The sequence below is a fragment of the Panulirus ornatus genome, chromosome 59, assembly GCF_036320965.1.
Source record: "Panulirus ornatus isolate Po-2019 chromosome 59, ASM3632096v1, whole genome shotgun sequence".
NCBI lineage: Eukaryota > Metazoa > Arthropoda > Malacostraca > Decapoda > Palinuridae > Panulirus > Panulirus ornatus.
The window spans coordinates 14311578-14443986 of record NC_092282.1 but is presented as its reverse complement, the minus strand read 5'-3'; the positions used below and the strand labels follow the sequence as shown (position 1 = coordinate 14443986).

The 132409-nt window shown below is 41.0% G+C and overlaps 1 protein-coding gene across 11 annotated transcripts; it reads left to right on the top strand.

The window, feature by feature from the left end:
• The first annotated feature begins 12946 nt into the window (after window positions 1–12946).
• Window positions 12947–115834, top strand: LOC139767113 (tigger transposable element-derived protein 4-like). Of its 11 annotated transcripts, none has more exons than XM_071696104.1 (4): window positions 12982–13082; window positions 80960–81104; window positions 93797–93827; window positions 98462–101781. In XM_071696104.1, exon 4 carries the CDS (start codon window positions 98486–98488, stop codon window positions 100829–100831), a length of 2346 nt encoding a protein of 781 aa, XP_071552205.1. In that variant the 5' UTR covers window positions 12982–13082; window positions 80960–81104; window positions 93797–93827; window positions 98462–98485; the 3' UTR covers window positions 100832–101781. The 11 variants fall into 11 exon arrangements, 9 of the variants coding, with proteins under 9 accessions (XP_071552200.1, XP_071552205.1, XP_071552208.1 ...); XM_071696107.1 differs by lacking the exon at window positions 93797–93827 and adding an exon at window positions 84457–84641; XR_011716998.1 differs by lacking the exons at window positions 80960–81104; window positions 93797–93827; window positions 98462–101781 and adding exons at window positions 31453–31573; window positions 32011–32048; window positions 32391–32782 and having other exon boundaries at window positions 13023–13082.
• The last annotated feature ends 16575 nt before the right edge of the window (window positions 115835–132409 follow it).

The following is a 132409-nucleotide window of genomic DNA, read 5'->3' as shown; positions in this document are numbered from 1 at the left end:
CAAGAGGTGAAAAAGAGGGCAAATGAGAGTTGGAGTGAGAGAGCATCATTAAATTTTAGGGAGAATAAAATGTATTGGAAGGAGGTAAATGAAGTGCGTAAGACAAGGGAACAAATGGGAACATCAGTGAAGGGGACAAATGGGGAGGTGATAACAAGTAGTGGCGATGTGAGAAGGAAATGGAGTGAGTCTTTTGAAGGTTTGTTGAATATGTTTGATGATAGAGTTGCAGATAAAGGGTGTTTTGGTCGAGGTGGTGTGCAAAGTGAGAGGGTTAGGGAGAATGACTTGGTAAACAGAGAAGAGGTAGTAAAAGCTTTGCGGAAGATGAACCGGCAAGGCGGCGGGTTTGGATGGTATTGCAGTGGAATTTATTAAAAAAGAAAAAGTTGACTGTGTTGTTGACTGGTTGGTAAGGTTATTCAGTGTACGTATGACTCATTGTGAGGTGCCTGAGGATTGGCAGAATGCTTGTATAGTGCCATTGTACAAAGGCGAAGAGGATAAAGGTGAGTGCTCAAATTACAGAGGTATAAGTTTCTTGAGCATTCCTTGTAAATTATATGGGAGGGTATTGATTGAGAGGGTGAAGGCATGTACAGAGCATCAGATTGGGGAAGAGCAGTGTGGTTTCAGAAGTGGTAGAGGATGTGTGGATCAGGTGTTTGCTTTGAAGAATGTATGTGAAAATTACTTAGAAAAGCGAATGGATTTGTATGTAGCATTTATGGATCTGGAGAAGGCATATGATAGAGTTGATAGAAATGCTCTGTGGAAGGTATTAAGAATATATGGTGTGGGAGGCAAGTTGTTAGTGAAGCAGTGAAAAGTTTTTATCGAGGATGTAAAGCCATGTGTACGAGTAGGAAGAGAGGAAAGTGATTGGTTCTCAGTGAATGTCGGTTTGCGGCAGGGGTGCGTGATGTCTCCATGGTTGTTTAATTTGTTTATGGATGGGGTTGTTAGGGAGGTGATTGCAAGAGTTTTGGAGAGAGGGGCAAGTATGCAGTCTGTTGTGGATGAGAGAGCTTGGGAAGTGAGTCAGTTGTTGTTCGCTGATTATACAGCGCTGGTGGCTGATTCGTGTGAGAAACTGCAGAAGCTGGTGACTGAGTTTGGTAAAGTGTGTGAAAGAAGAAAGCTGAGAGTAAATGTGAGTAAGAGCAAGGTTATTAGGTACAGTAGGGTTGAGGGACAAGTCAATTGGGAGGTAGGTGTGAATGGAGAAAAATTGGAGGAAGTGAAGTGTTTTAGATATCTGGGAGTGGATTTGGCAGCGGATGGAACTATGGAAGCGGAAGCCACAGGGTGGGGGAGGGGGCGAAAGTTCTGGGAGCGTTGAAAAATATGTGGAAGGCGAGAACGTTATCACGGAAAGCAAAAATGGGTATGTTTGAAGGAAACAGTGGTTCCAACAATGTTATATGGTTGCGAGGCGTGGGCTATGGATAGAGTTGTGCGGAGGGGCGTGAATGTGCTGGAAATGAGATGTTTGGGGACAATATGTGGTGTGAGGTGGTTTGATCGAGTAAGTAATGAAAGGGTAAGAGAGATGTGTGGTAATAAAAAGACTGTGGTTGAGAGAGCAGAAGAGGTTGTTTTGAAATGGTGTGGTTATATGGAGAGAATGAGTGAGGAAAGATTGACAAAGAGGATATATGTGTCAGAGGTGGAGGGGACGAGGAGAAGTGGGAGACCAAATTGGAGGTAGAAAGATGGAGTGAAAAAGATTTTGAGTGATCGGGGCCTGAACATGCAGGAGGGTGAAAGGCGTGCAAGGAATAGAGTGAATTGGAACGATGTGGTATACCGGGGTCTACGTGCTGTCAATGGATTGAACCAGGGCACGTGAAGCGTCTGGGGTAAACCATGGAAAGTTGTGTGGGGCCTGGATGTGGAAAGGGAGCTGTGGTTTCGGTGCATTATACATGACAGCTAGAGACTGAGTGTGAACGAATGTGGCCTTTGTTGTCCCTTCCTAGTGCTACCTCGCGCACATGCGGGGGAAGGGGGTTGTCATTTCATGTGTGGCGGGTTGGCGACGGGAATGAATAAGGGCAGACAGTATGAATTATGTACATGTGTATATATGTATATGTCTGTGTGTATATATATGTACACGTTGAGATGTATAGGTATGTATATGTACGTGTGTGGACGTGTATGTGGGTGGGTTGGGCCATTCTTTTGCCTGTTTCCTTGCGCTACCTCGCTAACGCGGGAGACAGCGACAAAGTATAACTAATAAGATAATGAAATATTCCTATGAGTCCACGGGGAAAATGAAACACGATAAGTTCCCAAGTGCACTTTCGTGTAATAATCACATCATTAGAGGAAACACAACAGAAATATAACAGTCAGTTGATATACATCGAAGTGACGAAGCTAGGACGCTATTTGGTTTTGTACAATCACATGCTTACCAAATGGCGTCCTAGCTTCGTCTCCTCGATGTATATCAACTGACTGTTATATTTCTCTCTTGTGTCGCCTCTTATGATGTGATTATTACACGAAAATGTACTTCGGAACTTATCGTGTTTCATTTTCCCCCGTGGACCCATAGGAATATCTTGATCACGCGCAAAATTGTGATCCTTTCCAATATATATATATATATATATATATATATATATATATATATATATATATATATATAGTCGAGAACAGTATCTCGGAAAGCAAAAATGGGTATGTTTGAAGGAATAGTGGTTCCAACAATGTTGTATGGTTGCGAGGCGTGGGCTATGGATAGAGATGTGCGCAGGAGGATGGATGTGCTGGAAATGAGATGTTTGAGGACAATGTGTGGTGTGAGGTGGTTTGATCGAGTAAGTAACGTAAGGGTAAGAGAGATGTGTGGAAATAAAAAGAGCGTGGTTGAGAGAGCAGAAGAGGGTGTTTTGAAATGGTTTGGGCACATGGAGAGAATGAGTGAGGAAAGATTGACCAAGAGGATATATGTGTCGGAGGTGGAGGGAACGAGGAGAAGAGGGAGACCAAATTGGAGGTGGAAAGATGGAGTGAAAAAGATTTTGTGTGATCGGGGCCTGAACATGCAGGAGGGTGAAAGGTGGGCAAGGAATAGAGTGAATTGGAGCCATGTGGTATACAGGGGTTGACGTGCTGTCAGTGGATTGAATCAAGGCATGTGAAGCGTCTGGGGTAAACCATGGAAAGCTGTGTAGGTATGTATATTTGCGTGTGTGGACGTGTGTATGTACATGTGTATGGGGGGGGGGGGGTTGGGCCATTTCTTTCGTCTGTTTCCTTGCGCTACCTCGCAAACGCGGGAGACAGCGACAAAGTATAAAAAAAAAAAAAAAAAAAAAAAAAATATATATATATATATATATATATATATATATATATATATATATATATATATATATATATACACACACACACACACACACACAATTACACAGATATAACATATATACACATGCACATAATTCATACTTGCTGCCTTCTATTAATTTCCGTCGCCACCCCGCCACACATGAAATAGCATCCCCTCTCCCCCAGCGAGGTAGCGCTAGGAAAGGACAAAAGGCCACATTCGTTCACACTCAGTCTCTAATTGTCATGTGTAATGCACTAAAACCACAGCTCCCTTTCCACATCCAGGCCCCACACAACTTTCCATGGTTTACCCCAGACGCTTCACACGCCCTGGTTCAATCCACTGATAGCACGTCGATCCCCCCCCCCCCCCCCCAAACCTAGCGCGCACGCCGGGAATGGGGGGGGGGTGGGGTGCCATTTCATGTAAGGCGGGGTGGCGGCGAAAATGGATGAAGGCAGCTTGTATGAATATATATATATATATATATATATATATATATATATATATATATATATATATATATATATATATATATGTGTGTGTGTGTGTGTGTGTGTGTGTGTGTGTGTGTGTATGTGTGTAATTGGTGTACATCGGGTGTGCAGTGTTGTAAATGGAAATGGTGAAGAGCTTGTAGACTTGTGCGCTGATAAAGGAGACTGGTGATTGGGAATACCTGGTTTAAAAAGAGAGTTATATATAAGTATACGTATGTAAGTAGGAGAGATACCCAGAGAGCGTTACTGGATTACGTGTTAATTGATAGCCACGCGTGAAAGAGAGACTTTTGGATGTTAATGTGCTGAGAGGTGCAACTGGAGGGATGTCTGATCATTATCTTGTGGAGGCGAAAGTGAAGATTTGTACAGGTTTTCAGAAAAGAAGAGAGAATGTTGGGGAGAAGAGAGTGGTGAGAGTAAGTGAGCTTGGGAAGGAGACTTGTGTGAGGAAGTACCAGGAGAGACTGAGTACAGAATGGAAAAAGTGAGAGCAAAGGACGTAAGGGGAGTGGGGGAGAAATGGGATGTATTTAGGGAAGCAGTGATGGCTTGCGCAAAAGATGCTTGTGGCATGAGAAGCGTGGGAGGTGGGCAGATTAGAAAGGGTAGTGAGTGGTGGGATGAAGAAGTAAGATTATTAGTGAAAGAGAAGAGAGAGGCATTTGGACGATTTTTGCAGGGAAATAATGCAAATGAGTGTGAGATGTATAAAAGAAAGAGGCAGGACGTCATGAGAAAGGTGCAAGAGGTGAAAAAGAGGGCAAATGAGAGTTGGAGTGAGAGAGCATCATTAAATTTTAGGGAGAATAAAATGTATTGGAAGGAGGTAAATGAAGTGCGTAAGACAAGGGAACAAATGGGAACATCAGTGAAGGGGACAAATGGGGAGGTGATAACAAGTAGTGGCGATGTGAGAAGGAAATGGAGTGAGTCTTTTGAAGGTTTGTTGAATATGTTTGATGATAGAGTTGCAGATAAAGGGTGTTTTGGTCGAGGTGGTGTGCAAAGTGAGAGGGTTAGGGAGAATGACTTGGTAAACAGAGAAGAGGTAGTAAAAGCTTTGCGGAAGATGAACCGGCAAGGCGGCGGGTTTGGATGGTATTGCAGTGGAATTTATTAAAAAAAGAAAAAGTTGACTGTGTTGTTGACTGGTTGGTAAGGTTATTCAGTGTACGTATGACTCATTGTGAGGTGCCTGAGGATTGGCAGAATGCTTGTATAGTGCCATTGTACAAAGGCGAAGAGGATAAAGGTGAGTGCTCAAATTACAGAGGTATAAGTTTCTTGAGCATTCCTTGTAAATTATATGGGAGGGTATTGATTGAGAGGGTGAAGGCATGTACAGAGCATCAGATTGGGGAAGAGCAGTGTGGTTTCAGAAGTGGTAGAGGATGTGTGGATCAGGTGTTTGCTTTGAAGAATGTATGTGAAAATTACTTAGAAAAGCGAATGGATTTGTATGTAGCATTTATGGATCTGGAGAAGGCATATGATAGAGTTGATAGAAATGCTCTGTGGAAGGTATTAAGAATATATGGTGTGGGAGGCAAGTTGTTAGTGAAAGCAGTGAAAAGTTTTTATCGAGGATGTAAACCATGTGTACGAGTAGGAAGAGAGGAAAGTGATTGGTTCTCATTGAATGTCGGTTTGCGGCAGGGGTGCGTGATGTCTCCATGGTTGTTTAATTTGTTTATGGATGGGGTTGTTAGGGAGGTGATTGCAAGAGTTTTGGAGAGAGGGGCAAGTACGCAGTCTGTTGTGGATGAGAGAGCTTGGGAAGTGAGTCAGTTGTTGTTCGCTGATTATACAGCGCTGGTGGCTGATTCGTGTGAGAAACTGCAGAAGCTGGTGACTGAGTTTGGTAAAGTTTGTGAAAGAAGAAAGCTGAGAGTAAATGTGAGTAAGAGCAAGGTTATTAGGTACAGTAGGGTTGAGGGACAAGTCAATTGGGAGGTAGGTGTGAATGGAGAAAAATTGGAGGAAGTGAAGTGTTTTAGATATCTGGGAGTGGATTTGGCAGCGGATGGAACTATGGAAGCGGATGTAAGCCACAGGGTGGGGGAGGGGGCGAAAGTTCTGGGAGCGTTGAAAAATATGTGGAAGGCGAGAACGTTATCTCGGAAAGCAAAAATGGGTATGTTTGAAGGAACAGTGGTTCCAACAATGTTATATGGTTGCGAGGCGTGGGCTATGGATAGAGTTGTGCGGAGGGGCGTGAATGTGCTGGAAATGAGATGTTTGGGGACAATATGTGGTGTGAGGTGGTTTGATCGAGTAAGTAATGAAAGGGTAAGAGAGATGTGTGGTAATAAAAAGACTGTGGTTGAGAGAGCAGAAGAGGTTGTTTTGAAATGGTGTGGTTATATGGAGAGAATGAGTGAGGAAAGATTGACAAAGAGGATATATGTGTCAGAGGTGGAGGGGACGAGGAGAAGTGGGAGACCAAATTGGAGGTAGAAAGATGGAGTGAAAAAGATTTTGAGTGATCGGGGCCTGAACATGCAGGAGGGTGAAAGGCGTGCAAGGAATAGAGTGAATTGGAACGATGTGGTATACCGGGGTCTACGTGCTGTCAATGGATTGAACCAGGGCACGTGAAGCGTCTGGGGTAAACCATGGAAAGTTGTGTGGGGCCTGGATGTGGAAAGGGAGCTGTGGTTTCGGTGCATTATACATGACAGCTAGAGACTGAGTGTGAACGAATGTGGCCTTTGTTGTCCCTTCCTAGTGCTACCTCGCGCACATGCGGGGGAAGGGGGTTGTCATTTCATGTGTGGCGGGTTGGCGACGGGAATGAATAAGGGCAGACAGTATGAATTATGTACATGTGTATATATGTATATGTCTGTGTGTATATATATGTACACGTTGAGATGTATAGGTATGTATATGTACGTGTGTGGACGTGTATGTGGGTGGGTTGGGCCATTCTTTTGCCTGTTTCCTTGCGCTACCTCGCTAACGCGGGAGACAGCGACAAAGTATAACTAATAAGATAATGAAATATTCCTATGAGTCCACGGGGAAAATGAAACACGATAAGTTCCCAAGTGCACTTTCGTGTAATAATCACATCATTAGAGGAAACACAACAGAAATATAACAGTCAGTTGATATACATCGAAGTGACGAAGCTAGGACGCTATTTGGTTTTGTACAATCACATGCTTACCAAATGGCGTCCTAGCTTCGTCTCCTCGATGTATATCAACTGACTGTTATATTTCTCTCTTGTGTCGCCTCTCATGATGTGATTATTACACGAAAATGTACTTCGGAACTTATCGTGTTTCATTTTCCCCCGTGGACCCATAGGAATATCTTGATCACGCGCAAAATTGTGATCCTTTCCAATATATATATATATATATATATATATATATATATATATATATATATATATATATATATATATATATATATATAGTCGAGAACAGTATCTCGGAAAGCAAAAATGGGTATGTTTGAAGGAATAGTGGTTCCAACAATGTTGTATGGTTGCGAGGCGTGGGCTATGGATAGAGTTGTGCGCAGGAGGATGGATATGCTGGAAATGAGATGTTTGAGGACAATGTGTGGTGTGAGGTGGTTTGATCGAGTAAGTAACGTAAGGGTAAGAGAGATGTGTGGAAATAAAAAGAGCGTGGTTGAGAGAGCAGAAGAGGGTATTTTGAAATGGTTTGGGCACATGGAGAGAATGAGTGAGGAAAGATTGACCAAGAGGATATATGTGTCGGAGGTGGAGGGAACGAGGAGAAGAGGGAGACCAAATTGGAGGTGGAAAGATGTAGTGAAAAAGATTTTGTGTGATCGGGGCCTGAACATGCAGGAGGGTGAAAGGAGGGCAAGGAATAGAGTGAATTGGAGCGATGTGGTATACCGGGGTTGACGTGCTGTCAGTGGATTGAATCAAGGCATGTGAAGCGTCTGGGGTAAACCATGGAAAGCTGTGTAGGTATGTATATTTGCGTGTGTGGACGTATGTATATACATGTATATGGGGGTGGGTTGGGCCATTTCTTTCGTCTGTTTCCTTGCGCTACCTCGCAAACGCGGGAGACAGCGGCAAAAAAAAAAAAAAATATATATATATATATATATATATATATATATATATATTTTTTTTTTTCTGCTTTGTCGCTGTCTCCCGCGTTTGCGAGGTAGCGCAAGGAAACAGACGAAAGAAATGGCCCAACCCACCCACATACACATTTATATACATACACGTCCACACACGCAAATATACATACCTACACAGCTTCCCATGGTTTACCCCAGACACTTCACATGCCCTGATTCAATCCACTGACAGCACATCAACCCCGGTATACCACATCGATCCAATTCACTCTATTCCTTGCCCTTCTTTCACCCTCCTGCATGTTCAGGCCCCGATCACACAAAATCTTTTTCACTCCATCTTTCCACCTACAATTTGGTCTCCCACTTCTCCTCGTTCCCTCCACCTCCGACACATATATCCTCTTGGTCAATCTTTCCTCACTCATTCTCTCCATGTGCCCAAACCATTTCAAAACACCCTCTTCTGCTCTCTCAACCACGCTCTTTTTATTTCCACACATCTCTCTTACCCTTACGTTACTTACTCGATCAAACCACCTCACACCACACATTGTCCTCAAACATCTCATTTCCAGCACATCCACCCTCCTGCGCACAACTCTATCCATAGCCCATGCCTCGCAACCATACAACATTGTTGGAACCACTATTCCTTCAAACATACCCATTTTTGCTTTCCGAGATAATGTTCTCGACTTCCACACATTCTTGAAGGCTCCCAGGATTTTCGCCCCCTCCCCCACCCTATGATCCACTTCCGCTTCCATGGTTCCATCCGCTGCCAGATCCACTCCCAGATATCTAAAACACTTTACTTCCTCCAGTTTTTCTCCATTCAAACTTACCTCCCGATTGACTTGACCCTCTACCCTACTTGCTCTTATTCACATTTACTCTTAACTTTCTTCTTTCACACACTTTACCAAACTCAGTCACCAGCTTCTGCAGTTTCTCACATGAATCAGCCACCAGCGCTGTATCATCAGCGAACAACAACTGACTCACTTCCCAAGCTCTCTCATCCACAACAGACTTCATACTTGCGCCTCTTTCCAAAACTCTTGCATTCACCTCCCTAACACCCCCATATATATATATATATATATATATATATATATATATATATATATATATATATATATATATATATATATATATATATATATATCTGTGTATGTATACGTTGAAATGTATAGGTATGTATATGTGCGTGTGTGGGCGTTTATGTATATACATGTGTATGTGGGTGGGTTGGGCCATTCGTGTTTCCTTGGGCTACCTCGCTAACGCAGGAGACAGCGACAAAGTGTAATAAATGGAATATATATATATATATATATATATATATATATATATATATATATATATATATATATATATATATATATATATATATTCCATGTGTGGCGAGGTGGCGATGGGAATGAACAGGGGCAGACAGTGTGAATTGTGTGCATGGGTATATATGTATGTGTCTGTGTGTGTGTGTATATATGTGTACATTGAGATGTATAGGTATGTATATTTGCGTGTGTGTGTGTACATTGTGTATGGGAGTCGTGTGTGCCTTTTCTTTCGTCTGTTTCCTTGCGCTACCTCGCAAACGCGGGAGACAGCGACAAAGCAAAATAATAATAAAAATATATACATATATATATATATATATATATATATATATATATATATATATATATATATATATATATATATATACATATTTTTTGTGTCTGTTTGTTTGTTTTTGTTTTGCTTCGGTAACCCCTACCTCGGCTTGCTTTACCCTCCTTAGGACTACCTTGGGAAGGCTACCGACAGTGCTCTCTGGAAGATGTGATACACGGATTGGAAGGGGCCTCTTTATTGGGAAGTGTGATGAGTCTGGGGAAGTACTTCAACTTTAGAATGAAGGGGTACGAACATTGTTGAGTGGAGGGGTTTTGCTCGCGAACAAAACCCCCTTTTTGTAAAGCCTTTTCAAAAAGACAAGGGGATTCAAGTTCTGGACAGGATGTCATGTGGAAAATGAGGGGTTGAAAGGGCGGGCCTCATTCCTCAAGACAAGGGTTCAAATGAGGGGCCCCATTTAGAATATCATGGGTAGAAAGGCAGCCTCTCATCGGGAAGATGAGATGTTGAAAGGGAGATGTTGGAAGATGAGGGTCGAATGGGGCCCTCGAATGGAAGACGAAGGGTCGAAATGGTTGGGGGGGGACCTTCATCTGGAAGACGAGGGGTCAAATTGGTGCATCCACTTGAAATATGAGAGTTCCAGGGACTCATAAGGGTAGTTCCCTCCGAGAGAAAGAATCCAAAGGTGGAGACTTCCCCCTCTGAGTAATCAAGAGATACGAGGGCTTTCTGGAAAACAAGAAACCTGTGGGTGTGGCTGGGGCTTCCTCCTGGAAGATGGGGGTTTCCTCGATTTCATAGTGGCAACTCTTGGAAGATGGAGGTTCCTTGCTTTCATAGTGTCAACTCTTGGTAGATGGAGGTCCCGCGCTTTCACAGTGGCAACTCCTGGAAGATAGGATTCTGGGAGAAGGAAGCCTTTTTTGAAAGATGGAGTACCTAGGATTGAGGGGAGGGACTTCTAGACGATGGAAGTCGACCGCTCAGTAAGACAGAGATTCAAGGACGGTGGGCTGAGGGACGCCACTTCTGGATTTGTAGTGGAAGAAAGAGTATTAAGAGTTGGGAGTCCTTCTGGAAGATAAAAACCTCTATATCAAGGGTTCCAGAATTCGGAGGCGGGCTCTTTCCTTAAGAAAAGTGGTCCGAGGAGATTGAAGAGAGTATAGTCCTACACTGATTTTTGAGACTCGGATTCGTACTGGTACTCAAATTCAAAACCCAAATAATTCGTAAAGCGTCAAATTCCCTTATCTATAGCATCATCTTACATATCGCTCGTTTTGTTTTTTACTTAGAATTTGCATTCAGAATGTTATGTTTGGGTAGGGTCATGTACCAAAATATATTATCTCATTTACGAATAAACTACCTTTGAAATGCTAAAATATACTTTACCCAGCTATTTTTCTGTTAAAAAAATGCTCTGGTCTTTGTTGAATTTGTTGACCCCAGAAATGTTACATTATGTTTACCTGCTTGTTGTGAGAACAGTAATGACATTGTAACTACATAATGCTCCTTTAGTTTTTGATAATCTTGGATGGTTCCATCAATGAATTGGACCCTTCACGTTAGCCACGTAATCCTCAGTAAGGCAGCTTGAGTAGAGTTCATAATTTAGCGGACAAACATTAGTAATTATCCCCTCCCTCATTTTCTCCCCTCCCCCCACAAGAGCAAATAAATCATGGATTCGCGTCTATGATCTTGTCTCTAACAAACATATCACGGTCATGCTCTGGAAAATCTGTAAATCAAAGTATTACTATATGAGTGCTCGTAATATTTAGCTACTAAATAGATTATACAATTGAGTATGACTTCTGATCTTGCGAACGAGCAGTTGGAGAGAGAGAGAGAGAGAGAGAGAGAGAGAGAGAGAGAGAGAGAGAGAGAGAGAGAGAGAGAGAGAGAGAGAGAGAGAGAGAGAGAGAGAGAGAAGTGATAGCTCAGCCTACGTTGAGATATCATAGTTTAGACTTTCTTAGATTATACGCAAATATAGACGAATATAAGTGCATCATGAAGGTGTCCAGTTGCTATTGTACCGGGAGGTTATTCCCTCTTGCAAACAATAAATGATATGTAATTGATAGAGAAAATTATCGGAGTGATGTAATAACTCCGACAGTTAGTCGTCAATCAAAGAGACCCAAGCATGCAAATGGAAAAGTGAAAAATCGTTTTATTGTCTAGTTCAAAATAAAATGTTTCATTTTCTCTCAATTCTTCAGTATTATGTCATTCATATATGCAAATGTTATTTGCATAATTTTCAGTTCAAAAGTATGCTCAGTTGATTTTCAGATTATGTCACTATGCTGTCTGTACTGTATTAGCGCTAAAAGTATGCGAGGAAGTTATTACCTAATTCTGATTTGTCAGACATGTTTTTCATTTATTACCACTGTACTGTGATATAAATTCTAAATGCATATGCAAATGCCACAATATAATTTTCATATTAATAAGTCGCATTCATGTTTTTACATGGAATCATATTTGCTGTTTGTTGTATAAGTAAATATGGATGAGATTCTTACTGTATTATTTTCATAAATTTCAACTGCTTTATATATATATATATATATATATATATATATATATATATATATATATATATATATATATATATATATATATAATCGAAAACGATATTGTACGTACCTATATATGTTATCTCCACGTATGAAGACCCTATCTTACCATCAACATTTACATTATTTCTTTATCATTGCTCTCTCATACCTCGAAAGGTTCACAGAGTAATGAACCATCGTTAAAGTGACTAATTTATCTTTCTCCGGGCAAGACGCAAATGAATAATATACCATAATAATATACTATATCTTACGTTGTTTTGAAAAGTAAGTAACAATGAAGATACGTATTAGCAGCATAATATGCATTTTACAAAGAATTAATCTATCTACTTCTCTCTACTACACAGAGTATATTGTAAACTTACCCCGAGTCTAGAAACAATACTATACTGAAATAAATCCCTCCTTATCATAGTCTTGTTAAAGTGTAATATTCAGTTTAGTAATGAGCTACACTATGACACGAGAAAGAATACTGGCCGGTTATACTTAACAGTTCTGTATTTGCTAAATCAGTTTCATTCAGTAGTGGCCAGAGATGTGGTTGACTCGGTGGCGGTGTACGCGTCATTACTACAAACAATGCTGGATTGACAAAATTGATAACGTACTACAGTATTACCATTCTGACAGAATTACTATGACTGGATCATTTCAACGCTAGGCAAAGACCGAGATAGGATTGCCTCCCATATTACTTGATGTATTACTTCATATTAATATGATATATAATATAGTGTGAGAATAAGCAGTGGACACAGTATTAACTACTATTGTTGGTTGGCTGGAAAGGTTTACTTCCCGACGGTTCTGGGGATAGTGGTCTCCAGCGCATGCGCACGTTTATCCCAGCCGCGCGCCGCCACCACGTAAACATGGACGTGTGAATTCCATCCTATAGCGAATTTTCAGGTAAGGAGTGCCATTTGTATGTAATGTGTTTGGTTATACATTGATTTAGAGACTTTAAGTGACGCAGATGCCAAAAACGTCGGTGTGACACCTACGAAAGTGCTGCAGTTTCAAAATAGCGGTCGAACAAAAGAATGGCTGAAGTGGTCGTTATTGGATGCGTCGCAACAACCTCGCTTGCATTTTGATGGTGTTGCTAAGGTGTTAATAACAGCCCAGATGTACCCACAGCATTTATTAGGAAGCTCCTTGTAACACACAAGGAGCCCTTCATGAATATACCAGCATTTTATTAGCACTATCATTGTTAGGTATTAGATTAGGGACACTAAAACGGGAGTGATCCTGGCTTGCCGCGCTTCGATACAAGGACATCCGCGTCGGCTCGCGGATATTGACCGCCATATCCATAACGCCTCAATTTGTAAATGTCCCTTTAATTAGATTTCAGTATTGGATGAGCTCTTTCATTTGCTGCAAGATCATTGCCAATGAATATCCATAGCTTAAAGTCGTAACACGAGAAAGAGTTAATTAACGGGGTTTTTAGCGGGAGGGCCAACCTTACCTGTCGGTCGGGCAACCTGTTGGATGGTTGACGGGAGGTCCACAGCCAACCACTGTGGTCGGCAAACTCGATAACCAAGCTTATCTCTAATTTAGTTAACTGACAAGAGCCCTGTCATAGTCTGTCATGACTTTCCTATGAGGGTCTTAGAGACTGACGAGTAGATTATACGTGATCATGAATGCCTGAACATCTTTGGGATCGGGGTCTGAGCAGTTTGCATGAGGGCTAACCCGTTCACTGGTCCTTGTATTGAATTAATTCAGCCACCAAACACGGCCTTTGTATACACTATATATTGTTTTAAAGTTTTTGTTGGGTGACAATCGTAGGGTTGAAAATGAATGAAAGACTTGAGTTGTCTTAGTTAAGAGGAAGGTCCTGATGTTTGACATAGGATTAACATTTTGTGTTTATGGGGTTTTAGATGGGGTGACATGAAGAACAGTTTCATTTGAAATAGATTTGAACACAAACACATGTACTCCATAAAAGTTTTACTTTAGGTTGTTTCTGTCATTTAAAAATTTACCATTATAGACATTTTAAGTTAATCTGATATTTATTATCCTCACTGATTTTTTTTATTAACTAGAATAGGGGATGTTATTTGTTACCTGAACAAACAGTAGATTATTATGGTATACTTGGAAATGTTTTATGATTAATATCCATTTAGGTAGGATTACTTTGTAATTGCGTGAAGTAGGAGCTCCATAAAGGGGGTCCTAATGTTATATAAACTGTAATTAAAGTATATATATATATATATATATATATATATATATATATATATATATATATATATATATATATATATATATTTTATCCCTAGGGATAGGGGAGAAAGAATACTTCCCACGTATTCCCTGCGTGTCGTAGAAGGCGACTAAAAGGGAAGGGAGCGGGGGGCTGGAAATCCTCCCCTCTCGTTTTTTTTTTAATTTTCCAAAAGAAGGGACAGAGAAGGGGGCCAGGTGAGGATATTCCCTCAAAGGTCCAGTCCTCTGTTCTTAACGCTACCTCGCTAATGCGGGAAATGGCGAATAGTATGAAAAAAAAAATATATATATATGTATATATATATATATATATGTATATATATATATATATATATATATATATATATATATATATATATATATTATCCCTGGGGATAGGGGAGAAAGAATACTTCCCACGTATTCCCTGCATGTCGTAGAAGGCGACTAAAAGGGAACGGAGCGGGGGGCTGGAAATCCTCCCCTCTCATTTTTTTATTTTAATTTTCCAAAAGAAGGAACAGAGAAGGGGGCCAGGTGAGGGTATTCCCTCAAAGGCCCAGTCCTCTGTTCTTAACGCTACCTCGCTATCGCGGGAAATGGCGAATAGTATGAAAAAAAATATATATATATATATATATATATATATATATATATATATATATATATATATATATATATATATATATATATATATATATGCTGTCAATGGACTGAATCTGGGGTAAACCATGGAAAGGAGCTGTGGTTTTGGTACATTACACATGACAGCTAAAGACTGAAGGTGAACAAATGTGGCCTTTTTGTCTGTTTTCCTGGTGCTGTATATGTTTAAAGTAAGCCTGACTTAAATGCATCAGTAAAAAGTGTCACTACTGTCTGCATAAATGGATGTGTGAAATGGACTTAAGTGTCAACATAGTCCCCAGTCTACTGCCAGAAGCTGCCTCAGGTAAAGCAGTATGTAGATAAGGAAATATTTGGGAAGCAGTTAATGGCACATATCAGACCTAAATTACACTATGCATCATTAGGTTGGTCACCCTGCCAAAAGGCATTTTGATCTGATACTATGGGTGGAATGGAGGAGAGTAAAGATGGTACAGTAATTGAAATAAAAGGGTGCTGAGATATAGGGGAAAAGGTTGCCTGTTATAGGTTTTTCATACCTTAGATAAAAAGGGGGAGATGCCATCACAGCTTTCAAGTTCTTAATAGAAACTGACAGTGTTTAATGAAGGTCTCACTGAACTCAGCAAAGAGTGGTCATTGGCAATTCGTAGTAAGAGTCTGAGTTAGAAACACTCTGTATAAGAACCTCTGTAGCGATACAAGTGTATGCATACACAGTAAACAGCCAAAAATCACTAATTATATAGTGGTAATGAAAATAGGATTTGAGGTCCCATGTGTAGAACTCTGCTCCTGCCATACACACTGGTTTATGGAATAGGAGCCAAGCAAGGGATGTGTGAATGTGCTTAGGTGGGAACTCAGGTAGAGAAGAAGGGAGAGATAGGTAGTGTGTTTGAGGAAAGGAATCTAGATGTATCTCTGAGTGAAATAAAGTGTAAGGGGAAAGAATGGTTTAGGAATGTTTGAGGGGTAAAGTCGTGGATTATTTGTGAGGGCAAGAGTTCAGGAAAGGGTAGCACTTCTGCCAAAGGAAGAGTTGTGGGTATTTGTGAAAGTATGCTGTGAAGTGAGCCTCTGATGTGGATAAGAATAAAAGTGAGTAATGAAAGGTGGGTAATTATAACTGTTTATGTCCCTGACAACAAAAAGACTGTGAAGAGGCTTTTATTCATCTGTTCCTGGAGCTACCTCACTGATCTGGGAGACAGCAAAGGTTCTGGGAGTGATAAAGAATGTGTGGAAGGAGAGAACATTATCTTGGAGAGTAAAAATTGTTATGTTTGAAGGAATAGTAGTTCCAACAATATTTTATGGTTGCGAGGTGTGGATTTGATAGAGGAGGGGTGGATGAAGTGGAAATGAAATGTTTGAGGACATGTGGTGTGAGGTGGTTTAATCAAGTAAGTGATGAAAGGGTTAGAGAGATGTGTGAAAATGATTAGAGTGTGGCTGAGAGAGCAGAAGAGGGTGTGTTGAAATGGTTTAGACATATGGAGAGAATGAGTGAGGAAAGATTGACAAAGAGGATATATGTGTCAGAGATGGAGGGAACGAGGAGAAGCAGGAGACCAAATTGGAGGGGAAAGGATGGAGTGAAAAAGATTTTGAGCGATCGGGACCTGAACGTATAGGAGGGTGAGAGGTGTGCAAGGGATAGAGTGAAGTGGAACGATGTTGTATACCGGGGTCGACGCGCTGTCAATGAATTGAACCAGGGCTTGTGAAGCGTCTGGGGTAAACCATGGAAAGTTATGTGGGGCCTGGATGTGGAAAGGGAGCTGTGGTTTCGGTGCATTATTACATGACAGCTAGAGACTGAGTGTGGACGAATGGGGCCTTTGTTGTCTTTTCCTAGCGCTACCTGGCACACATGAGGGGGGATGGGTTGTTATTTCATGTGTGGCGAGGTGGCGATGGGAATGAATAAAGGCAGACATTATGAATTATGTACATGTGTATATATGTATATGTCTCTGTGTGTATATATATATGTATACGTTGAGATGTATAGGTATGTATATTTGCGTGTGTGGATGTGTATGTATATACATGTGTATGTGGATGGGTTGGGCCATTCTTTCGTTTGTTTCCTTGCGCTACCTCGCTAATGCGGGAGACAGTGACAAAGCAAAATAAGATAAAAAATAAATAATATATATGAGAGGCAAGTGTTTTGGGAGCAGCTGAGTGAGTGTGTTAGTAGTTTTGATGCACGAGACTGGGTTATAGTGATGGGTGATTTGAATGCAAAGGTGAGTAATATGGCAGTTTACGGAATAATTGGTGTACATGGGGTGTTCAGTGTTGTAAATGGAAATGGTGAAGAGCTTGTAGATTTATGTGCTGAAAAATGACTGGTGATTGGGAATACCTAGTTTAAAAAGAGAGATCTTTTTCTTTTTCTTTTAAACTATTCGCCATTTCCCGCGTTAGCGAGGTAGTGTTAAGAACAGAGGACTGGGCCTTTTTTGGAATATCCTCACCTGGCCCCCTCTGTTCCTTCTTTTGGAAAATTAAAAAAAAAAAAAGAAAACGAGAGGGGAGGATTTCCAGCCCCCCGCTCCCTCCCCTTTTAGTCGCCTTCTACGACATGCAGGGAATACGTGGGAAGTATTCTTAATCCCCTATCCCCAGGGATAAAAAGAGAGATATACGTAAGTATTCATATGTAAGTAGGAGAGATGGACAGAGAGTGTTATTGGATTACATGTTAATTGATAGGCGCGAGAAAGAGAGACTTTTGGATGTTAATGTGCTGAGGGGTGCAGCTGGAGGGATGTCTGATCATTATCTTGTGGAGGCGAAGGTGAAGATTTGTAGAGGTTTTCAGAAAAGAAGAGAGAATGTTGAGGTGAAGAGAGTGGTGAGAGTAAGTGAGCTTGGGAAGGTGACTTGTGTGAGGAAGTACCAGGAGAGACTGAGTACAGAATGGAAAAAGGTGTGAACAAAGGACGTAAGGGGAGTTGGGGAGGAATGGGATGTGTTTAGGGAATCAGTGATGGCATGCAGAAAAGATGCTTGTGGCATGAGAAGCGTGGGAGGTGGGAAGATTAGGAAGGGTAGTGAGTGGTGGGATGAAGAAGTAAGATTATTAGTGAAAGAGAAGAGAAGGGCATTTGGACGATTTTTGCAGGGAAATAATGCAAATGGGTGTGAGATGTATAAAAGAAAGAGGCAGGAGGTCAAGAGAAAGGTGCAAGAGGTGAAAAAGAGGGCAAGTGAGAGTTGGGGTGAGAGAGTATCATTGAATTTTAGGGAGAATAAAAAGATGTTTTGGAAGGAGGTAAATAAAGTGTGTAAGACAAGAGAACAAATGGGACCTTCAGTGAAAGGGGCTAATGGGGAGGTGATAACAAGTAGTGGTGATGTGAGAAGATGGAGTGAGTATTTTGAAGGTTTGTTGAATGTGTTTGATGATAGAGTGGCAGATATAGGGTGTTTTGGTCGAGGTGGTGTGCAAAGTGAGAGGGTTAGGGAGAATGATTTGGTAAACAGAGAAGAGGTAGTAAAAACTTTGCAGAAGATGAAAGCCAGCAAGGCAGCGGGTTTGGATGGTATTGCAGTGGAATTTATCAAAAAAGGGGGTGACTGTATTGTTGACTGGTTGTTAAGGTTATTTAATGTATGTATGACTCATGGTGAGGTGCTTGAGGATTGGAGGAATGCTTGCATAGTGCCATTGTACAAAGGCAAAGGGGATAAAAGTGAGTGCTCAAATTACAGAGGTATAGGTTTGTTGAGTATTGCTGTGAAATTATATGGGAGGGTATTGATTGAGAGGGTGAAGGCATGTACAGAGCATCAGATTAGGGAGGAACAGTGTGGTTTCAGAAGTGGTAGAGGATGTGTGGATCAGGTGTTTGCTTTGAAGAATGTATTTGAGAAATGCTTAGAAAAGCAAATGGATTTGTATGTAGCATTTATGGATCTGGAGAAAGCATATGATAGAGTTGATAGAGATGCTGTGTGGAAGGTACTGAGAATATATGGTGTGGGGGGGCAAGTTGTTAGAAGCAGTGAAAAGTTTTTATCGAGGAGGTAAGGCATGTGTACGTGTACGAAGAGAGGAAAGTGATTGGTTCTCAGTGAATGTTGGTTTGCGGCAGAGGTGTGTGATGTCTCCATGGTTGTTTAATTTGTTTATGGATGAGGTTGTTAGGGAGGTGAATGCAAGAGTTTTGGAAAGAGGGGCAAGTATGCAGTCTGTTGTGGATGAGAGAGCTTGGGAAGTGAGTCAGTTGTTGTTCGCTGATGATACAGCGCTGGTGGCTGATTTGTGTGAGAAACTGCAGAAGCTGGTGACTGAGTTTGGTAAAGTGTGTGAAAGAAGAATGCTGAGAGTAAATATGAATAAGAGCAAGGTTATTAGGTACAGTAGGGTTGAGGGACAAGTCAATTGGGAGGTAAGTTTGAATGGAGAAAAACTGGAGGAAGTGAAGTGTTTTAGATATGTGGGAGTGGATTTGGCAGCGGATGGAACCATGGAAGCGTAAGTGAATCATAGGGTGGGGGAGGGGGTGAAAATTCTGGGAGCGTTGAAGAATGTGTGGAAGTCTAGAACATTATCTCGTAAACAGAAGTGGGTATGTTTGAAGGAATAGTGGTTCCAACAATGTTATATGGTTGTAAGGCATGGGCTATAGATAGCGTTGTGCGGAGGAGGGTGGATTTGCTGGAAATGAGATGTTTGAGGACAATATGTGGTGTGAGGTGGTTTAATTAAGTGATGATAGGGTAAGAGAGATGTGTGGTAATAAAAAGAGTGTGGCTGAGAGAGCAGAAGGGGTTGTTTTGAAATGGTTTGGTCACATGGAGAGAATGAGTGAGGGAAGATTGACCAAGAGGATATATGTGTCAGAGATGGAGGGAACGAGGAGAAGTGGGAGACCAAATTGGAGGTGGAAAGATGGAGTGAAAAAGATTTTGAGTGATTGGGGCCTGATTATGCAGGAGGGTGAAAGGCGTGCAAGGAATAGAGTGAATTGGAACGATGTGGTATACCGGGGTCGACGTGCTGTCAATGGATTGAACCAGGGCATGTGAAGCGTCTGGGGTAAACTGTGGAAAGTTTTGTGGGGTCTGGATGTGGAAAGGGAGCTGTGGTTTTGGTGCATTATTACATGAAAGCTAGAGACTAAGTGTGAACAAAAGGGGCCTTTGTTGTCTTTTCCTAGCACTACCTCGCCTACATGAGGGGGGAGGGGGTTGTTATTTCATGTGTGGTGGGGTGGCGATGGGAATGAATAAAGGCAGACTATGAATTATGTACAAGTGTATATATGTATATGTCTGTGTGTATATATATGCAAACGTTGAGATGTATATGTATGTATATTAGGCGTGTGTGGACGTGTATGTATATACGTGTGTATGTGAGTGTGTTTGGCCATTGTTTTATCTGTCTCTTTGTGCTACCTTGCTAATGCGGGAGACAGCAACAAAGCAAAATGATGATAATAGTGTAATAATAATAATATATATATATATATATATATATATATATATATATATATATATATATATATATATATATATCCCTTGGGATAGGGGAGAAAGAATACTTCCCACGTATTCCCTGCGTGTCGTAGAAGGCGACTAAAAGGGGAGGGAGCAGGGGGCTGGAAATCCTCCCCTCTCTATTTTTTTTTTTTTTTTCTTTATTTTTTCCAAAAGAAGGAACAGAGAAGGGGGCCAGATGAGGATATACCCCTAAAGGCCCAGTCCTCTGTTCTTAACGCTACCTCGCTAATGTGGGAAATGGCGAAGTTTGAATATATATATATATATATATATATATATATATATATATATATATATATATATATATATATATATATATATTTATATATATATATATAATTTATTTATATTTATTTTGCTTTGTCGCTGTCTCCCACGTTTGCGAGGTAGCGCAAGGAAACAGACGAAAGAAATGGCACAACCCACCCCCATACACAATGTACACACACACACGCCCACACACGCAAATATACATACCTATACATCTCAATGCACACATATATATACACACAGAGACACATACATATATACCCATGCACACAATTCACACTGTCTGCCCCTCTTCATTCCCATCGCCACCTCGCCGCACATGGAATACCATCCCCCTCCCCCCTCATGTGTGCGAGGTAGCACTAGGAAAAGACAACAAAGGCCCCATTCGTTCACACTCAGTCTCCAGCTGTCACGCAATAATGCCCGAAACCACAGCTCCCTTTCCACATCCAGGCCCCACACAACTTTCCATGGTTTACCCCAGACGCTTCACATGCCCTGATTCAATCCACTGACAGCACATCAACCCCGGTATACCACATCGATCCAATTCACTCTATTCCTTGCCCGCCTTTCACCCTCCTGCATGTTCAGGCCCCGATCACTCAAAATCTTTTTCACTCCATCTTTCCACCTCCAATTTGGTCTCCCACTTCTCATTCCCTCCACCTCCGACACTTATATCCTCTTGGTCAATCTTTCCTCACTCATTCTCTCCATGTGCCCAAACCATTTCAAAACACCCTCTTCTGCTCTCTCAACCACGCTCTTTTTATTTCCACACATCTCTCTTACCCTTACATTACTTACTCGATCAAACCACCTCACACCACACATTGTCCTCAAACATCTCATTTCCAGCACATCCACCCTCCTGCGCACAACTCTATCCATAGCCCACGCCTTGCAACCATACAACATTGTTGGAACCACTATTCCTTCAAACATAGCCATTTTTGCTTTCGAAGATAATGTTCTGGACTTCCACAAATTCTTCAAGGCTCCCAGGATTATCGCCCCCTCCCCCACCCTATGATTCACTTCCGCTTCCATGGTTCCATCCGCTGTCAGATCCACTCCCAGATATCTAATACACTTTACTTCCTCCAGTTTTTCTCCATTCAAACTTACCTCCCAATTGACTTGACCCTCAACCCTACTGTACCTAATAACCTTGCTCTTATTCACATTTACTCTTAACTTTCTTCTTTCACACACTTTACCAAACTCAGTCACCAGCTTCTGCAGTTTCTCACATGAATCAGCCACCAGCGCTGTATCATCAGCGAACAACAACTGACTCACTTCCCAAGCTCTCTCATCCCCAACAGACTTCATACTTGCCCCTCTTTCCAAAACTCTTGCATTCACCTCCCTAACAACCCCATCCATAAACATATTAAACAACCATGGAGACATCACACACCCCTGCCGCAAACCTACATTCACTGAGAACCAATCACTTTCCTCTCTTCCTACACGTACACATGCCTTACATCCTCGATAAAAACTTTTCACTGCTTCTAACAACTTTCCTCCCACACCATATATTCTTTATACCTTCCACAGAGCATCTCTATCAACTCTATCATATGCCTTCTCCTGATCCATAAATGCTACATACAAATCCATTTGCTTTTCTAAGTATTTCTCACATACATTCTTCAAAGCAAACACCTGATCCACACATCCTCTACCACTTCTGAAACCACACTGCTCTTCCCCAATCTGATGCTCTGTACATGCCTTCACCCTCTCAATCAATACCCTCCCATATAATTTACCAGGAATACTCAACAAACTTATACCTCTGTAATTTGAGCACTCACTCTTATCCCCTTTGCCTTTGTACAATGGCACTATGCACGCATTCTGCCAATCCTCAGGCACCTCACCATGAATCATACATACATTAAATAACCTTACCATCCAATCAGCAATACAGTCACCCCCTTTTTCAATATATTCCACTGCAATACCATCCAAACCTGCTGCCTTGCCGGCTTTCATCTTCCGCAAAGCTTTTACTACCTCTTCTCTGTTTACCAAATCATTTTCCCTAACCCTCTCACTTTGCACACCACCTCGACCAAAACACCCTATATATGCCACTTTTATCATCAAACACATTCAACAAACCTTCAAAATACTCACTTCATCTCCTTCTCACATCACCACTAGTTGTTATCACCTCCCCATTTGCGCCCTTCACTGAAGTTCCCATTTGCTCCCTTGTCTTACGCACTTTATTTACCTCCTTCCAGAACATCTTTTTATTCTCCCTAAAATTTAATGATACTCTCTCACCCCAACTCTCATTTGCCCTCTTTTTCACCTCTTGCACCTTTCTCTTGACCTGTCTCTTTCTTTTATACATCTTCCACTCAATTGCATTTTTTCCCTGCAAAAATCGTCCAAATGCCTCTCTTTTCTCTTTCACTAATAATCTTACTTCTTCATCCCACCACTCACTACCCTTTCTAATCAACCCACCTCCCACATATATATATATATATATATATATATATATATATATATATATATATATATATATATATATATATATATATTTTTTTTTTTTTTTCTTTCTGAATGAGTGTGTTAGTGGTTTTGATGCACGAGACCGAGTTATAGTGATGGGTGATTTGAATGCAAAGGTGAGTAATATGGCAGTTGAGGGAATAAATGGTATACATGGGGTGTTCAGTGTTGTAAATGGAAATGGTGAAGACCTTGTAGATTTATGTGCGGAAAAAGGACTGGTGATTGGGAATACCTGGTTTAAAAAGCGAGATATACATAAGTATACGTATGTAAGTAAGAGAGATGGCCAGAGAGCGTTATTGGATTACATGTTAATTGACAGGCACGCGAAAGAGAGACTTTTGGATGTTAATGTGCTGACAGGTGCAACTGGAGGGATGTCTGATCATTATCTTGTGGAGGCTAAGGTGAAGATTTGTATGGGTTTTCAGAAAAGAAGAGTGAATGTTGGGGTGAAGAGGGTGGTGAGAGTAAGTGAGCTTGGGAAGGAGACTTGTGTTGAGGAAGTACCAGGAGAGACTGAGTACAGAATGGAAAAAGGTGAGAACAATGGAAGTAAGGGGAGTGGGGGAGGAATGGGATGTATTTAGGAAATCAGTGATGGCTTGCGCAACAGATGCTTGTGGCATGAGAAGAGTGGGAGGTGGGTTGATTAGAAAGGGTAGTGAGTGGTGGGATGAAGAAGTAAGATTATTAGTGAAAGAGAAGAGAGAGGCATTTGGACGATTTTTGCAGGGAAAAAATGCAATTGAGTGGGAGATGTATAAAAGAAAGAGACAGGAGGTCAAGAGAAAGGTGCAAGAGGTGAAAAAGAGGGCAAATGAGAGTTGGGGTGAGAGAGTATCATGAAATTTAGGGAGAATAAAAAGATGTTCTGGAAGGAGGTAAATAAAGTGCATAAGACAAGGGAGCAAATGGGAACTTCAGTGAAGGGCGCAAATGGGGAGGTGATAACAAGTAGTGGTGATGTGAGAAGGAGATGGAGTGAGTATTTTGAAAGTTTGTTGAATGTGTGTGATGATAGAGTGGCAGATATAGGGTTTTGGTCGAGGTGGTGTGCAAAGTGAGAGGGTTAGGGAAAATGATTTGGTAAACAGAGAAGAGGTAGTAAAAGCTTTGCGGAAGATGAAAGCCGGGAAGGCAGCAGGTTTGGATGGTATTGCAGTGGAATTTATTAAAAAAAGGGGGTGACTGTATTATTGACTGGTTGGTAAGGTTATTTAATGTATGTATGACTCATGATGAGGTGCCTGAGGATTGGTGGAATGCCTGCATAGTGCCATTGTACAAAGGCAAAGGGGATAAGAGTGAGTGCTCAAATTACAGAGATATAAGTTTGTTGAGTATTCCTGGTAAATTATATGGGAGGGTATTGATTGAGAGGGTGAAGGCATGTACAGAGCATCAGATTGGGGAAGAGCAGTGTGGTTTCAGAAGTGGTAGAGGATGTGTGGATCAGGTGTTTGCTTTGAAGAATGTATGTGAGAAATACTTAGAAAAGCAAATGGATTTGTATGTAGCATTTATGGATCTGGAGAAGGCATATGATAGAGTTGATAGAGATGCTCTGTGGAAGGTATTAAGAATATATGGTGTGGGGGGGGCAAGTTGTTAGAAGCAGTGAAAAGTTTTTATCGAGGATGTAAGGCATGTGTACGTGTAGGAAGAGAGGAAAGTGATTGGTTCTCAGTGAATGTAGGTTTGCGGCAGGGGTGTGTGATGTCTCCATGGTTGTTTAATTTGTTTATGGATGGGGTTGTTAGGGAGGTAAATGCAAGAGTTTTGGAAAGAGGGGCAAGTATGAAGTCTGTTGGGGATGAGAGAGCTTGGGAAGTGAGTCAGTTGTTGTTCGCTGATGATACAGCGCTGGTGGCTGATTCATGTGAGAAACTGCAGAAGCTGGTGACTGAGTTTGGTAAAGTGTGTGAAAGAAGAAAGTTAAGAGTAAATGTGGATAAGAGCAAGGTTATTAGGTACAGTAGGGTTGAGGGTCAAGTCAATTGGGAGGTAAGTTTGAATGGAGAAAAACTGGAGGAAGTAAAGTGTTTTAGATATCTTGGAGTGGATCTGGCAGTGGATGGACCCATGGAAGCGGAAGTGGATCATAGGATGGGGGAGGGGGCGAAAATCCTGGGAGCCTTGAAGAATGTGTGGAAGTCGAGAACATTATCTCGGAAAGCAAAAATGGGTATGTTTGAAGGAATAGTGGTTCCAACAATGTTTTATGGTTGCGAGGTGTGGGCTATGGATAGAGTTGTGCGTAGGAGGATGGATGTGCTGGAAATGAGATGTTTGAGGACAATGTGTGGTGTGAGGTGGTTTGATCGAGTAAGTAACGTAAGGGTAAGAGAGATGTGTGGAAATAAAAAGAGCATGGTTGAGAGAGCAGAAGAGGGTGTTTTGAAATGGTTTGGGCACATGGAGAGAATGAGTGAGGAAAGATTGACCAAGAGGAAATATGTGTCGGAGGTGGAGGGAACGAGGAGAAGTGGGAAACCAAATTGGAGGTGGAAAGATGGAGTGAAAAAGATTTTGTGTGATCGGGGCCTGAACATGCAGGAGGGTAAAAGGAGGGCAAGGAATAGAGTGAATTGGATCGATCTGGTATACCGGGGTTGACGTGCTGTCAGTGGATTGAATCAGGGCATGTGAAGCGACTGGGGTAAACCATGTAAAGCTGTGGAGGTATGTATATTTGCGTGTGTGGACGTATGTATATACATGTGTATGGGTGTGGGTTGGGCCATTTCTTTCGTCTGTTTCCTTGCGCTGCCTCGCAAACACGGGAGACAGCGACAAAGCAAAAAAAAAGAAAAAAAATTCTTCTTTTAAACTATTCACCATTTCCCACGTTAGCGAGGTATTGTTAAGAGCAGAGGACTGGGCCTCTTTTGGAATATCCTCACCTGGCCCCCTGTGTTCCTTCTTTTGGAAAATTAAAAAAAATTTTTTTTTTTTTTTCAAAAGAGGGAACAGAGAAGGGGGCCAGGTGAGGATATTCCCTCAAAGGCCCAGTCCTCTGTTCTCAACGCTACCTCTCTAATGCGGGAAATGGCGAATATTATGAAAAAAAGGCATGTACAGAGCATCAGATTGGGGAAGAGCAGTGTGGTTTCAGAAGTGGTAGAGGATGTGTGGATCAGGTGTTTGCTTTGAAGAATGTATGTGAGAAATACTTAGAAAAGCAAATGGATTTGTATGTAGCATTTATGGATCTGGAGAAGGCATATGATAGAGTTGATAGAGATGCTCTGTGGAAGGTATTAAGAATATATGGTGTGGGAGGCAAGTTGTTAGAAGCAGTGAAAAGTTTTTATCGAGGATGTAAGGCATGTGTACGTGTAGGAAGAGAGGAAAGTGATTGGTTCTCAGTGAATGTAGGTTTGCGGCAGGGGTGTGTGATGTCTCCATGGTTGTTTGATTTGTTTATGGATGGGGTTGTTAGGGAGGTAAATGCAAGAGTTTTGGAAAGAGGGGCAAGTATGAAGTCTGTTGGGGATGAGAGAGCTTGGGAAGTGAGTCAGTTGTTGTTCGCTGATGATACAGCGCTGGTGGCAGATTCATGTGAGAAACTGCAGAAGCTGGTGACGGAGTTTGGTAAAGTGTGTGGAAGAAGAAAGTTAAGAGTAAATGTGAATAAGAGCAAGGTTATTAGGTACAGTAGGGTTGAGGGTCAAGTCAATTGGGAGGTGAGTTTGAATGGAGAAAAACTGGAGGAAGTGAAGTGTTTTAGATATCTGGGAGTGGATCTGTCAGCGGATGGAACCATGGAAGCGGAAGTGGATCATAGGGTGGGGGAGGGGGCGAAAATTTTAGGAGCCTTGAAAAATGTGTGGAAGTCGAGAACATTATCGCGGAAAGCAAAAATGGGTATGTTTGAAGGAATAGTGGTTCCAACAATGTTGTATGGTTGCGAGGCGTGGGCTATGGATAGAGTTGTGCGCAGGAGGATGGATGTGCTGGAAATGAGATGTTTGAGGACAATGTGTGGTGTGAGGTGGTTTGATCGAGTAAGTAACGTAAGGGTAAGAGAGATGTGTGGAAATAAAAAGAGCGTGGTTGAGAGAGCAGAAGAGGGTGTTTTGAAATGGTTTGGGCACATGGAGAGAATGAGTGAGGAAAGATTGACCAAGAGGATATATGTGTCGGAGGTGGAGGGAACGAGGAGAAGAGGGAGACCAAATTGGAGGTGGAAAGATGGAGTGAAAAGGATTTTGTGTGATCTGGGCCTGAACATGCAGGAGGGTGAAAGGAGGGCAAGAAATAGAGTGAATTGGAGCGATGTGGTATACAGGGGTTGTCGTGCTGTCGGTGGATTGAATCAAGGCATGTGAAGCGTCCGGGGTAAACCATGGAAAGCTGTGTAGGTATGTATATTTGCGTGTGTGGACGTGTGTATGTACATGTGTATGGGGGGGGGGTTGGGCCATTTCTTTCGTCTGTTTCCTTGCGCTACCTCGCAAACGCGGGAGAGAGCGACAAAGTATAAAGAAGAAAAAAAAAAAATATATATATATATACATACATATTTTCTTTAGGACAAGCCACGTACCCAATTCGTTGATCATCCTGTAGGGAAGGATGAACAGATGAATTGACTGGGATCAACTGCTGCAACCAGGATTTGAAGCTATGTGCTTGACCCAGGTGGGCCTGTGAATGCATCATGGTCAGCAATGCTATCTGCTACAGCACAGAGGTGTAAAAGTACTTTACAAGTAGAAGTGAGGAAATGTAATGCATATGTTATTGTGAAAGATTGAGAGAACTGAGTTATACAGGCTATAAGGAAGATATTTTTTTTTTTTTTTTTTTTATCTTTCATATTTGATCGCTGTTTCACACATTAGTCAGGTAATGCCAGGAACAGACAAAGAAAGGCCACATTCACTAATGTTCATTTTCAAGCTGTCTTATGCAGTGCGTAGCAACAGACAGAAGGAATTGAGTAATATTTTTGGATTAAAGACTTCACACTCTGGAAAAAACTGAGTAATTGATTAACAAGAATTTCATGGGGCAAGATATAAAAAGGCACCAAGCAGACACATGCAAGAGTCTGTCATGAAATATGAAGACACTTCAGTATTTTGCTCCACAAAATTAATTGCATACAAGGAGTACTGAAACCTTTAAATTAAAGGAAGGCTGGAAAAATGGTTAAACATCTTCATCCTATCTTTATCCCTTGGGATAGGGGAGAAAGAATTCTTCTCACGTATTCCCTGCGTGTCGTAGAAGGCGACTAAAAGGGAAGGGAGCAGGGGGCTGGAAATCCTCCCCTCTTCTTTTTCTTTTTTTTCCCAAAGAAGGAACAGAGAAGGGGGCCAGATGAGGATATTCCCTCAAATGGCCTGTCCTCTGTTCTTAATGCTACCTCGCTAACGCGGGAAATGGCGAATAGTATGAAAGAAAGAAAATCTTCAAAGTGAACCCAAGGTAGATAATATGCAAAGTATGTGGTGGTAGAAAACAGCAGCATTATGAAACAAGCAGGATATGCAGTGAGCACTATGTACTTTCCCATTGTGTTCACAATATGTTTCTCTGGTCTATGCATTATGCTTTTTTATGTGTAATTGTTTGGTATATAGTTATTAGAACTATGGCTGTAGTCATTACTCTAGACACTTGCTGAAACTCTAAACTTCCAACAAAGGAAATAAGCCTTCTACTGCATTTCTGAGTGAAGGCCCAGAGTTCAGCTTTGATTGTTTGAATAGTACTGAAAACATGTTTTTGTATAGTGTTGTGTAATATTTTCATTTACTTTTTATCACTATTTATTTATTATACTTTGTCGCTGTCTCTCATGTTAGCGAGGTAGCACAAGGAAACAGATGAAAGAGTGGCCCAACTCACCCACATACTCAAGTATATACATACACGTCCACACACACACACATATACATACCTATATATTTCAATATATATAGGGGATTAAGAATGCTTCCCACGTATTCCCTGCGTGTCGTAGAAGGTGACTAAAAGGGGAGGGAGCGGGGGGCTGGAAATCCTCCCCTCTCGTTTTTTTTTTTTTTTTTTCCAAAAGAAGGAACAGAGGGGGCCAGGTGAGGATATTCCAAAAAAGGCCCAGTCCTCTGTTCTTAACGCTACCTCGCTAACGCGGGAAATGGCAAATAGTTTAAAAGAAAAAGAATATATATATATATATATATATATATATATATATATATATATATATATATATATATATATATATATTTCAAACTATTCGCCATTTCCCGCGTTAGCGAGGTAGCGTTAAGAACAGAGAACTGGGCCACTGAGGGAATATCCTCACCTGGCCCCCTTCTCTGTTCCTTCTTTTGGAAAATTAAAAAAAATTGAGAGGGGAGGATTTCCCGCCCCCCCGCTCCCTCCCCTTTTAGTCGCCTTCTACGACACGCAGGGAATACGTGGGAAGTATTCTTTCTCCCCTATCCCCAGGGATATATATATATATATATATATATATATATATATATATATATATATATATATTTTGCTGTCTCCCGCGTTTGCGAGGTAGCGCAAGGAAACAGACTAAAGAAATGGCCCAGCCCACTCCCATACACATGTATATACATACGTCCACACACGCAAATATACATACCTACACAGCTTTCCATGGTTTACCCCAGACGCTTCACATGCCCTGATTCAATCCACTGACAGCACGTCAACCCCGGTATACCACATCGATCCAATTCACTCTATTCCTTGCCCTCCTTTCACCCTCCTGCATGTTCAGGCCTCGATCACGCAAAATCTTTTTCGCTCCATCTTTCCACCTCCAATTTGGTCTCCCACTTCTCCTCGTTCCCTCCACCTACGACACATATATCCTCTTGGTCAGTCTTTCCTCACTCATTCTCTCCATGTGCCCAAACCAAATCAAAACACCCTCTTCTGCTCTCTCAACCACGCTCTTTTTATTTCCACACATCTCTCTTACCCTTACGTTACTTACTCGATCAAACCGCCTCACACCACACATTGTCCTCAAACATCTCATTTCCAGCACATCCATCCTCCTGCGCACAACTCTATCCATAGCCCACGCCTCGCAACCATACAACATTGTTGGAACCACTATTCCTTCAAACATACCCATTTTTGCTTTCTGAGATAATGTTCTCGACTTCCACACATTCTTCAAGGCTCCCAGGATTTTCACCCCCTCCCCCACCCTATGATCCACTTCCACTTCCATGGTTCCATCCGTTGCCAGATCCACTCCAAGATATCTAAAACACTTTACTTCCTCCAGTTTTTCTCCATTCAAACTTACCTCCCAATTGACTTGACCCTCAACCCTACTGTACCTAATTACCTTGCTCTTATTCACATTTACTCTTAACTTTCTTCTTTCACACACTTTACCAAACTCAGTCACCAGCTTCTGCAGTTTCTCACATGAATCAGCCACCAGCGCTGTATCATCAGCGAACAACAACTGACTCACTTCCCAAGCTCTCTCATCCCCAACAGACTTCATACTTGCCCCTCTTTCCAAAACTCATGCATTCACCTCCCTAAAAACCCCATCCATAAACAAATTAAACAGCCATGGAGACATCAAACACCCCTGCTGCAAACCAACATTACTATCATTGCATAAATGTGCACTATTATACTTTTTATACTTTGGAGATCGGTCTAGTGTTTTCTTGTATGGTTTTGATTATTGCCCATAATTCAAAAATTCTTTGCTAGTGTGCATTCATCATAAGAAGCTTTGTGGTCCAGTACCATATAGTTTTTAAGTGCATATGTATAATTGAAAAACAAAAAGATGTGTTGTATCAGAAATTCTCAGTATTGACAGAATGTGGCAATCAAGTTATTTTCTTTGAAATAAGGATGTGCCATATCATAAATCCCCAGTATTGATTGAATGTGGCAGTCAAGTAATTTTTTATTTTTTGATAAATGCCTGATAATCACCAGATTTTGTATCTCATAGTAATTGACCTGCAGCATGCAGTTTACTGTGCAATTTCTTCAGGAAATGCACCAGAACATGTTGTTTGATAAAAAAATGTCCTTATTTTTTCATGTAAAGATGTTCCTTAACAGCCAAGTAATTATTTTGTTGAAGAATTTAGTCACATTAAGAAGACATGAAGTTGGGAAACTGTATTGGACTGGGGTTCGTTGGTATCCTGCTCAGATAATAAGAATCGGTAAGTGACAATTAAGTTTGAATGTTGTCAGAAGTCATATTTCACAGACAGCAAAGGCTTTTACTGGTAGAAGTAACTATGTTTGACATATGATGGGAATTCATTAATTGAAGTTGAAATTGTAAGTTTTGTTCTTAATGTCCATAGGAATTGAGATAAAATTCTTGAGTCTTAGACATGATTAAAAGAAATCAAGCTTAAAACTGAAAATAATGATAAGTTTAGTTTTAGTGTAACTATTACTCTTCAGCAAGCTTTTGTATGAATTTCCTGAAATCATACATGGAATGCAATTCATTAATTCAAACATAGTTTGCTGCAAAGAATGGATAGGTATATGAAATAAAGCTCATTTGATTTTGACGTAATATTTCTTACATAATATGGAAGGTTTGTTGTGACATTTGACTAAATATTTAACTGTTGTTTTATTTTAGGTGGATGACAACAAGCAGGTACCAGTTTTGGAAATCAGGTTAGTAAAAAGAATGCTATAGTATCACTCGGAACAAAGTCAGTTGGGTTTGTAATGGATGATCAAAAGACTTAAGGCAGTATTCCAGAAGTTACTTACATTTTTTGACTCAGATCATTTACATATGCATCTTGGTTATTTGATAAACAGCACTGGTACAATTATGTAGCCTTTTAATTACCATCCGCATCCTCTTCAGAAAATAAGACTACTAATTGTACATGTACTTTTAACAAGATTTAAGATGCATATGAAATCCTGTTTGAGTTAAAACTGCTTTGGTGCCAATGGTAATACTGCTGTCTTTCCATATTTCTTCTCATATCATCTTTCTCTTTCCAGTATGAAGCGGACATTCGCGCTACTGATGATGAATACTTAATCTTCAATCAACAGCGCTGCTGCTGTATCCTACCATTGTAATGAAGCTAATAAAGAAACTTTCAACTAAAGTATTTTTTATTTAACTCTTCTGACTTTGTTCCCTGCTGACAGTTTCCAACCACATGATTCTTGGAATCACAATGAAATAGTTGAGAAAGAGGCTTATACATAGTTTTAAGTAGGAAGTGCTCTTGTGATTAATGGTACTGATTTTTAATAATTTATCAGTGGTTAGATATTTTTCTGTTACTGAAGTTTGCGATTTAGTGAAAGCATCCTGATCATTTTTCTGTCTTTGTTAATTGAAATAGGAGGTAAATCTGGCATGCATGGATATTACCTTTGCCTCAGAGCTCTTATTTCATTGCAGGTGCTTCATCATGGATGACATGCAGCGTTTGACAACAGTAACTTGTGCTGATCTGGAGAGGTTAGCAGCAGCTGCTGCCACAATGGTTTACTCTTCAGACTCTATTCCTGTGGCTGCCCATCACTTATCAAGTGCTGTTCCTCCAAGTACTTTGGCCCCTACAATTGTGCCACAGTATCCAGATCCTTATGACCTTTCCCGAGTACAGCAGTATGCGGTAGCAAGGCTTAGTGAATATCAGCCTCGAAATGTTTATGACCAATCTCGAACTCCTCACCCTGCAACAACACAACATCAGAATATTGTAACACCTGCTCATGCTCATACGTTGTCTAGGAACTCACAGTGTGCAGTGGACCGATCTAATTTTAATCATGTAGGCAATAGATCACAGCAGTATGTGACTGTAACAGCATCAAGTAGCAGTTCTGGAGTACCAGGAGGAATTCAGTATACTGATACTAAGTCTGTCAGTGCTAATGGTAGTGGGGTTGCTGTCACACAGCCATCTTTGCTGTCATCAACATCCACTAGCTTAGTTACTCAGGCTGTAATGCATTTTGTTCAGGATGGTCTGGTTTTAGATTCTTCAGGATATATACCCACTCCACCTCAAGAAAAAAAGAAAAAGAAAGAAAAGAAACCTGATGGAGAATCTAGAGAGAAAAAAGAAAAACCCTCCTCAGATGGAGAACCTTCAGGTGAGGGTACAAGTGCAGAAAGTGATGCCAAGATAAATCTCACTGAAGTTCCAGAGCCAGTCCTGATTGATGGGAGAAAGTATTATATATGTAGTGTATGTGATGTACGATTTCTTCGGAAATATCAGTTTAGAAGACATCTTATAGCACATACAGGTGAGAAACGTGGTGCACTGTCTTTAGGAACTAAAGTGGAAATTATACGTCGGATACAGTCAGGGGAAAAGCAGGTTGATTTGGCAATGGAATATAATGTTGGAAGATCTACTCTTAGTTTTATAATGAAGCATGCAGAAAAATTTCTTGGAGTATGGAAAAATGGAAAATTTCATCCAGACAGCAAGCGATTGCGAGGAGCACAAAGGGAAGATGTAGAGGAGGCTCTGTATGAGTGGTACAAACAAGCATTACAAATGCACATCACAATTACTGGTCCTATATTATGTCAAAAGGCCAAGGATTTTGCTGTAAAGTTAGGTTATAAAGAATTTAAAGCTACACATGGATGGCTTGATAGATTTAAGCACAGAAAGAATATAGTTCTTGGTCGAGGAAAACCAAACAAAGATAAGGATAGTCAAGAAGATTCAGAAGATCTGAAAGGGGATTTTACGGGCCAAGTTATACCAAGTGCTTTGATGGAATTTGAGGCTAATGATGTTTTTCATGCCGATGAGATAGGACTCCTATATCGTATCTTGCCTAATAAAACTAACTTATATAAAGGTGACAGATGTGCTGGTGGAAGTAAAAGTAAGCACCGAGTAACTGTTCTTATGTGTACAAATATGACTGGAACAGAGAAGTTTCCATTACTAGTAATTGGGAAACATCCTAAACCTAAGTGTTTTAAAAATGTAAAAAGTCTCCCAGTACAATATTTAGCGAATTCCAAATCATGGATGACTACTGAGAGTTTTACTGCATGGCTACATGACCTAGATTCATGGTTTGTACAGCAAAACAGAAAAGTTTTGTTGATTTTACCAAGTCGTCCAATTCATCCCAAAGCACCCAAGCTAAATGCTGTTCGAGTACTTACCAGTCCACCAGCTTTTATTGGTCCGTGTAGACTTGGCATTTCTCATTCTTTGAAGAGAAACTATAGAAGAGCAGTGTTAGAAACATTGCTTAATTTTATGGAGGGGGAAGGAGCAAAAAAAAAGAAAAAATCCAAGCAGTCACAAATGCAACTGAACTTACTAGCATGTCTTCACTTGCTTGCTGCAGCATGGCATGCTGTGACAGACATAACAATAAACAATAGTTTCCAACGATCTGGAATTGGAAAATATGCTCTGTGGGGAATGAATCTCATGCCAGAAACCAATTTAGGAACTGAGAATTTAGAACTTATTCATAAATTGAAATCGAAAGGCTTCAAAATTCCTGATGGCATTACATTTGATGAATATGTTATGTTTGATGATGATGTACAAGTTTGCCATTTGATGGATGACGATGATATTATAGCTGCTGTTACTGGTGCTGATATTGAATCATCAGACAGTGAGGATGAGGTAATTGAGGTGGAAAAGGAGAAAACTGGAGGTGCTGTAAAAGGGGAACCAACAGAGAGTGGTGATACTGAAGGTGGTGAAGAGGTTGAAGAAGGCCCACCTATGGCTGAGGTAGATGCTAGTCTTGGTACCTTAAGGCAACATATTCAGTACCAAGAAGGTGCTCAAGAGATGTTTAGAGTTTTAGCTCACCTTGAATTTCTTATTCATAAATGAGCCAGGAGACCTCCACTGGCATTTACATCAACTGAAGCAACTACATGAATATAAGAATTCAATTCTCAGGATTGTTGATGATGTAAGGCAGTAATAAAGAGCTTTGTTAAAAGTGAAGCGAAAAGATTCTGTTGTAAGTGAACTGTAAAATGTAAGACGGAGATATTTCTCATGGATGCTTTTATGACTGTGACTTTAAAGATAATGTTTGCAGGTTCCTGTGACTTTACATGATGTACATGTATCTACTGTGGTCCTTATTTTTCTCTCTGATTGGCTTTTAGTATCTGAAGGATAACGGAGTAGTTCTTTGAATTTGTAAAGGAGACCATTTTAAAATTTTCATGAATATGCATCATGTTTTTATGGATTTGAACTTTCACTGCCTTGCATTGATGTGACTTAATTGTACAATATCTTGACTATAACATCCTGTTTAATGAAACAAAAATTGTTTTATAGTCCCCCAAACTGGTGCAGGTTTTTGTAGAGAAACTAAAACTATGTAGAATTTGGTGAGATTTTTTTTCCATTTTTGAATTAAATGTCATTTGAAAGCATTGCAATAATTTTGAGTGGTTTATTGCATTCATTCTTTATTACCTAGTTTTTTATGGTTTTATTTAAAAGACAAGAGTGACTGCTTTTCATTATCATTTGCTTAATGTATTTTTTTTCACCCAACAAGCAGAAGAAAATATTTTTAGACATGCAATATGTTGCCCATTTTTCTCTTATAAGCATCAGTGTTTCTCACCATTGAATCATGAAGGCTGCTGATGGTATTTATGTTATAATATTGTTATTGCCACATTTAGGTAAATTAGAACCAACTTATTGTTTCTACCACTTGCAATTTGTTGCAGGAATCATTGCAGTTAACCACTTTAAAACTTGAATTCTTTTCTCAAACTGTTGACAACCATATGCAACAAGAGATAGCTGCAGCATTCTGAAGACTATATTAGTATGTAATCTCAGATGGATTATTAATAAATACTTGACAGCTTATGATGTATGTACTTTTAAGTTTACTTCATATGGTTTTTCATGTGTGATTATCAAAAGTGATAAAATTATAGTTTTTATAAATTTACATGAAGCAATCATTTTTGATGTCATCACCTTTCAGTAAGCTTTGTTGATCTGATTTCATTTATTGAAAATTGTGTCTGATTTAATGAATGAGTATTCCAAGAATTTTAGAAAATAACTTTTGGGTTGTACACTTTTAAAGTTTTTAGATTGTCATAAGCAAAAGTATTAATTTATACCATACATGAAAATACGGAATGATCCAAAGCTTAGCATATATTTTGTTGATCTTCCCGTATATGTTCACTACTTTCTACTTTAGCGAGTTAGCATCTAAAGCAGATGAGAAATGGCTTCATTTGCTCACACCAGTCTCTAACTGTCATATGTGTTGCAATGAAACCACAGCCCGCAATCCACAGCCAAGCCCCACAAAACTTTCCATGGTTTCCCCTGAATGCTTAATATGACTTTGTTCAGTACATTGCCCCCTCATGCTATGTCACTCCAGTTCACTCTATCCCATGCACACTTACACTTTCCTGCATGCTCAATCCACAAGCACTCAAAACTTTTTCCACCCTGTCCTTCCCTCTCTAGTTCAGTCTACCCTTCTCTCTTTCCCTCCACTTCTGACATGTATTTCTGTCTTTGTCAACCAGTTCTCACTCTTTCTCTCCATATGTCCATACCATATCAGCATATTCTTTAGCTTTCTCAACCATATTTACTTTTATCACCTCTGTCTTGCTCTGTGATTTCATACTTAATCAGTCCTCCTCATGCCACATATTGTCCTCAGAAATTTGATTTCCAACTTATTCACTCTCATATATTCTCATCCAGAGCCTATGTTTTGGATCCATACAACACTGTTAGGACTACTGTATCTTCAAACTTGCCAAGTGTTGTCTTCCCAGATGGTAACCTTTCTTTCCACACATTCCTCAATACACCCAGGGTCTTTTTCCCCCCTAACCCCCTCTATGGCTTACTGCATTTGTCATGGTTCCATTTGCTGCTATATCCACTCCTAGGTAACTAAAACATTTCACTTCCTTCATGTTTTTCCATTCAAACTCACACCCCAACTAACTAGTCTCTGCAGTGTTAAACATTGTAGCCTTACTTTTATTCACCTTCACTCTCAACTATCTCATTTCATTAATACTCTCATGAACTCAGAAACCAGCTTCTGCAATTTCTCATGTACATATGCCATCAGTGCCAAGTTATGACAAAGCAGTAACTGACTCATCTCTCTCACCACTGGAACCATAAACAGGTTAAATGACCATGGTGGTATCACACGCCTCTGCCACAGAACCACCTTTTTTTGTAACCATTCACTGTCCTCTCCAACTTCTTGCAAGCATGCCTTACACTCTTGATAAAAAACCCTCACCAGTTCTATTACCTTTCCTCCCATGCCATATATTTATAACATCTTCCACAAAGCACCTAACAACTCTATCATGTGCTTTCTCCAGATCCTTAATTGACATACTAATCTCTCTGTTTCTTTGAGTTTTTCTCACAAATTTTTTCAAAGCAAACACTTGATCCACACAACCTTTACCGCTCCTAAAGCTACATTGTTCCTCCACAGAATGATGCTTTCTGCAAGCCATCACCCTCTTAATCACCTTTCTCCTGTACAACTTACCAGGTATAGTTAACTCAGTAAGCTTGTACTTTTGTGATATGAACATTCACTTTTATGTTCCAACTTTTGTAATATTAGCATTCACCTTTATCCTTCTTTCCTTTGTGCTGTGGCACTATACAGGTATTCTGCCAGTTCTTAGGCACCTCACCATGATCCATGAGTACCTGGCATAGGTAGGTTAGAGTGTGTGTGTGTGTGCTTACATACATAGGAGTAGAGATATGTAGTATATACATGTGTAAGAGACAAAGCAAGAAGGGAGGTAAAAAGAGCAATAAGAGGCTGAAGGTCAAAAATGCACCTTGAGTGGATGTTGAATGTAGAAGTGTAGAGAAGAAAATAAGATAGAGTGGTTGCATGTAATTTGTATTTTAGCATGGAAGTTTAAGGTCATGTATGAGGATTGTGTGAAAGCTATAATTGTTCATTTATTCAAAGGAAAAGGTATGAAGTTGAATGCAGCTTTTATAGATCTAGAGAAAGTGTATGACAAAGCAATTAGAATGCATTATGGGACATGTTAAGGGTATATGGGGGTAGGGGAACAACATTCAGATAGTTTGAAAGCCTTCTATAATGGAGCAATTGTAGGATTGGATGTAGAGTTGAGTGAAAGCTTTGGTATATATATATATATATATATATATATATATATATATATATATATATATATATATATATATATATATATATATATATATATTTATTTATATATATATATATATATATACCAAAGCTTTATATATATATATATATATATATATATATATATATATATATATATATATATATATATATATATATATTTATATATATATATATATATATATATATATATATATATATATATATATATATATATATATAGAGTGGCAGATATAGGGTGTTTTGGTCGCGGTGGTGTGCAAAGTGAGAGGGTTTGGGAAAATGATTTGGTAAACAGAGAAGAGGTAGTAAAAGCTTTGCGGAAGATGAAAGCCAGCAAGGCAGCAGGTTTGGATGGTATTGCAGTGGAATTTATTAAAAAAGGGGGTGACTGTATTGTTGACTGGTAGGTAAGGTTATTTAATGTATGTTTGACTCATGGTGAGGTGCCTGAGGATTGGCGGAATGCGTGCATAGTGCCATTGTACAAAGGCAAAGGGGATAAGAGTGAGTGCTCAAATTACAGAGGTATAAGTTTGTTGAGTATTACTGTTAAATTATATGGGAGGGTATTGAATGAGAGGGTGAAGGCATGTACAGAGCATCAGATTGGGGAAGAGCAGTGTGGTTTCAGAAGTGATAGAGGATGTGTGGATCAGGTGTTTGCTTTGAAGAATGTATGTGAGAAATACTTAGAAAAGCAAATGGATTTGTATGTAGCATTTATGGATCTGGAGAAGGCATATGATAGAGTTGATAGAGATGCTCTGTGGAAGGTATTAAGAATATATGGTGTGGGAGGCAAGTTGTTAGAAGCAGTGAAGAGTTTTTATCGAGGATGTAAGACATGTGTACGTGTTGGAAGAGAGGAAAGTGATTGGTTCTCAGTGAATGTAGGTTTGCGGCAGGGGTGTGTGATGTCTCCATGGTTGTTTAATTTGTTTATGGATGGGGTTGTTAGGGAGGTGAATGCAAGAGTTTTGGAAAGGGGCAAGTATGAAGTCTGTTGTGGATGAGAGAGCTTGGGAAGTGAGTCAGTTGTTGTTCGCTGATGATACAGCGCTGGTGGCTGATTCATGTGAGAAACTGCAGAAGCTGGTGACTGAGTTTGGTAAAGTGTGTGAAAGAAGAAAGTTAAGAGCAAATGGGAATAAGAGCAAGGTTATTAGGTACAGTAGGGTTGAGGGTCAAGTCAATTGGGAGGTAAGTTTGAATGGAGAAAAACTGGAGGAAGTAAAGTGTTTAGATATCTGGGAGTGGATCTGGCAGCGGATGGAACCATGGAAGCGGAAGTGAATCATAGGGTGGAGGAGTGGGCGAAAATCCTGGGAGCCTTGAAGAATGTTTGGAAGTCGAGAACATTATCTCGGAAAGCAAAAATGGGTATGTTTGAAGGAATAGTGGTTCCAACAATGTTGTATGGTTGCGAGGCGTGGGCTATGGATAGAAATGTGTGCAGGAGGGTGGATGTGCTGTAAATGAGATGTTTGAGGACAATATGTGGTGTGAGGTGGTTTGATCGAGAAAGTAATGTAAGGGTAAGAGAGATGTGTGGAAATAAAAAGAGCGTGGTTGAGAGAGCAGAAGAGGGTGTTTTGAAATGGTTTGGGCACATGGAGAGAATGAGTGAGGAAAGATTGACCAAGAGGATATATGTGTTGGAGGTGGAGGGAACGAGGAAAAGTGGGAGACCAAATTGGAGGTGGAAAGATGGAGTGAAAAAGATTTTGAGTGATCGGGGCCTGAACATGCAGGAGGGTGAAAGGCGTGCAAGGAATAGAGTGAATTGGATCGATGTGGTATACCGGGGTTGATGTGCTGTCAGTGGATTGAATCAGGGCATGTGAAGCGTGTGGGTTAAACCATGGAAAGTTGTGTGGGGCCTGGATGTGGAAAGAGAGCTGTGGTTTCGGGCATTATTGCGTGACAGCTGGAGACTGAGTATGAACGAATGGGGCCTCTGTTGTCTTTTCCTAGTGCTACCTCGCACACATGAGGGGGGAGGGGGATGGTATTCCATGTGTGGTGAGGTGGCGATGGGAATGAATAGGGGCAGACAGTGTGAATTGTGTGCATGGGTATATATGTATGTGTCTGTGTGTGCATATATATGTGTACATTAAGATGTATAGGTATGTATATTTGCGTGTGTGGGCATGTGTGTGTGTACATTGTGTTTGGGGGTGGGTTGGGCCATTTCTTTCGTCTGTTTCCTTGCGCTACCTCGCAAACGTGAGAGACAGCGACAAAGCAAAATAAATAAAAATATATATAATATATATATATATTTTTATTTTTTATTTTGCTTTGTCGCTGTCTCCCGCGTTAGCAAGGTAGCGCAAGGAAACAGACGAAAGAATGGCCCAACCCGCCCACATACACATGTATATACATACACGTCCACACATGCAAATATACATACCTATACATCTCAATGTACACATACATATACACACACGGACATATACATATATACACATGTACATAATTCATACTGTCTGCCTTTATTTGTTCCCATCGCCACCCCGCCACACATGGAATAACAACCCCCTCCCCCCTCATGTGTGCGAGGTAGCGCTAGGAAAGACACCAAAACCACAGCTCCCTTTCCACATCCAGGCCCCACACACTTTCCATGGTTTACCCCAGACGCTTCACATGCCCTGGTTCAATCCATTGACAGCACGTCGACCCTGGTATACCACATCGTTCCAATTCACTCTATTCCTTGCACTCCTTTCACCCTCCTGCATGTTCAGGCACCTATCACCCAAAATCTTTTTCACTCCATCTTTCCACCTCCAATTTGGTCTCCCACTTCTCGTTCCCTCCACCTCTGACACATATATCCTCTTGGTCAATCTTTCCCCACTCATTCTCTCCATGTGACCAAACCATTTCAAAACACCCTCTTCTGCTCTCTCAACCACACTCTTTTTATTTCCACACATCTCTCTCACCCTTACATTACTTACTCGATCAAACCACCTCACACCACATATTGTCCTCAAACATCTCATTTCCAGCACATGCACCCTCCTGCGCACAACTCTATCCATAGCCCACGCCTCACAACCATACAACATTGTTGGACCCACTATTCCTTCAAACATACCCATTTTTGCTTTCCGAGATAATGTTCTCGACTTCCAAACATTCTTCAAGGCCCCCAGAATTTTCGACCCCTCCCCCACCCTATGATTCACTTCTGCTTCCATGGTTCCATCCGCTACCAGATCCACTCCCAGATATCTAAAACACTTTACTTCCTCCAGTTTTTCTCCATTCAAACTTACCTCCCAATTGACTTGACCCTCAACCCTACTGTACCTAATAACCTTGCTCTTATTCACATTTACTCTTAACTTTCTTCTTTCACACACTTTACCAAACTCAGTCACCAGCTTCTGCAGTTTCTTACATGAATCAGCCACCAGCGCTGTATCATCAGCAAACAACAACTGACTCACTTCCCAAGCTCTCTCATCCCCAACAGACTGCATACTTGCCCCTCTTTCCAAAACTCTTGCATTCACCTCCCTAACAACCCCATTCATAAACAAATTAAACAACCATGGAGACATCACACACCCCTGCCGCAAACCTTCATTTACTGAGAACCAATCACTTTCCTCTTCCTACATGTACACATGCCTTACATCCTCGATACAATCTTTTCACTGCTTCTAACAACTTGCCTCCCACACCATATATTCTTAAAACCTTCCACAGAGCATCTCTATCAACTCTATCATATGCCTTCTCCAGATCCATAAATGCTACATACAAATCCATTTGTTTTTCTAAGTATTTCTCACATACATTCTTCAAAGGAAACACCTGATCCAAATATCCTCTACCACTTCTGAAACCACTCTGCTCTTCCCCAATCTGATGCTCTGTACACGCCTTCACCCTCTCAATCAATACCCTCCCATATAATTTACCAGGAATACTCAACAAACTTATACCTCTGTAATTTGAGCACTCACTCTTATCCCCTTTGCCTTTGTACAATGGCACTGTGCAAGCATTCCGCCAATCCTCAGGCACCTCACCATGAATCATACATACATTAAATAACCTTACCAACCAGTTAACAATACAGTCATCCCCTTTTTTAATAAATTCCACTGCAATACCTTCCAAACCTGCTGCTTTGCCGGCTTTCATCTTCCGTAAAGCTTTTACTACCTCTTCTCTATTTACCAAATCATTTTCCCTAACCCTCTCACTTTGCACACCACCTCGACCAAACCACCCTATATCTGCCACTCTTATCATCAAACACATTTATCAAACCTTCAAAATACTCACTTCATCTCCTTCTCACATCACCACTACTTGTTATCACCTCCCCATTAGCCCCCTTCACTGAAGTTCCCATTTGCTCCCTTGTCTTACGCATTTTATTTACCTCCTTCCAAAACATCTTTTTATTCTCCCTGAAATTTAATGATACTCTTTCAATCCAACTCTCATTTGCCCTCTTTTTCACCTCTTGCACCTTTCTCTTGACCTCCTGCCTCTTTCTTTTATACCTCTCCCACTCATTTGCACCCTTTCCCTGCAAAAATCGTTCAAATGCCTCTCTCTTCTCTTTCACTAATAATCTTACTTCTTCATCCCACCACTCACTACCTTTTCTAATCAACCCACCTCCCACGCTTCTCATACCACAAGCATCTTTTGCGCAAGCCATCACTGCTTCCCAAAATACATCCCATTCCTCCCCCACTCCCCTTACCTCCTTTGTTCTTACCTTTTTACATTTTGTACTCAGTCTCTCCTGGTACTTCCTCACACAAGTCTCCTTCCCAAGCTCACTTACTCTCACCACTCTCTTCACCCCAACATTCTCTCTTCTTTTCTGAAAACCCCCACAAATCTTCACCTTCGCCTCCACAAGATAATGATCAGACATCCCTCCAGTTGCACCTCTCGGCACATTAATATCCAAAAGTCTCTCTTTCGTGCGTCTATCAATTAACACATAATCCAGTAACGCTCTCTGGCCATCTCTCCTACTTACATACGTATACTTATGTATATCTCGCTTTTTAAACCAGGTATTCCCAATCACCAGTCCTTTTTCATCACATAAATCTACAAGCTCTTCACCATTTCCATTTACAACACTGAACACTCCATGTATACCAATTATTCCCTCAACTGCCACATTACTCACCTTTGCATTCAAATCACCCATCACTATAACCCGGTCTTGTGCATCAAAACCACTAACACACTCATTCAGCTGCTCCCAAAACACTTGCCTCTCATGATCTTTCTTCTCATGCCCAGGTGCATATGCACCAATAATCACCCATCTCTCTCCATCCACATTCAGTTTTACCCATATCAATCTAGAATTTACTTTCTTACACTCTATCACATACTCCCACAACTCCTGATTCAGGAGTAGTGCTACTCCTTCCCTTGCTCTTGTCCTCTCACTAACCCCTGACTTTACTCCCAAGACATTCCCAAACCACTCTTCCCCTTTACCCTTTAGCTTCGTTTCACTCAGAGCCAAAACATCCAGGTTCCTTTCCTCAAACATACTACCTATCTCTCCTTTTTTCTCATCTTGGTTACATCCACACACATTTAGACACCCCAATCTGAGCCTTCGAGGAGGATGAGCACTCCTCGCGTGACTCCTTCTTCTGTTTCCCCTTTTAGAAAGTTGAAATACAAGGAGGGGAGGGTATCTGGCCCCCTGCCCCCGTCCCCGTCTGATCATTATCTTGTTGAGGGGAAGGTGAAGATTTGTAGGGGTTTTCAGAAAAGAAGTACAGAATGGAAAAAGGTGAGAACAAAGGAGGTAAGGGGAGTAGGGGAGGAATGGGAGGTATTTAGGAAAGATGTTGTGGCATGAGAAGCGTGGGAGGTAGGTTGATTAGAAAGGGTAGTGAGTGGTGGGATGAAGTAGTAAGATTATTAGTGGAAAAGAAGAGAGACCCATTTGGATGATTTTTGCAGTGGAAAAATGCAAATGAGTGGGAGATGTATAAAAGAAAGAGGCAGGAGGTCAAGAAAAAAGGTGCAAGAGGTGAAAAAGAGGGCAAATGAGAATTGGGGTGAGAGAGTATCATTAAATTTTAGGGAGAATAAGAAGATGTTTTGGAAGGAGGTAAATAAGGTGCATAAGACAAGGGAGCAAATGGGAACTTCAGTGAAGGGGGCTAATGGGGAGGTGATAACAAGTAGTGGTGATGTGAGAAGATGGAGTGAGTATTTTGAAGGTTTGTTGAATGTGTTTGATGATAGAGTGGCAGATATAGGGTGTTTTGGTCGAGGTGGTGTGCAAAGTGAGAGGGTTAGGGAAAATGATTTGGTAAACAGAGAAGAGGTAGTAAAAGCTTTGCGGAAGATGAAAGCCGGCAAGGAAGCAGGTTTGGATGGTATTGCAGTGGAATTTATTAAAAAAGGGGTGACTATTGTTGACTGGTTGGTAAGGTTATTTAATGTATGTATGACTCATGGTGAGGTGCCTGAGGATTGGTGGAATGTTTGCATAGTGCCATTGTACAAAGGCAAAGGGGATAAGAGTGAGTGCTCAAATTACTGGGGTATAAGTTTGTTGAGTATTCCTGGTAAATTATATGGTAGGGTATTGATTGAGAGGGTGAAGGCATGTAGAGAGCATCAGATTGGGGAAGAGCCGTGTGGTTTCAGAAGTGGTAGAGGATGTGTGGATCAGGTGTTTGCTTTGAAGAATGTATGTGAGAAATGCTTAGAAAAGCAAATGGATTTGTATGTAGCATTTATGGATCTGGAGAAGGCATATGATAGAGTTGATAGAGATGCTCTGTGGAAGGTATTAAGAATATATGGTGTGGGAGGCAAGTTGTTAGAAGCAGTGAAAAGTTTTTATTGAGGATGTAAGGCATGTGTACGTGTAGGAAGAGAGGAAAGTGATTGGTTCTCAGTAAATATAGGTTTGCGGCAGGGGTGTGTGATGTCTCCATGGTTGTTTAATTTGTTTATGGATGGGGTTGTTAGGGAGGTGAATGCAAGTTTTGGAAAGAGGGGCAAGTATGGAGTCTGTTGTGGATGAGAGAGCTTAGGAAGTGAGTCAGTTGTCGTTCGCTGTTGATACAGCGCTGGTGGCTGATTCATGTGAGAAACTGCAGAAGCTGGTGACTGAGTTTGGTAAAGTTTGTGAAAGAAGAAAGCTGAGATTAAATGTGAATAAGAGTAAGGTTATTAGGTACAGTAGGGTTGAGGGTCAAGTCAATTGGGAGGTAAGTTTGAATGGAGAAAAACTGGAGGAAGTAAAGTGTTTTAGATATCTGGGAGTGGATCTGGCAGCGGATGGAACCATGGAAGCGTAAGTGAATCATAGAGTGGGGGAGGGGGCGAAAATTCTGGGAGCCTTGAAGAATGTTTGGAAGTCGAGAACATTATCTTCGAAAGCAAAAATGGGTATGTTTGAAGGAATAGTGGTTCCAACAATGTTGTATGGCTGCGAGGCATGGGCTATGGATAGAGTTGTGCGCAGGAGGATGGATGTGCTGTAAATGAGATGTTTGAGGACAATATGTGGTGTGAGGTGGTTTGATCGAGTAAGTAATGTAAGGGTAAGAGAGATGTGTGGAAATAAAAAGAGTGTGGTTGAGAGAGCAGAAGAGGGTGTTTTGAAATGGTTTGGTCTCATGGAGAGAATGAGTGAGGAAAGACTGACCAAGAGGATATCTGTGTCGGAGGTGGATGGAACGAGGAGGAGTGGGAGACCAAATTGGAGGTGGAAAGATGGAGTGAAAAAGATTCTGAGTGATCGGGGCCTGAACATGCAAGAGGGTGAAAGGCGTGCAAGGAATAGAGTGAATTGGAACGATGTGGTATACCGGGGTTGACGTGCCGTCAATGGATTGAACCAGGGCATGTGAAGCGTCTGGGGTAAACCATGGAAAGTTGTGTGATGCCTGGATGTGAAAAGGGAGCTGTGGTTTCAGTGCATTATTGCATGACAGCTAGAGACTGAGTGTGAACGACAGGGGCCTTTGTTGTCTTTTCCTAGCGCTACCTCGCACACATGAGGGGGGAGGGGGTTGTTATTCGATGTGTGGCGGGGTGGCGATGGGAATAAATAAAGGCAGAAAGTATGAATTATGTACATGTGTATATATGTATATGTCTGTGTGTGTATATATATGTGTACATTGAGATGTATGGGTATGTATATGTGCGATTGGGGATGTGTATGTATATACATGTGTATGTGGGTGGGTGGGGCCATTCTTTCGTCCGTTTCCTTGCGCTACCTCGCTAACGCAGGAGACAGCGAGAAAGCAAAATAAATAAATGAATAAATAAATATATGTAGGGGATAGGGTATCCCTGGGGATAGGGTAGAAAGAATACTTCCCACGTATTCCTTACGTGTTGTAGAAGGCGACTAAAAGGGAAGGGAGCGGGGTGCTGGAAATTCATCCCTCTCTTCTTCTTTTTTTTCTCTTTTTTTTTTTTCCCAAAGAAGGAAGAGAGAAGGGGGCCAGGCGAGGATATTCCCTCAAAGGTCCAGTCCTCTGTTCTTAACGCTACCTCGCTAACGCGGGAAATGGCGAATAGTATGAAAGAAAAAAAAGAAAGATATATATATATATATATATATATATATTGGGGTTGTTAGGGAGGTGAATGCAAGAGTTTTAGAAAGAGGGGCAAGTATGCAGTCTGTTGTGGATGAGAGAGCTTGGGAGGTGAGTCAGTTGTTGTTCGCTGATGATATACAGTGCTGATGGCTGATTCATGTGAGAAACTGCAGAAGCTGGTGACTGAGTTTGGTAAAGTGTGTGAAAGAAGAAAGTCAAGAGTAAATGTGAATAAGAGCAAGGTTATTAGGTACAGTAGGGTTGAGAGTCAAGTCAATTGGGAGGTAAGTTTGAATGGAGAAAAACTGGAGGAAGTGAAGTGTTAGATATCTGGGAGTGGATCTGGCATCGGATGGAACCATGGAAGCGGAAGTGAATCATAGGGTGGGGGAGGGGGCGAAAATTTTGGGAGCCTTGAAGAATGTGTGGAAGTCAAGAACATTATCTCGGAAAGCAAAAATGGGTATGTTTGAAGGAATAGTGGTTCCAACAATGTTGTATGGCTGCGAGGCATGGGCTATGGATAGAGTTGTGCGCAGGAGGATGGATGTGCTGGAAATGAGCTGTTCAAGGACAATATGTGGTGTGAGGTGGTTTGATCGAGTAAATAATAATAGAGTAAGAGAGATGTGCGGTAATAAAAAGAGTGTGGTTGAGAGAGCAGAAGAGGGTGTTTTGAAATGGTTTGTTCACATGGAGAGAATGAATGAGAAAAAATTGACCAAGAGGATATATGTGTCAGAAGTGGAGGGAATGAGAAGTGGGAGACCAAATTGGAGGTGGAAAGATGGAGTGAAAAAGATTTTGAGTGATCAGGGCCTGAACATGCAGGACGGTGAAAGGTGTGCAAGGAATAAAGTGAATTGGAACGATGTGTTATACAGGGGTCAACGTGCTGTCATTGGGTTGAACCAGGGCATGTGAAGCGTCTGGGGTAAACTACGGAAAGTTCTGTGGGGCCTGGATGTAGAAAGGGAGCTGTGGTTTCGGTGCATTATTACATGATAGCTATGGACTGAGTGAACGAATGGGGCCTTTGTTGTCTTTTCCTAGTGCTACCTCGCACACATGAGGGGGGAGGGGGATGTTATTCCATGTGGGGCGAGGTGGCGATGGGAATGAATAAAGGCAGTGTGAATTGTGTGCATGTGTATATATGTATGTGTCTGTGTGTGTATATATATGTGTACATTGAGATGTATGGGTAGGTATATTTGCGTGTGTGGATGTGTATGTATATACATGTGTATAGGGGTGGGTTTGGCCATTCTTTTATCTGTTTCCTTGCGCTACCTCGCATATGCGGGAGACAGCGACAAAGCAAAATAAATTAGATAAGATAAATATATATATATATATATATATATATATATATCTTTTCTTTCTTTCAAACTATTCACCATTTCCCGCGTTAGCGAGGTAGCGTTAAGAACAGAGGACTGGGCCTTTGAGGGAGTATCCTCACCTGGCCCCCTTCTCTGTTCCTTCTTTTGGAAAATTAGAAAAAAAAAAAAAAAGAGGGGAGGATTTCCAGCTACCCGCTCCATATGTATATATATATATATATATATATATATATATATATATATATATAAGTTGGGAGCGGGGGGCTGGGAATCCTCCCCTCTCGTTTTTTTTTTTTTTTAATTTTCCAAAAGAAGGAACAGAAAATTGGGCCAGGTGAGGGTATTCCCTCAATGGCCCAGTCCTCTGTTCTTAACGCTACCTCGCTAATGCGGGAAATGGCGAATAGTTTGAAAGAAAGAAAATATATATATATATATATATATATATATATATATATATATATATATATATATATATATATTTATATATATGCTCTGTGGAAGGTATTAAGAATATATGGTTTGGGAGGCAAGTTGTTAGAAGCAGTGAAAAGATTGTATCAAGGATGTAAGGCATGTGTACGTGTAGGAAGAGAGGAAAGTGATTGGTTCTCAGTGAATGTAGGTTTGCGGCAGGGGTGTGTGATGTCTCCCTGGTTGTTTAATTTGTTTATGGATTGGGTTGTTAGGGAGGTGAATGCAAGAGTTTTGGAAAGAGGGGCAAGTATGAAGTCTGTTGGGGATGAGAGAGCTTGGGAAATGAGTCAGTTGTTGTTCGCTGATGATACAGCGCTGGTGGCTGATTCATGTGAGAAACTGCAGAAGCTGGTGACTGAGTTTGGTAAAGTGTGTGAAAGAAGAAAGTTAAGAGTAAATGTGAATAAGAGCAAGGTTATTAGGTACAGTAGGGTTGAGGGTCAAGTCAATTGGAAGGTAAGTTTGAATGGAGAAAAACTGGAGGAAGTAAAGTGTTTTAGATATCTGGGAGTGGATCTGGCAGCGGATGGAACCATGGAAGCGGAAGTGGATCATAGGGTGGGTGAGGGGGCGAAAATTCTGGGAGCCTTGAAGAATGTGTGGAAGTTGAGAACATTATCTCGGAAAGCACAAATGGGTATGTTTGAAGGAATAGTGGTTCCAACAATGTTGTATGGTTGCGAGGCGAGGGCTATGGATAGAGTTGTGCGCAGGAGGATGGATGTGCTGGAAATGAGATGTTTGAGGACAATGTGTGGTGTGAGGTGGTTTGATCGAGTAAGTAACGTAAGGGTAAGAGAGATGTGTGGAAATAAAAAGAGCGTGGTTGAGAGAGCAGAAGAGGGTGTTTTGAAATGGTTTGGGCACATGGAGAGAATGAGTGAGGAAAGGTTGACCAAGAGGATATATGTGTCGGAGGTGGAAGGAACGAGGAGAAGTGGGAGACCAAATTGGAGGTGGAAAGATGGAGTGAAAAAGATTTTGTGTGATCGGGGCCTGAACATGCAGGAGGGTGAAAGGAGGGCAAGGAATAGAGTGAATTGGATCGATGTGGTATACCGGGGTTGACGTGCTGTCAGTGGATTGAATCAGGGCATGTGAAGCGTCTGGGGTAAACCATGGAAAGCTGTGTAGGTATGTATATTTTGTGTGTGTGGACGTATGTATATACATGTGTATGGGGGTGGGTTGGGCCATTTCTTCATCTGTTTCCTTGCACTGCCTCGCAAATGCAGGAGACAGCAACAAAGCAAAAAAAAAAGATATATATATATATATATATATATATATATATATATATATATATATATATATATATATATATATTTTTTTTTTTTGGAAGGAGGTAAATAAAGTGCGTAAGACAAGGGAACAAATGGGAACTTCAGTGAAGGGGGCTGATGGGGGGTGATAACAAGTAGTGGTGATGTGAGAAGGAGGTGGAGTGAGTATTTTGAAGGTTTGTTGAATGTGTTTGATGATAGAGTGGCAGATGTAGGGTGTTTTGGTCGAGGTGGTTTGGAAAGTGAGAGGGTTACTGAAAATGATTTGGTAAACAGAGAAGAGGTAGTAAAAGCTTTGCGGAAGATGAAAGCCGGCAAGGCAGCGGGTTTGGATGGTACTGCAGTGGAATTTATAAAGAATAGGGGTTGACTGTGTTGTTGACTGGTTGGTAAGGTTATTTAATGTATGTATGATTCATGGTGAGGTGCCTGAGGATTGGCGGAATGCTTGCATAGTGCCATTGTACAAAGCCAAAGGGGACAAAGGTGAGTGCTCAAATTACAGAGGTATACGTTTGTTGAGTATTCCTGGTAAATTATATGGTAGGGTATTGATTGAGAGGGTGAAGGCATGTACAGAGCATCAGATTGGGGAAGAGCTGTGTGGTTTCAGAAGTGGTAGAGGATGTGTGGGTCAGGTGTTTGTTTAGAGGAATGTATGTGAGAAATACCTAGAAAAGCAAATGGATTTGTATGTAGCATTTATGGAACTGAAGAAGGCATATGATAGAGTTGATAGAGATGCTCTGTGGAAGGTATCGAGAATATATGGTGTGGGAGGCAAGTTGTTAGAAGCAGTGAAAAGTTTTTATTGAGGATTTAAGGCATGTGTACGTGTAGGAAGAGAGGAAAGTGATTGGTTCTCAGTGAATGTATGTTTGTGGCAGGGGTTTGTGATGTCTCCATGGGTGTTTAATTTGTTTATGGATGGGGTTGTTTGGGAGGTGAATGCAAGAGTTTTGGAAAGAGGGGCAAGTATGCAGTCTGTTGTGGATGAGAGAGCTTGGGAAGTGAGTCAGTTGTTGTTTGCTGATGATACAACGCTAGTGGCTGATTCATATGAGAAACTGCAGAAGCTGGTGACCGAGCTTGGTGAAGTGTGTGAAAGAAGAAAGTTGAAAGTAAATGTAAGAGCAAGGTTATTAGGTACAGTAGGGTTGAGGGTCAAGTCAATTGGGAGGTAAGTTTGAATGGAGAAAAACTGGAGGAAGTGAAGTGTTTTAGATGTCTGGGAGTGGATTTGGCAGCGGATGGAACCATGGAAGTGGAAGTGCATCATAGGGGTGGGGGCGAAAATTCTGGGAGCCTTGAAGAATGTGTGGAAGTCGAGAACATTATCTCAGAAAGCAAAAATGGGTATGTTTGAAGGAATAGTGGTTCCAACAATGTTGTATGGTTGCGAGGCGTGGGCTATGGATAGAGTTGTGCGCAGGAGGATGGATGTGCTGGAAATGAGATGTTTGAGGACAATATGTGGTGTGAGGTGGTTTCATCGAGTAAGTAATGTAGGGGTAAGAGAGATGTGTGGAAATAAAAAGAGTGTGGTTGAGAGAGCAGAAGAGGGTGTTTTGTAATGGTTTGGTCACATGGAGAGAATGAGTGAGGGAAGATTGACCAAGAGGATATATGTGTCGGAGGTGGAAGGAACGAGGAGAAGTGGGAGACCAAATTGGAGGTGGAAAGATGGAGTGAAAAAGATTTTGAGTGATTGGGGCCTGAACATGCAAGAGGGTGAAAGGCGTGCAAGGAATAGAGTGAATTGGAACGATGTGGTATACCGGGGTCGACGTGCTGTCAATGGATTGAACCAGGGCATGTGAAGCGTCTGGGGTAAACCATGGAAAGGTCTTTGGGGCCTGGATGTGAAAAGGAAGCTGTGGTTTTGGTGCATTATTACATGACAGCTAGAGACTGAGTGTGAACGAATGGGGCCTTTTTGTCTTTTCTTAGCACTACCTCGCACACATGAGGGGGAGGGGGTTGTTATTTCATGTGTGGCGAGGTGGCGATGAGAATGAATAAAGGCAGACAGTATGAATTATGTACATGTGTATATATGTATATGTCTGTGTGTGTATATATGTATGTATACGTTGAGATGTATAGGTATGTATATTTGTGTGTATGGACGTGTATGTATATACATGTGTATGTGGGTGGGTTGGGCCTTTCTTTCGTCTGTTTCCTTGCGCTACCTCGCAAACGCGGGAGACAGCAACAAAGCAAAATAGATAAATAAATAAATAGATAAATAATATATGTATGGGTGCAAGGCAAGGCTATGTGGTGTTACCTTGGCATTTTAACATATATATATTGAGTGATAAGAGAAATGAAAACAAAATGGGAAATTGTGTGTAGGGATGGAGTGTCATGGTAAGGTATGGTTGCTAATGACATTGCCTGTTTATGGATGATATTGTGTCGTTTGATGAGAGTGAAGAGCTGTAGAAGGCTGTAAGTGTGTTTTATGATGTACATGAGCATAGGCAACTCAAGGTAAATGCTAGTAAAAGTAAACTAATGGTGTTTGAAAGGAAACAGTGAAAGTATAGATTTTGCAAAGCCGTGTAGAGTGAAAGAAGAAAAAGAATTAAACTTTATTATAGACACAGGTGGAGAAATACTGGAGGAGGTAGAAGTGAAGAAAGAATTAGTGGATAGCATAGTCCTCCCAACCCTGACCTATGCAGGTCAAACATGGGCATGGGAAGTCACAGAGGTCAAGAATCAAGGCTGTGTAAATCAAGTTATTTGAGAGGAACTTGTACGATTTGATGGAATGCAGAAAGTACTGAGGGATGGATGAGAGAATATGTATGGCAGGGAATGCAATAGGAATGAATTGTACAGTGGGTGAAACATAATACGTTGAGGTGGTTTGCATATGTGTAAAGAATGCAAGACTGGGAGTTTACAAGGAGAGTGCTAGATAGTACAATTAAAGGGGTTGGTGTGGCATGGGGAGTTCGTGTGGAAGAGCACTGGAGGGATGGGGGAATGCATGGGATGGTGTATGCAAGGGGGGCAAGTAAAGACAGTTTGTGAAATCTTTTGAATTGTTCTCTGTTTTTCCCCCTGATTACTAGGCATTACTACCATTGCAAGTTTTTGTACATCCATCATCATTCAAGATCTGCAAAGGAAATTTTGTCATTAGTTTTACAACAAAATAGATATGGACTTTTGGACTGCCTTGTATTTTACCACAAGACACTCTCTTCTTTTCATATTTTTGACAAGAAGAAGTCCTAGCAGAATGCCTTGATTATTATCTAAGAACATATGCAGCTTCCCTTAGGTTTTATGTGGAGACTGGCTACTCAAGGATTGACTGTTATGCTATTGCCTTCTCTAAGAGAGCAAAAATCTTCCATTATCTTTTCCTATCACCAGTTTACTTTTAATAATCAGATCCACAAACATCTAAGGAGCTGCTATAAATTTTTTCATTCTTTTCTTACCCTTTATTCTTTTCACCTAAGAGGGCTATCATCTGGACCTATTTTGCCTGTGCCATGTTGGTCATTACAAAACAGTCCTGTTGTTTTAGAAAATGATGATAGAAGAGGGAAGGGTGTCTAGCTGGTCTCACCTACTAGCCAAGTTAGTATCCTTCCATGACACAGTGAAGAGATTTGGGTAATATTCTCTCCCTCCAATTTCCAGGGAAAGCCTATGGTTTCAGTACATGATGGTACAGTTCGAGATTGGGTGTATGCCACTGAAACCATATACTGTTCGTTCATGATGCTATCTTGCTAAAGCTGGAAAAACCTTTAGTAATAAGAAAAGAGTTGATATTGATTATATCATCATTAAAAATTAGTATCTTTGAGTTGTTGTGGTATTTAAATTTACAGAAGGAAAGGAAAGTTAAAGCTCAAAAACACACTTGTTGAACACTCAGAAAGTTGGTAAACTCTCATATTCATGTGGATGTTATGTGATGTGACGGATGGTATGTTAATGTTTGCAGTTCATGCTCACTAAATTTTTTGAATTTATACTGTTTAGCGCAGTATAATTGTGGTTAGATGACTTAAGATGACTACTAACTCTATATCTGTGAAGAGAGAGTATTTCATTTTGAAATCTTGGTTTTCAGTCCTCTTCAGGAAAAGGTTTGATTAATTATGATCTGTGTTCTGCACCTTATAGTGATTAAAGGCAGGTGCCACCTAAATTATGTATCTGCCTGTTTATCATTACTTCCATTCCCAATTCCATGGGGTAGATCAGGAGTGTATGCCCAGTGCAGAAAAGTGAAACATGGACTTACTAAAAGAAAAAATATTTCTTATATTTTCACTTGGCCTGCTTAATATTTTCATCAAGTGAGACAAGATCTCCATTCACACCACTTTTGAATACAAAATGCATCCATTGCATCTGAATCCCAATAAGTCCTTTGGCTCTTTATCTTCAGAAAACATAGATCCTAAAAGTTTTAACTTATTAATATCACATTGTAGATTTAGTGTAAAGGGACTAGTGTTTGGAATGTTATTAGTAATGTTAGAAAGGGGTAACTTTTGATAGGGGAAGAAAATGATTAAGTAGTTGCATATTGACCGATGCTTTACATCAGGGGATCTTAATATTTGTAGTGTATACGGACCACTTAGACACCTGCTATGTCTGTGGACAACCTTCAGCATATATCCAATTTTGTAATGGGTTTGAAATCTCAGTCAGGAGCAAATGATATTAGCTAAACCCTTACTAGAGTTTGTACTGATGGTGAAATTTATGTATTAATTTATATATTATTTTTATCCTGTGAACCAGAGAAATGGTCCATGGACCACAGGTTAAGAACCCTTGGTTTACATTGTCATTTAAAATTTTGAAAAATAGGTTTTTGTGCATACAGCAAGAATATTTCTTTAATATGGGAATCAAACATCAGTAACTAGTATGGCTGAATATGACTTGAAAAAATTTAGAACATCGCCAGCTTAGAAGTATATACAGAAAGGAGTGATTACGAAGTGTCAAAAGGCATTCGTTAGATAACAGGATTATCTTGAGCAAATTTTTCCAAATTATTTGCTTGGTGAATTAGTGATAGTAGTGTATTTGTTTTTTGTCCAGAAACTTTAGTGAATGTTCAATGAAGATCTTCATAAATACCATATTTATTGGGTTTCATTCGTTAGAATACAGTAATGTTTAAAGTATTACTCTTGGGTTTCTTTCATTAATATACAATATAAATACATTCACTGAAAATTTGTCTGTTAAGAGGAATTCTAAAGAATAAAACTAAATTTTCTCTAAGAAAATTTTTTTTAATGCAAGACCTAAAAACAAAGAACTCAGAAAACCTATTGTAATCACATATTTCCCTTAAAGTTAATATTTTGATGAAACAACAGTATTGATTTACTAGTACTGATAAGACAGATTTGAAAATGGCCTGAGTATTTTCAACCATCACTAGAGATGGTTTTGCAGGGAACTGGGATTTACCCTATGAATATAATATTTAGCCATTATGAACTTGTGGATCAGTAGAACTTATGGTTCATATTTAGCAACTCGGAGTGTTACCAGTTTAAGTTTAGTTTTAACATCTCATGTTTTAGGCACAATAGATATTCAACAATGTATTGATCTCACTTCAGTTAATTTAGGTTTCCAGTATACCAAGGTTTTTTGTTTTGAAGTATCATAGTCAGATGAGAATAGAGAAATTACTGTACTTTAACAATATTTCCTGGAAAAGTGAGTTATTTTTCAGCTAAAATTATTAAAGGATGTTGTTGTTATAGTGGAAAGAGCAGGAAAGTAACTCAGTGCTAGATTTACGATGATAGGCTTGATGGATGTGCAGTGTGAATACTGGATATGTTGCCACATCTAACCTTTTTATGCAATTTTTTATTATTATTTTGCTTTGTCGCTGTCTCCCGCGTTTGCGAGGTAGCGCAAGGAAACAGACGAAAGAAGTGGCCCAACCCACCCCCATACACATGTATATACATACACGTCCACACACGCAAATATACATACCCATAGATCTCAATGTAGAAACATATATACACACACAGACACATACATATATACACATGCACACAATTCACACTGTCTGCCTTTATTCATTCCCATCACCACCTCGCCACACATGGAATAACATCCCCCTCCCCTCTCATGTGTGCGAGGTAGCGCTAGGAAAAGACAACAAAGGCCCCATTTGTTCACACTCAGTCTCTAGCTGTCATGCAATAATGCCTGAAACCACAGCTCCCTTTCCACATCCAGGCCCCACAGAACTTTCCATGGTTTACCCCAGACGCTTCACATGCCCTGATTCAATCCATTGACAGCACGTCGACCCCGGTATACCACATCGATCCAATTCACTCTATTCCTTGCACGCCTTTCACCCTCCTGCATGTTCAGGCCCCGATCACTCAAAATGTTTTTCACTCCATCTTTCCACCTCCAATTTGGTCTCCCACTTCTCCTCGTTCCCTCCACCTCTGACACATATATCTTCTTGGTCAATCTTTCCTCATTCATTCTCTCCATGTGACCAGACCATTTCAAAACACCCTCTTCTGCTCTCTCAACCACACTCTTTTTATTGCCACACATCTCTCTTACCCTAGTATTACTTACTCGATCAAACCACCTCACACCACATATTGTCCTCAAACATCTCATTTCCAGCACATCCACCCTCCTGCGCACAACTCATCCATAGCCCACGCCTTGAAACCATATAACATTGTTGGAACCACTATTCCTTCAAACATTCCCATTTTTGCTTTCCGAGATAATGTTCTCGACTTCCACACATTCTTCAATGCTCCCAGAACTTTGGCCCCCTCCCCCACCCTATGATTCACTTCCGCTTCCATGGTTCCATCCGCTGCCAAATCCACTCCCAGATATCTAAAACACTTCACTTCCTCCAGTTTTTCTCCATTCAAACTTACCTCCCAATTGACTTGTCCCTCAACCCTACTGTACCTAATGACCTTGCTCTTATTCACATTTACTCTCAGCTTTCTTCTTTCACACACTTTACCAAACTCATTCACTAGCTTCTGCAGTTTCTCACAACAATCAGCCACCAGTGCTATATCATCAGCAAACAACAACTGACTCATTTCCCAAGCTCTCTCATCCACGACAGACTGCATACTTGCCCCTCTTTCCAAAACTCTTGCATTCATCTCCCTAACCACCCCATCCATAAACGAATTAAACAACCATGGAGACATCACACACCCCTGCTGCAAACCAACATTCACTGAGAACTAATCACTTTCCTCTTCCTACACGTACACATGCCTTACATCTTCGATAAAAACTTTTCACTGCTTCTAACAACTTGCCTCCCACACCACATATTCTTAATACCTTCCACAGAGCATCTCTATCAACTCTATCATATGCCTTCTCCAGATCCATAAATGCCACATACAAATCCATTTGTTTTTCTAAGTATTTCTCACATACATTCTCCATAGCAAACACCTGATCCACACACACACACACACACACACACACACATATATATATATATATATATATATATATATATATATATATATATATATATATATATATATATCCCTGGGGATAGGGGAGAAAGAATACTTCCCATGTATTCCCTGCATGTCGTAGAAGGCGACTAAAAGGGGAGGGAGCGGGTGGCTGGAAATCCTCCCCTCGTTTTTTTTTTTTTTTTTGCTTTTCCAAGGGAAGGAGCAGAGAAGGGGGCCAGGTGAGGATATTCCCTCTGGGGCCCAGTCCTCTGTTCTTGGCGCTACCTTGCTGATGCGGGAAGTGTCGAATAGTATGAAAAAAAATATATATATATATATATATATATATATATATATATATATATATATATATATTTTTCTTTCTTTCATACTATTCGCCATTTCCCGCATTAGCGAGGTAGCATTAAGAACAGAGGACTGGGCCTTTGAGGGAATATCCTCACCTGGCCCCCTTCTCTGTTCCTTCTTTTGGAAAATTAAAAAAAAAAAATGAGAGGGGAGGATTTCCAGCCACCCGCTCCCTTCCCTTTTAGTCGCCTTCTACGACACGCAGGGAATACATGGGAAGTATTCTTTCTCCCCTATCCCCAGGGATAATAAAAGATGCTTGTGGCATGAGAAAAGTGGGAGGTGGGTTGATTAGAAAGGGTAGTGAGTGGTGGGATGAAGAAGATTATTAGTGAAAGAGAAGAGAGAGGCATTTGGACGATTTTTGCAGGGAAAAAATGCAATTGAGTGGAAGATGTATAAAAGAAAGAGACAGGAGGTCAAGAGAAAGGTGCAAGAGGTGAAAAAGAGGGCAAATGAGAGTTGGGGTGAGAGAGTATCATTATATTTTAGGGAGAATAAAAAGATGTTCTGGAAGGAGGTAAATAAAGTGCGTAAGACAAGGGAGCAAATGGGAACTTCAGTGAAGGGCGCAAATGGGGAGGTGATAACAAGTAGTGGTGATGTGAGAAGGAGATGGAGTGAGTATTTTGAAAGTTTGTTGAATGTGTTTGATGATAGAGTGGCAGATATAGGGTGTTTTGGTCGAGGTGGTGTGCAAAGTGAGAGGGTTAGGGAAAATGATTTGGTAAACAGAGAAGAGATAGTAAAAGCTTTACGGAAGATGAAAGCCGGCAAGGCAGCAGGTTTGGATGGTATTGCAGTGGAATTTATTAAAAAAGGGGGTGACTGTATTATTGAGTGGTTGGTAAGGTTATTTAATGTATGTATGACTCATGGTGAGGTGCCTGAGGATTGGCGGAATGCGTGCATAGTGCCATTGTACAAAGGCAAAGGGGATAAGAGTGAGTGCTCAAATTACAGAGGTATAAGTTTGTTGAGTATTCCTGGTAAATTATATGGGAGGGTATTGATTGAGAGGGTGAAGGCATGTACAGAGCATCAGATTGGGGAAGAGCAGTGTGGTTTCAGAAGTGGTAGAGGATGTGTGGATCAGGTGTTTGCTTTGAAGAATGTATGTGAGAAATACTTAGAAAAGCAAATGGATTTGTATGTAGCATTTATGGATCTGGAGAAGGCATATGATAGAGTTGATAGAGATGCTCTGTGGAAGGTATTAAGAATATATGGTGTGGGGGGCAAGTTGTTAGAAGCAGTGAAAAGTTTTTATCGAGGATGTAAGGCATGTGTACGTGTAGGAAGAGAGGAAAGTGATTGGTTCTCAGTGAATGTAGGTTTGCGGCAGGGGTGTGTGATGTCTCCATGGTTGTTTAATTTGTTTATGGATGGGGTTGTTAGGGAGGTGAATGCAAGAATTTTGGAAAGAGGGGCAAGTATGAAGTCTGTTGTGGATGAGAGAGCTTGGGAAGTGAGTCAGTTGTTGTTCGCTGATGATACAGCGTTGGTGGCTGATTCATGTGAGAAACTGCAGAAGCTGGTGACTGAGTTTGGTAAAGTGTGTGAAAGAAGAAAGTTAAGAGTAAATGTGAATAAGAGCAAGGTTATTAGGTACAGTAGGGTTGAGGGTCAAGTCAATTGGGAGGTAAGTTTGAATGGAGAAAAACTGGAGGAAGTAAAGTGTTTTAGATATCTGGGAGTGGATTTGGCAGCGGATGGAACCATGGAAGCGGAAGTGGATCATAGGGTGGGGGAGGGGGCGAAAATCCTGGGAGCTTTGAAGAATGTGTGGAAGTTGAGAACATTATCTCAGAAAGCAAAAATGGGTATGTTTGAAGGAATAGTGGTTCCAACAATGTTGTATGGTTGCGAGGCGTGGGCTATGGATAGAGTTGTGCGCAGGAGGATGGATGTGCTGGAAATGAGATGTTTGAGGACAGTGTGTGGTGTGAGGTGGTTTGATCGAGTAAGTAACGTAGGGGTAAGAGAGATGTGTGGAAATAAAAAGAGCGTGGTTGAGAGAGCAGAAGAGGGTGTTTTGAAATGGTTTGGGCACGTGGAGAGAATAAATGAGGAAAGATTGACAAAGAGGATATGTGTCGGAGGTGGAGGGAACGAGGAGAAGTGGGAGACCAAATTGGAGGTGGAAAGATGGAGTGAAAAAGATTTTGTGTGATCGGGGCCTGAACATGCAGGAGGGTGAAAGGAGGGCAAGGAATAAAGTGAATTGGATCGATGTGGTATACCGGTGTTGACGTGCTGTCAGTGGATTGAATCAGGGCATGTGAAGCGTCTGGGGTAAACCATGGAAAGCTGTGTAGGTATGTATATTTGTGTGTGTGGACGTATGTATATACATGTGTATGGGGGTGGGTTGGGCCATTTCTTTCGTCTGTTTCCTTGCGCTACCTCGCAAATGCGGGAGACAGCGACAAAGCAAAAATATATATATATATATATATATATATATATATATATATATATATATATATATATATATATATTTTTTTTTTTTTTTTTTTTTTTTTCAAGAGTTTTGGAAAGAGGGGCAAGTATGAAGTCTGTTGGGGATGAGAGAGCTTGGGAAGTGAGTCAGTTGTTGTTCGCTGATGATACAGCGCTGGTGGCTGATTCATGTGAGAAACTGCAGAAGCTGGTGACTGAGTTTGGTAAAGTGTGTGGAAGAAGAAAGTTAAGAGTAAATGTGAATAAGAGCAAGGTTATTAGGTACAGTAGGGTTGAGGGTCAAGTCAATTGGGAGGTGAGTTTGAATGGAGAAAAACTGGAGGAAGTGAAGTGTTTTAGATATCTGGGAGTGGATCTGGCAGCGGATGGAACCATGGAAGCGGAAGTGGATCGTAGGGTGGGGGAGGGGGCGAAGATTCTGGGAGCCTTGAAGAATGTGTGGAAGTCGAGAACATTATCTCGGAAAGCAAAAATGGGTATGTTTGAAGGAATAGTGGTTCCAACAATGTTGTAAGGTTGCGAGGCGTAGGCTATGGATAGAGTTGTGCGCAGGAGGAAGGATGTGCTGTAAATGAGATGTTTGAGGACAATATGTGGTGTGAGGTTGTTTGATCGAGTAAGTAACGTAAGGGTAAGAGAGATGTGTGGAAATAAAAAGAGCGTGGTTGAGAGAGCAGAAGAGGGTGTTTTGAAATGGTTTGGGCACATGGAGAGAATGAGTGAGGAAAGATTGACCAAGAGGATATATGTGTCGGAGGTGGAGGGAACGAGGAGAAGAGGGAGACCAAATTGGAGGTGGAAAGATGGAGTGAAAAAGATTTTGTGTGATCGGGGCCTGAACATGCAGGAGGGTGAAAGGAGGGCAAGGAATAGAGTGAATTGGAGCGATGTGGTATACCGGGGTTGACGTGCTGTCAGTGGATTGAATCAAGGCATGTGAAGCGTCTGGGGTAAACCATGGAAAGCTGTGTAGGTATGTATATTTGCGTGGGTGGACGTGTGTTTATGCATGTGTGTGGGGGGGGTTGGGCCATTTCTTTCGTCTGTTTCCTTGCGCTACCTCGCAAACGCGGGAGACAGCGACAAAGTATAAACAAAAAAAAAAAAATATATATATATATCCCTGGGGATAGGGGAGAGAAAGAATACTTCCCACGCATTCCCTGCGTGTCATAGAAGGCGACTAAAAGGGAAGGGAGTGGGGGGGCTGGAAATCCTCCCCTCTCGTTTCCCCCCCCCCCCAAAGAAGGAACAGAGAAGAGGGCCAGGTGAGGATATTCCCTCAAAAGCCCAGTCCTCTGTTCTTAACGCTACCTCGCTATCGCGGGAAATGGCGAATAGTATGAAAATTTTTTTTTTTTTTTTCACTTTTGCTTTGTCGCTGTCTCCCGCGTTTGCGAGGTAGCGCAAGGAAACAGACGAAAGAAATGGCCCAACCCCCCCCATACATATGTACATACATACGTCCACACACGCAAATATACATACCTACAAAGCTTTCCATGGTTTACCCCAGACGCTTCACATGCCTTGATTCAATCCACTGACAGCACGTCAACCCCGGTATACCACATCGCTCCAATTCACTCTATTCCTTGCCCTCCTTTCACCCTCCTGCATGTTCAGGCCCCGATCACACAAAATCTTTTTCACTCCATCTTTCCACCTCCAATTTGGTCTCCCTCTTCTCCTTGCTCCCTCCACCTCCGACACATATATCCTCTTGGTCAATCTTTCCTCACTCATCCTCTCCATGTGCCCAAACCACTTCAAAACACCCTCTTCTGCTCTCTCAACCACGCTCTTTTTATTTCCACACATCTCACTTACCCTTACGTTACTCACTCGATCAAACCACCTCACACCACACATTGTCCTCAAACATCTCATTTCCAGCACATCCATCCTCCTGCGCACAACTCTATCCATAGCCCACGCCTCGCAACCATACAACATTGTTGGAACCACTATTCCTTCAAACATACCCATTTTTGCTTTCCGAGATAATGTTCTCGACTTCCACACATTCTTCAAGGCCCCCAGAATTTTCGCCCCCTCCCCCACCCTATGATCCACTTCCGCTTCCATGGTTCCATCCGCTGCCAGATCCACTCCCAGATATTTAAAACACTTCACTTCCTCCAGTTTTTCTCCATTCAAACTCACCTCCCAATTGACTTGACCCTCAACCCTACTGTACCTAATAACCTTGCTCTTATTCACATTCACTCTCAACTTTCTTCTTCCACACACTTTACCAAACTCAGTCACCAGCTTCTGCAGTTTCTCACATGAATCAGCCACCAGCGCTGTATCATCAGCGAACAACAACTGACTCACTTCCCAAGCTCTCTCATCCCCAACAGACTTCATACTTGCCCCTCTTTCCAAAACTCTTGCATTTACCTCCCTAACAACCCCATCCATAAACAAATTAAACAACCATGGAGACATCACACACCCCTGTCGCAAACCTACATTCACTGAGAACCAATCACTTTCCTCTCTTCCTACACGTACACATGCCTTACATCCTCGATAAAAACTTTTCACTACTTCTAACAACTTTCCTCCCACACCATATATTCTTAATACCTTCCACAGAGCATCTCTATCAACTCTATCATATATATATATATATATATATATATATATATATATATATATATATATATATATATATTTTTTTTTTTTTCCATACTATTCGCTATTTCCCGCGATAGCGAGGTAGCGTTAAGAACAGAGGACTGGGCCTTTGAGGGAATATCCTCACCTGGACCTCTTCTCTGTTCCTTCTTTTGGAAAAAAAAAAAAAAAGAGGGGAGGATTTCCAGCCCCCCCGCTCCCTTCCCTTTTAGTCGCCTTCTACGACACGCATACATATATATGGTCTTGTGTTGCTTGGCTGTCCGCGTCAGTGCTGCGTTTGATGTCGGAGTTAGTTTGGTGCTGAGACGTATTTGCAACACTGCTTTACACACACACACACACACACACACACACACACACACACACACACATATATATATATATATATATATATATATATATATATATATATATATATATATATATATATATATATATATCTTTCTTTCTTTCGAACTATTCGCCATTTCCCGCATTAGCGAGGTAGCGTTATCAACAGAGGACTGGGCCTTTTTGGAATATCCTCACCTGGCCCCCTTCTCTGTTCCTTCTTTTGGAAAATTAAAAAAAAAAAAAAGAGAGGGGAGGATTTCCAGCCACCCGCTCCCTCCCCTTTTAGTCGCCTTCTACGACACGCAGGGACAATATTACTGGAGTGATAGTTTTCATACATGGTGCTCTGACAAGAAAATAGTGAAATTGGAAAAGAATGTAGTTTAGACATTGAACCTTATTCTTTCATTGAAATGTGAACAAAGGGAGCATTTTTTCAAAGTGATAGAGATGGAAAGCAAAAAGGTGTTTTTCATGAATGTACTGGAAAAGTTGAGGTCCAGATAAACTTTTTGGTCTGTCAAGGCTTTATTATGGCGGATGACCAACTACCTACCCTCATGTATCCAAGATATGGTTGTACGTTGTGTAATGAAGACAATTGAGAAACATCATAAGCCAATATTCCAGTTTCATGTTAAGAGAAGTGGTCCAGGCAGTAGGATACAGTGGTTAAATTGATGAAAAGTACTGTTGACTTTTGTGTAAATAAATTATACATTCCCCTTTTCCATAGCCAGAGGCTGAACCATTATGTGACATTCAATTTTTCAGTTCATTTCAAGCTAGAAGTTTCAGTTTTCTAAATTATTTCTTACATTTTTCATATGTATATATATATATATATATATATATATATATATTTTTTTTTTTTTATACTTTGTCGCTGTCTCCCGCGTTTGCGAGGTAGCGCAAGGAAACAGACGAAAGAAATGGCCCCCCCCCCCCCCCATACACATGTACATACACACGTCCACACAGGCAAATATACATACCTACACAGCTTTCCATGGTTTACCCCAGACGCTTCACATGCCTTGATTCACTCCACTGACAGCACGTCAACCCCTGTATACCACATCGCTCCAATTCACTCTATTCCTTGCCCTCCTTTCACCCTCCTGCATGTTCAGGCCCCGATCACACAAAATCTTTTTCACTCCATCTTTCCACCTCCAATTTGGTCTCCCTCTTCTCCTCGTTCCCTCCACCTCCGACACATATATCCTCTTGGTCAATCTTTCCTCACTCATTCTCTCCATGTGCCCAAACCATTTCAAAACACCCTCTTCTGCTCTCTCAACCACGCTCTTTTTATTTCCACACATCTCTCTTACCCTTACGTTACTTACTCGATCAAACCACCTCACACCACACATTGTCCTCAAACATCTCATTTCCAGCACATCCATCCTCCTGCGCACAACTCTATCCATAGCCCACGCCTCGCAACCATACAGCATTGTTGGAACCACTATTCCTTCAAACATACCCATTTTTGCTTTCCGAGATAATGTTCTCGACTTCCACACATTTTTCAAGGCTCCCAAAATTTTCGCCCCCTCCCCCACCCTATGATCCACTTCCGCTTCCATGGTTCCATCCGCTGACAGATCCACTCCCAGATATCTAAAACACTTCACTTCCTCCAGTTTTTCTCCATTCAAACTCGCCTCCCAATTGACTTGACCCTCAACCCTACTGTACCTAATAACCTTGCTCTTATTCACATTTACTCTTAACTTTCTTCTTCCACACACTTTACCAAACTCAGTCACCAGCTTCTGCAGTTTCTCACATGAATCAGCCACCAGCGCTGTATCATCAGCGAACAACAACTGACTCATATATATATATATGTGTGTGTGTGTGTGTGTGTGTGTATATGTGTGTATGTGTGTGTGTGTATGTATATATATATATATATATATTATCCTTGGGGATAGGGGTGAAAGAATACTTCCCACCATTCCTCACGTGTCGTAGAAGGCGACTAGATGGGACGGGAGCGGGGGCCCAGAAATCCTCCCCTCCTTGTATTTTTAACTTTCTAAAAGATGGGAAACAAGGAGTCACGTGGGGAGTGCTCATCCTCCTCGTAGACTCAGATTGGGGTGTCTAAATGTGTGTGGATGTAACCAAGATGTGAAAAAAGGAGAGATAGGTAGTATGTTTGAGGAAAGGAACCTGGATGTTTTGGCTCTGAGTGAAACGAAGCTCAAGGGTAAAGGGGAAGAGTGGTTTGGGAATGTCTTGGGAGTAAAGTCAGGGGTTAGTGAGAGGACAAGAGCAAGGTAAGGAGTAGCATTACTCCCGAAACATGAGTTGTGGGAGTATGTGATAGAATGTAAGAAAGTAAATTCTCGATTAATATGGGTAAAACTGAAAGTTGATGGAGAGAGATGGGTGATTATTGGTGCATATGCACCTGGGCATGAGAAGAAAGATCATGAGAGGCAAGTGTTTTGGGAGCAGCTGAATGAGTGTGTTAGTGGTTTTGATGCACGCGGCCGGGTCATAGTAATGGGTGATTTGAATGCAAAGATGAGTAATGTGGCAGTTGAGGGAATAATTGGTATACATGGGATGTTCAGTGTTGTAAATGGAAATGGTGAAGAGCTTGTAGCTTTATGTGCTGAAAAAGGACTGGTGATTGGGAATACCTGGTTTAAAAAGCGAGATATACATAAGTATACGTATGTAAGTAGGAGAGATGGCCAGAGAGCGTTATTGGATTACGTGTTAATTGACAGACGCGCGAAAGAGAGACTTTTGGATGTAAATGTGCTGAGAGGTGCAACTGGAGGGATGTCTGATCATTATCTTCTGGAGGCTAAGGTGAAGATTTGTATGGGTTTCCAGAAAAGAAGAGTGAATGTTGGGGTGAAGAGGGTGGTGAGAGTAAGTGAGCTTGGGAAGGAGACTTGTGTGAGGAAGTACCAGGAGAGACTGAGTACAGAATGGAAAAAGGTGAGAACAATGGAAGTAAGGGGAGTGGGGGAGGAATGGGATGTATTTAGGGAATCAGTGATGGATTGCGCAAAAGATGCTTGTGGCATGAGAAGCGTGGGAGGTGGGTTGATTAGAAAGGGTAGTGAGTGGTGGGATGAAGAAGTAAGATTATTAGTGAAAGAGAAGAGAGAGGCATTTGGACGATTTTTGTAGGGAAAAAATGCAATTGAGTGGGGGATGTATAAAAGAAAGAGACAGGAGGTCAAGAGAAAGGTGCAAGAGGTGAAAAAGAGGGCAAATGACAGTTGGGGTGAGAGAGTATCATTAAATTTTAGGGAGAATAAAAAGATGTTCTGGAAGGAGGTAAATAAAGTGCGTAAGACAAGGAAGCAAATGGGAACTTCAGTGAAGGGCGCTAATGGGGAGGTGATAACAAGTAGTGGTGATGTGAGAAGGAGATGGAGTGAGTATTTTGAAGGTTTGTTGAATGTGTTTGATGATAGAGTGGCAGATATAGGGTGTCTTGGTCGAGGTGGTGTGCAAAGTGAGAGGGTTAGGGAAAATGATTTGGTAAACAGAGAAGAGGTAGTAAAAGCTTTGTGGAAGATGAAAGCCGGCAAGGCAGCAGGTTTGGATGGTATTGCAGTGGAATTTATTAAAAAAGGGGGTGACTGTATTGTTGACTGGTTGGTAAGGTTATTTAATGTATGTATGACTCATGGTGAGGTGCCTGAGGATTGGCGGAATGTTTGCGTAGTGCCATTGTACAAAGGCAAAGGGGATAAGAGTGAGTGCTCAAATTACAGAGGTATAAGTTTGTTGAGTATTCCTGGTAAATTATATGGGATGGTATTGATTGAGAGGGTGAAGGCATGTACAGAGCATCAGATTGGAGAAGAGCAGTGTGGTTTCAGAAGTGGTAGAGGATGTGTGGATCAGGTGTTTGCTTTGAAGAATGTATGTGAGAAATACTTAGAAAAGCAAATGGATTTGTATGTAGCATTTATGGATCAGGAGAAGGCATATGATAGAGTTGATAGAGATGCTCTGTGGAAGGTATTAAGAATATATGGTGTGGGAGGCAAGTTGTCAGAAGCAGTGAAAAGTTTTTATCGAGGATGTATGGCATGTGTACGTGTAGGAAGAGAGGAAAGTGATTGGTTCTCAGTGAATGTAGGTTTGTGATGTCTCCATGGTTGTTTGATTTGTTTATGGATGGGGTTGTTAGGGAGGTGAATGCAAGAGTTTTGGAAAGAGGGGCGAATATGAAGTCTGTTGTGGATGAGAGAGCTTGGGAAGTGAGTCAGTTGTTGTTTGCTGATGATACAGCGCTGGTGGCTGATTCATGTGAGAAACTGCAGAAGCTGGTGATTGAGTTTGGTAAAGTGTGTGAAAGAAGAAAGTTAAGAGTAAATGTGAATAAGAGCAAGGTTATTAGGTACAGTAGGGTTGAGGGTCAAGTCAATTGGGAGGTAAGTTTGAATGGAGAAAAACTGGAGGAAGTAAAGTGTTTTAGATATCTGGAAGTGGATCTGGCAACGGATGGAACCATGGAAGCGGAAGTGGATCATAGGGTGGTTGAGGGGGCGAAAATCCTGGGAGCATTGAAGAATGTGTGGAAGTCGAGAACATTATCTCGGAAAGCAAAAATGGGTATGTTTGAAGGAATAGTGGTTCCAACAATGTTGTATGGTTGTGAGGCGTGGGCTATGGATAGAGTTGTGCACAGGAGGGTGGATGTGCTGGAAATGAGATGTTTGAGGACAATGTGTGGTGTGAGGTGGTTTGATCAAGTAGTAATGTAAGGGTAAGAGAGAGGTGTGGAAATAAAAAGAGTGTGGTTGAGAGAGCAGAAGAGGGTGTTTTGAAGTGGTTTGGGCACATGGAGAGAATGATTGAGGAAAGATTGACCAAGAGGATATATGTGTCGGAGATGGAGGGAATGAGGAGAAGTGGGAGACCTAATTGGAGGTGGAAAGATGGAGTGAAAAAGATTTTGAGTGATCGGGGCCTGAAGATGCAGGAGGGTGAAAGGCGGGCAAGGAATAGAGTGAATTGGATCGATGTGGTATACCGGGGTTGACGTGCGGTCAGTGGATTGAATCAGGGCATGTGAAGCGTCTGGGGTAAACCATGGAAGGTTGTGTGGGGCCTGGATGTGGAAAGGGAGCTGTGGTTTTGGGCATTATTGTATGACAGCTGGAGACTGAGTGTAAACGAATGGGGCCTTGTTGTCTTTTCCTAGCGCTGCCTCGCACACATGAGGGGGAGGGGGATGGTATTCCATGTGTGGCGAGGTGGCGATGGGAATGAATAAAGGCAGACAGTGTGAATTGTGTGCATGGGTATATATGTATGTGTCTGTGTGTGTATATATATGTGTACATTGAGATGTATAGGTATGTATATTTGCGTGTGTGGACGTGTGTGTGTATACATGTGTATGGGGGTGGGTTGGGCCATTTCTTTCTTCTGTTTCCTTGCGCTACCTCACAAATGCAGGGAGACAGCGACAAAGCAAATAAATATTATGTATATATGTTAGAAGCAGTGAAAAGTTTTATCGAGGATGTAAGGCATGTGTACGTGTAGGAAGAGAGGAAAGTGATTGGTTCTCAGTGAATGTAGGTTTGCAGCAGGGGTGTGTGATGTCTCCATGGTTGTTTAAGTTGTTTATGGATGGGGTTGTTAGGGAGTTGAATGCAAGAGTTTTGGAAAGAGGGGCAAGTATGCAGTCTGTTGGGGATGAGAGAGCTTGGGAAGTGAGTCAGTTGTTGTTCGCTGATGATACAGCGCTGGTGGCTGATTCATGTGAGAAACTGCAGAAGCTGGTGACTGAGTTTGGTAAAGTGTGTGAAAGAAGAAAGTTAAGAGTAAATTTGAATTATAGCAAGGTTATTAGGTACAGTAGGGTTTAGGGTCAAGTCAACTGGGAGGTGATTTTGAATGGTGAAAAACTGGAGGAAGTAAAGTGTTTTAGATATCTGGGAGTGGATTTGGCAGCGGATGGAACCATGGAAGCGGAAGTGAATCATAGGGTGGGGGAGGGGGCGAAAATCCTGGGAGCCTTGAAGAATGTGTGGAAGTCGAGAACATTATCTCTGAAAGCAAAAATGGGCATGTTTGAAGGAATAGTGGTTCCAACAATGTTGTATGGTTGCGAGGCGTGGGCTATGGACAGAGTTGTGCGCAGGAGGATGGATGTGCTGGAAATGAGATGTTTGAGGACAATATGTGGTGTGAGGTGGTTTGATCGAGTAAGTAATGTAAGGGTAAGAGAGATGTGTGGAAATAAAAAGAGTGTGGTTGAGAGAGCAGAAGAGGGTGTTTTGAAATGGTTTGGGCACATGGAGAGAATGAGTGAGGAAAGATTGACCAAGAGGATATATGTGTCGGAGGTGGAGGGAACGAGGAGAAGTGGGAGACCAAATTGGAGGTGGAAAGATGGAGTGAAAAAGATTTTGAGTGATTGGGGCCTGAACATGCAAGAGGATGAAAGGCGTGCAAGGAATAGAGTGAATTGGATCGATGTGGTATACCGGGGTCGACGTGCTGTCAGTGGATTGAATCAGGGTATGTGAAGTGTCTGGGGTAAACCATGGAAAGTTCTGTGGGGCCTGGATGTGGAAAGGGAGCTGTGGTTTCGGGCATTATTGCATGACAGGTAAGACTGAGTGTGAACGAATGGTGCCTTTGTTGTCTCTTCCTAGCGCTACCTCGCACACATGAGGGGGGAGGGGGATTTTATTCCATGTGTGGCGAGGTGGCGATGGGAATAAATAAAGGCAGACAGTGTGAATTGTGTGCATGTGTATATATGTATGTGTCTGTTTGTGTATATATGTGTGTACATTGAGATGTATGGGTATGTATATTTGCATGTGTGGATGTGTATGTATATACATGTGTGTGGGGGTGGGTTGGGCCATTTCTTTCGTCTTGTTTCCTTGCGCTACGTCGCAAACGCGGGAGACAGCGACAAAGCAAAATAAAAAAGATAAATATATTATGTGTGTGTGTGTGTGTGTGTTTGTATCCCTGTGTTTGTGTAAAGGGAAAAACAATTACTTATTTGGACAGCATGGAAGGAGATAGTTCTGCACTTGTGGGACCCCATCACTCAACTTTCTGTACCATCAGTCAGCTTGTTAAACATCCGTAAACCCTTGGCATTTATGGTTCAATTACTTAGTCTGTTCCAACCATCCACTACTTCACATCCTCCCTGAGAATCTTCTTGCTTAATCTCTTGTTAAGACTCTGTATTTGATTGCATCTCCTGAAGAACTGTTCTCTGTTCACATCATCCAGCATATTTAGGAACTTGAAGACTGTAATTAAGTCACCTCAGTCTCATATTTCCTTTATGGTTGGCTGATTTTTAGCTGTCTGGTGGTCAGCTCTCTTAATTTGGATACCATCTTAGTTACCCTCTTTTGATTCTCATTTAAGTTTTGTACTGTAGGCGCAGTGACCAGACCTGAGAAGCGTAATCCAGTTTTAGTGTAATGTATGTTGTGAATAGTTTACCAACATTTTGCTTAAGCATATACTTAAATGCACTCTATGCCAGCTGTCAGGTTGCCTACTAAACAGTTCTAATTTAGAGCTTTAGTGACTGGGTTAGATTATTCTAGGTCTTGTCCATATACAGATTACAGTAGCTTTTTTCTTGTATTGAGGCTTCCTTTCACTTTTTCCATCCCATTACATTGCACTTACTCGAGTTAGATCTTTATCAACCATTTATTTTACAACTCTGAGGTTTGTTTAGGTCCCCTTGTAAGTTGATGTCTTTGTAATTCTTTGCATGTTTCATGACCTCAGCAGCATCTCCAAACGTAAGAGTCCTTTCCCACAAGCAAGTCATATACAGGAATAGCAGTGAGTTAAAGACCCAGCCCTGTGGCACACTACTAGTGACCCCATTCCATTTCAAGAATGCTCCTCTAACCCTGTTTCCTTTGCTCTTTCGACTAAGGTAATCTTCCATTCACTGAAGTTGTCTGCTGCTGATTCTTGGTTGTAGATTCAGTTTCTTAATCAGCCTCCAATGTGATAACATTGTTAAAAGCTTTTTGGCAATGCACGAATACAGGTTTTCCCATCCGTCTTTGGTTTAAGACAGATACACAAGAGATTTGTGGTTGATGGCTTCCATTTTCTGGAACCTGTTATCTTCTAGTTAGGTTTTTTCCTATGCAAATAGTCATCCTTTTGCATCCTACTTATCTTTTCTAATGTTGCACAGACAATCTTGTTAGAGAGATTAGTTTGTAGTTCAATATCCTGATCACACTACTTGAATGCAGGCATGAATATCACCCTTTTTGGAAATCATCTTCCTCTTGTGACCTCTTGAACAATATTTCCAGCACATTTAGAGGTAGTTCATCAGGATCTGATAACATTCATGATGTTTTGTTAGTCTGGTTATGTCTTTTTCAGTTTCAGTACTACATAAGACATCTCCATCCCCTCATGCATTAGTGTTCTCCGTTGTGAAAGTACTTTAAGCATCATTCATCTGATGTTTCCTCATCATCTCAGTAGTTCTTCCTTCTAGATCCCTTAGCCTGATTAGGTACTCTTTGACATATTGATTGCCACTAATGAACATTGTCTCATACCCTGCAAATGTTGGCTAGCTACAATGTTGTCTCTCTCTCTATACAGTGTTGTCTATATATATTCCATTGTACATCACTAAACTCTCGCTTTATGGCATTCATTCTTAAGACATGGTTCTCTTTTTTTTTTTTTTTTACCCCTTTTTTATTTACAACCAGTGGTACCCTTGATTTGATTTCATTATAAATTTTACTGAAACAAATATAGCACTGGTCTATATTTTGATTATAGAGCATCTTTTTCCAATATATTCTTTCAGAGAATTTATTGGTTGTACATAATTGCTGTGATTGTAATTCCTCTTGAATCCTCTCTTCCCTTTGATTCTCATCTTGTGTAAAAGGGCAGACATCTTACCAGTCTTAAGGAAAGAAGACTGTAAGCTGAGTTGAACTGCAGACCAGTCTTGATGATGAGCCATCTGTAAGGTACTGAAAAATATCGAAGAGAAAATGGATTACTTCATGTAGAGAAATTAGAGACAAAGTATTTTTGAGGAACAAAGGTCATTTATAATAAATTTTTTTTTTACAAGGGTGAGCTCAGTATTAGACAAAAGAAAAGGTACAGTGAACTGTTTGTACCTGGGCTTAGTTCTGTGTGGGTGGCTGATTAAGAAGCAAGATTAAGGGGTAGACGTCTTTGGTGGAAAAATTCCCTTAATGGAATAAAGGATTTCTGAGATGCAATTTCTGTGAGGAAAGACAAATTTGTGGTTGTAATCAAGACATAAGGGGACAACCAATTATGGCTGTTTGCTTTAGAGTCATCTAGCTAGGAGGTAATTAGGCAGGCAAAGAAACTTAAAAGGTGGAATTCTGTGGGGTATTCATCAGACATGATGAATGAATGGGAAAAAGCAAAAGAATACAGTTAGATGGCAAAAAACAGGAGGAGCCTTCTCAAAATTGATTGAGATTGCCAGCAGAGTACTGTAGGGCTCTGTTCTGGAACCATTTCCCTTATATGAAATGAAGGAAAAAATCTTTCAGGACTGTTTTGAAATAGGCGTATTCCTAATTTCAACCATCTCACTCTTAACAAGGAACTTTTGGTTTGTATGAATATTTACTCATAAGAAATAATCTTCAAACTTCAGTACAGTCTTTTGTCTTGACATTGCATGAATTTTTCTAATTCTTCTTCATGACCTTGAAGCTATAAAGAAAAGCTTTCTGAGCCATAATGCAAGTAAATCCAACAACTCCCTCAGCGACACCCATTAGGCTGTGTAGAGGAAGCTACAGGTGTCTTTTGGTAGAACCTGAACAATCTGCTCCATAGATTGATTCAGTTACAAGAGATTCTTCAGAATTTCCCAGAAAGGCCTGATGAGGTTTCTTATCTGACTGGTTTTTCTGATTGAGTGGACTTACATTATGTTGACTATCTGTTAAGAATTCTGCATTCTCCACACCTTTCCTAGAGCAAGATCAAAAGTTTGCCCCTTTCTCCATTATTTAGCAAGGCATTCATTTTCCTTACTGGCAGAATCCAGTTTGAAAGAATACAGGTTTTGGGGGTAGTGAAAAGCTATATCTTCATACAAGGAGGCTAGTGAACATGCCTTCCTTTTCCATCATGACCATCTTTCTATCCTCTACTTTCTTTTTACTCTGTATCATAGGATTTTGATATTATAATGAATAGGTACATTATCAAAAATTAGTTTTTTTTTTATTAAAAAAGCTTTTATGGGTTTTTACTGCCAACATGATTTTATAATACAACCATCCCAGTTTTCAAATGGAGGATAATTTCTTGGAAAGTAGTATGCAAATCTTTATTTAAAACAATGGTTTCAGAGGGAAAAATGTGGAAGCATTCTTGATCCCTGACATTTAAAACATGAAATTTAAAGTGTTTGGCATTGAACCTTTTTGTTATGCAATGAAAAACTTTTTTTTTTTCTGTCCCGCGTTTGCGAGGTAGCGCAAGGAAACAGACGAAAGAAATGGCCCAACCCACCCCCATACACATGTATATACATACGTCCACACACGCAAATATACATACCTACACAGCTTTCCATGGTTTACCCCAGATGCTTCATATGCCCTGATTCAATCCACTGACAGCACATCAACCGCGGTATACCACATCGATCCAATTCACTCTATTCCTTGCCCTCCTTTCACCCTCCTGCATGTTCAGGCCCCGATCACAAAATCTTTTTCACTCCATCTTTCCACCTCCAATTTGGTCTCCCACTTCTCCTCGTTCCCTCCGCCTCCGACACATATATCCTCTTGGTCAATCTTTCCTCACTCATTCTCTCCATGTGCCCAAACCATTTCAAAACACCCTCTTCTGCTCTCTCAACCACGCTCTTTTTATTTCCACACATCTCTCTTACCCTTACGTTACTTACTCGATCAAACCGCCTCACACCACACATTGTCCTCAAACATCTCATTTCCAGCACATCCATCCTCCTGCGCACAACTCTATCCATAGCCCACGCCTCGCAACCATACAACATTGTTGGAACCACTATTCCTTCAAACATACCCATTTTTGCTTTCCGAGATAATGTTCTCGACTTCCACACATTCTTCAAGGCTCCCAGAATTTTCGCCCCCTCCCCCACCCTATGATCCACTTCCGCTTCCATGGTTCCATCCACTGCCAGATCCACTCCCAGATATCTAAAACACTTTACTTCCTCCAGTTTTTCTCCATTCAAACTTACCTCCCAATTGACTTGACCCTCAACCCTACTGTACCTAATTACCTTGCTCTTATTCACATTTACTCTTAACTTTCTTCTTTCACACACTTTACCAAACTCAGTCACCAGCTTCTGCAGTTTCTCACATGAATCAGCCACCAGCGCTGTATCATCAGCGAACAACAACTGACTCACTTCCCAAGCTCTCTCATCCCCAACAAACTTCATACTTGCCCCTCTTTCCAAAACTCTTGCATTCACCTCCCTAACAACCCCATCCATAAACAAATTAAACAACCATGGAGACATCACACACCCCTGCCGCAAACCTACATTCACTGAGAACCAATCACTTTCCTCTCTTCCTACACGTACACATGCCTTACATCCTCGATAAAAACTTTTCACTGCTTCTAACAACTTGCCTCCCACACCATATATTCTTAATACCTTCCACAGAGCATCTCTATCAACTCTGTCATATGCCATCTCCAGATCCATAAATGCTGCATGCAAATCCATTTGCTTTTCTAAGTATTTCTCACATACATTCTTCAAAGCAAACACCTGATCCACACATCCTCTACCACTTCTGAAACCACATTGCTCTTCCCCAATCTGATGCTCTGTACATGCCTTCACTTATTAATAACAAATAAAAAGTACAGTTCACCAGTGCAAGCTGCAGTTTTCACTTAAAAAGCTGGTGGTTGTGTATCTGCTATGATTTCACACAAATCTCTTTAGAACTTTGAGGCACTGATATTTGGCTTTTGGCTTTACTGATAACCAACATTATTCTGTTTCTTCTACCACTGGAAACTTAACTTCTGTATATTTTGCTGTAGTTAGCTCTCAACTTCATATCCACTGTACACATGTTCTTTAATGTTATAACATCATCCTCACCATGCCCTTTAAGTAGCTCCTGTGTTCTTCTAATGCTAACATTTTCTTATGCTTCTTCACTGGGTTTTCTTCATTAGATGAAAAACATCTTGAATGCTTTGGGGTTGCCATATCTACAGAAAATCTGATGAAATTATGATCACATGTAAGCACTGACTATAAACAATGACATCTTTGTGGTAACAAGTGGAATGCATGCCAACAAACCAAAACAAACATGGCCATGAAGGTGAAGTGAACTTTGGATCAAACAAAATGAAAACTTGCTCATTTTTTGTAAAAAATTGGCATTAAAATACATATTGTTCATAAAAGATATTGCTGACATGGAAACTTTAAGAATGGATTTTTTTAATAGTGATACCACTAATGATAATGATTATGATACTACTAATTATAATGATTATAATAATTGAAGATACCATTTAATACTATTTATATGATAACCTATTTATGCATAAAGTGGTGAGAGAGATAAATTTGAGGGTCTTGGAGAGAGGGACATGTCTGTAACAATCCTTTAGGGGGTGATTCAGTTGCTGTTTGTGGATATCCTACTCTGGTAGCAGACTACAGCAAGAAAGTTAGTGCTGGAGTTAGGAAGTGTGTGAGAGAGGAGAAAGTTGAAAGTAAATCGAAAAAGTATGGTTAAGGGAGCTGGAGAAGGTGTGCTGAAAATGTTTAAACATATGGAGGGGATGAATGAGAAGGAACTGAGAGGGTGGACATGTAAAAAAAGAAGGGAACAAGAACAGGAAGACGTAGGATGAAATGGACATACACAATGAAAGATTCTTTTGAGGGATTGGAGCCTGAGTATGTAGGAGGATGTGAGACATGCATGGAATAAAGTGAATTGGAGTGATGTGGCACACAGGGGGACAACGTATTGTCATTTGGTTGAACCAGGGCATTTGAAGCAGTCAGTGGAAGACATGGAAAGGTCTTTAGGGCTTATGGGGCTCTAGTTTTGGTGCATCATACATGACAGCTGGAGTGTAGATGTGTGCGAATGAGATTGTTCTGTTCTTGGTGCTGCCTTCTTATGTAGGAAATGGTCCACAAGTATGAAAGTAATTATGATTATCTTTTTATTCCTTTGTGCTGCAATAATGATAATATTCAGGTAGTTTTTGATGAATGCTAGAGATGTGATCCTGAAGACATGACTGTTAATTGAAAAATGTGTAAACTGAATATGTTTTTCCCATAAGTGTAATGTTATGAATTGAGGATCTATTCCTGAATGACATGATTACTAAATAAATCATTGCAGAACAAAGAAAATTTTAAGTTGAATAAGTATCGAAGACAAAAGAATGAAATAAATTAGTGCAGAAAATAAACATATCTACATGATTAGATACTTAGATATATACTAACTGAAAATATTAGCATATAGTGCATGTTGAGGCCTGAGTAGAGACATTTCTGAGACAGAGACAGAATTTTCTGCCTTTGAAGGAGCTCCTTCATTTTCTTTTCATGGAGAACAGATCCCTATAGCAATACAGGGCACCCTCAGGTATGTGACAACATTTGTTTGCTACACATTGGGGTCATTGTCCCTTGGTATTATTAGCACTTGGTCTGTGTGGGTGAAAGTTTCCAAGTGTCATTTTACAGCAAGTTGTTTTGCTGTGGCTACTGTTGCAGCAATATTGATATATTAGGCAAAACAAAAGCAAGTGCTCAGGCTTTTATACCTGTAAGTGCTATGAAAGTGACAGTAATAGAAATAGCACTGTAATGATGAAAAAAACACAGAATGAGTGATGTTATTGATACTTATCTGTTGATGTAACATAAGATGAAATAAAGCATGCATCTCCTCAAAATAGAGGAGAGTGATGAAAAGTACAATTCTCATTGATGTAATCATAGAATTGATTGTGTAGGTTATAAACAAAATGAAATTGTCAGAGGGATGCGTACTTAGACATTGGTACCGTGATGAATACCAATTATTGTGAACGATTCAAAGGACATAATATGAACATGTGGTTATTTAAAGGATATAAGAACATAGCTCTTAATTATCATAGAGAATAGCCATAAATTGATTTACTTTAGATTTAAAGTTGGAAGTGTTAAGTTGATTTGATGAGCAAAAATCTTATTTGCGTCTTGAAAGCAATAGGACTCGCTACATCACTATTATGTAACCCCAGGACCGATTCCTGCAACTGCAAGGCCACACTCAAACCATTAGCAGGGAAAGAATAGACACCTTTGGAGTAAGAAGTTTGTCTACAAAATTGTACTCTGATGATACAATCTTGGTAAAGGTGACTGTTTTCTCTTGGAATATTCACAAGCAGGCACAGTCTGGCAATGCCAGCTTACTACAACAGTTGTAAAAGACAACATAAATGCCAGTGTTTTGGCTACTCTACCTATAAGTGCTGTGAAAGTGATAGAAATATTGATGATAACCATGAAAATTTTACTACATTTCTCATCACATAGGAGATACTTTAAACAAGTCTTGATAGATCATGGAGTTGAGACTTATATCATGATCCATTGGATGTGATGGAAGAAATTTGATAATTCTGAATGAGTGATGCCAAGGATAGATGAGTGATAGTGCACAATTCTCATTGATTTAATCACCAAAGTGATTGTGAGGGTAATACACAAGTAATAAGGATAAAAAAGTATTTTGTTTGCAGGAATTAGACTTAATGATGCCATTAACTGGGAACCTTAGTAAATGGATATGAACAAAGAAAGTAGAGATGATAGCTGGAAGTTTGATGATGGTATTGACATTTTCCCTGGAAGGGACTACGAACTAGTGAAAAACAAAAGGGGATGATGATTGAAAACAAGGCTGATGTACATGACTATGGTCTTAGTTTGCATGATGGTAAAATGGTGGTTCTTTTCTAGAGGCTGTTAAGGGTGTTGTTTTAGGTGGAAATATTGGGAGAGCTGTCGTCATCACTGATACTAATGGCAGAGTCAACAACATATTTCCATTAGGCAGGTGCATCCATCGGGACTAAGTTGTAAGGATGCGAAAACACAAGAAACTCATGTTTGTGTTCTTGGGATGCCACAGGTGAGGAACTTGAAGGTGAAGATGACCCACTTGGAAGCATTCAGCTGGATGATGCTTATGAAGGAAATCTGCATCCTGAACAATAGGATTTCTTTGCAGCCCAAGGTTTATGACCTTGTTGATGATTATATGATAGTTGATTAGATATATAAGATTTAAATAGCAAACAAGAGAGTAGATGGTGAAGACCATGTATTATTAAACTGGAGTAGCTATGAAACTTGCACTATGTGATTATGCCTAGATGACTGCAAAACTTTCATAGTAATCTAGGAATAGAGGTGATGGTAACGAGCTGTAATGCACTGAGAGATTTGGGGCTTGATGTTGCTTTAGGGGAAATTCATATCTTCCTATCTGTGAGGCATTTTGATTTTTAGTGAGAGACATTAATGATGGAACAAAGGAATTTAGCTAGTCCAGGGAAAAGCCACTTATGGAGGTTCATAGGTAAGAGTTCACTGGGTGTAATGGAGCACTTTTTCATGAGGATGAATAGTTGGCTTAAGACTTTTAAGTTCGTGTGTTGATGCAGGGAGTGAGGTTAAGATGTAGATGGCATCAAAATGAGAAGAGGGTGTCTGGCAGATGGCGGCAAAGTTATCGTCAATAAGTTGTAGCATATTTATCGGAGGAATGAGATTACGTTAGGGAAAGAAGGAAGACTGCTTTGTCAGACTGCTCAAGTTTTTCATTTTTCTGTGCCTTTTCAGACTGCTCAGTTTTCCATGCCACTGGTATACTTTGGATTGTTTCAGGTACCTGAGATGTACAGAATATATCTTATGATTAACTTAGTTATGGAATGCCAAACAAAGGGCAATGTTTTTGTGATACAAGCCCTGGTCTCACTTATGCATCAGTTTCTTAATGCAGGATATAGTCTCATAGATCCATATGAAAGGAGTGATATGATGCTTCCGTGATGGCATAACTATCTATTTAGTTTCTGTGTCATCCACACTTAGCAATTCAGGGACATATTTTGGAGTTGGTAAATAGCCTGTTTTGACAGTTAGACCCAAGTACTGGGATAGTATTGGATATTACTGATCTTTATGCCATGACTGCAGGATCATTTTGGCTGAGGGTGTTTGTCTGGTCAGCCATGTTAATTAGAATTAGGGTTTGTTTTGACTTATGTGACAAAGTCTGCTACTTGTGATAAACACAGAAGGATGCTCCTGTAGATCCATGGTGTCAGTTTCATAAAGATCTTCACATAGCAATAGCTATGCACATGGGTACCTAACTGTAAGGTAACCTGAGATGTTAATTAGATTGTTAATTATAGTGTATCTCTGTAAGGGGAATAGGATAGATGATACAGCACATAATAAAGGATAAAGGCAACTTGGAAAGAGTGAGCTATCATTGCCTCCACCTTCTAAGGAAACTTAGCACTGAAGTGGGATGGATACAAATCCTTGTGATAGAATAGCCTTTAATCTGCACCACACTCATGATACATAGATTATGGAAAAATTCATGATTATTTGCAAAGGACATTTCAAGAACACTTTCGAGCTTCTGTGTTGGCAGCATTACCTTCCACAACTGACCCGAGTAGGTGATAAGCTCATCAGTCTTATTAGAAAGAAACTCAGCATTTTATGTTATGGTATCAGCACTGGTAATCCAAATTACAGTCAAGGAATTTCAAAGTGTTGGCAGGGCTTAATGAGTGCAGGTTTATGTGGCTTCCTTGTAGGTGAAATGACTTTGACTTCTAATCATGACAAGCTTTCTTGCAAGTGTATGCATGGAACAGATTAAAAGATTTCAGTCTTACAATGATATTTGTTTATAATAATAATCATAGAATGAGAGAACTTTATTTATTTGGACACATAAGCATTTGTCTTCTGGAGATACTACCATGATGGGCATTGCTGAGTGCAAGGTGATCCTACTCATTGGGAAAGATAATAGATTTACATCATCATGTATTTCCAAGAAAGATGGGCTATCCATATCTCATTTTCCTTGCTAATTGGCCTTGCCAATAGGAAGAAATGGCTTTTTTCAGGTTCAAAACTGTTTTTGTCAAATGTTTGATTTTTATGTTGCAGCATAGATAAGTTAATTGATTTGATTATATTTTTCTATGATTCCTCAGTGATGAAATGACAAGTGGCAGATTAGATACTGAACATTGCTTGGTAGTGTTATGAATAGAGCTGATCGCTCCACCTACTGAGGTTCTTCATAAACTGACTCCTAACCTGAAAGGACACACCCAGTCTCATTGGAGAAGAATAAAGGTATGGATTTTTTTCATCCCTCTGAATAGTTGAAGTTTTCCAGTCAACCTTGAAACTCTTAGTATTGAGAAGTTAGTTAAGAATTTCACTCTTAGTGAAATTTCAGGTACTATTTATTAATATCAAAACTGGGTCTGATTCAGACTAATTCAAAGATTTCAAGAAAATTTAACCAAACAAGAAGTTCAGAGAAAAAGAATTATTGTAATATTCTGTTTTTCATTGAAAAAAAAGGAGAATGTGTTTTCTATGTTTAAAGAAACATGTTAAAGCTTAACCACTGCATTTAGTGCTAATTTCTTCTCAGCCACATCTTCACATGATAAAAACCAGTTACCCCATTTATCCTTAACTTTGTAGAGAAGTTATACAGGTACACCACCGATTTTCTGGCACTCTTGGTTCCAGAGCCTTACAAGATTAACCATTTTGCTTGACCAACTGTGGTCATGTAATAATAACTCATCAGCACACCTCTAACCCACTAATTATATATCTTCCATTTGTCTAAAGTATACCATGGACTGCTAGAAATTTAACTTAAACAAATATTGAATGTTTGAGCACCCTAAGTTGGTAAGTCTGTCCTTAGATTGTTTGAATCCTGTGGGGTTTTCTTCGTCTTCTGTTGTTAGTTTTTTCCTAGGTATGCATTGCCAGAATAATGCCGTTTCATCTGCAATATACACCTGCTCAGGACTGAGGTGCTTGTCAGCTACGAGTTTCGCAAATTTCTCCACATATTTGGCATCTCCTTCATGGTTTGCAGACTGCTTTTCTCCGCACACTTTATTCATGGAAATTGGATGAGGCTTCTTGAATCTTTGAAGCCATTTTTCACTATAGTCATGCTCATATTGTAATTTAAGTTCTTTATAGAACAACTTAGCCTGGTCCATTATCATGCTACCTGACAAGTCCACTCCATCACTCCGACGCTGTCGAAACCATTCCATCATCACTCGATCATGCTCAGTACTCCTGCCATCTTTCATAGTTTTTCTAATCGTCATTTGCTTTTTGGAATCACTGTCTGCATAGAATTTATATATTTTCTCCCTTTGCTTATTTATATCATAAACAGTTGATGAACCAATACTGTAGATGTCACACAGCTTATGCACCTAAACACCATGGTCCATTTTTTTCAACAGTTCTACTTTATCTTGGATCAATATGGACTGGTGTTTATGTTTGACACCATGACTGACACTCTCATATGTCTTAGAAGCCATAGCTATGGTTAAATTTCAGCAAAATAAGCTAAGAATCTCACAGAATTGCAGTATCACCACCAACAAATGCAGTGTAAAGAATGTAAATAAGCGCGTCCTACACACATCATCTGTGGCTGCCCAGTAAACTAGTCTGGTGGCTGTGGTAATTTCAAGTACCCTCATGTAATTTTGTCCAGACTAAAGGAGGTGCCGAACTATCAGTTGCCGGAAATTTGATGGTGCACCTGTACTTAGATCTCTAACTAATTTTCAAAGTATATGTAAGGTTTACATAAGGTAGAAGTTGCAACACCTAACTTTTTGACAAATCAAGTGTGCAATAGATACTGAACTATTCGGTGATGAAATATACTCATTATTAGTTTGAAAGTTGTGTGACATATATATGGAAAGGGAATATGGCAGTGATGTTTTTAATTCAGCTGCTCCTTATTCAGCATGTTTGGCTACCTCTTTGGCAGGATGATTCACAATGAATCCCCTTCACCAGCCATATATCCTGGGAACTTATATCTGCTTTTACATCTTTCACCAAAATGTCTAATTCCTGTCTTGTAATAAGCTTTTCTTCAGATCAGAGATGATTGCATCTTATAATTCATCAGTAATGTTGCAATCTGGGAACCATGTTTTTACCATAAAGATTTGTTTAGAAAGCCCACATTTAAGATGCCCAAAACTTTTAGTGACTGCTTGATATGCATTATCCCTTAAACTTTATGGGATAAAAACTTCTTGATTTGTTTGTTTAAGCCTTTGTGTATCAGCTCTAAATACAGCAGTTTTTCTTGTGGTGTTATTTGCTTGAAATTTTCTGGAGGTGGACTTTCAAATTTTTTGTAGCTATTTTTCATTGAATTGAAATTCCAAGATTAGATATAGTGTTTCCCTTTTAGGCAGGTCATATCTTGCTTTATTTAGTAATGCTTGCGTTATAAAGCATTAATGTGAAGTCATCATAATTGTTTTTTCCTGAAGCTCTCATCTGTCTCGTTTGATGATTGCTCTAATGTTAATCTTCCCATTCTCATTCCCCTATCGGCACATGTCAAAGTATGCCAGATGGATTTATTTCTTCACCCAGTGGTGAAAAATCAACTTAAGTCCAGCAATTCTAGTACCTGAACCAATGTACAAAAGCAGTGAATTAACACTTTCACATATACCTACTACCAGATTGGTTGGCCAAATCATCAGGGATAATTTCAAATTAGTAAGTTTTAGTGGACTGTTGTACTTGTTAGATAACTTTAGAAATTAAGGTTAATTCAACCTTTTGACCTGAATAGTGGTCCAGTTTGTTTCAAAGCACTAAAAGAATGCTTTTGAAAGGAAAAAGATAGACTTTTCCATTTCCAGGTCAAAATAAAAAATATTTGCTGCACCTGTAGAAGCATCTAGAAAAGGAAACATGTAAATCAACTGATTTTAGTTTCCCTTCATTGCAAGTAGATCCACCTCTAGATGGATCCCCAGTGATAAATTTCACTTGAATGATTCCCAGTCCACGATTCCATGGGAGGTAACTAGATTCGAGCATCTGCTATGATTTCTTGGGCTTCCTTTATGTGAGTTCCTTTAAGAAACTGATTTCTTTTGGGAAGAAAATGTTGTTTTGAGAATGTTCATGTGTGCAGGGGCCTGGAACAAGTCATTTCCCTTCTGTTGAGGCATGACAACTAACATTTTTCAGAAAGGAGTTGTAATGATGTATCTTTTTTGGCTTCATTTTCTTGAGAACAGTGTACACTGCAGCCCATTCTTTTATATTAAATGGACCAATGCCGGTGGTTGAGACCACTCTCTGCAGTAGTTCATCACTACCTTCATATGGAACCCCTATCCTTGCTCAGGTGAATATGTGTGAATCTTTATTAATGGCACCGAGGGATTCCTCCACTGGAACTTTTTGCTCAGCACCCCTGATCACAGCTGGACATCCTTTTTCATAGCTTCAGAAGAAAATTTTTTTCTATTCATTATTAATACCAACTGGATCTGTAGTTGCTGCACAGTTGAGCAGGCCAGTTATTTTTTCCACTTCTCTACCTGTGATATACTGATGTGATCTGGATTCTTTTATGCATCCCCATTCTTTGTCTTTGATATCCCAGATCAAGCATTATCACCTCATCATCTGGAAGGGAATCAAAACTCTTTTACATGGAACCAAGCTTGCTGAATCATCTTACCTACTCTCAGAATCCCAAACACATTTGAAGAGACTGCCCAGATCAGCCAGTCCTCTAGCTGAGAGATATGGCCTTAAAACTGAAGGCTTGGTACCATATTTTGAAAGGTTAGAAATACCAAAATTTGGGATTGACAGGAATGCATCCTCCGTGTTGATAGATAACATCCATGCATTCTGAATCACTCTCTGGAATAAACTGAATTGGCATATTGATTCACATTATAACCGTTGAATGCTTTAGGTCTTAAACCTATTCACATTTGAGGAGTATCTTTCATACTTGCAAAATCCAAGATTGAAATATTTTTTTCCTGAATCTGGTTCTATGACTCCTTTTCTTGATATTATTTGAGTGTATTCTAAAAAACAGAAAGGTTAATTCCTGACATTGTTGTCTCAAACATTTCATTTCCAACACGTCCACCCTCCTCTGTACAACCCTACCTATAGCACATGTTTCACAACCATATAACGTTGTAACCACTATTCCTTCAAACATACCCGTTTTTGCTTTGAGATAACGTTCTCACCTTTCACACATTCTTCAACGCTCCCAGAACCTTCACCCCCTCCCCCACCCTGTAACTCTCTTCCGCTTTTGTGCTTCCATCCGCTGCTAAATCCAGTCCTAGATATCTAAAACACTTCACTTTCTCCAGTTTTTCTCCATTCAAACTTACTTCCCAATTAACTTGTCCCTCAACCCTACTGAACCTAATAACCTTGCTCTTATGCACATTTACTCTCAGCTTTCTTCTTTCACGCACTTTCCCAAACTCAGTCACCAACTTCTGCAGTTTCTCACACGAATCAGCCACCAGTGCTATATCATCAAGGAACAACAACTGACTCACTTCCTAAGCCCTCTCATCCACAACAGACTGCATACTTGTCCCTCTCTCCAAAAGTCTTGCATTCACCTCCCTAACCACCCCATCCATAAATGAATAGAACAACCATGGAGACAACACACATCCCTGCTGCAAACCAGCATTCACTGGAAACCAATCACTTTCCTCTCTTCCTACTCGTACACATGCCTTACATCCTTGGTAAAAACTTTTCACTGCCTTTAGCAACTTACCTCCCACACCATATACTCTTAATACCTTCCACAAAGCATCTCTATCAACCCTATCATATGCCTTCTCCAGATCCATAAATGTTACATACAGATCCACATGTTTTTTAAGTACTTCTCTCATACATTCTTTAAAGCAAACACCTGATCCACACATCCTTTACCATTTCTGAAACCACACTGCTCCTCCCCAATCTGATTCTCTGTACATGCCTTCACCCTCTCAATCAATGCCCTCCCATATAATTTCCCCAGGAATACTCATCAAACTTATACCTCTGTAATTTGAACATTCACTTTTATCCCCTTTGCCTTTGTACATTGGCACTGTGCATGCATTCTGCCAATCCTCAGGCACTTCACCATGACCCATACATACAGTGAATATCCTTAACAACTAATCAATAACACTGTCACCCCCCTTTTTTTTTTTTTATAAATTCCACTGCCATACCATCCAAATCCGCTGCCTTGCTGGCTTTCATCTTCGGCACAGCTTTCACTACCTCTTCTCATTACCAAATCATTCTCCTTGACCCTCTCACTTCGCACACCACCACAACCAAAACAACCTATATCACTATATCATCAAACACATTCAACAAACCTTCAAAATACCTACTTCATCTTCTTCTCACTTCACCACTACTTGTTATTACCTCCCCATTAGCCCCCTTCACCGATGTTCCCATTTGTTCTCTTGTCTTACGCACTTTATTTACCTCCTTCCAAAAATCTTTTTTTTATTATCATTATTATACTTTGTCACTGTTTCCCGCATAAGCGAGGTAGTGCAAGGAAACAGACAAAAAATGGTCCAACCCACCCACATACACATGTATATACATACATGTCCACACACGCACATATAACTACCTATACATTTGAACTTATACATATATATATATACATAGACATATACACATATACACATGTACATAATTCATACTTGCTGCCTTTATTAATTCCCGTTGCCACCCTGCCACACGTGAAATGATAACCCTCTCCCCCTGCATGTGTGCAAGGTAGCACTAGGAAAAGACAACAGAGGCCACATTCGTTCACACTCAGACTCTAGCTGTCATGTATAATGCACCAAAACCACAGCTCCCTTTCCACATCCAGGCCACACAAAACTTTCCATGGTTTACTCCAGATGCTTCACATGCCCTGGTTCAATCCATTGACAGCACATCGACCCAGGTATACCTCATTGTACCAATTCACTCTATTCCTTGCACGCCTTTCACCCTCCTGCATGTTCTGGCCCCAATCGCTAAAATCTTTTTCACTTCATCTTTCCACCTCCAATTTGGTCCCCCACTTCTCCTCGTTCCCTCCACCTCTGACACATATATCCTCTTTGTCAATCTTTCCTCACTCATTCTCTCCATGTGACCAAACCATTTCAAAAAACCCTCTCCTGCTCTCTCAACCACACTCTTTTTTTTACCACACATCTCTCTTACCCTTTCATTACTTACTCGATCAGACCACCTCACACCACATATTGTCCTCAAACATCTCTTTTCCAACACATCCACCCTCCTATGCACAAATCTATCTACAGCCCATGCCTCGCAACCATATAACATTGTTGGAACCACTATTCCTTCAAACATACCCATTTTTGCTTTCCGAGATAACTTTCTCGCTCTCGCCTTCCACACATTTTTCAATGCTCCCAGAACTTTTGCCCCCTCCCCCACCCTGTGATTCACTTCCGCTTTCATGGTTCCATCTGCTGCCAAATCCACTCCCCTTATCTAAAACACTTTACTTCCTCCAGTTTTTCTCCATTCAAACTTACCTCCCAATTGACTGTACCTACTGTACCTAATAACCTTGCTCTTATTCACATTTACTCTCAGCTTTCTTCTTTCACACACTTTACCAAAGTCAGTTACCAGCTTCTGCAGTTTCTTACATGAATCAGCCACCAGTGCTGTATCATCAATGAACAACAACTGACTCACTTCCCAAGCCCTCTCATCCACAACAGACTGCATACTTGCCCCTCTTTCCAAAACTCTTGCATTCACCTCCATAACAACCCCATCCATAAACAAATTAAACAACCATGGAGACATCATGCACCCCTGCCGCACACCAACATTCACTGAGAACCAATTACTTTCCTCTCTTCCTACTCGTACACATGCTTTACATCCTCAATAAAAACTTCTCACTGCTTCTAGCAACTTGCCTCCTGCACCATATATTCTTAAAACCTTCCACAGAGCATCTCTATCATATGGCTTCTCCAGATCCATAAATGCTACATACAAATCCATTTGCTTTTCTAAGTATTTCTCACATACGTTCTTTAAAGCAAACACCTGATCCACACATCCTCTACCACTTCTGAAACCACACTGCTCTTCCCCAGTCTAATGCTGTGTACATGCTTTCACCCTCTCAATCAATAACCTCCCATACAGTTTCCCAGGAATACTCAAGAAACCTATACCTCTGTAATTTGAGCACTCACTCTTATCCCCTTAGCCTTTGTACAATGGCTCTATGCATGCATTCCACCAATGCTCAGGCACCTCACCATGAGTCATGCATACATTAAATATCCTTACCAACCAGTCAACAACACAGTCACCCCCTTTTTTGATAAATTCCACTGCAATACCATCTAAACCCACTGCCTTGCCAGCTTTCATCTTCCGCAAAGCTTTTACTACCTTTTCTCTGTTTACCAAATCACTCTCCCTAACCCTCTCACTTTGCACGCCACCTCGACCAAAACACCCTACATCTACCACTCTATCATCTAAAACATTCAACAATTCTTAAGGTACTCACTCCATCTTCTTCTCACATCACCACTACTTGTTATTACCTCCCCATTAGCGCCCTTCACCGATGTTCCCATTTGTTCTCTTGTCTTATGCACTTACATCCTCAAAACATCTTTTTATTCTCCCGAAAATTTAATGATACTCTCTCACTCCAACTCTCATTTGCCCTCTTTTTCACCTCTTGTACCTTTCTCATGACCTCCTGCCTCTTTCTTTTATACATCTCTTAGTCATTCGCACTATTTCCCTGTAAAAATCGTCCAAATGCCTCTCTCTTCTCTTTCACTAATAATCTTATTTCTTCATCCCACCACTCACTACCCTTTCTAATCTGCGCACCTCCCATGCTTCTCATGCCACAAGCATCTCTTGCACAAGCCATCACCGCTTCCCTAAAACATCCCATTCCTCCCCCACTCCCCTTACGTCCTTTGCTCTCACCTTTTTCCATTAGAGATGCACTCAGTCTCTCCTGGTACTTCCTCACACAAGTCTCCTTCCCAAGCTCACTTACTCTCACCACTCTTTTCACCCCAACATTCTCTCTTTTTTTTCTGAAAACCTCTACAAATCTTCACCTTTGTCTCCACAAGATAATGATCAGACATCCCTCCAGTTGCACCTCTCAGCACATTAACATCCAAAAATCTCTCTTTCACGCACCTATCAATTAACACTTAATCCAGTAATGCTTTCTGGCCATCTCTCCTACTTACATACGTATACTTATGTATATCTCTCTTTTTAAACCAGGTATTCCCAATCTTTTTATTCTCCCTAAAATTTCATGACACTCTCTCACGCCAACTCTCATTTGCCCTCTTTTTCACTTCTTGCACCTTTCTCTTGACCTTTTGCTGCTTTCTTTTATACCTCACCTAGTCATTTGCACTGCTTCCCTGCTGAAATTGTCCAAATGCCTCTCTCTTCCCTTATACTAACAATCTTACCTCTTCATCCCACCATTCACTACCCTTTCCAATCTGCCCACCTCCCACCTTTCTCATGCCACAAGCATCTTTTGCGCAAGCCATCACTGCTTCCCTAAATACACCCCATTCCTGCCCCACTCCCCTTACATCATTTGCTCTCACCTCTTGCCACTCTGCACTCAGTCTCTCGTGGTACTTCCTCACACAAGTCTTCCTTCCAAGCTCACTTACTCTCCCCACTCTCTTCACCCCAACATCCTCTCTTCTTTTCTGAAAACCTTTACAAATCTTCACCTCTGCTTCCACAAGATAATGGTCAGACATCCCTCCAGCTGCCCCTCTCAGCACATTAACATCCAAAAGTCTTTTTTTCATTTATTTATTTTTTTTTTTATTATACTTTGTCGCTGTCTCCCGCGTTTGCGAGGTAGCGCAAGGAAACAGACGAAAGAAATGGCCCAACCCCCCCCATACACATGTATATACATACGTCCACACATGCAAATATACATACCTACACAGCTTTCCATGGTTTACCCCAGACGCTTCACATGCCTTGATTCAATCCACTGACAGCACGTCAACCCCGGTATACCACATCACTCCAATTCACTCTATTCCTTGCCCTCCTTTCACCCTCCTGCATGTTCAGGCCCCGATCACACAAAATCTTTTTCACTCCATCTTTCCACCTCCAATTTGGTCTCCCTCTTCTCCTCGTTCCCTCCCTCCTTTTCATACGCCTATCAATTAACATGTAATCCAATAACACTCTCTGGCCATCTCTCCCACTTACATACATATACTTATGTATATAATTTTTTTTAAACCAGGTATTCCCAATTACCAGTCCTTTTTCAGCACATAAATCTACAAGCTCTTCACCATTTTGATTTACAACACTGAACACCCCATGTACACTAATTTAACCCTCAACTGCGACATTACTCACCTTTTCATTTAAATCACCCTTCACTATAACCTGGTCTCGTGCATCAAAGCTGCTAACACACTCACTCAGCTGCTTCCAAAACACTTGCCTCTCATGATCTTTCCTCTCATGACTAGGTGCATGGGCACCAATAATCACCCATCTCTCTCTGTCCACTTTCAGTTTTACCCATATCAATCTAGAGTTTACTTTTTTACACTGTCACCTACTCCCACAATTCCTGCTTCAGGAGCAGTGTTACTCCTTCCTTTGCTCTTGTCCTCTCACCAACCCCTAAGTTTACTCCAAAGACATTTCCAAAACACTCTTCCCATTTACCCTTAAGCTTCATTTCACTCAGAGCCAAAACATTCAGGTTCCTTTCCTCGCACATACTAACTATCTCTCCTTGTTTCTCATCTTGGTTACATCCACACACATTTAGACACCACAATCTTAGCCTTCGAGGAGGATGAGCACTCCCTTTATGACTCCTTCTTCTGTTTACTCTTTTAGAATGTTAGAATATGTTGTATCTTCCCTCAGCAGGGAAGATACAAAGTTATCATGTCTCGAAGAATGCTATGGAACATACCAAATATATAACATTTCAACCAAGAAGCTAGAACAGATATTCAGTGTACTGCCTGGAAAAATGAGAAACATGGATGGAATAACTATAGAAACATTTAGAATAATGCTTGGCGTGGTAGAATTCATTCCCAGATTAACCAACCGCTTGGATGGTATTTAAGGGAAGGAGTGCAAATGACTGAGAGATATATAAGAGAAAAATAGCAGGAGGTCAAGAAGAAGATACAAGGGTTGAAAATGAGGGCAAATGAGATTTGGGGTGAAAGAATATCATTAAACTTTAGGGAGACTGAAAAGATGTTTTGGAAGGAGGTAATTAATGTGCAAAAGACAAGAGAATAAATGGGAACATTGATGAAGGAGGCAGAAGAAGAAGTGATAACAGGTAGTGAGGAGATGAAGTGAGTATTTTGAAGGATTTTGAAATGTATTCAATGACAGACTGGCAGATTTAGGGCGTTTTATGTTCAGGGTGGTATGCGAAGTGAGAGAGACATGGAGAGTGGTTTGATGAAGAGAAAAGAGGTTGTCAAAACCTTGCGTAAAATGAAATGCAATACAGAGGCTAGAGTGGTTGGTATTTCAGGTGAATTTTTAAGAAAGGGGTGACTGTGTTGTTGATTGGTTGGTAAGGATATTCATTGTATCATGGTGAGGATTGGCAGAATGCATGTATAGTGCTATCATAAAAAGGCAAGGAGTATAAAGGTGAGTGTTTGAACTACAGAGTTACAAGTTTGGTGAGTATACCTGGTAAGTTGTATGGAAGGGGATTGATTGAAAGGGTGAAGGTATATACAGAGTATCATATTGGGGAGGAGCAGTGTGTTTTCAGTAGTGGCAGAGGATATGTGGATCATGTTTGTTGTAAAGAATGTGTTTGAGAAGTATTTGGAAAAACAGATGGATTTGTATGTGGCAGTTATGGATCTGGAGAAGGCATATGATGGAGTTAATAGAGATGCTTTGTGGAAGCTCTTAAGAATACAGTATTTGGTACAGGAGTTAAGCTACTAGAAGCAGTGAGAAGTTTTTATCAAGGGTGTAAGGCATGTGAACAAGTAGGAAAAGAGGCGAGTGAATGGTTCCAAGTGAAGCTTGGGTAGGGCTGTATGATGTGACCCTGGTTGTTTAGTTTGTTTATAGATGGGAGATTGAGAAAGGTAAATACAAGAGTCATGGTGTGAGGGGTGAGTATACAGTTTTTGTGGAATGAGAGACCCTGGGAAGTGCATTGTTATTTGTTGATGATACAGCACTAGTACATGATTTGAGTGAGAAACTGCTAAATTTGGTGACTTAGTTTGGAAGTGCGTGAAAGGAGAAAGTTAAGAGTGAATGTTATTATTAATTTGTTCAGTAGGATTGAGAGACAAGTTAGTTTGGATGTAAATTTGAATGTAGAAAAATTAGAGTAAGTGAAGTGTTTTAGATATCCGGGAGTGGAGATGGCAGCGGATGAAACCTTGGAAGTGGAAGTGAGTCATAGGGTGGAGGAGGGGGTGAAGGTTCTAGAAGTGATGAAGAGTGTGTGGAAAGAGAGAACGTTATCTGGGAGAGCAAAAATAGGTGTTTAAAGGAATAGTAGTTCCAATAATATTTTATGGTTGCAAGACATGGGCTATAGATGGGGTTGTGTGAAGGAGGGTGGATGTTTTGGAAATGAAATGTTTATGGACTATATGTGGTGTGAGGTTGTTTGATCGAGTAATGAAAAGAGAGTAGTAGGGAGAGGAGTAGAGGGCATGTTGAAATGGTTTGGGCATATGGGGAGAATCAGTGAGGAAAGGTTGACAAACAGGACATATATATATATATGTCAGAAGTGGTGGGAACAAGGAGAATGGGGAGACCAAATTGGAGATGGAAGTATTTATTTTATTTTATTTATTATACTGTGTCGCTGTCTCCCACGTTAACGAGTTAGCACAAGGAAACAGATGAAAGAATGACCCAACCCACCCACATACACATGTATATACATACACATACATATACATACCCATACATTTCAACGTATACATACATATACATACACAGACATATACATATATACACATGTACATATCATACTTGCTGCCTTCATCCATTTCCGTCGCCACCCTGGCGCACATGAAATGGCACCCCCCTCTCCCCGCGTGCGGCGAGGTAGCGCTAGGAAAAGACAAAAAAGGCTACATTCATTCACACTCAGTCTCTAGCTGTCATGTGTAATGCACTGAAACCACAGCTCCCTTTCCACATCCAGGCCCCACAAAACTTTCCATGGTTTACCCCAGACACTTCACATGCCCTGGTTCAATCCATTGACTACACATCGTTCCAATTCACTCTATTCCTTGCATGCCTTTCACCCTCCTGTATGTTCAGGCCCTGATCGCTCAAAATCTTTTACACTCCATCCTTCTACCTCCAGTTTGGTCATTCACTTCTCGTTCCCTCCACCTCTAACACCTATATTCTCTTTGTCAATCTTTTGGGGCCTGACTATGCAGGAGAGTGAAAGGCATGCAAGGAATAAAGTGAATTAAAACAATGTGGATTATTGAGGTCAATATTCTGTCAGTGGACTGAACCAGGGCAAATGAAACATCTGGGGTAAACCATGGAAAGGACTGTAGGCCTGGATGTGCAAAGGGAGCTGTGGTTTCAGTGATTACACATGACAGCTTGTGGATGGATGTAAGCGGATGTGGGCTTTCTTCTCCTGTTTCCAGGCACTCCCTCGCTGATGCAGGGGGCAGTGATCAGGTGTGGGGGAGAAGAGGAGAATGTATATGTTATTTTTTTTTATTTCTTGCATTTGTGCTGCTTCCTGTGGGGCAGGGTGGTGTCGGAAATGGATAAGAGGAGAATGTATATGTTATCTTTTTTTGTTCTTTCATGCATTTGTGCTGCTTCCTGTGGGGCAGGGTGGTGTCAGAAATGGACAACAAGGAGCAGGTATGAATATGTACATGTGTATATATGTATATGTATTATTTTTATTTATTTATTTATTATACTTTGTTGCTGTCTCCCGCATTAGCGAGGTAGCGCAAGGAAACAGATGAAGGAATGGCCCAATCCACACATATACATACATACACGTCCACACACGCACATATACATACCTATACATTTCAACTTATACATATATATACATACACAGACATATCCACATATGCACATGTACATAATTCATACTTGCTGCCTTTATTCATTCCCGTCGCCACCCCGCCACACATGCAATGACAACCCCCTCCCCCCACATGTGCACGAGGTAGTGTTAGGAAAAGACAACAAAGGCCACATTTGTTCTCACTCAGTCTCTAGCTGTCATGTATAATGCACCAAAACCATAGCTCCCTTTTCACATCCAGGCCCCACAAAACTCTCCATGGTGTATTTCAGAAGTGGTAGAGGATGTGTGGATCAGGTGTTTGCTTTGAAGAATGTATGTGAGAAATACTTAGAAAAGCAAATGGATTTGTATGTAGCATTTATGGATCTGGAGAAGGCATATGATAGAGTTGATAGAGATGATCTGTGGAAGGTACTAAGAATGTATGGTGTGGGAGGCAAGTTGTTAGAAGCAGTGAAAAGTTTTTATCGAGGATGTAAGGCATGTGTACGTGTAGGAAGAGAAGAAAGTGATTGGTTCTCTGTGAATGTAGGTTTGCGGCAGGGGTGTGTGATGTCTCCGTGGTTGTTTAATTTGTTTATGGATGGGGTTGTTAGGGAGGTGAATGCAAGAGTTTTGGAAAGAGGGGCAAGTATGAAGTCTGTTGGGGATGAGAGAGCTTGGGAAGTGAGTCATTTGTTGTTCGCTGATGATACAGCACTGGTGGCTGATTCATGTGAGAAACTGCAGAAGCTGGTGACTGAGTTTGGTAAAGTGTGTGAAAGAAGAAAGTTAAGAGTAAATGTGAATGAGAGCAAGGTTATTAGGTACAGTAGGGTTGAGGGTCAAGTTAATTGGGAGGTAAGTTTGGAGAAAAACTGGAGGAAGTAAAGTGTTTTAGATATCTGGGAGTGGATCTGGCAGCGGATGGAACCATGGAAGCGGAAGTGAATCATAGGGTGGGGAAGGGGGCGAAAATCCTTGGAGCCTTGAAGAATGTGTGGAAGTCGAGAACATTATCTCGGAAAGCAAAAATGGGTATGTTTGAAGGAATAGTGGTTCCAACAATGTTGTATGGTTGCGAGGCATGGGCTATGGATAGAGTTGTGCACAGGAGGGTGGATGTGCTGGAAATGAGATGTTTGAGGACAATGTGTGGTGTGAGGTGGTTTGATCGAGTAAGTAATGTAAGGGTAAGAGAGATGTGTGGAAATAAAAAGAGCGTGGTTGAGAGAGCAGAGGAGGGTGTTTTGAAATGGTTTGGGCACATGGAGAGAATGAGTGAGGAAAGATTGACCAAGAGGATATATGTGTCGGAGGTGGAGGGAACGAGAAGTGGGAGACCAAATTGGAGGTGGAAAGATGGAGTGAAAAAGATTTTGAGTGATCGGGGCCTGAACATCCAGGAGGGTGAAAGGCGGGCAAGGAATAGAGTGAATTGGATCATTGTGGTATACCGGGGTCGAAGTGCTGTCAATGGACTGAATCAGGGCATGTGAAGCGTATGGGGTAAACCATGGAAAGTTCTGTGGGGCCTGGATGCGGAAAGAGGCTGTGGTTTCGGGCGTTATTGCATGACAGCTAGAGACTGAGTGTGAATGAATGGGGCCTTTGTTGTCTTTTCCTAGCGCTACCTCGCACACATGAGGGGGGTAGGGGGATGTTATTCCATGTGTGGTGAGTTGGCGATGGGAATGAATAAAGGCAGACAGTGTGAATTGTGTGCATGTGTATATATATAGGTGTCTGTGTGTGTATATATATGTGTACATTGAGATGTATGGGTATGTATATTTGCGTGTGTGGACGTGTATGTATATACATTTGTATATACATACGCAAATATACATACACACGCAAATATACATACCTATACATCTCATTGTACACATATATATACACACACACAGACACATACATATATACCCATGCACACAATTCACACTGTCTGCCTTTATTCATTCCCATCGCCACCTCGCCACACATGGAATACCATCCCGCTCCCCCCTCATGTGTGCGAGGTAGTGCTAGGAAAAGACAACAAAGGCCCCATTCGTTCACACTCAGTCTTTAGCTGTCATGCAATAATGCCCGAAACCACAGCTCCCTTTCCACATCCAGGCCCCACACAACTTTCCATGGTTTACCCCAGACGCTTCACATGCCCTGATTCAATCCACTGACAGCACGTCAACCCTGGTATACCACATCGATCCAATTCACTCTGTTCCTTGCCTGCCTTTCACCCTCCTGCATGTTCAGGCCCCGATCACTCAAAATCTTTTTCACTCCATCTTTCCACCTCCAATTTGGTCTCCCACTTCTCCTCATTCCCTCCACCTCCGACACATATATCCTCTTGGTCAATCTTTCCTGACTCATTCTCTCCATATGCCCAAACCATTTCAAAACACCCTCTTCTGCTCTCTCAACCACGCTCTTTTTATTTTCACACATCTCTCTTACCCTTACATTACTTACTCGATCAAACCACCTCACACCACACATTGTCCTCAAACATCTCATTTCCAGCACATCCACCCTCCTGCACACAACTCTATCCATAGCCCACGCCTTGCAACCATACAACATTGTTGGAACCACTATTCCTTCAAACATACCCATTTTTGCCTTCCGAGATAATGTTCTCGCCTTCCACACACTTTTCAACGCTCCCAGAACTTTTGCCCCCTCCCCCACCTTATGACTCACTTCCGCTTCCATGGTTCCATCCGCTGCCAAATCCACTCCCAGATATTTAAAACACTTCACTTCCTCCACTTTTCCTCCATTCAAACTTACCTCCCAATTGACTTGTCCCTCAACCCTACTGTACCTATAACCTTGCTCTTATTCACATTTACTCTCAGCTTTCTTCTTTCACACACTTTACCAAACTCAGTCACCAGCTTCTGCAGTTTCTCACCCGTATGTGTATATGTGAGTGGATGTGTCTTTCTTTGTCTCTTTCCTGATGCTACCTCACTCACACAGTGAACAGCAATCGAGTATGAAAAATAATAATTATGTAATGCAGGTGGTAAAGAGAAGGATAGTCTTATTCATCAAGCAAAATGTTGTGAGCACCTCGAGCTAGCTAGCCCTGCCATCATGGCTAAATCTTGTCATAGGTATTCGTAGGTAGGAAGATACTTTCATATTCTCCTTCTCTACGGTTCAGTTAGACTGTTTCTTCACCAGAGTTTTTAGAGCACCTTTAGCCTTTCTTTTTTGCATGACTGAACTTTTAGATTCAACTTTCCCACTACCTCCCTTACTGATCATTATTTCCCATATCTAAACTAATCTACATATGATTTTTTCTCATTCAGATTGATGATACAATGCGACTAACTGTCTCTTTCAAAAATATGAACCTTGCTTTTCATGTTATTACTTTGGTGTTGCCGGATTCTGCCTATTAGAGGTTACACCTTGAGTGAAGGGTCACCTTTAGTGAGGCTGTATCATGGGAAGCACAGTCTCATCAAAGATCATCTCACTCCAAAGGAGTCTCCATTTCCATACTACTGGAAGTAGTGCAGGTCCTTGGTAACACTGAAACTCTTTCATAGAAACTTATCCTTCTTTTTCTGTGCACATAAGAGTAGCTCATTATTCTATTTGATTCCTTCTTTCATGTGGTTAATAGAACAGCATCATGCAGCTTTCATCATCTTCTACCATGGTTCAGCTCTACACCACAGCTACCGAACCATGCTTTCATCTCATATATTGCACCATCCATAGAAATATTAAGTTGTCATGGTGACATACAACCAAATCTAATGTCACCCCTCAAATCTCTCAATAGCTTTTATTTAGTAATAATCACTATTTAACAACATTTATGTCTTCTCTTCATACTAAAGTCAGAAATTCCTTAATTCCCATCATGATTATTCTCAAATCCATGTAAGTGGTGCATAATTTACCACAGTTCTTGCAGTGATTTCCTCTAGTACCTCCCTGAGAGCAAAAATCTTCCCTTTATAAATCTCCTGTTTCAGGAATGTTTTAAACATAATCACTGTTAATCTTACCATAGAGCTTGGCAGAACTGCATAAAAGGCTTTCTCTTTTATAAGTCTTCGAGTCTTCCTGTTCTGTACTTCTCTAACCTCTAATTCTGTTGTTCCTACACTTGTATCTCTTATGTCATTATCCCCAGTGATTTTAAGTTTATTGTCACCACCTCTCACAATAGTTTCCTTTTAAAAAAGCAATCTCCCAGGCTTGTGAAGTGCTCCTTCATTTTTTGGTCTTCACCTCTTTTCAGTTCCATTCATATTGATTATCATTTTTGCTTAAATTTAGGAGGATTTTATAGGACCATTGTATGCTGACGACTGATTACATCAAGATTATATCCCTTCCCTGTTTTACAGAAATAGCATGGTTTATGTCCTGTGTATCTGTAGATATGTTTACGTAAATAAACTTTGCCATTATAAATGAAAAATTGCTTTTGCAGGTTTTATATGGTGGAGTATTATAGATGCTGGATCATAACTCATCTAACAACATGGAGGATCTTCATCGTAGTACATGTACAGAACTGGAACAACTAGCAGCAGCTGCAGTGACAATGGGTTACTCCGAGTCTTTAACAGCTGCCCATCACCCTTCTCTTTCTGCCAGTGCCCCAGTCCTTCCTCCTCAGTTCCCTCCTGATCATTATGATCGTCAGTATAACCGGCATTGCACTCATCCAAGAACCACATATGACCAAGTGCCAAGACCCCCACCTACAGCCCACCATCAGCCTGCTCCTCCTGCACACACCCATGCTCCACCAACAATACAGTATCTTACAGATCGTACCTCACATTATGGACGAGGGGGACAGTTTGTTTCTATGGCTGACATGCAATACAGCAATCCACCAGTTGTTGCCCCTCCTACACATCCTGAACCTAAGTATCAGCCACCTCCACCTCTAGAGCCTTTACAGCAGCCTGTAGTACCACCTCCAACAAACATTATAGAAGTCACTCCAAAGGAAAAAAAGAAATTATCAGAGCCATCTCCAAGTAAGAAAAGGAAAAATGAGGAGAGAAACAGAGAAGAATCTGTCGATGAAGATGAGTTGGGAAAAGATGAAAAGGATTCGGATGTGTTAGAAGTGCCATCACCTGTAGAAGCTGGAGGAGCACTAGTGTATCCATGTACCCTGTGTGGTATCAATCTACCTTCTCCTGAGAGCTGGCAAGACCACAGTATAGGGCATTCTAATAATGTGAACCGCCGGAAGAATGGGATATCTCTTGAAGTCAAGATTGAGATAATCAAAAGAATCAACAGTGGTGAGAAGCAGTCAGATATGGCAGAGGAGTATATGGTTAACCGTTCTACAATCAAGTCCATAATGAAAAAGTCTAGCAGCTATTTACAGTGCTGGAAAAAGGGAATGTTTCATCCAGACAGCAAACGCTTGAAAGGTCCAAAACGTGAAGACATAGAGGCAGCTCTTTACTCTTGGTACAAACAAGCTATTGCAATTGGTGCCCCTGTTTCTGGCCCCATCTTGTGCTCAAAGGCTCTTGCCTTTGCCAGTAAACTTGGTCATATAGATTTTAAAGCTACGCATGGTTGGTTAGACCGTTTCAAGAAGAGGAAAAATATTGTGTTTGGCAAAGCACCAGCAAGAAGGAAGAGGGAAGAAGATAATACTACACCAGAACTTAAACCTGGTGAATGGCAGTCATCAGTATTACATCAGTTGTTACTAGAATATGATCCAGGTGATATATTTGCTGTTGAAGAAATAGGAATCCTTTACAACACATTGCCAGCTGTTGCACCTTCCTTACGCAGTGAAAGATGTGCAGGAGGTATCCGAAGTAGACTTCGACTGACAATTTTATTGTGTGGTAACATGACAGGGACAGAAAAATTTCCATTACTTGTTGTTGGCAAGCACCCAAAACCTTCTAGTTTTCGTCATGTAAAGAGTCTTCCAGTGCAGTACGTAGCTAATCAGAAAGCTTGGATGACTAGTGATAGCTTTGGGGCTTGGCTCCAGGATGTAGATTCATGGTTTGTGCAACAAGGTCGACGGGTGGTGGTTATTGCAGCATCATTACCAATACACTCTAAGCCCCCAGGAGGGTTACGTTCTGTGCGTTTAGTAACTGCGCCCCAAGGATTTCTTGGTCCATTGCAACATGGGGTGGTAACAGCCTTTAAACGAAACTATCGAAGAGGTATATTGGAAACACTGGTGAACCAGATGCAGCGAGATGACTCGAATAGCAATAAACGTGTCCGGCGGCCTAATACAAAGTTGAGTTTGCTCACATGTTTGCACCAGCTTGCAACTGCATGGCATAGTGTTACAGACAGTGTCATAAGTGCCAGCTTTACACGTGCTGGTGTGAGCAAGTACGGAGCCTGGGGTGCACCACCACCACCTACTGACCCAGCGATGGGGGCTGAAAATCTAACTCTCCTACATCACTTACGTACATTAGGTCTTCATATCCCAGACATGACATTTGATGATTTTGTCCATTTTGATGATGATGTGCAGATATGTAACCTAAATAATGATGATGATATTTTGGCCATTGTCACTGGAGCTGACAAAGATGATGATATGCAGTTTGATGATGAAGAGGATGAAGATGATAATGATGGTAAGAAGAAAGAAGAAGAAGGAGAGCGTGGTCCATCCATGAGTGATGTCGAGTCTGCACTAGCAACACTGCGGCGTCATATCCAGTATCAAGAGGGTGCTCAAGAGATGTTTCGTGTTTTAGCTCACCTTGAATATTTAATATACAAGGGTCAAATAGGTGGAAAGGGGGTTGGAGTTCAACCTACCACACCTAACCCTCATTAGCCTTCTTTCATCTGTAAGTACCTCAATCATATCTCATCAACCCCGTCCACTTTTAGCCTTGGTCATAGCAACCCAAATCATAATTTCACACATGCAGTCTAATATCATATAATTTTTAAGATACATCATAGATTATACTTCTGATAACTTTTCGAATTCTGTTGTTCATTCATAATGCCACCTGGCTCAGTTTGTCCTGTAAATTTTTCGAAATTTTCTTACTTGCTTATCATGGAATGTAAATCTACTGTTGGGTTTCTTGTTCAGAAATGTGGCCATCCATTGCATTCAGTTGCTTCGGCCATCCAGTCTACTCCCCTGTGCAGCCAGGTCCACTCACCTTTTGTACCCAATTGCCATAGGAATCCAGTCCCTGTTTATCATAGGAAGTTAAGAGACACACTTTTGATACCCAGTCCAGTCACTTAGATTTTCTAATCTTCATCCTTTGTCTGTTCTTTTCCTTTACTGGAGCTGATCAGTAGTCATCCTGCCTTATGACTGTGCCTGCAACCTTTAAAAAGTACAGCACAAGTCTCAACACATCGTGCTGACTGCCACTCAGCGAGACTATAAATGATCAGCTTATCTTTGGGTATCATGATACCACAACAGTTTTCTCATGCTTTTCTCAAGGCTTTTGAGGAGATTACAGTGTACACCCACTGTTTTCACTTATTTTGGACTGTGCCAAACTTTTCTTGTAACTATTTGTACCTCATTCATTATACGTTACTATCTAAACTATCCACTGATGTATATGATCAGGAAGCTTCTCTTATCAAAACCCTTCGAGAATTGGGGATTTATTAGGGTCAGTTTGACCTAATTGGCTCATAAAAAAAAAAATGTACTTAGTGTATTTTTATTGATCCAAGTGGTTTGTGATATAATATTGTTGTATAAGACTTTTCTGACAGTATATAATGATGAAATTAAGTGAAAAACAGTATCATCTTTCCCTGTTCCTTTGTAACATTTCTGCTTGATGATCTCTATGGCTGAACTTAACTCATTATGAAGAGGGAAATGTGACATCACACCTCAGGAAATGTGGCATGAAAGTAGAAAGTCATCCTCATACTTCTTGTTTTTGCAGACTTTATTTGGATATGTAAAATGAACTTTCTGCACATCCTCTATGGAGTTGTAGAAGGTAATGAATGTGCTCTACATCTGATCTGAGGATATGACAAGTTTGAACTGTTTTATATTTTTGAGATGTGAATATTTAGGTGGGTTCTAATGAGGAAGAGGCAAAGAAGTGGATTTTTGTATATAAATGGGCTCTGGTGAAGGGTTTACATTTATGAAATAACATCAGGAAATTGTTATTTGTTGGTTACTCACCTAGAATATGCTTCCAATACTGATGATTGTAACATTTAAGTGATATATGTGCAATAAGCACATTTTTCAAAGTTAACTGTGTGATGAAACAAACTGTACAGTCAATGAATGTAACATTTCTTTATGAAGCAGAAGTCATACGGTTTTTACATTTTATTTATATATATATATATATATATATATATATATATATATATATGTGTCTGTGTGTGTATATATATGTGTACATTGAGATGTATAGGTATGTATATTTGCGTGTGTGGACGTGTATGTATATACATGTGTATGGGGGTGGGTTGGGCCATTTCTTTCGTCTGTTTCCTTGCGCTACCTCGCAAACGCAGGAGTCAGCAACAAAGCAAAATAAAAAAATATATATATATATATCTACCTCGGAAAGCAAAAATGGGTATGTTTGAAAGAATAGTGGTTCCAACAATGTTGTATGGTTGCGAGGCGTGGGCTATGGATAGAGTTGTGAGCAGGAGGGTGGATGTGCTGGAAATGAGATGTTTGAGGACAATATGTGGTGTGAGATGGTTCGATCGAGTAAGTAATAATAGGGTAAGAGAGTTGTGTGGTAATAAAAAGAGTGTGGTTGAGAGAGCAGAGAGGGTGTTTTGAAATGGTTTGGTCTAATGGAGAGAATGAGTGTGGAAAGATTGACCAAGAGGATATATGTGTCAGAGGTGGAGGGAACGAGGAGAAGTGGGAGACCAAATTGGAGGTGGAAAGATGGAGTGAAAAAGATTTTGAGTGATCGGGGCCTTAACATGCAGGAGGGTGAAAGGCGTGCAAGGAATAGAGTGAATTGGAACGATGTGGTATACCGGGGTCGACGTGCTGTCAATGGAGTGAACCAGGGCATGTGAAGTGTCTGGGGTAAACCATGGAAAGTTCTGTGGGGCCTGGATGTGGAAAGGGAGCTGTGGTTTCGGTGCATTATTACATGACAGCTAGAGACCGAGTGTGAATGAATGGGGCCTTTGTTGTCTTTTCCTAGCGCTACCTCGCACACATGAGGGGGGGAGGGGTTTGTTTTTCCATGTGTGGCGAGGTGGCGATGGGAGTGAATAAAGGCAGACAGTATGAATTATGTACATGTGTATATATGTATATGTCTGTGTGTGTATATATATGTACACATTGAGATGTATAGGTATGTATATTTGCGTATAGGTATGTATATACGCAAATATACATACCTACACAGCTTTCCATGGTTTACCATATATATATATATATATATATATATATATATATATATATATATATATATATATATATATATATATATATTTTTTTTTTTTTTTGCTTTGTCGCTGTCTCCCGCGTTTGCGAGGTAGCGCAAGGAAACAGACGAAAGAAATGGCCCAACCCACCCCCATACACATGTATATACATACGTCCACACACGCAAATATACATACCTACACAGCTTTCCATGGTGTACCCCAGACGCTTCACATGCCCCGATTCAATCCACTGACAGCACGTCAACCCCGGTATACCACATCGCTCCAATTCACTCTATTCCTTGCCCTCCTTTCACCCTCCTGCATGTTCAGGCCCCGATCACACAAAATCTTTCTCACTCCATCTTTCCACCTCCAATTTGGTCTCCCTCTTCTCCTCGTTCCCTCCACCTCCGACACATATATCCTCTTGGTCAATCTTTCCTCACTCATTCTCTCCATGTGCCCAAACCATTTCAAAACACCCTCTTCTGCTCTCTCAACCACGCTCTTTTTATTTCCACACATCTCTCTTACCCTTACGTTACTTACTCGATCAAACCACCTCACACCACACATTGTCGTCAAACATCTCATTTCCAGCACATCCATCCTCCTGCGCACAACTCTATCCATAGCCCACGCCTCGCAACCATACAACATTGTTGGAACCACTATTCCTTCAAACATACCCATTTTTGCATTCCGAGATAATGTTCTCGACTTCCACACATTCTTCAAGGCTCCCAGGATTTTTGCCCCCTCCCCCACCCTATGATCCACTTCCACTTCCATGGTTCCATCCGCTGCCAGATCCACTCCCAGATATCTAAAACACTTCACTTCCTCCAGTTTTTCTCCATTCAAACTCACCTCCCAATTGACTTGACCCTCAACCCTACTGTACCTAATAACCTTGCTCTTATTCACATTTACTCTTAACTTTCTTCTGTCACACACTTTACCAAACTCAGTCACCAGCTTCTGCAGTTTCTCACATGAATCAGCCACCAGCGCTGTATCATCAGCGAACAACAACTGACTCACTTCCAAGCTCTCTCATCCCCAACAGACTTCATACTTGCCCCTCTTTCCAAAACTCTTGCATTCACCTCCCTAACAACCCCATCCATAAACAAATTAAACAACCATGGAGACATCACACACCCCTGCCGCAAACCTACATTCACTGAGAACCAATCACTTTCCTCTCTTCCTACACGTACACATGCCTTACATCCTCGATAAAAACTTTTCACTGCTTCTAACAACTTGCCTCCCACACCATATATTCTTAGTACCTTCCACAGAGCATCTCTATCAACTCTATCATATGCCTTCTCCAGATCCATAAATGCTACATACAAATCCATTTGCTTTTCTAAGTATTTCTCACATACATTCTTCAAAGCAAACACCTGATCCACACATCCTCTACCACTTCTGAAACCACACTGCTCTTCCCCAATCTGATGCTCTGTACATGCCTTCACCCTCTCAGTCAATACCCTCCCATATAATTTACCAGGAATACTCAACAAACTTATACCTCTGTAATTTGAGCACTCACTCTTATCCCCTTTGCCTTTGTACAATGGCACTATGCACGCATTCCGCCAATCCTCAGGCACCTCACCGTGAGTCATACATACATTAAATAACCTTTACCAACCAGTCAACAATACAGTCACCCCCTTTTTTAATAAATTCCACTGCAATACCATCCAAACCTGCTGCCTTGCCGGCTTTCATCTTCCACAAAGCTTTTACTACCTCTTCTCTGTTTACCAAATCATTTTCCCTAACCCTCTCACTTTGCACATCACCTCGACCAAAACACCCTATATCTGCCACTCTATCATCAAACACATTCAACAAACCTTCAAAATACTCACTCCATCTCCTTCTCACATCACCACTACTTGTTATCACCTCCCCATCTGCGCCCTTCACTGAAGTTCCCATTTGCTCCCTTGTCTTATGCACTTTATTTACCTCCTTCCAGAACATCTTTTTATTCTCCCTAAAATTTAATGATACTCTCTCACCCCAACTCTCATTTGCCCTTTTTTTCACCTCTTGCACCTTTCTCTTGACCTCCTGTCTCTTTCTTTTATACGTCTCTCACTCAACTGCATTTTTTCCCTGCAAAAATCGTCCAAATGCCTCTCTCTTCTCTTTCACTAATACTCTTACTTCTTCATCCCACCACTCACTACCCTTTCTAATCAACCCACCTCCCACTCTTCTCATGCCACAAGCATCTTTTGCGCAATCCATCACTGATTCCCTAAATGCATCCCATTCCTCCCCCACTCCCCTTACTTCCATTGTTCTCACCTTTTTCCATTCTGTACTCAGTCTCTCCTGGTACTTCCTCACACAAGTGTCCTTCCCAAGCTCACTTACTCTCACCACCCTCTTCACCCCAACATTCACTCTTCTTTTCTGAAAACCCATACAAATCTTCACCTTAGCCTCCACAAGATAATGATCAGACATCCCTCCAGTTGCACCTCTCAGCACATTAACATCCAAAAGTCTCTCTTTCGCGCGCCTGTCAATTAACACGTAATCCAATAACGCTCTCTGGCCATCTCTCCTACTTACATAAGTATACTTATGTATATCTCGCTTTTTAAACCAGGTATTCCCAATCATCAGTCCTTTTTCAGCACATAAATCTACAAGCTCTTCACCATTTCCATTTACAACACTGAACACCCCATGTACACCAATTATTCCCTCAACTGCCACATTACTCACCTTTGCATTCAAATCACCCATCACTATAACCCGGTCTCGTGCATCAAAACCACTAACACACTCATTCTTTTTTCTTTCAAACTATTCGCCATTTCCCGCATTAGCGAGGTAGCGTTAAGAACAGAGGACTGGGCCTTTGAGGGAATACCCTCACCTGGCCCAATTCTCTGTTCCTTCTTTTGGAAAATTAAAAAAAAACGAGAGGGGAGGATTTCCAGCCCCCCGCTCCCTCCCCTTTTAGTCGCCTTCTACGACACGCAGGGAATACGTGGGAAGTATTCTTTCTCCCCTATCCCCAGGGATAATATATAAATATATTTTTTTTTTTTTTTTTTTTTTCATACTATTCGCTATTTCCCGCATTAGCGAGGTAGCGTTAAGAACAGAGGACTGAGCCTTTGAGGGAACATCCTCACTTGGCCCCCTTCTCTGTTCCTTCTTTAGGAAAATGAAAAACGAGAGGGGAGGATTTCCAGCCCCCCGTTCCCTTCCCTTTTAGTCGCCTTCTACGACACGCAGGGAATACGTGGGAAGAATTCTTTCTCCCCTATCCCCAGGGATAAACTTATAAATATATATATATATATATATATAAATATATATACTTATAAATATATATATATATATATATATATATATATATATATATATATATATATATATATATATATCTATGTGTGTGTGACTTCAAGCCAGTCAAGCTTGAATGCAAGATATGCAGTAAATATATAAATTCAACTGAGGTGTGTTGTTCTTAGTCATCTGCTGTGCCTCTTTTTAAAACTGACACTTGTTGGTATGGGAAACATTAACAACCTCTTTTTCCATTTAAAATGCTAAGGTATATGCATAGAGGAAAAGTTTTCCGACACGCCTCATTCAGAATTTTGATGTTTGTTTTTGAGATATGTCAAAACTGATGGATTAGAAACTCTCAAAGAATACATCTGATCATCAAAAAATAAACTTCTCACTTTACATCTTTGATATGAATATGCATTGCTGAACATTCACATGACTCATGAATAGAAACATCATCAAGGAGTTTAACAAAATGTTTTGTTTTTCCATGGAAACTTAAAAACAAAAAAATCTGAATCAATCTTATTAACCATCATGCATATTCCAAGTAACTATAATTTTCCAAAACCTAAAAATCTGTAACTCATTTTATTGCAGACATCCTAAATCTATTGCCTATGACTTTTAATTTTTTTTTTTAAGCATGATCAAGTCAACTGTACAAAGAAATCCTTAAAATATGTTTTGCCTTCATTTGCTTGCGAGACCTACCAAAATTTACAACCTGGTCCCCTTACCAGTTCAGTGCCACTGAAGCATCTCCCACTGAAGGTAGCAAGACATAGTGAGTGCGAGATGCTATCCCTAGAAATACATAAAAGTGTGATATTTGACTCAGGTTCTCATTCTGAAAGCCATTTGCCTCTCGACATTCCTTAGAAGAGGAATACACGCCATATATATATATATATATATATATATATATATATATATATATATATATATATATGTTGGGGTGAAGAGGGTGGTGCGAGTAAGTGAGCTTGGGAAGGAGACTTGTGTGAGGAAGTACCAGGAGAGACTGAGTACAGAATGGGAAAAGGTGAGAACAATGGAAGTAAGGGGAGTGGGGGAGGAATGGGATGTATTTAGGGAATCAGTGATGGATTGCGCAAAAGATGCTTGTGGCATGAGAAGAGTGGGAGATGGGTTGATTAGAAAGGGTAGTGAGTGGTGGGATGAAGAAGTAAGAGTATTAGTGAAAGAGAAGAGAGAGGCATTTGGACGATTTTTGCAGGGAAAAAATGCAATTGAGTGGGAGATGTATAAAAGAAAGAGACAGGAGGTCAAGAGAAAGGTGCAAGAGGTGAAAAAAAGGGCAAATGAGAGTTGGGGTGAGAGAGTATCATTAAATTTAGGGAGAATAAAAAGATGTTCTGGAAGGAGGTAAATAAAGTGCGTAAGACAAGGGAGCAAATGGGAACTTCAGTGAAGGGCGCAAATGGGGAGGTGATAACAAGTAGTGGTGATGTGAGAAGGAGATGGAGTGAGTATTTTGAAGGTTTGTTGAATGTGTTTGATGATAGAGTGGCAGATATAGGGTGTTTTGGTCAAGGTGGTGTGCAAAGTGAGAGGGTTAGGGAAAATGATTTGGTAAACAGAGAAGAGGTAGTAAAAGCTTTGCGGAAGATGAAAGCCGGCAAGGCAGCAGGTTTGGATGGTATTGCAGTGGAATTTATTAAAAAAGGGGGTGACTGTATTGTTGACTGGTTGGTAAGGTTTTTTAATGTATGTATGACTCATGGTGAGGTGCCTGAGGATTGGCGGAATGCGTGCATAGTGCCATTGTACAAAGGCAAAGGGGATAAGAGTGAGTGCTCAAATTACAGAGGTATAAGTTTGTTGAGTATTCCTGGTAAATTATATGGGAGGGTATTGATTGAGAGGGTGAAGGCATGTACAGAGCATCAGATTGGGGAAGAGCAGTGTGGTTTCAGAAGTGGTAGAGGATGTGTGGATCAGGTGTTTGCTTTGAAGAATGTATGTGAGAAATACTTATAAAAGCAAATGCATTTGTATGTAGCATTTATGGATCTGGAGAAGGCATATGATAGAGTTGATAGAGATGCTCTGTGGAAGGTATTAAGAATATATGGTGTGGGAGGCAAGTTGTTAGAAGCAGTGAAAAGTTTTTATCGAGGATGTAAGGCATGTGTACGTGTAGGAAGAGAGGAAAGTGATTGGTTCTCATTGAATGTAGGTTTGCGGCAGGGGTGTGTGATGTCTCCATGGTTGTTTAATTTGTTTATGGATGGGGTTGTTAGGGAGGTGAATGCAAGAGTTTTGGAAAGAGGGGCAAGTATGAAGTCTGTTGGGGATGAGAGAGCTTGGGAAGTGAGTCAGTTGTTGTTCGCTGATGATACAGCGCTGGTGGCTGATTCATGTGAGAAACTGCAGAAGCTGGTGACTGAGTTTGGTAAAGTGTGTGAAAGAAGAAAGTTAAGAGTAAATGTGAATAAGAGCAAGGTTATTAGGTACAGTAGGGTTGAGGGTCAAGTCAATTGGGAGGTGAGTTTGAATGGAGAAAAACTGGAGGAAGTGAAGTGTTTTAGATATCTGGGAGTGGATCTGGCAGCGAATGGAACCATGGAAGCGGAAGTGGATCATAGGGTGGGGGAGGGGGCGAAAATTCTGGGAGCCTTGAAGAATGTGTGGAAGTCGAGAACATTATCTCGGAAAGCAAAAATGGGTATGTTTGAAGGAATAGTGGTTCCAACAATGTTGTATGGTTGCGAGGCGTAGGCTATGGATAGCGTGGTGCGCAGGAGGATGGATGTGCTGGAAATGAGATGTTTGAGGACAATATGTGGTGTGAGGTGGTTTGATCGAGTAAGTAACGTAAGGGTAAGAGAGATGTGTGGAAATAAAAAGAGCGTGGTTGAGAGAGCAGAAGAGGGTGTTTTGAAATGGTTTGGGCACATGGAGAGAATGAGTGAGGAAAGATTGAGCAAGAGGATATATGTGTCGGAGGTGGAGGGAACGAGGAGAAGAGGGAGACCAAATTGGAGGTGGAAAGATGGAGTGAAGAAGATTTTGTGTGATCGGGGCCTGAACATGCAGGAGGGTGAAAGGAGGGCAAGGAATAGAGTGAATTGGAGCGATGTGGTATACCGGGGTTGACGTGCTGTCGGTGGATTGAATCAGGGCATGTGAAGCGTCTGAGGTAAACCATGGAAAGCTGTGTAGGTATGTATATTTGCGTGTGTGGACGTATGTATATACATGTGTATGGGGGTGGGTTGGGCCATTTCTTTCGTCTGTTTCCTTGCGCTACCTCGCAAACACGGGAGACAGCGACAAAGCAAAAAAAAAAATATATATATATGTTATATTTATTTATTTTATTATACTTTGTCGCTGTCTCCCGCGTTTGCGAGGTAGCGCAAGGAAACAGACGAAAGAAATGGCCCAACCCCCCCATACACATATATATACATACGTCCACACATGCAAATATACATACCTACACAGCTTTCCATGGTTTACCCCAGACGCTTCACATGCCCTGATTCAATCCACTGACAGCACGTCAACCCCGGTATACCACATCGCTCCAATTCACTCTATTCCTTGCCCTCCTTTCACCCTCCTGCAGGCTCAGGCCCCGATCACACAAAATCTTTTTCACTCCATCTTTCCACCTCCAATTTGGTCTCCCTCTTCTCCTTGTTCCCTCCACCTCCGACCCATATATCCTCTTGGTCAATCTTTCCCCACTTATCCTCTCCATGTGCCCAAACCACTTCAAAACACCCTCTTCTGCTCTCTCAACCACGCTCTTTTTATTTCCACACATCTCTCTTACCCTTACGTTACTCACTCGATCAAACCACCTCACACCACACATTGTCCTCAAACATCTCATTTCCAGCACATCCATCCTCCTGCGCACAACTCTATCCATAGCCCACGCCTCGCAACCATACAACATTGTTGGAACCACTATTCCTTCAAACATACCCATTTTTGCTTTCCGAGATAATGTTCTCGACTTCCACACATTCTTCAAGGCCCCCAGGATTTTCGCCCCCTCCCCCACCCTATGATCCACTTCCGCTTCCATGGTTCCATCCGCTGCCAGATCCACTCCCAGATATCTAAAACACTTCACTTCCTCCAGTTTTTCTCCATTCAAACTCACCTCCCAATTGACTTGACCCTCAACCCTACTGTACCTAATAACCTTGCTCTTATTCACATTTACTCTTAACTTTCTTCTTCCACACACTTTTCCAAACTCAGTCACCAGCTTCTGCAGTTTCTCACATGAATCAGCCACCAGCGCTGTATCATCAGCGAACAACAACTGACTCACTTCCCAAGTTCTCTCATCCCCAACAGACTTCATACTTGCCCCTCTTTCCAAAACTCTTGCATTTACCTCCCTAACAACCCCATCCATAAACAAATTAAACAACCATGGAGACATCACACACCCCTGCCGCAAACCTACATTCACTGAGAACCAATCACTTTCCTCTCTTCCTACACGTACACATGCCTTACATCCTCGATAAAAACTTTTCACTGCTTCTAACAACTTGCCTCCCACACCATATATTCTTAATACCTTCCACAGAGCATCTCTATCAACTCTATCATATGCCTTCTCCAGATCCATAAATGCTACATACAAATGCATTTGCTTTTATAAGTATTTCTCACATACATTCTTCAAAGCAAACACCTGATCCACACATCCTCTACCACTTCTGAAACCACACTGCTCTTCCCCAATCTGATGCTCTGTACATGCCTTCACCCTCTCAATCAATACCCTCCCATATAATTTACCAGGAATACTCAACAAACTTATACCTCTGTAATTTGAGCACTCACTCTTATCCCCTTTGCCTTTGTACAATGGCACTATGCACGCATTCCGCCAATCCTCAGGCACCTCACCATGAGTCATACATACATTAAATAACCTTACCAACCAGTCAACAATACAGTCACCCCCTTTTTTAATAAATTCCACTGCAATACCATCCAAACCCGCTGCCTTGCCGGCTTTCATCTTCCGCAAAGCTTTCACTACCTCTTCTCTGTTTACCAAATCATTTTCCCTAACCCTCTCACTTTGCACACCACCTCGACCAAAACACCCTATATCTGCCACTCTATCATCAAACACATTCAACAAACCTTCAAAATACTCACTCCATCTCCTTCTCACATCACCACTACTTGTTATCACCTCCCCACTTGCGCCCTTCACCGAAGTTCCCATTTGCTCCCTTGTCTTACGCACTTTATTTACCTCCTTCCAGAACATCTTTTTATTCTCCCTAAAATTTAATGATACTCTCTCACCCCAACTCTCATTTGCCCTTTTTTTTCACCTCTTGCACCTTTCTCTTGACCTCCTGTCTCTTTCTTTTATACATCTCCCACTCAATTGCATTTTTTCCCTGCAAAAATCGTCCAAATGCCTCTCTCTTCTCTTTCACTAATACTCTTACTTCTTCATCCCAGCACTCACTACCCTTTCTAATCAACCCACCTCCCACTCTTCTCATGCCACAAGCATCTTTTGCGCAATCCATCACTGATTCCCTAAATACATCCCATTCCTCCCCCACTCCCCTTACTTCCATTGTTCTCACCTTTTTCCATTTTGTACTCAGTCTCTCCTGGTACTTCCTCACATAGGTCTCCTTCTCAAGCTCACTTACTCTCACCACCCTCTTCACCCCAACATTCACTCTTCTTTTCTGAAAACCCATACAAATCTTCACCTTAGCCTCCACAAGATAATGATCAGACATCCCTCCAGTTGCACCTCTCAGCACATTAACATCCAAAAGTCTCTCTTTCGCACGCCTGTCAATTAACACGTAATCCAATAACGCTCTCTGGCCATCTCTCCTACTTACATAAGTATACTTATGTATATCTCGCTTTTTAAACCAGGTATTCCCAATCATCAGTCCTTTTTCAGCACATAAATCTACAAGCTCTTCACCATTTCCATTTACAATACTGAACACCCCATGTATACCAATTATTCCCTCAACTGCCACATTACTCACCTTCGCATTCAAATCACCCATCACTATGACCCGGTCTCGTGCATCAAAACCACTAACACACTCATTCAGCTGCTCCCAAAACACTTGCCTCTCTTGATCTATATATATATATATATATATATATATATATATATATATATATATATATATATATATATATATATTATCCCTGGGGATAGGGGATTAAGATTACTTCCCACGTATTGCCTGCGTGTCGTAGAAGGCGACTAAAAGGGGAGGGAGTGGGGGGCTGGAAATCCTCCCCTCGTTTTTTTTTTTAATTTTCCAAAAGAAGGAACAGAGGGGGCCAGGTGAGGCAATTCCAAAAAAGGCCCAGTCCTCTGTTCCTAACGCTACCTCGCTAATGCGGGAAATGGCGAATAGTTTAAAAGAAAGAAAAATATATATATATATATATATATATATATATATATATATATATATATATATATATATATATATATATATATATTATCCCTGGGGATAGGGGATTAAGAATACTTCCCACGTATTGCCTGCGTGTCGTAGAAGGCGACTAAAAGGGGAGGGAGTGGGGGGCTGGAAATCCTCCCCTCTCATTTTTTTTTTAATTTTCCAAAAGAAGGAACAGAGGGGGCCAGGTGAGGATATTCCGAAAAAAGGCCCAGTCCTCTGTTCTTAACGCTACCTCGCTAATGCGGGAAATGGCGAATAGTTTAAAAAAGAAAAAAAATATATATATATATATATAATATATATATACACAGGATGTCCCAAAAAATATACTTACTTTTCGACACCCTATAACTCACTGAAATTTTTTTCTCTTTTCAGATCTGAAAAAAGAAAAAAAATCAGTGAGTTATAGAGTATCAAAAAGTGAGTACATCTTTTTGGGACACCCTGTATATTTGATAAATATGTACACACACATATTCTTTTCTTTCATACTTGTTTGCCATTTTCTGCATTAGTGAAGCATCGCCAGGAATGGATGAAGAAAAGGCCACTTTCACTCGCTTCCATTCTCATCAAAACCACAGCCCCCTATCCCCAATCAGGCCCCACAAACCTTTCAATGGTATCCTCTGGCTGCTTCATATGCCTTGGTTCAGTGCATTAACAGTACATCACCTGTGTACTATTTCATTCCAGTTCACACTGTCCCATGCATTCCTTTCACTCTCCTGCATGTTCAGGCCCCAAACACTGGAAATCATTTTCACTCCATCTTTCCATTTCCAATTTGGTGTCCTTCTTCTTGTTCCCCGCCATTTCTAACATATATCCACTCTGTCAACCTCTCATTCATTTTCCATGTCTAAACTAGTCAGCTATCTCTTCCATACTCTTTTTTATTACCACTCTTCTCTCTTACCTTATTATTACTTAGTCAGCTGTGTTCACAACACACACTGTTCTCAAGCAGTTTGTTTCCAAACATACACCCTCCTTCATAAATTCTCATTTGTAGCCCATGCCTCTCATCCATACATCATTGCTGGGATTATTATACCTTCAAACATACCCATATTCATCCTCCCAGATAAAGACCTCTCTCCACATGCTCCTCAGTTCTCCAAGTATACTCCCAGTTATTTAAAACACTCAACTTCCTCCAAGTTTTCTCCTTTCAGATTCATTCCCAACTAATCTTCTCTCTCAGCACTGCTAAACTAAATTATCTTGTTGTTATGCATTTACTCTCGACTAACTCCTTTCATACTCTCTCCCAAACTTCTGTAGTTTCTCACTTTAATCTGCAACTAGTGTTGTGTCATCAGTAAACAACAACTGACTTACATCCCAGACCCCCTAACTCCATACAGACTTCATGCCTGTCCCTCTGTCTGATATCCCACATATACCTTCCTCTCCACCCCATCCATAAACAAATTTAGCAGCCCTAGTAGTTTGACCTACCCCTGCTGCAGACCTACCTATCTTCCTGTGGAACCACTCACTCTCCTCCCTTCCTACTTGCACACTTGCCATAATTACTTGATGAAAATTCCTTGCTGCTTCTAATAGCTTTCCTCCCACACCATAACACCTTCCACAAATCATCTCTATCACCCGTATCATGTAATTTCTCCGGATCCATAAATGTCACATACATATCCTTCTGTTTCTGTAAGTATTTCTCATGCACAATCTTAAGTGCAAACACTAGATCCACACATCCTCTACTACTCCTGAAACCACATTGTTCCTCCCCAATCTGATACTCTGTGCATGCCATCATCCCCTGTCACCTATGTCCCATACAGTGTACCAAGTACACTCAGCACACTGATGCTCTTGTGATTTGAACACTTACCTTTGTACCCCTTACATTCATACAGTAGCTCAATGCATACATTCTTCCAATCCTCAGACACCTCGTCATGATCCAATCAACAACACAGTCACCCACTTTCTTCAGAAATTTGACTGCAATACCATCCATTCTAGCTGCCTTACCACATTTCATGCAAGGCTTTCATCACCTCTTATGTCTTCCCTGAACCACTTGACATGGGTCTTTCACTTCATATACTTCCCCAACCCAAACATCCATCTGCCACCCTCTCATCAAACACATTCAACATTCTAAACAAAATATCAATTTCATACCCTCGTCACCTCATTAATGCCTGTTTTCATTTTGCCATTTGTCCCTTTCATTGATGTTTCCATTTGTTCTTTTGTTTTTCTCTTACTATTAACCTCCTTCAAAAACATGTAATTTTCCAAGAGGTTCGTTGTTACTTGCTAACCCAGCTCTTAGTTGCCCTCTTTACCATCCTATGTACCTTCCTCTTGACCACCTGCTGCTTTCTCTTATACATCTTCCAATCATTTGCACTCCCTCCATGTATATATATATATATATATATATATATATATATATATATATATATATGTATGTGTGTGTGTGTGAACTCAAGGAATTGTTATTAAATGATTTCACAAATTAAAGAGTTTGCCTCTTCAGTTAGAGGCCTACCCGTTGCTCAGTATGCCAGTCTCGTGATGACTTTAAGCATCAAAGATCATTAAATCATCATTGTAAATGTTTTTTATTATCCTTTTTGGAAGCATATAGTCAAGTAGCCTTTAGCTTTCTTTAGATTTCTTTGTCTTCAATCAGACTGTGAACATGAGTGGTTGCAGGTGGTGTTTAATGCTGAATTGGATAACTTGAAACGTTAGGCCCTTCATTGCCCAAAGTAATTAGAATGAAGAGCTATTCAAATGCTGCTCATTGATCACATGTTGAGGTATTAAGAAGTAATGGAATGCACATTCCAAAAAGTATTTGTAGGTAATGAAATGTAATCTTGTGTGTCCTAGTTAATTGGTGTAATCTACTTTTGAAAGATAGCTCCTGAGCTTCTATGGTAATTCAGAACACGAGCAACCGCAAGAATACTTTGAATGAGTTTTAGGAGTTGTTGAAAAGGAGTTGTGGTGTTGGATCAGTGGTATGAAGGATGGGAAAAGTTGGAATAGGTATGGGGAAAAGGATATTGTAACAGTGGAAGAGGTAGGATGAACAGTAATGAAAATGGAAAATAGGGAGTGTGTACTGGGTGCAGTCTGACTTGATGAAGATTGTAGTTTGAGCAGTAGTTGAATAGTGTATCTAATAGCACAGCTAAATGGATGTGCCAGGTGATTAAATAAAAGCAGTTTTTGTTTATATACAAATGAGTACCAAAAGAAGAAGCAGGAGACCAAATTGGAGGTGGAAGGATGGAGTGAAAACTATTTTGAGCAATCGGGGCCTGAACATTCAGGAGGGTGAAAGGTGTGCAAGGAATAGCGTGAACTGGAACGATGTGGTATACCGGGGTCGACATGCTGTCAACAGATTGAACCAGGGCATGCGAAACATCTGGGGTAAACCATGAAAAGTTTTATGGGGCCTGGATGTGGAAAGGGCTATGGTTTTGGTGCATTACACATGACAGCTAGAGACTGTGTGAATGAATGTGGCCTTTGTTGTCTTTTCCTAGTGCTACCTCACACGCAGAGGGTGGGTGGTGCTATTTCATGTGTGGTGGGGTGGCGACGGGAATGGATGAAGGCAGCAAGTATGAATATGTACATGTGTATATATATGAACATGTCTCTGTATGCATATGTATGTATACGTTGAAATGTATAGGTATGTGTATGTGCATGTGTGTGCGTTTATTTATAAACATGTGTATGTGGGTGGGTTGTACCATTCTTTTGTCTGTTTCCTTGCACTACCTCGCTAATGCGGGAGACAGCAACTTAGTATAATAGAATAAATAAATAACCAAAATTTTAGAACATATTCTATATCTCTATTGTGTCTCTGATGCCTGTCTTTTCTGGGAACTCCCACAAGGGGGTTGGCCACAGCAAAAGGGTTTCCATAACTGGTGAACTCTAGTGCTGCTTCTTATCCTTTAGTGCTTCACCCTTAACAGGCCACTGGCAGAGGGCAGCTCTTGCACATTGTTTCCAGAGGCTCCTGCATAATGTTCCTACTGCCTGCTTCTGTTAAATGTGTCTTCCTAATGTTCCAACCAACTAACTGTATCTAATGCTCCCATCTAATGTTTCCACCTACTACTTCTGCCTAATGTAGAGGATTTTCTTCATAACGTAATTGATAAGCTATGCAGAAATTATTAATAGTTTCTAAAGTATTAGAGAAACCCGTTTAGATGAGGAACAAAAAGGATTTATGAAAGGAACAGGATGTAGACTAGATTTTAGAACTCTACAAGATAATACAAGTATTCTCAAGAAAAAGAATAAGCAATACTTATGGATTTAGAAAAGATGCAAGATAAAGTAAATGGATCAAAACTCTGTAGAGTCTTGACTCTGCATAGTGTGCATTTTTATAGATTCTGAAAAAGATAGCCAAGCAACCTTGGATCACTATGGTCTATAACCCTGTAACTAGACCCCATATATCATATTTTGTATCATATAAGATGCCCTTTTTTCTAAAAATGTGCTCCAAAAGTCATCTTGCGTCTAATACGCTGAAGGACAGGTTTAGAGTGATTTCTTTTATACAATGGAGTTAGCATTAAACTGGTTGTGGAACACAGACCATGCATTGCTCTAGATGCTTCAGAGGATGATCTAGTAAATATGGAGGGTAACAATTCTTCCATTCAAAGTAGTCATCATGAGGGTGAAGGTAAGAGATGAATTTTCTGGAGCTGAAGATGAATAAAAGCCAAACGAATTTCGTGTGTATTGTTATTTATCATAATACTTGATATACAAGAATCTCAATATTCATAGTTAAAAAATTTGGGATCAGAAATACACATGCATTGTTTTTATATACTGTTAGCATGTGTTTTCTGTTTTAAGAACTAAGAAATTCTTTGGTTCATGTTTTAGTTTTAGTTTTACTTGAAAGCTTGTCCATCTGTATATATGTTTTATATTCCTTATATAAAAACTGAAAACATTAAACCTAACCCTTATAAATGGTCAGATATTTTTTCAAAAATATTCTCTTACAATTTATATAAGAATCTTATATGCAACAAAGAGTGGTAGCTTTATGTTGCCTTCTAAAGGGCACCTCACTTGTGAGGTTTGTAATTACACTTGTGTACTTATTAGGTTAAAGAAATGGACTGAGGTACCCCAGGGCCCAAAGTCAGTGAGTTCAGTCCTGGACAGAGGGGAAGGCTGGATGGATTATCAGTCTCTCCACTGCCAGAAAGCATTTAATGCTGCACCACATGGGAGGCTGATTATGAGGCTGAATCACCAAGCATTGATAAGGGGTAAACTCCCTTGCTGGATAGAGCAAAGGTTGCATGTCAGAGGAACCTTTTCCTAATGGGTTAAGGTGAACAACAGAGGTTCAGTTCTTGGACCATTACTATTCTTGTTCTACATTAGTGACCTGCCTGAAGGTATTAAATCCTACCTGAATATATTTGCAGATAATGCAAGTCATGAGGGAAGTGAAAAATGAAGAGGATTGCATTAAGCTTATCAGGGAACCTTAACAGACTCCAAAGTTGGTCTGAAACATGGTTATTAGAATGAAACCCTAACAAATGTCTAATAATGAGAGGATGGGACAATGGGATAGACAGTCCATGAGTGTAAATCTCCCTCTCCATAGAGTACAAATTGGTAATTAATTACAAATAGGTAATTACAATCCCACATGTGAAATACATTTGAATTGGAAAAGTCTCTGATCAATGAGTGGCCAGTATGTAGCAGTTTTCTGAGAATGCAACCCACTTGTACACTGGGAACCATCTATACCTTATTGCCCAGCTGGGAGTAAGCTTCAAAACTGAGTGAGAGGGACCTGGTAGTAGACGATGTCCCTCATCCATTGCAAGAGTCCCATTATGAGAATAGCAGTGGAGACTAACTGTCCACTGGTAAATATCAGAATAGCTTTCAAGTATATGGATAAAGAAATAAGTAGCAAGTTATCCATATCTTACATAAGGCCAAACTAGATTATGCTTTTTACGTTTGGTCACCACACCTAATAGAGAAGGTCCAGAGGAGGGCAACAGAGATGGAACCAGAATGAAAGAAGCAATGCTTCAGAGAAAGATTGGAGGCTTAAGTTTGCTCATCTTGGAAGAGAGAAGACTGAGGGATGACCTGTAAGGTTTTAAAAGAGATGGATGAAGTGGACAGTGGCAGTACTTTGAGAGATGTAAGATTAGATGAACCAGAGGAGATAACATGAAATAAAGTAAGAATCTTGTATATTAGGATGTAAAGAAGTACTTTTATAGTATAAGGGTGGTGGATGAATGGACCAGAATGACGGAGGACACGGTTAATGCAGACAGCATTCAAGAGTCTATATAATAGAAGAGTGCTCAAGAGATGAGGCCCCATGAGTGTAAACCTCCCTCTCCATAGAGTACAAATTGGTAATTGATTACAAATAGGTAACTACAATCCCACTTGAAATGCATTTGAATTGGAAAATAGTCTCTGATCAACGAGTGGCCACTATGTGAGCAGTTTTCTGAGAATGCAACCCACTTGTACACTGGGAATCATCTGTACACTATTAAGTTTTCCCATTTTAGCCTTAGGTAGTTTTTATGTCACTCTGATAATTATATTCAAGGCTGGTAAGCTTACAGTTAGTACTTCCCATTTTTGTGGCCATATTTAATCGGCTAATTTTCTTTAGACTTGCTCTTCACTTAAACTGCTACATCACCTTGTGTAGTTTTATGGCTGTCTGCTAAGATGATCTTTTAGCCTTTTTAAGTTAGTTTTATTCTTAATTCTCTCATTCATCCATATTTCAGTCAGGTTGACAATAATATACTTTCACATGTGTACTCTTGAAGATCATTTTAATCCTGGAGTTCTCAGTTTTTAGACTTTTCATGTTCATAAGTAATATTTTTCAGGTGTTACTAATCTCCATCTTTGTGTGGTGAGGTGCTTGTGAAAAGTCACTTTTGTTGAGAATGAGTTGTGGTTACTGGACAAAAGTGTGTACTGTCTTAACAAAGAAGTTCTCACTCCAATGGAGTCCACCCTTTCTTTGCCACTGACTGTAGTGTAGCCTCAAAACTGCAGAGGCCCTGTCAAAGGGGTCTTTCTGTTATTTGATATAATTATGTTATTCTTTCAGACCTGTTCACTGTTTCCATGCAGTAAGGTAGAGCCACGGATAGACAAAGAGTGGGCTCATTCACTCACATTGTATTACGCAATGAAACCTCATTCCCCTAATCACAGCCAAGCCCCTCAGACATTTATGTGTTCCCATGGCCACATCATGTCCCTTTGTTCAGCCCAATGACAGCATGTTGCCCCCCATATACCGCTTTCTTCCAGTTTTCTCTATCCCTTGCACGCCTTACAAGCTCCTGCATATTCAGTCAGTAAGAGCCCAAAGCATTACACTTCATCCTTCTGTCAGGTGGATGATGTCTAGAATGTAGATGGGAAAGCTTGAGGGAAGTGAAAAGTGAGGAAAACTGCATCAGTTTACAAGGGAATCAAAAACATGAGAAAATTGGTCTGAAATGTGGTTGATGAAATTCAACCTGAGCAAATGTAAAAGTAGTGAGGATTGGACAGAACAAAGGATGGCCTCATTATGATTATTACCTAGCAGAAAATAAGCATCAGGATTCTGTGAGAGAGGAGCTTGGGAGTAGAAATCATCCCTAATCTGTCAATTTATTTTATTTTTTTTATTTATTTTGCTTTGTCGCTGTCTCCCGCGTTAGCGAGGTAGCGCAAGGAAACAGACGAAAGAATGGCCCAACCCGCCCACATACACATGTATATACATACACGTCCACACACGCAAATATACATACCTATACATCTCAATGTACACATATATAAACACACACAGACATATACATATATGCACATGTACATAATTCATACTGTCTGCCTTTATTTGTTCCCATTGCCACCTCACCACACATGGAATAACAACCCCCTCCCCCCTCATGTGTGCGAGGTAGCGCTAGGAAAGATACCAAAGGCCCCAATCGTTCACACTCAGTCTCTAGCTGTCATGTAATAATGCACCAAAACCACAGCTCCCTTTCCACATCCAGGCCCCACACACTTTCCATGGTTTACCCCAGACGCTTCACATGCCCTGGTTCAATCCATTGACAGCACGTCGACCCCGGTATACCACATCGTTCCAATTCACTCTATTCCTTGCACGCCTTTCAACCTCCTGCATGTTCAGGCCCCGATCACTCAAAATCTTTTTCACTCCATCTTTCCACCTCCAATATGGTCTCTCACTTCTCCTCGTTCCCTCCACCTCTGACACATATATCCTCTTTGTCAATCTTTCCCTACTCATTCTCTCCATGTGACCAAACCATTTCAAAACCCCCTCTTCTGCTCTTTCAACCAAACTCTTTTTATTTCCACACATCTCTTTCACCCTTACATTACTTACTCGATCAAACCACCTCACACCACATATTGTCCTCAAACATCTCATTTACAGCACATCCACCCTCCTGCGCACAACTCTATCCATAGCCCATGCCTCTCAACCATACAACATTGTTGGAACCACTATTCCTTCAAACATACCCATTTTTGCTTTCCGAGATAATGTTCTCGACTTCCACACATTCTTCAAGGCTCCCAGAATTTTTGCCCCCTCCCCCACCCTATGATTCACTTCTGCTTCCATGGTTCCATCCGCTGCCAGATGCACTCCCAGATATCTAATACACTTTACTTCCTCCAGTTTTTCTCCATGCAAACTTACCTCCCAATTGACTTGACCCTCAACCCTACTGTACCTAATAACCTTGCTCTTATTCACATTTACTCTTAACTTTCTTCTTTCACACACTTTACCAAACTCAGTCACCAGCTTCTGCAGTTTCTTACATGAATCAGCCACCAGCGCTGTATCATCAGCGAACAACAACTAACTCACTTCCCAAGCTCTCTCATCCACAACAGACTGCATACTTGCCCCTCTTTCCAAAATCTTGCATTCACCTCCCTAACAACCCCATCCATAAACAAATTAAACGACCATGGAGACATCACACACCCCTGCCGCAAACCTACATTCACTGAGAACCAATCACTTTCCTCTCTTCATACACGTACACATGCCTTACATCCTCGATAAAAACTTTTCACTGCTTCTAACAACTTGCCTCCCATACCATATATTCTTAAAACCTTCCACAGAGCATCTCTATCAACTCTATCATATGCCTTCTCCAGATCCATAAATGCCACATACAAATCCATTTGTTTTTCTAAGTATTTCTCACATACATTCTTCAAAGCAAACACCTGATCCACACATCCTCTACCACTTTTGAAACCACACTGCTTTTCCCTAATCTGATGCTCTCTACACGCCTTCACCCTCTCAATCAATACCCTCCCATATAATTTACCAGGAATACTCAACAAACTTATACCTCTGTAATTTGAGCACTCACTCTTATCCCCTTTGCCTTTGTACAATGGCACTATGCAAGCATTCCGCCAACCCTCAGGCACCTCACCATGAATCATACATACATTGAATAACCTTACCAACCAGTCAACAATACAGTCGCCCCCTTTTTTTAATAAATTCCACTGCAATACCATCCAAACCTGCTGCTTTGCCGGCTTTCATCTTCCGTAAAGCTTTTACTACCACTTCTCTATTTACCAAATCATTTTCCCTAACCCTCTCACTTTGCACACCACCTCAACCAAAACACCCTATATCTGCCACTCTATCATCAAACACATTCAACAAACCTTCAAAATACTCACTCCATCTCCTTCTCACATCACCACTACTTTTTATTACCTCCCCATTAGCCCCCTTCACAGAAGTTCCCATTTGCTCCCGTGTCTTATGCACTTTATTTACCTCCTTCCAAAACATCTTTTTATTCTCCCTGAAATTTAATGATACTCTCTCACCCCAACTCTCATTTGCCGTCTTTTTCACCTCTTGCACCTTTCTCTTGACCTCCTGCCTCTTTCTTTTATACCTCTCCCACTCATTTGCATTTTTTCCATGCAAAAATCGTTCAAATGCCTCTCTTCTCTTTCACTAATAATCTTACTTCTTCATCCCACCACTCACTACCTTTTCTAATCAACCCACCTCCCACGCTTCTCATGCCACAAGCATCTTTTGCACAATCCATCACTGCTTCCCTAAATACATCCCATTCCTCCCCCACTCCCCTTACCTCCTTTGTTCTCACCTTTTTCCATTCTGTACTCAGTCTCTCCTGGTAATTCCTCACACAAGTCTCCTTCCCAAGCTCACTTACTCTCACCACTCTCTTCACCCCAACATTCTCTCTTCTTTTCTGAAAACCCCCACAAATCTTCACCTTCGCCTCCACTAGATAATGATCAGACATCCCTCCAGTTGCACCTCTCAGCACATTAACATCCAAAAGTCTCTCTTTCGTGCGTCTATCAATTAACACGTAATCCAATAACGCTCTCTGGCCATCTCTCCTACTTACATACGTATACTTATGTATATCTCGCATTTTAAACCAGGTATTCCCAATCACCAGTCCTTTTTCAGCACATAAATCTACAAGCTCTTCACCATTTCCATTTACAACACTGAACACTCCATGTATACCAATTATTCCCTCAACTGCCACATTACTCACCTTTGCATTCAAATCACCCATCACTATAACCCGGTCTTGTGCATCAAAACCACTAACACACTCATTCAGTTGCTCCCAAAACACTTGCCTCTCATGATCTTTCTTCTCATGCCCAGGTGCATATGCACCAATAATCACCCATCTCTTTCCATCCACTTTCAGTTTTACCCATATCAATCTAGAATTTACTTTCTTACACTCTATCACATACTCCCACAACTCCTGATTCAGGAGTAGTGCTACTCCTTCCCTTGCTCTTGTCCTCTCACTAACCCCCGACTTTACTCCCAAGACATTCCCAAACCACTCTTCCCCTTTACCCTTTAGCTTCGTTTCACTCAGAGCCAAAACATCTAGGTTCCTTTCCTCAAACATACTACCTATCTTTCCTTTTTTCTCATCTTGGTTACATCCACACACATTTAGACACCCCAATCTGAGCCTTCGAGGAGGATGAGCACTCCTCGCGTGACTCCTTCTTCTGTTTCCCCTTTTAGAAAGTTGAAATACAAGGAGGGGAGGGTTTCTGGCCCCCCCGCTCCCGTCCCCTTTAGTCGCCTTCTACGACACGTGAGGAATGCATGGGAAGTATTCTTTCTCCCCTATCCCCAGGGATAGGGGAGAAATATTGATATCTGTCAATATAGTCCTATATTGGAAGAATAGTCAAGGAAATGGTCTGTCTTCTGGCAAATATCAGAATAGTTTTCAAGCATATGTTTAAAGAAATATTTGGCAAACCTAGAATATGCCTCTCAGATTTGGTCACTGCACAAAGAATTCACAGAGAAGGTCAAGAGGAGGGTAGCAAAGACGGTACCAGAATTAAGAGAGCTAAGATAAAGGGAAATTTAGAATTATCTACTTAGGAAGAGAGAAGACAGAGTTTAAAAGTGGACTTCTTTTGAGAGATGTAAGGACAGAGGAAACTGAAGACATAACATGAAATTAAGTAAGAATCTTGTAAATGATAATATAAAGAAATACATTTATGGTATAAGGGTGGTAGATGAATGGACCAGAATGACTTAGGATATGGTTAAAGCAGACCTGTATACATAAACTCAAGAGTTTGTGTAATTGTAGTGTGTTCAACATACGGGGCTCGAGTGTGAAACTCTCTTCTCATACAGTACGAATGGGTAATGACATTCATATTGCCCAGCTTTTTAATCTTGTATATATGTATCTTATCATTACTCCTACACACACACACACACACACACTGAAGCCAGATAACCAGTTATCAGTTAGCCTCAAGGGGAAGATGAACATCAGGTTAGGTGTAGACCAACTGTAACTCCCAGGATTTGAACGTATGTGGGTCTGACTCTTGTTTACTCATGGTCTGTATTGATAACTGTTACATCATGGATGCCCATATTTGTGATTATTTGTGTTTTACGTTGAGAGAACTTTACACACATAGCTTTGTCTTGTATGTATGTATCATGTCTGCTCTCATAAGTATGCACACACACACACACACACACACACACACACACACACACACACACACACACACACACACACAGCCCAAGCTATATACTCATTACTAATCAACCCCTAGGGGAGGATGAACACTTTGGTAGGGTGTGGTCCGACTGCCATGGCAAGAATATGAACCCATGCAGAACCATGGCTGTCCCATGCTGACTCATGGTCCCTACGTTGATAGCGATACCACAGACGTGTGTGTGTGTGCGTGCCTGTGTGTATAATAACCTATTTGTATTGTATGGGAGGGAGTTTTACACTTGTAGACCCTGTCTCTTGAATATTCTCTTATATCATATGTCTTAAATTTATGCATGGTGTCTGCATTAACCATTTCCTCAAATTATTCTGTTCAATCACTCACCACTCTTATACCACAAGTTTCTTTCTTAATTTCCTGTTCTGTGGTTGTTCTATCCCAATGTCTCTCAAAGAACAGTTCACTGTCCACATCATTGCTCTATTTTAAAAGGTTGTGATTTGGTTCCACTTCATGTATGCTTCTTAAAAAGCCTCCCATGAAGTGATGTGTCAAATGCTTTCTAGCAGTCTTAATACAAACAATGCGTATTACATATCTGTGCTGTTTGGGGAGGGAGTTTTACACTCGTGGGGCCCCAAATCTAATCCTCAGGTTCCTTTAATCCTATATTTCTCAAAGTATTATTATCCACTTTGCTGATCTCTTTTAAAAACTTAAAGGGTCTAATCAGGTCACATCTCACTTTTCTCTTTTCCAATGTGGGTAAATTCAAAGCCTCTTGCGAGGTAGAAATCATCTTGAGGCTGTCTTTCTTTCTGTCCCATCTTCATTACTTTACATTTGTTTGGGTTGAATTTCGTCAAACACTTTTCATACCAACTTTGGAGTCTAGGTCCCCTGATAAGTTAATGCAATCCTCTTTGCTTTTCACTTACCTCATAACTTTGCGCCATCTGCAAACATATTCAGATGGGATTCCATACCTTCAGGCAAGTCATTAATGTAGATCAAGAAGGGTCCCAAAACCAAACCCTGTGACAGTCCGCTGGTCACCTCAACCCATTTGGAAAAGGCTCCACTGATATGCATCATTTGTTCCCTTCCACCAAGATAATCTATCCAACGAAGGAGTTTCCCTCTCATTCCTTCATGGTAATTCAGTTCTATAATCAGCCTCCTATATGGCACATTGTCAAATGCCCTCTGGCTGTGTGTCTGTGTCTGTGTGTGTAATTACTACTTGTGGTTACCATTATTATTTGTGTATGTGTAATCATTATTTATTTTTTTTTTTTTTTTGCTTTGTCACTGTCTCCCGTGTTTGTGAGGTAGCGCAAGGAAACAGACGAAAGAAATGGCCCAACCCACCCCCATACACATGTATATACATACGTCCACACACGCAAATATACATACCTACACAGCTTTCCATGGTTTACCCCAGACGCTTCACATGCCCTGATTCAATCCACTGACAGCACGTCAACCCCGGTATACCACATCGATCCAATTCACTCTATTCCTTGCCCTCCTTTCACCCTTCTGCATGTTCAGGCCCCGATCACACAAAATCTTTTTCACTCCATCTTTCCACCTCCAATTTGGTCTCCCTCTTCTCCTTGTTCCCTCCACCTCCGACACATATATCCTCTTGGTCAATCTTTCCTCACTAATTCTCTCCATGTGACCAAACCATTTCAAAACACCCTCTTCTGCTCTCTCAACCACGCTCTTTTTATTTCCACACATCTCTCTTACCCTTACGTTACTTACTCGATCAAACCACCTCACACCACACATTGTCCTCAAACATCTCATTTCCAGCACATCCATCCTCCTGCGCACAACTCTATCCATAGTCCACGCCTCGCAACCATACAACATTGTTGGAACCACTATTCCTTCAAACATACCCATTTTTGCTTTCCGAGATAATGTTCTCGACTTCCACACATTCTTCAAGGCTCCCAGAATTTTCGCCCCCTCCCCCACCCTATGATTCACTTCCACTTCCATGTTTCCATCCGCTGCCAGATCCACTCCCAGATATCTAAAACACTTCACTTCCTCCAGTTTTTCTCCATTCAAACTCACCTCCCAATTGACTTGACCCTCAACCCTACTGTACCTAATAACCTTGCTCTTATTCACATTTACTCTTAACTTTCTTCTTTCACACACTTTACCAAACTCAGTCACCAGCTTCTGCAGTTTCTCACATGAATCAGCCACCAGCGCTGTATCATCAGCGAACAACAACTGACTCACTTCCCAAGCTCTCTCATCCCCAACAGAATTCATACTTGCCCCTCTTTCCAAAACTCTTGCATTCACCTCCCTAACAACCCCATCCATAAACAAATTAAACAACCATGGAGACATCACACACCCCTGCCGCAAACCTACATTCACTGAGAACCAATCACTTTCCTCTCTTCCTACACGTACACATGCCTTACATCCTCGATAAAAACTTTTCACTGCTTCTAACAACTTGCCTTCCACACCATATATTCTTAATACCTTCCACAGAGCATCTCTATCAACTCTATCATATGCCTTCTCCAGATCCATAAATGCTACTTACAAATCCATTTGCTTTTCTAAGTATTTCTCACATACATTCTTCAAAGCAAACACCTGATCCACACATCCTCTACCACTTCTGAAACCACACTGCTCTTCCCCAATCTGATGCTCTGTACATGCCTTCACCCTCTCAATCAATACCCTCCCATATAATTTGCCAGGAATACTCAACAAACTTATACCTCTGTAATTTGAGCACTCACTCTTATCCCCTTTGCCTTTGTACAATGGCACTATGCACACATTCCGCCAATCCTCAGGCACCTCACCATGAGTCATACATATATTAAATAACCTTACCAACCAGTCAACAATACAGTCACCCCCTTTTTTAATAAATTCCACTGCAATACCATCCAAACCTGCTGCCTTGCCGGCTTTCATCTTCCGCAAGGCTTTTACTACCTCTTGTCTGTTTACCAAATCATTTTCCCTAACCCTCGCACTTTGCACACCACCTCGACCAAAGCACCATATATCTGCCACTCTATCATCAAACACATTCAACAAACCTTCAAAATACTCACTCCATCTCCTTCTTACATCACCACTACTTGTTATCACCTCCCCATTTGCGCCCTTCACTGAAGTTCCCATGTGCTCCCTTGTCTTACGCACTTTATTTACCTCCTTCCAGAACATTTTTTTATTCTCCCTAAAATTTAATGATACTCTCTCACCCCAACTCTCATTTGCCCTTTTTTTCACCTCTTGCACCTTTCTCTTGACCTCCTGTCTCTTTCTTTTATACATCTCCCACTCAATTTCATTTTTTCCCTGCAAAAATCGTCCAAATGCCTCTCTCTTCTCTTTCACTAATACTCTGACTTCTTCATCCCACCACTCACTACCCTTTCTAATCAACCCACCTCCCACTCTTCTCATGCCACAAGCATCTTTTGCGCAATCCATCACTGATTCCCTAAATACATCCCATTCCTCCCCCACTCCCCTTACTTCCATTGTTCTCACCTTTTTCCATTCTGTACTCAGTCTCTCCTGGTACTTCCTCACACAAGTCTCCTTCCCATGCTCACTTACTCTCACCACCCTCTTCACCCCAACATTCACTCTTCTTTTCTGGAAACCCATATAAATCTTCACCTTAGCCTCCACAAGATAATGATCAGACATCCCTCCAGTTGCACCTCTCAGCACATTAACATCCAAAAGTCTCTCTTTCGCGCGCCTGTCAATTAACACGTAATCCAATAACGCTCTCTGGCCATCTCTCCTACTTACATAAGTATACTTATGTATATCTCGCTTTTTAAACCAGGTATTCCCAATCATCAGTCCTTTTTCCGCACATAAATCTACAAGCTCTTCACCATTTCCATTTACAACACTGAACACCCCATGTATACCAATTATTCCCTCAACTGCCTCATTACTCACCTTTGCATTCAAATCACCCAACACTATAACCCGGTCTCGTGCATCAAAACCACTAACACACTCATTCAGCTGCTCCCAAAACACTTGCCTCTCATGATCTTTCTTCTCATGCCCAGGTGCATATGCACCAATAATCACCCATCTCTCTCCATCAACTTTCAGTTTTACCCATATTAATCGAGAATTTACTTTCTTACATTCTATCACATACTTCCACAACTCCTGTTTCAGGAGTACTGCTACTCCTTCCCTTGCTCTTGTCCTCTCACTAACCCCTGACTTTACTCCCAAGACATTCCCAAACCACTCTTCCCCTTTGCCCTTGAGCTTCGTTTCACTCAGAGCCTAAACATCCAGGTTCCTTTCCTCAAACATACTACCTATCTCTCCTTTTTTCACATCTTGGTTACATCCACACACATTTAGGCACCCCAATCTGAGCCTTCGAGGAGGATGAGCACTCCCCGCGTGACTCCTTCTTCTGTTTCCCATTTTAGAAAGTTAAAAAAAATACAAGGAGGGGAGGATTTCTGGCCCCCCGCTCCCGTCCCCTCTAGTCGCTTTCTACGACACGCGAGGAATGCGTGGGAAGTATTCTTTCACCCCTATCCCCAGGGATAATATACATATTGGGAGGTGAGTTTGAATGGAGAAAAACTGGAGGAAGTGAAGTGTTTTAGATATCTGGGAGTGGATCTGTCAGCGGATGGAACCATGGAAGCGGAAGTGGATCATAGGGTGGGGGAGGGGGCGAAAATTTTGGGAGCCTTGAAAAATGTGTGGAAGTCGAGAACATTATCTCGGAAAGCAAAAATGGGTATGTTTGAAGGAATAGTGGTTCCAACAATGTTGTATGGTTGCGAGGCGTGGGCTATCGATAGAGTTGTGCGCAGGAGGATGGATGTGCTGGAAATGAGATGTTTGAGGACAATGTGTGGTGTGAGGTGGTTTGATCGAGTAAGTAACGTAAGGGTAAGAGAGATGTGTGGAAATAAAAAGAGCGTGGTTGAGAGAGCAGAAGAGGGTGTTTTGAAATGGTTTGGGCACATGGAGAGAATGAGTGAGGAAAGATTGACCAAGAGGATATATGTGTCGGAGGTGGAGGGAACGAGGAGAAGAGGGAGACCAAATTGGAGGTGGAAAGATGGAGTGAAAAAGATTTTGTGTGATCGGGGCCTGAACATGCAGGAGGGTGAAAGGAGGGCAAGGAATAGAGTGAATTGGAGCGATGTGGTATACAGGGGTTGACGTGCTGTCAGTGGATTGAATCAAGGCATGTGAAGCGTCTGGGGTAAACCATGGAAAGCTGTGTAGGTATGTATATTTGCGTGTGTGGACGTGTGTATGTACGTGTGTATGGGGGTTGGGCCATTTCTTTCGTCTGTTTCCTCGCGCTACCTCGCAAACGCGGGAGACAGCGACAAAGTATAAAAAAAAAAAAAAAAAAAAAAAAAAAATATACACATACACACACATACACACACACACACGCACACATACACACACACACACATACATATATATACATGTGAAAAATGTAAGAAACAATTTAGAAACTGAAACTTCTAGCTTGAAATGAAATGAAAAAATGAATGTCACATAATGGTTCAACCTCTGGCTATGGAAAAAGGAAATGTTTAATTTATTTACACAAACGTCAATAGTAGTTCTCATCAATTTAACCACTGTATCAATAAGCTTCAATGTCTAAGCTACATTTTTTCCAATTTCCAATGATTACCATTATTTTTGTTCATGTATAAAAGTCTGTTAAAAGAAATAAGTGTAATAAGAGTTCTCTGTTTCTGCAAGCCTGGTGTAAGTGTTGTGCCCTGGTGCTGGGGAACGATGTCCTCAGTAGCCTGGTGTGAGTGTTGTCCCCTGGTGCTGGGGAAGGATGTCCTCAGTAGCCTGGTGTGTGTTGTCCGCTGGTGTAGGGCAAGGATGTCCCCTCTAGCCTGGTTTGAGTGTTGTCCCCTGGTGTAGGGAAGGGATGTCCCCACCAGCCTGGTGTGAGTGTTGTCATCTGGTGTAGGGGAAGGATGTCCCCACTAGCCCGGTGTGTGTTGTCCCCTGGTGTAAGGCAAGGATGTCCCCACTAGCCAGGTGTGTGTTGTCCCCTGGTGTAGGGCAAGGATGTCCCCACTAGCCTTGTGTGTGTTGTCCACTGGTGTAGGGCAAGGATGTCCCCACTAGCCTTGTGTGTGTTGTCCACTGGTGTAGGGCAAGGATGTCCCCACTAGCCTGGTGTGAATGTTGTCCCTTGGTGTAGGGGAAGGGTGTCCCCACTAGCCTGGTGTGTGTTGTCCCCTGGTGTAGGGGAAGAGTGTCTCCACTAACCTTGTGTGTGTTGTCGACTGGTGTAGGGGAAGGATGTCCCCACTAGCCTGGTATGAATGTTGCCCCCTGGTGTAGGGGAAGGGTTTCCCCACTAGCCTGGTATGAATGTTGTCCCCTGGTGTAGGGGAAGGGTGTCCCCACTAGCCTGGTGTGTGTTGTCCCCTTGTGTAGGGGAAGGATGTCCCCACTAGCCGTGTGTGTGCTGTCGACTGGTGTAGAGGAAGGCTGTCCCCACTAGCCTGGTATGAATGTTGCCCCCTGGTGTAGGGGAAGGATGTCCCCACTAGCATGGTATGAATGTTGTCCCCTGGTGTAGGGGAAGGGTGTCCCCACTAGCCTGGTGTGTGTTGTCCCCTTGTGTAGGGGAAGGATGTCCCCACTAGCCGTGTGTGTGTTGTCCACTGGTGTAGGGGAAGGATGTCCCCACTAGCCGTGTGTGTGTGTGTTGTCCACTGGTGTAGGGGAAGGATGTCCCCATTAACCTGGTGTGAATGTTGTCCCCTGGTGTAGGGGAAGGGAACATTAAGCACAATGGCCCCTGCAGATTTAGCCAGTGGATATTTCCTTTGCCCTTCGCAAGTGATTGCATGGCCGAGCACCAACCCCAACACCTTTGTCACTGGACCTTGGCCGGAAATAAAACACATCACAGTAAAACCTGGTGGGAAGGAAGCTTTTCT

Bases quoted from the DNA above. Each gene is read 5' to 3' on its own strand.
- LOC139767113 (XM_071696099.1), top strand. From the start codon at position 32,813: ATGGATGACATGCAGCGTTTGACAACAGTAACTTGTGCTGATCTGGAG.